Source organism: Myotis yumanensis, unplaced genomic scaffold, assembly GCF_028538775.1.
Source record: "Myotis yumanensis isolate MYYU_CA2020_CCGP unplaced genomic scaffold, mMyoYum1.0.hap1 SCAF_11, whole genome shotgun sequence".
In the NCBI taxonomy this organism is placed as follows: domain Eukaryota; kingdom Metazoa; phylum Chordata; class Mammalia; order Chiroptera; family Vespertilionidae; genus Myotis; species Myotis yumanensis.
In genome coordinates this window covers 67,296,528-67,440,706 of record NW_027223762.1, presented here as the reverse complement: position 1 = coordinate 67,440,706, position 144,179 = coordinate 67,296,528, and the positions used below count along the sequence as shown (strand labels likewise).

The 144,179-nt window shown below is 41.0% G+C and overlaps 1 pseudogene; it reads right to left on the bottom strand.

Annotated features, from left to right (window-relative positions):
- Positions 1–41,408: 41,408 nt before the first annotated feature.
- LOC139019538 (small nuclear ribonucleoprotein Sm D1 pseudogene) lies at positions 41,409–41,957 on the bottom strand (annotated as a pseudogene).
- Between the last annotated feature and the right edge of the window lie 102,222 nt (positions 41,958–144,179).

The following is a 144,179-nucleotide window of genomic DNA, read 5'->3' as shown; positions in this document are numbered from 1 at the left end:
CTTTGTCTTTTGCCCTTGGCATTTTAATTATGATGTGTATTGGTGTGAGCCTCTTTTGGTTCCTCTTGTTTGGGAGTCTGCATGTCCTGAACTTGTAAGTCTATTTCTTTCACCAGGTAGGAGAAGTTTTCTGCCATTATTTCTCCAAATAGTTTTTTTTTCTGGCTCCCCCAAATTGGGAATGTTGGTATACTTGAAGTTGTCCCAGAGGCTCCTAATATAATCTTCATATTTTTAAAATTGTTTTTGCTATTCTGCTTGGGTATTTTTTGCTTTCTTATATTCCGAATTCTTGATTTGATTCTTGGCATCCTCTACTGTTGATCCCTTGTAAATTATTCTTTATTGCAGTTGGTGTGTGCTTAATTTCTGACTGGTCCTTTTTCATGTTGCTGAGGCCCTCACTAAGTTCTTGAGCATCCTTATAACCATTGTTTGAACTCTGTATCTGGTAGTTTTCTTGGTTCAATTTCATTTAGCTCTTTTTCTGGAGATTTATCCTGCTCTTTCACTTGTGACCTGTTTCTGAATCGTTGCCTTTTGGCTGCTTCCCTGTGTTTGTTTTTATGTATTAGGTAGATCTTCTATGTCTCCCGGACTTTGTAGAGTTGCCTTTTGTAATAAATGTCCTATAGGGACCAGGGCCTCTGCCTCCCCAGTCACCTGAGCTGGACATTCCAGGTTCACCCCTATGTGAGCTGTGTGCACTGCCCTATTGTAGTTGAGCCTTGATTTATGCTGGCGTCACTGGGAGCAATTAACCCCAAGGCCAATCGGTTGTAAGGATTGACTGTGACTACAGCTGAGGAGCTATTGTGCAGGAACCAGCCCTATGGATCAGGATTTGCTTCAGTGGGGCTTCGGTGCTCACTGAGTCCACCCCTTGAGTGTGTCACTCATGAAGGTGGTAAGGTTGTAATCCAGTGTATTTGAAGTTGACCACTGGGTGCACTGGCTCTGGTGCCTCCTGGGAGGTTCAAAGTCAGACTCTGCCAATGCCCTGCCCAGGATCACCCAACATGGGCCACAAATCAATCCATGGATGGCTGATACTTGTGCTGACTTTGGAGGTGCCCAGGAGAGGCCAAGCTGTGAACCAGGGTGGGCTGCTACTAATGCCAGGCTTGGGGCCACTTATTGAGAGGTACTGGGCACAATGAGGCCATCTGCTGCTAGTTTGAGAGACTTTAGAAAAGTCCAAAGCATGAGGCAATAGAGGCCATTTGTTTGGAAAAACCACTGGAAATGGCTTGGATGAGCCTGCAAGTAGGGAGGGGCAGGGTGTCAGGGAATCACCAGAGCAGGGTAAAACATGTGAGCCAGGTTGATGGAGATTCAGATTTGGTGCAGCCTGTCAGCTCTGTGGCAGGGAGGGCTCAGCAAAGGAGCACTGGCCTCTTTTTCCCAGAAGTTCTGTCTGGGAGAAAGCTGCCCCTCCAGCTCTTGCCCTAATTCCAGACAAGATAGTTCCTCCCCAAGTGTCCCAGATTCCTTTCAAGCTACTGTATTAGTGCTGGATCTCAGAGGGAGTAAGTCCATGCATGGGCCCTTTAAGAGGAACTGCCTGGGATTCCCACAACCAAAATCCCTTCTGATTTTCACAACCAAAAGTTGTGGGGACTTCTCTTCCTGGCACTAGAACTCTTGGCTGAGGTCCTCGTATGGTGCAGGAATCTTTTACTCCTCAGGGAAACCTCCATAGCCAAGATATCCCTCTTGATTTTCAACCACCACACATGGGTGTAGGACGAACTGGTTCTGTGATTCCACCCTACATCTCCACTCCTCCCACCAGTCTCTATGTGTTTCTTCTTTAATTCCCTAATTGTAGGACTTCCATTCAGCTAGATTTCAGGTGATTCCAAATGATGGTTTTTCTGTTTTAGTTGTAAATTTTGATGTGCTTGTGGGAAGCAGTGAGAACCACATTTACCTCTGCCACCATCTTGTTTGGAACCTACAGGGCATTTTAAAAATCCACTGTATTAGGCCACTAGTGGTCCCTTGTTAATTTGCATATTTATAAATACTTCTTGCTCTCATCAGAGAGCTCTAGTCAGATTAGAATGTAAGATCTCCCAAGGCAAGGGATTAACCTCCAGGACTTTTGACAGAGCCTGGCACAGAGCACACAATAAATATTTGTTGAATGGCTAAATACTTGTTAAATAAATAAGACACGATTCTTCTGTATTGAAAGCATGTTTCATATCACATCATAAATCATATTAGATATTTTCTTATTTGGGATGGAATTACTGATGGAAGTTGGTTTCTAAGAAGTATGTGAAAAAGTGGGTCTTTGTAGACCATATTAATTTTCTAGGGTTGCTATAACAAATTTCCAGGAACATTCTGGCTTACAACATCAGATATTTATTCTGTCATAGTCCTTAAGGCTAGAAATCTGAAATGAAGGTGTCAGCAGGACTGCACTCCCTCTAGAAGCTCTAAGGAGAATCCTTCCTTGTCTCTTCCACCCTCTGGTGGCCCCCAGCAACCCTTGGCTTCCTTTGCTGTGCCACATCACTTCAGTCTCTACCTTTGTCTTTATGTCACTCTCTCTTCTGAAGTCTTCATCTCTTCTGTCTCTTATAAGGACACATCACTGGATTCATGGCCCACCTGGGTAAGAGGTGATGATCTCATCTCATCCTTAACTTAATTACACCTGCAAAGACCCCTTTTCCAAAGAAGATAATATTCATAGGTTCCAGAGATTTGGACATGACACATTTCACTACCCAAGTGTTAGAAAAAGCATCCATGCTCAAATCAGCTACAGTGGAAAATTATTTATGAAACAGGGAGTTGGTTTTCTGATAAACCTATGAAAGGGGCCCCAGTAAGAAATCTACTCAAACGGCAGAGGCAGGGGGACCTCATGTCCCAACGAGCTGCTGTACAAGGTGGACAAGAGTACTGTCTCTATGGGTTTTGATTGAAATATAAACTGAACCATGCAGTTTACCTGGCAGTTCCCTCCACATGCGTCTCTCCATGTTAATAGATATGAAGATGGGGATTCTAATTTGTTGAAGGATGTGGTCTGTGCAGGGAGATGCTGGAAGCTCAATGGTCCTATTCATAGTAGCAGTAAGAACAAGCATGTAGCTCCAGTGTCTGGGAGAGAGAAGTGAGTCTGTATTAGGGGCTGGAGGGCACGGACTTTGATAAGTGAAATAATTTTCAGTTTTGTGTCAATTAAATCACAGAGAAGGAAGACTCAAATGATTCCTCTAAGTTTTCACACCACCACCCTGAATTATGTTGAAGTGGTATCTTCAGGCTGTAATGAATATTAAGGGTATATGTGATAAGACAAATTCACTGTAAAATATTAAGAAGAGATCCAGGTTAGAAAGAGTTCCCACCTTTGTTTGGGTGACAATGCAAAGTGCCTTGGCCCAATTTTACATGTATGGGACTAGTATAATTTTACATGTATGGGACTAATATAATTTTACATGTATGAGTCTAGTATAATTTTACATGTATGAGACTAATATAATTTTACATGTATGGGACTAGTATTTCTAATGCATTAATTAAAAAATAAATCCAAATACCACGTGAATGCTGAGTCTCTTTTGGGCTTGGACCACCTAGCTGTCTAGTTCCTGCACAGGAGTTAGCCTGGGGCATCCCAAGGTGCCATATGGGAATCATGTGCCCTGCTGTTGAACTCACTGCCTTCCATGAGACCTGATGCAGGGGAGAAGGCAATGGAGGACAGGCTCCTTACTCATTTGCAATGTGTCTTGGAATAATATCAAGTGTTTTGTATTCCATCCAGGGAGCTGGGAGGACAGCTTGCTATGGAGAAGGTTCTTGGAAGGTGTGTTGTTCTCAACACAGGAGCACAGAGCGATAGCATCTCTGGGAATTATCTGAAATGTTAAACTCTTTTACGCTCCAGTTCAGTCAGCAAGTGTTCTCCATCCCCCCTGCAGTTTTATAGACCAGGACAATGCAGTGATCTCTGCCTGTTTCCACCCCCCCCCCCCCACAGTCAGAAGGAGATGTCCACATCATGAGAGGGTGCATGTAAGGAACACAGGCTCTAAAGCATCTGTGTGGACCACACCTGCTAGTCACCCTGGGTCCTTATCTTTCAGACACGCCTTTTCCCTGTGAGTTCCCACTGTGAATCCTGGTTGATAGTTTCTCTGGTTAATAGTTTCTGGATCATTTATTGCTCAGAAAAAAAACACCAGATGTCCTAGTGATTGACATATGGTAATTTCAAGTGAGCATTAGACTGACTCTTATTCTTACCTCTTGGCACAGAAACCAAGAACCAAACCATCTACCCTCTGAGGCCAGTGGATTTCTTTACAGTGAGAAGTGGTCTTTTCCACTGAAGAGGCACAGCCATGGTGGAAGCTGGCAGGCTGTCCCCCAGCCCCACAGGCACGCAGGTGAATGCATAAAGAGTTCCAGTCTCTGGGGCTGTTAAAGTTGGCATTCCACATGTCCTAAATTTCCCAAGCTAATAAACAAATGTTTTTTAGTGTATTTATATTTTGCACCCAAACTTGAAGCACATAGCTGGCAGAGAATATGCAAATGCTTTGAAGACCTTCCTCTGCTGCAGCCGTCAATGGAGGTCTTTGTAGCTTGTTCAGCCCCGTCCGGCTCTCCAGCCTGTGGCCCGCTCGGTGTGCACTTGGAAAGGCTCCTTCGACCTGAGCCCACCTGAGTTGTGTCCAAGACCAAAGCCAAGCTCTACTTTAACTCTGAGGTGAAAAGCAAGTTGGTCCACATATTGTCCATAATTTATTATTTTTATATGCAATAAAGTCAGTTTTCTAGGGTTCAATCTACTACCTTTCAAAGCAAGGCTTTCATTGTGTTACTGAAGGTGCTTGTCTACACTTTGAAAATAAATATAATTCTTCACACAAATTTTTTTGCTGCAAAATTGTACATAATCAAGGAAGCTGAGACCAGAGTGATTAAGACTATAGATTCTAGAGTGAGGCAAATCTGGGACTCAAGGCCTCAGATGAGCTTTCAGACCCCAAATGATTTGTTGAACTTCCTCAGCTTCATTTTCTCCTCTGTAAAACAATGGGAAACAATACCTAGTTCTGGGAGAAGCTCATGAGAGGGTGACTAGACAGCTATTCACAGAGTGACTAACCTGTGGGAAGCACAAAATAAATGTTTGCTTTTACTCTTCATATTTTTTCTACTCCTCCTCTTCTTCTCTCCATCTTTTTCTGGTTACCAGTGGGGCACACAGGTAACAAAAGCAATCAGACCAGATGCCCATGCACAGACATACATCTTATAGCTGCAGTCGTGGTGTGTAGCTTTCCATATTGTGCTTTGCAAATAATTTACTATGCAGCTCATATGTTAGGTACATGTAACATACTTCTGGATCAGAGGTCAGAAAACTATGGCTTATGAACTACAGGTTGCCCTCTGCCTGTTTTTGTAAATAAACCTCTATTGGAGCACAGCTGTTATGGACTGAATTGTGCCCACTCCCTATTAATATGTTAAGGCCCTAACCGCCAATGGAATTATAGGACCTTTATAGGGAGATATAGAAGTCACAAAGGTGCCATTTACCCAGTAAGACTGGTGTCCTTATAGGGAAGAGGAAGAGACAGCACGGCTCTCTCTTTACACGCACACACACACACACACACACACACACACACAGAAGAAAGGCCATGTGAGGACACAGCAAGGAGGCTGCCAGCCAAGAGGCAGGCCTCTGAAGAAACCAACCTGCCGGCACCGTAAACGTGAACGTCCAGACTCCAGGACTGAAAAATAAAATTCTGTGGCTGAGTCTCCAGTCTGTGCTATTTTGCTTGGCAGTCCTAGGAGACTAATGCAGCAGCCTTGCCCATGCGTTCATACGTTGTTCATGACTCCTTTCTTGAGACCTTATGGCCTTCAAAATCTAAAGTATTTACTATGTGGTCCTTCATACAAAAATCTTACCAACTGTTCTAATAGTCTTTACAAGTTATCTTTTTAGCAGCAGCATAGTATTTGCTAGTGAATTTCTAGATGTGCTTGAAGGTGCTTGTCTACACTTTGCAAATAAATATAATTCTTTACACAAATTCTTTATGGTTTCAACAGATTCCAGAATAACATATGTTTTAGACCATGCCATTATTTTCTCTTGCTTAATTTCTTTATTTTTTTCAATAAATTCCAAGTTATGGTATGACCTTCTCAAAAAGTATGAGTTCCCCTATTATGTTCTAGATTAACATTAAAAATTTTTATCCCTATGGACCCATTAGCAGTGTATGTATGTGTGCATCTTAACAGTACTATTTCTCCAACAATGGATGTTGATATTTTTTCTGATGTGCTCATGAATATCATTACTGTCTGTACAAATAAGCAACCTAAATGCATCTTCTGCACTCATAGGTGAGGCCACAAGGCTCTAGAAACTGTTTCATTAATTGCTATAGCTGTTGCTTCAAGGGACCACTTCTGAATTTACATTTTGTTCCTTCTGTTGATTCTCTCTTATGCTACTTTGCTTAACCTGAATTTCAGTCTTTTTCCTCTGCACCTGGATTTGACAGTCTTCCCTGTCCTTCTGGGGTGTGGCCCAGTAAGTTGTATTGTTTTTACATGTTCTTTTTTTTCATGCTTCAACCTCAGAATCTAGCTTTATCAACTATCAAACCAAACCCATGCTTTTGAAATCCACACAAGTCTCTTTCCTTTGCTCTGGTGAGAAAGTTGAGTCAACTGCAGAGTTACTACTTTAGCACATACCACCAGTATCTACTACTTGGATTTTTTCATTGCTGACAAACTCCATTTATATTTTCAGTGATTTTATACTCTTTTTCTCTATAAATGTCTTAATTTAGAGATAGGTTCTTCTGCTTTTCTGTTTCAAGTTGGTCTTAAAATCAGCTTAAAATCATTCATTTATTTGCTCAACAAAATTTATTGAGTGTCAATTGTATGCCAGGTATTCTTCTAGGAACTGGGGATTCACAATGATAAAACTGATATTTGAAAAAACAGATAGATAATAAGAAGGTTAACCAATAATGCATATAGAATATTTAGTGGTGATAAGACCAAAGTTAAATGTAGGGGAGGAGGATCAACAGTGCTGAGGTGGAGGGTGGTGGCACTTTGCAATGTAACATAGCATTGTGAACGGACCCCTGGCTGAGCAGACCTAAGGAAGTGACAGAATGAACCATAAAGATACTTTGGGGAAGTGAATTTAGGCATAAGAAACAAAAGAGCGATAAAGACCAGGGAGGAAGAGAATACCTTCCTGGGATATTTGAGAAAGTATTTGGAGGTCAGTGTGGCTGGAGCAGAAGGATAGTGGGGAAAGCAGAAGAAAGTGAGGACAGATGGGTAATAGGGGCAAGACTTAGGTCATGATAAAGCCTTTGCCTTTGAACGGAAGAAGAATAAAAATAATTGGAGCTGTTCAGTAAATGACGAGTTTTTACAGAATCATTTGGATTAGTAAGGGGAAGAATGGAAGCTGAACAAAAAGTTGGGAGGCCACTGCAGTCATCCTGCATGAGTGGGGGTGGGACAGAGTAGTCAGATTCTGTATATATTCTGAACGCAGAGCCTACAGGGTTGACTGACAAGCCAGTGCAGGGCTAAAAGGAAATGGAGTCAAGTTTTTTGGAATGTACAGCGAGAAAGCTGGTCTTGTCACTGATGGAGGACATGGAAGTTGATGGACATAAAATTGGGGTTCAGCTGGAAGCATGTTAAGGTTGATAGGCCTATTAGAAAGGGCAATGGGAAACTCTGGTAGGCAATTGAATATAAATATCTGAAGTTTAGAGGAGAGGCCCGGAGCTCCATGTATATGCGGGAGTGAACGCAGCTACAAAAAGAAAGATACTGCAGTTTTTTTTAAAAAATATATTTTTATTGATTTTTTACAGAGAAGAAGGGAGAGAGATAGAGAGTTAGAAACATCGATGAGAGAGAAACATCGATCAGCTGCCTCCTGCACATCTCCCACTGGGGACGTGCCCGCAACCCAGGTACATGCCCTTGACCGGAATCGAACCTGGGACCTTTCAGTCCACAGGCCGACGCTCTATCCACTGAGCCAAACCGGTTTCGGCAATACTGCAGTTTTCAAAGGTTAGAGAACCAATGAAAATTCAGAAAAAGAAAATTTAGAAATAGCAGTCAATGAGATACAGTTAAATGAGGAGAGTCATGTTCTGGAAGCTAAGTGAAGATAATATTTCTTAGGAGTGGTGATTAACTGCATCAGATCCTGCTGGAAGGTCAACTTCATTGAGGATTGAGGAATAAGGTTGAATTTTTAATATACAAGTCACTAATGACCCTGATAAAAACCGTTTTGTTGGCACTGGGGCAAACAGCTAATTGGAGCAAATTAAAGAGAATACAGGGAGAGAGAAGCTAGAGACATCAATATAGATGAGCCTTTTCAGGAAGTTTGCTTCAAAAAGATAGCAATTAATTGACAGAATGACCAAACCGCAGTAAGCTATTAGCAATATACAGACTTAGTTGTGGCAGAGACAAAACTATGTGCTCACCCAACACCATGTCCTTCCGCTGCTGGGCCTACACCTAGAGCTTCCCTTCTCAGGCTCAGGAGGAGGGGCTGGATTCTATCCATGGTATGTGGATGGAAATGTTGTCTTCTTCGCTGGGCCTCAACTAAAAACTACTTTCTACTTCACCACCCAGCTCTTTCTTCTTTCAGTCATGGCTGGTTGCACTGGATCTGGGGAGGACTCAGAAACCCTAGAGACAGTGAGCATAAGTGTCTGCATGGAGTAGAGCCCTGCTGCCAACCACTTTGGATTGCATGATATTAAGTATATGCTATTAGGGTGTAGGGCTGTCTTTTATAGTTATTGATTTACCACAACTAACTTATCTTGAACTCAACCATCTCAGTGCAAGGACTCTACAAGCCTCTACTTCACATTGGTACTTCTTAACCCATTTAGTACTTTGGTAAGATTTCAATATTGTGGCACAATACCTAAATTTACCTAAATTGATTAATGAGTCATATAGCAAGCAATGTCCAGATTTATAAATGGATAGCTTTTGTGATATTCTTGAACTTTGAAATTCCTTGTCCTATGTGGTTGATTGGTGAATTTCTTGATGAAAACCCGAAGGCTCCTTCATTGTTCACTAACTGAGATCTGTACCTTTTAGAAATGCATGCAGTTTTCTACAACCTGTGCATAGAGAATCAGTCCACTTTTGAGTTTTAAAATGTGTTTGCCTTATCTCAACCCCACTCTCCAACAAAAACTGTTAAAAGTCTCAAGTAGAGTCACCAAGTAATGAGCAAATACCTTCTTAGATCAAGTTATAAACTTTGAATCTAGCAGTCAAAAGAAATAACTTTTATTTCTCTCATAACTGCCCATAAACCTTTGTTAAGATTTTCATTGATTTAAATTACTATAATAACCTAATTCTTCAGGTAGTCTGGTTTTGAAAGAAAGCATTTTACATAATATATATCAATTACTTGAAAAGGCATTTCGGTATGAAGATCAGAGACAATCTGTAACTTTCAAATGCAGATTTTATAATGTCCATCTTCACTCTGGGGGAGCCGTGGTGTAGAATTTCCACAGAAAGAAGATCACAGAATAATAGTCATCATTGTTAAGGATGAAGTTAATATCTAGCTTTGTGCTTTTCACTTATAAATACAAGATTTCTTTAATTTTAAGATGACGTGAACTGAAAAATGCAACTATTTTATCTGGAGGAAGGACAAAAGAAACATTGGTATTAATTTAAATGAAAACCTCAATGGCAAGAAGCATCCATATTTTAAAAGTCACTATAAATGCCGGGGCGGGGGGGGGGGGGGGCGGGGAAGTGTTTCTCAGACTTGAGGAAGTAGATTATTACCCCAAGTCTATAGCGTATGGTATGAACAGGTACTGAGGTGCAGAAGAGCCCTGTCCAAGGCCACACGGCGTGAGACTCCAGCGGATGTGAGGCTCTCTAGACTGCGCTCTTTGTACCTCGCCATGTTGTCTCTCTCCCTGCCTTCACTCTTCAAATCCTGGACCGTGACCGACTAATTGGAATGGGACGATATCTCACTCAGAGCCAAATCTAGTGAGTTCAATATAGTTTAAACAGTGAAAGAATAATGCATTTTACTCCATTGATAATTTTCTAAATCTTCTTTTTTCAATTCATACATTTAGTGATTTTGAGCCAAGCATTTAAGGCTTGGTTGAATCTGAAGATAATGTTAACACTTTGTCAAGCATCTGAATTGCTTCCAGCATATTGTAGTATAATCCTCTGTCCACAAACATCCCTTCATTATTGCCTAATTACATGCAAATTTCATAAAATGAATGAGTTTTAAGGACTTGTCAATCTGTCATCCTAGGAACCACTGAAACATTTTGACTGCTAGATAAATAATCAGCAATAATCACACTATGCAAATTTGATATTTTCTGTACAATTATCTGGAACCATAAATAACTGGACACAAAGACATTTGGCATTCTCTCTATGAGACCTGACCTATAGGGCTTTTTTCTCTCTTTCCTCTTCTAACAAATGTGCTAGTGGGAAATCTGCTTTTTTTTCCCCTTCTAATTCCAACTGTGCAAATGTACCCAGTGGAAAAATTATGAATACATAAATGCAAAGAGAGTTTTGTTTATTTTTATCTGGAGTGTGTTTCCCCCTGGCAAACACTTTTTGTTTTCATTTTCATTTTTGCTTTTGGTAATTTTCACCTCTCTCTCTTGGAGTTTTCTTTTTTCCTTTTCCTTTTCTCACTAGTAAAAAGAATATAATTGGGGAACATTAAGTGTAAGTTTGTTTTCTTTAAATTTACTTTCTCCATGTTCTGCATCTTACTTAAGTTTCCTCTATAATTTCTTTCTGGATGGTCTAATATATATCAGTCATTAAGAAGCATTCAATAATGAATGGCTAATTATTATTCCATAGCCATGCTCAGAACACATAAAAAGTCTACTCCAGCCGGGCCAGCGTGGCTCAGTGATCGAATATCGACCTATGAACCAGGAGGGCATGTGCCAGGGTTGTGGGCTTGATCCCCAGTGGGAGGTGTGCAGGAGGCAGCCAATCAATGATTCTCTCTCATCAGTGATGTTTCTGTCCCTCCCTGTCCCTTCCTCTCTCTGAAATAAATAAAAACATATTTTTTAAGAAGTCTACTCCAGTGGATTCACCATATCTGTAACTACTACATTCTTCTGCCCATCTGTAATTGGTGCCCATGCCACTGTAAGAATTTGAGGACCAGCCAGTCCTCTGTATTTTTTCAAAAATAAAAAGCTGATGAGTTCTAATTATAGCGAAAATGCTATTGAATATTTTATTTGCTACAAAGGCCCTCAAATTGAAATACTACTGAAGCATTCAGGGGCCATGTGTACCTTTGCTTTGTAAGTATCTTTAAATCAGTACAACTTGGACAATCCACAAGTTTTTTCAATGTTTTCAAAGTCCAATTAAAGCCATTACAGTCCTATATAATAAAAGCCTAATATGTGAAGTGTCGGTCATCTGTTCAACCAATCAAAGCGTAATAGCTAATGATATGCTAAGGCCACTCAACCGCTCACTATGACGTGCTCTGACCACCAGGGGGCAGACACTCTGACCAGTAGGTTAGCTTGCTGCTGGGGTTCAGCTAATAGGGACTGAGCAAGATAGGCCAGACACGCCCTGGAGCCCTCCTGCATTCCCTCCTCAGCTAGCCAACCTCCCTCATCTGTTTCGCAATCCAGGACCCCTCAGGGGATGCCGGAGAGCTGGTTTTGGCCCAATCCCACAGGCCAGGCCAAGGGACCCCACTGGTGCATGAATTCGTGCACCAGGCCTCTAGTTATTTAATAAAAGCTTTGCTTCCTTGATTGATCAATCAATTGATTGATTGATTGATTGTAGGAAGAGAGACTTGTTGGTTATCATCGAGCAATAAGTCACAGCTATGAGTATAAATAAGAGGCGACTGTGTTTCTATGTTTTGCTAATGGCTGGGCTCATTGATGGAAATAAATCCACCATGCCACTTAAAAAATAAAAACACTGAATAATCATCCAATATGACTACAGAGTTTCAATTTTTCTTAATTTTAAGATATATAGGCAAGTAAAGTACTTCCATTAACTTCATTTAGAAGGATAATGAAAGAGTGCCATTCAGAAACTTGGAATTTAAAGATGATTAATAAAGTGTTTTACACCACATTCATTCATTTTCTGCTGTAAGGAGGCCATTAATCAATAGAAAGTCATCGTGACTCATTGGCACTACTTTCACTGTGCCCAAATCAAACATGTGTGGGCAACATAGGCAGAAAACATGAAGTTCCCTTGCACATAGCTGACAAGTTCAAAACTAGCTCATGGAATCCCTCTGCCTTCAGGGGTGGTCCTGAAAGTATTGTCTTTCCTTCTAGTTCTCAGTGTCCCCAGGGCAGGTATATTGTAATAGACAATTGCAAATGGCTTCAAGGCCTGAAATGGCAGCATTCTCAACGGATAAAGGAAGATAATATGTGTTTCCTCAGAGCCATCTTTACAAAATGCATAAAACTCTCATAGGGGTGAGGTAGAGACGTGAACGATCTTGGAAGGATGGCTCCCAGGACACCTACAGAGCAACCATTTATTAGAGTGCCTGTTCTGAGGGAAGTCCAAGTGCAATTTGCACCTTGTCATATTTTACCATATAGTTATATAGTCAAAAATAAAGACATAAGTACAACAGTTTAATTTACACGGTACGTATTTGTCAGGCAAATTACAAAGGCTATTCCACATACAACATTAACTAATAGTGTTAAATAGCATTAAATATTATGCTTTGAAAGTAACATTGGAGTTTAGAATATGTACTTCAGATGTCTTATCATACAGAATGCTTGCTATAGTTTTGCTATTATTTGGTCTTGATGCTCGACGACATGAATGTGTGTCTCTGTTGAAGTGCCATTTATAACCAGTTGCCCTGGCTGATGTGGCTCAGTTGATGCGATGGTCATCAGGTACACTTAAAGGTTGCCAGGTTGCCAGTCAGGGCAACCAATCCATGTTTCTCTCTCACATTGATGTCTCTCTCTCTCTCTCTCTCTCTCTCTCTCTTTCTCTCTCCTTCCCCCACTCTAAAATCAGTAAGCATATATTCCGGTGAGGATTAAAAAAAAGATATGTCGTGTGTGTGTGTGTGTGTGTGTGTGTGTGTGTATGCATTTTTCCTTGGATTATAGGTATGAATAAAATAATAAACAATTTGGAACAGACATTTTCAACTCCCAATCATCTATGCCAATTAGCACATACATAGATATTGTTTGGATAAAAACCCCAGGCCCTGCTTTGCTATTTTGCATCATAGACTAGGTCTTTGATGTGCATAGCTGTAATTGCAGGCACTGCTCTAGAGTGTGTCAAATTTTTGAGAAAATATGCACATGCAGATAGGATGTGTTTAAGAAAAACAGTTTGCAATCGACTCTGAAAAGTAATGGTTTAATTTTGCTCGTGCAATTTAAAGCACACTCCTCTTATTCCTTAAGGCATAAAAATAATATTAATCACATTATTTTTGAAACAAAGCCCATCTACTTCAGTTTTCCTGATCTTGAGTATATGTTATTGAATTCTCAAAGTGACTACTGCCATTTTAGCTATTGCAAAACACATTCATTTGCGTTTCTGAATGTTGGGCTTAGTTGAATAGTAAGCAAACGGAAAGCAGGTCTAGTCATGGGTTTGCACTCTGCAGGGCAGTGTTAGGCCTTGTTAAGCAACTCTGTGCAATTGCCCTTCTGAGTGTCAGGATGCTTGACTAAGGCCCAACTGAGAATGTTCCCACTGGCCTACAGGTTTTAGGAGCTATCATTAGCACCATGATTACTATTGATGTGGTCTGGAGTAAAAAAAAACCAAAAAACTTTATTATGGCACAAATAAGGAGAAAAGATATAAAACTTTCTCCTTTTGTGTATTTATATCACAATTTTACCTTGAACACACCATAGCTTGTTTTGATGAATTTTATTTAACACTAGAGGCCCAGTGCATGAAATTCGTGCACTGGTAGGGTCCTTAGCGACTGAATGCAGCTAGCCAGGGCCTCCCTCCCTTCCCTGGTCTGGCCCCACCCCCTGGTCAAACTCCCAGAAGAACTCTTGGTTGAGGGAACACTTTTATTATATAGGATATCTGCAAACATTGTAGTCATGAATATGACCTCTCTTCCTTTATTATTCCTGGAGTACATGCCACATGTTTTTAAACATGCCACCAAAAATAGTTACAATTTTTCTTCACAAATGTCAGAGCAAGTTCCCTTTTCCTGTAAAATAGAGCATGCAACAAGAACAGTGTACACATTACGTAAGGAAGACTATGAAGCAGCACCGTGCAGTCACCACCACACAGAATGCCTTGCCAGAATCTCAGAAGCTCCCCTTGCACGCCTGTCTCCTCTCCAAAGGCATAAGACTGCCTTGATTTGCTAATTATCTCCTTGTGTGTCATGATAGTTTTTTAAACATAGTGATGCACTAAACAATATAACTTAGTTTACTGATGGATTGAAAAACTCTGCCTGGCTTCTTTGACTCAGTAGGATTCAGGGGTGGTTATACCTGGCCATCTCTTCCACTATGAGGGAACTTGAAGGCAGACACTTGCCTTGACTTCCTTCTCTGCTACCTGCTAACAGGGTAACTGTATAGGAAAAACCCAATAGTCCTCTTATGTGTCTCCTTTATTTTCACTCAGAACATTTCACTTCTGACACTTCTAGTCACCACATGTGTGGGGTCATCCCTTTGCCTCCCACATACACACCCAGTAATTCTCCAGGACACCAAATGGGAATTTTACCATTTAACTCAACTTTGACACAATCTACCTGGAGATACTGTCACATCCCACAGGTTAAGGGCTCAGTCCCACAAGAGTGCCTTGACCTTACTTTGGATGCCAATAGCACATAGTGTCCAGGTTACCCACAATTTCTGTTCTACCTGACTACAAATCAAGGGTTCCATGACCCCTCATTGGGTTCAGTGAATTTGCTATAGCAGCTCACAGAACCCAAAGAAACACTAACATTTATCAGTTCTGAATGGACAACCAGATGAACAGATACATGGGGAGAGGCCTGGAAGGATTCCAGTGTAGGAGCTTCTGTCACATGGGGTTGAGGTGTGTCAGCCTCCCAGTGTGATGTGTTCATAGCTCCCTGATCCCTGTACTACTGGAATTTAATGGGAACTTCCTTATCTAGGCATGATCAATTATTAACTCCATCTCTAGCCTTTCTCTCCACTCTGGAGCAGTGTTGGAAGGCTGGGCCTCAAAGCTCCAAGTTTCTAACATGGCTTGGTATTTCCGGTGACCAGACCCCAATCAAGAGTGCACCCAGAGTCTCCTGGTTAGAAAGAGGATGATCCTAGTGCTCTTAACACTGGGAATTTATAAGGGGTGGGGAATTTAATTGGGTCAGGGGTGGGGTCAAAGACCAAATATCAGAACAAAAGATGCTCCTGGTAGAGCACTTAGAAAATTACAGGGACTTTAGAAGTTCTGTTCCAGGAAGCAGGGGCAGATAGATACATACAATCTCACAGTAACCTCATTTCACTGATTTCTGGCGCCTTAAGTGAAATGCAAACCTTATGGAAAGGTGTGGTAAATATCAATGAGACTGAATGAGAAAGTGATTAGGAAAACACCAGGCAGGACAGAGATATGTACAGTGATCAGTGAGAGTGTGTAAGAGGCTCACTGACCAACAGGTGAATATCTGGAGACAAATAACCAGGATGGTTGACATCAGGAGTGAAAACTATAAGGTAAACATATGTGCTTCTAGGTTCCTATATCTGAAAATCATCATGGTAGAGGCCTGTTTGGTGTTGTTTTAGATTTCAGAACCATGAGCAGCAGTCCAATAATTCTAGGCAGGTAATTGCAGATCAGTGTGAGATTTCAGAATTTTGAGCAATTACAACTGTCCAAAAAAGTGGGGTGATCAAAACATGAGATGGGAAGTCAGCTGGGCCTGGGTTTATATCTAGTCCCTAGCCCTTGCTGGCTGCATACATTTGGGCAGGACCTGGTCAGGCAAGGCTCTAACTGTATGTACCCAATCTGCTAATTAGGGTTAAATACATTTGTATAGATTGTGGAATAAACTAGATCAGGGGTCCTCAAACTTTTTAAACAGGGGGCCAGTTCACTGTCCCTCAGACCGTTGGAGGGCTGGACTATAGTTTTAAAAAAAAAACTATGAACAAATTCCTGTGCACACTGCACATATCTTATTTTGAAGTAAAAAAACAAAACGAGAACAAATACAATATTTGTATTTGCATGTGGCCCACGGGCCGTAGTTCGAAGACCCCTGAACTAGATAGTGTATGCAGAGTCCTTAGGACAGTTGTCTGCCATGAAATTTATATTAAAATAGAATAAATGAATTCTCCAGTCTGCAAAGTACTCAAGATGAACTGAGATAACCACTAGTCAAGAAAGTGTGTACAAGCAGAAGCCAGGCCTGTCTTGTTCACAGTTGCATGCCCCAGTCCTAGCACCTAGCAGGTTACAAGTTAATATTTTTATAATGCATGGTGATAGAAGGGATGTCTGCAGTGAGTTGAGCTTAAACAGATTCTTTATGTGATTGTTTACTTCTTTAAAGATCTATAATTTTTTATTTGCTTGGCCCGACTGGAAAGATGAAAAACAACCCCCAAAGGAAGAGCTTCATCCACTAGACACACCATTGTTTGTTAACACATAGCTGCAAACCTTTACTACAGTGCTGCCCTCATTGTGAACTTCAGACCTAAAGCACTTGAGGTTCTCAGGGTGTGTGTATGAGAGTAGTTCTCAAAATTCACTGTACATTGAGATCCTCTGTGGAGCCTTTAGAAATCCCTAGTTCAGTCCCTAGGATGTGCCAGTTCACATCCTAAACCAATTAAATCTGCATCTCTAGGGGAGCAACTCAGGCATCCATGTTTTACAAACTCCACAGGTGATTTCAATGTGCACTCAAAGTTGCAAACCAGAACCTCAGGATTTACATGCCAGGCCCTGTTCCAGGTGTTGGGCAAGCAGCCACAAAGCTCCTTGCTTAAAGAGCTGTCAATTCTCTCAAAAGTTTCATCCCTGGTATGTGCTACAGGTGTTGTCTATTACCATGCACCCATGGTCAGTCCTGCAGGGTGATTTTCTTTGCTACTCCAGGCACTGGAAGATGTGAAATGGATGTTCACAGGGGTGGGTAGAGATGGACCGGATTCAAATATAAATTAAATATTTTTGTTAAACAAATAAAGATTATCCACACCAGTGGTCGGCAAACGAGCTCGCGAGCCACATGCGGCTCTTTGGTCCCTTGAGTGTGGCTCTTCCACAAAATACCATGTGCGGGCCTGCACGAACAGTGCGATTGAAATTTCGTGGCCCATGCACAGAAGTCAGTATTTTGTGGAAGAGCCACACTCAAGGGGCCAAAGAGCCGCATGTGGTTCATGAGCCGCAGTTTGCCGACTACTGATCTACACTAATAAAAGATAAATATGCAAATTGATCGTATCTTCTCAACACCCACCAAGCAATCAGGAGTGAGTATGCAAATTAACCCAACAAATATGACAGGTTAATTTGCATACACAGGCACCAAGCGGCCGGGGTCGAGGCAGCACTGCCCCAGCCGCTCCAGGCCTCTGGGCAGCATGGGAAGGTGGAAAGGCTGCTCCGGGCCGGAACAAAGGCAGAAAGGCGGTGCCAGCAGCCAGGGGAAGGAAGGCCCATTCTTGCACAAATCTTCGTGCATTGGGCCTGTAGTTTTAATATATTTGACCTGAGACTCCTACAAAAACACTGCCCTGCTGAATACCAGCATCCACATCAACTTACTTGAGGGGGTTGGAAAAGTCCCTTTGATCTCAGCATATCTTCATCTATTTCCAAGTAATGTGCCATCCCAATACAGTAGGTCCTTGGGTTACATGGGAGATCCATTCTTACGGTGCAATGTAACGCGATTTTTGCCATAAGTCGGCACCCACCTATATAAGCACCTATGTCACTCACATGAAGCACATACACAGCATGTAATGAAGTGAAACAGTGAAAAGAATTTAAAAGAAAGATAACAATTACAGACCTTTACTTGTGGTAAATAAGTAATAAAAAACATAAAGCACATATGTACATACGTCAAAATGATGGAACTTTTTTTATATAAATAAATGGGAGATGGCAATGTAATCACAAAACGACGTATGTCAAGTCCAACGTAACCTGAGGACTGCCTGTACTCAGTGGCTTAAACCAACAACAACACATTTTTTTTTTTTACACATCTGGGCAAGGTTCATACTGATGGCTCATCTCTGTTCCCATTCGATTCAGTTGGGATAGCTAGCAGGCTAGGGATGCTGGCTGTTGGCTGTGCATCAGCTCTGAGTGTGGCTATGACACCTGCACAGGGCCTTCCCATGTAGCTGCTGAGCTTCCTAATAACATGGTGGCTCGTTCCAAGGGACACAGGCTCCAAGAAGGAGAGTGGGGTAGAAGCCATCTTGCCTTTTCCTTTCTATCCAAGCTCTTAAAGCCATGCCGCTTACATCTGATGTGTTTTTTTAATTAAAAAGGAGTCACTGTGGCTGGCCATATTCCAAAGGAAAGTCAGACTTTACCTTTCCAGGGGAGAAGTGCCCAAGAATCTAAGGAAATGCTTTCAAAGCACCATATTGGACAGTTTACAGTTGGCCACACGTTTTGGAGTGTTTTTGTTCTTGTACCCACAGGTTTGTACATTCAGTAATGCTTTTTGGTCTTCCTGTGACCAAAGGACTCATATCTATAAAAAGGTAAGCAAAGAATTTAGAGGATTGTCCAGTTTGAGACCAAGGAGTGGAGTACCTAGTTTTCTTAGACAGAGGCCCATGTGGGAATCACATTTTCTATTTGATGTTATCAACATTACACCCTAATCCCTTGACTTCCTGGCAAACATTTTACTTGTGTTCTCTAAGGGAAATAGGAGTTTCCATTTTCCTAAGGATTTTAATAGGTATGTGGCTACCTTGAGGGAAGAAATTGAACTTCTAGGTAACTTAGACTGATTTTCTTAGGAGTCAGTAGTAGTAATCTATATATATAAAAGCCTAATATGCAAATTGTCCCCTTGGGAGTTCAACTGGGAGACTGGGAGTTCAATTGCTCGCTCTGATGTGCACTGACCACCAGGGGGCTGTGTGGAATGAAGGAAGGCCCCAGCCGGCAGCTGACAGCCAGGGAAGGGAGGCCCCGGCTGGCAGCCAGAAGGCCCCAATTGGCCCTGATCATCAGCCAGGCCTAGGGACCCTAGCTATCACAAATTTTGTGCACCAGGCCTCTAGTACTATAATAATGACCTATGTTAAAATGTTACCAGATTCAAGGGCTACATAGGTAATGGTTATTCCTATCTTGCTTTATAATATCAGAATGTCAAATAATGTATGTGTATTTTTAAGAAATCAGCTGAGTTTGCATATAACTACACAGATGCACATTAAAATTATTGAGTCAAATCTCTACTGAAATAAGGAATAAAGTTAAGTTAATAAGTAAATGAATAAATAAAATAACAAAATAAATAAATAGCAAATGTTCATCAGAAAAAGAAATACTTTTCACAAATGAAGCTACAGAGGGACAGAGCTGTAGCTAAATTGACATATTTTAAACTAGAAGCCCGGTGCATGAAATTCGTGCACAGGGTTGGTCCCTTCAGCCCAGCCTGCACCCTCTCCAATCTGGGATCCCTTGGGGGATGTCCAACTGCCGGTCAGACATCCCTCTCACAATCCTGGACTGCTGGCTCCTAATAGCTCACCTGCCTGCCTGCCTGGTTGCTCTGAACTGCCTCTCCCCCCCCCCCCCCCCGCTGGCCTGATTGCCCCTCACTGTCTCTGTGTGCTGGTCTGGTCACCCCTAACTGCTCCCCTGACAGCCTGGTTGCCTCTCACTGCCCCCCTCCCCCCCGCTGGCCTGGTTGCCCCAAACTGCCCTCCTCTGCTGACCTGATCACCCCTAACTGCCCCCCCCTGCTAGCCTGGTTGCCCCTAACTTCCTCCCCTTTGCTGGCCAGGTTGCCCCCAACTGCCCCCCCGCACCAGCCTGGCCTCCCCTAACTGATCCTTAACTGCTCCCCCTAACTGCTCCCCTGCCAGCCTGGTTGCCTCTTACTGTCACCCTTCTGGCCTGGTTGCCCTCAACTGCCACCCCTGCCAGCCTGCTCACCCCACACAGCCTGCTTGTTCAGTTGTTTGGTCGTCCCTCACTAACCCCCTGCCGGCCTGGTTGTAGGCAGCCATCTCGTGAGGGTGTGAGGGATAATTTGCATATTACCTCTTTATTATATAGGACTAGAGGCCCGGTGCACGAAATTCGTGCACTGGGGATGGGTGGGGGGTCTCTTAGCCCAGCATGTGCCCTCTTGCAGTCCGGGACCCCTCCCTTGTTACTGCCCAGCTGCTTGCTGCTTCCTACCACTTGGCTTGCTGCTCCTTAGTGCTGCCACAAAGGCCTCGGGTCTGCTGGGTGCCAGGCCTGCCGGTTTGTGTCTCTGATACCCCCAGCAGCCCCAGCACCAAGGTGGCCGGCCTTGGAGCTGCTGGGTACAGGCCACCTGTTGCGTGTTTGTGTCTTCTATCAGGCCCCCAGCAGCCCCAGCACCACCTAAATAACTTAAGGGAAACTTTATTTAGTCTTCTTTTAAAAGCAACCTAGTTTAAAAATGAGTTGCAGTTAAGACAGAACAAAGAACATGGTACCTAAGAGTGAGACAGACTGACAGAGGAGAGGCTGGGCACTGGTCAGGGGCTTACATGCCTACTGTTCTCCACCTGGGAAATGATGTAAAATCGGTTTCTTTAGTTTTCTGCTTAATGGTCTTCTCCAGCACTGAGGTCAAAGGAGCCGCCTTCCAGCCCGTAGGCTGCTTCTCAGAGTCCAAAATTTCGCCATAGGCCTCTGCCTAGGACAGGACCTCTGCACCCCCAGGGTGCATAAACACACAGGGCTTCCATCAGGCTCCGCTGATCCCCGGGCTGGGAGGCCTCTCGGCTCCAGTGATCCAGGCGGCCGGGAGGCCTCTCGGTTCCGCTGATCCCCAGGCCAGGAGGCCTCTCGGCTCCGCTGATCCAGGGGCCGGGAGGCCTCTCGGCTCCGTTGATATCGGGGCAGGGAGGCCTCTCGGCTCCGCTGATCCAGGCGGCCGGGAGGCCTCTCGGCTCCGCTGATCCCCGGGCCGGGAGGCCTCCAGGGGCCGGGAGGCCTCTCGGCTCTGCTGATCCAGGGGCCGGGGGGAGGCCTATCGGCTCCGCTGATATCGGGGCGGGGAGGCCTCTGGGCCCGCTGATCCCCGGGCTGGGAGGCCTCTCATCTCCGCTGATCCAGGTGGCTGGGAGGCCTCTCGGCTCCGCTGAACCCCAGGCGGGTAGGCCTCTCGGCTCTGCGGCTTCAGGGCTGTTTGGCTTCGCTCTACTGCTTGGAGTCTGAGTATGCAGATTAACCGCCATCTTTTAGCTTCTACTTGAAACATTGTATCTTTTGGAGCTGTTGCTTCAGGAGCTCAGAGCCCCGCAGCTGCAGGGGGGAACCTTGGTTTTCTCTATCGCTGGGGCAACCAAGCATCCTGTTCTCAGCTGCCTGGCTGCCCGCCGCCATCTTGGCTGACAGTTAATTTGCATATACTCACTGATTAGCCAATGAAAAGGGTAGCGGTTGTATGCCAATTACCATGTTTCTCTTTTATTAGTGTAGATGAGCCTGCAGCTACTTGGCTTTCCCCTAAGAATGCTAGAATGAGTGTGTAAAAGTTTTGATACTTTTCAGTCTGATTCACTGGACAGTGAACCCCACTCTCCTCATCAGGTGGGTGGGGGAGGGGCAGTGAGTTCCTTGTAAGGAGAAGCTGTGTTGCTTTGATGTCAGACAGGCTTAGTTCAAGTTCTGCCTTCATCATAGCCCAGCACCCTGGCCTGAGTAGGTTAGCTTGAATCTCTCCTCACGTTTCCAAAGAACAAGGATAACACGAAATTAGTCCAACGTGAGGGTCAGGTGAGATGATTGCACCATCTACCCAGCAGGGAACACTGGGTGCATCACTGTCTCTTTCCAGACCTGTGCTCTCAGCACCTCACATAGAAGTGTCCTCAAACATGTCTGCTTAATAAATGGGTGAATAGAGCATATGCAATTTAAATCCTGCTGGTATTATTTGCATACATAAATAAATATATAGTGTTTCTCTCTGAAACACAGACTAAGTTCTGAAGATTAGTATGGTTTAGGTTGTATTCTAAGGGTAACAGTCTTTATCACCTGCAGCAAAGCAAAGTTGCTTTCACATAATTTTTCACATAATTTTTCAAAATTGGGTTTATAATTTAATAAGACAGGATCAATAAATCAATACATGTAAAATGGCTACAATCCCAGAACCCCTTTGGTCATTTCACCTTCTTTCAGAAAGAAATGCTTGCCTAGGTTAGTCAAGTAAATTGTGTAGTGTATGTGTGTGTGTGTGTGTGTATGTGTGTATTTCTCTCTGTAGAAAAGACATGAGAAGACATAATGGTCAGTATAAACCATTTTCCCTTCCAAAGACTAGAGGAGGTTCTCTCAGCCCAATGTGCTGCAGGGCACGCAGAGCCCCAGCCCTGATGTCAGGTACTGACTTTGTTGCAATTCAATTACACTTGACTGTCCCGTGACTGCTTGCGAGCTTGGTAGCACTCTCCAACATCACCTTTCTCAATTAGTAATTAAGACATGTATTTTTATTTTTCAAAAGGTTTTCAAAAATTTCAGAAACAGTTAAAGCCCCTAAATACGTATTTCAAACAGGCTCCCTGCAAAGTGGTGTGAGCACTGTGGCCCTTGCTGGAAGCCAGGCGTTGTGAGGGATGCTGGAGACGCATGGTATCGAGCGCAGGCAGTGCTCTTAGTGTATGAACACACTGATGGCTGTTGACACTAAATGACACAAAGGTGGTCAGTGTGGTCCCTTCAGTAAGCATCTCTGCACCTTTTTAAATGCTAATTATATTTTGACCTTAGGAAAAGGAGCAATGTATATTCTCAAACTTGCCTTTTCTCTGCTTCACCCAGGATCACAGTAATCACCTGATTTTCTCTCTCTGACTCTCAAGCTCCCAAATTTTTGCCCTCAGGCACTGACCTGCAGAAATGCACTGGTTGTTTGTGCGTATGCATTTAAGATCAACCATTTCCTTTTGCAGAGACTATTCTGGATAAAGGGGTGACCCAGAGTTGTGCTGACATTAGCTCTCATGGAGGTAAAGAAAACAGGCTGGGAGAAACCAAGATGGCGGCATAGATTAACACCGGAGTTTGCTGCCTCGAACAACCACTTCAAAAATACAACTAAAAGACGAAACGGACATCATCCAGAACCACAGGAAGGCTGGCTAAATGGAAGTTCTACAACTAGGAGGAACCGAGAATCAGAGGAAGCCCAGTGCTGAAGTAAAATACTAAGGTGCGGAGTGCGCGCGGCATGGGCTGGTGGCTGAGGGCGTGGTTGTCTGTTTCAATCTGGAGGGAGCCTCAGACTCAGAGCTCCAGATCCGGGTGAGTCTCTAGGGACCCAGACTCAATTGAGAGAAGCAGAACTGTCTGGCTACGGTCCCTCCGAGGTTTGCAGCTGTTGCTGGGACAGAGAGGCAGAGCCCCTGGGGACGGACTGAGAGCAGCCATAACTGCTCCCTCCTCTGCCCTGTTGATCCCGTGGGACCCGCCCCACCCAAGCCCTGCACAGAGGCATTTGCCAGATAGCCTCAGGCAAAGGCTAGATTAGCACCTCCCTAAAGGACACAAGTTCTTCCACTGCAAACACAGCTGATTATCACAGCCAGTCGGCCTGGAGGTCAAATACCTCTAGTATTAACTATAACAATCAAGGCTTAACTACAACAAGACTGCGCACAAAGACCACTAGGGGGGTGTACCAAGAAAGCATAAAAAATGCGGAGACAAAGAAACAGGACAAAACTATCAAGGGAGGATATTGAGTTCAGAACCACACTTTTGAGGTCTCTCAAGAGGCTTCTAGAGTCTGTCGATAAACTTGATGAGATGTACAGGAAATCTAATGAGACCCTCGATGGTGTGATAAAGGACCATCTAGAAAGTAAGCATACACTGACTGAAATAAAGAATATTATACAGACTCCCAACAGCAAACCAGAGGAGTGCAAGAATCAAGTCAAAGATTTGAAATGCGAAGAAGCGAGAAACACCCAACCGGAAAAGCAAAATGAAAAAAGAACCCAAAAATACGAAGATAGTGTAAGGAGCCTCTGGGACAGCTTCAAACGTACCAACATAAGAATTATAGGGGTACCAGAAGATGAGAGAGAGCAAGATATTGAAAACCTATTTGAAGAAATAATGACAGAAAACTTCCCCCACCTGGTGAAAGAAATGGACTTACAGGTCCAAGAAGCGCAGAGAACCCCAAACAAAAGGAATCCAAAGAGGACCACACCAAGACACATCATAATTAAAATGCCAAGAGCAAAAGACAAAGAGAGAATCTTAAAAGCAGCAAGAGAAAGAAACTCAGTTACCTACAAGGGAATACCCATACGACTGTCAGCTGATTTCTCAACAGAAACTTTGCAGGCCAGAAGGGAGTGGCAAGAAATATTCAAAGTGATGAATACCAAGAACCTACAACCAAGATTACTTTATCCAGCAAAGCTGTCATTCAGAATTGAAGGTCAGATAAAGAGCTTCACAGATAAGAAAAAGCTAAAGGAGTTCATCACCACCAAACCAGTATTATATGAAATGCTGAAAGGTATCCTTTAAGAAGAGGAAGAAGAAGAAAAAGGTAAAGATACAAATTATGAACAACAAATATGCATCTATCAACAAATGAATCTAAGAATCAAGTGAATAAATAACCTGATGTACAGAATGAACTGGTGATTATAATAGAATCAGGGACATAGAAAGGGAATGGACTGACTATTCTTGGGGGGAAAAGGGGTGTGGGAGATGCGGGAAGAGACTGGACAAAGATCGTGCACCTATGGATGAGGACAGTGGGTGGGGAGTGAGGGCTGAGGGTGGGGTGGGAGTTGGAAGGAGGGGAGTTATGGGGGGAAAAATGAGGAACAAATGTAATAATCTGAACAATAAAGATTCAATAAAAAAAAAAAAAGAAAGAAAACAGGCTGGATGATGATTGATTGAGACATTTCAAGGACTTCCCTAGAATACCACAGCTCTCTCTGCGGGTCGGCGAGTGTTTCAGATGGCTTACTTCCTGCACATTCACGCAGGTAGCCAGGATAAACACAGGGGAAGCCATGGGGAAGTCTCTTCTATTGTCTGACTTCACAGAGGGAATGTTACATAGCAAAGGGCTCAGCTCTGGCTTCTCTGAGAACCCCCTCCATGTCCAGAATGGTGAGCATTTAAAATACCTTTGAATCTGTTAAAATGTGTGGCTGGTTGATGGTTAATGGTATTTTTCTGTTTAATTTTGCTGAGTTTCCAGGTGGGACTGATACTTTTATAAAAATGAACAGGATTTAATATTTTGGTTCTTTGGGATATTTCTGTGGTGGTGGGCCTAGTACTATTATAGTGCAACTCTGATGTACACAGACAACATATGGGGATAATTGACTGGCAAAGATAAAAATAACAATTACTTTCATTTCTAAATTGAAACAAATCGAAGGAAAATGGGAAATTGTAAAGGATGGAGTATATAGGAACAAGTTTTAAAAACATTTGAGTATTTGCCTAAAGAGGAGTACACTATTTAGAAGCATCTTTCCAATGATTGGTTTTCCTTGGACAAATGGACAAAAGACAATGAAGTATAGGAAATGTCCAGTTAGCCAAAGGCTTTGGAGAAGAAAAACAAATAAATTCAGTTCAACACCCAGTTTACAATTCACTTTCTTAGCTTTCTGGGAGATTTATATAAAGACTTCCTATTATAGACTCTCCTCTTCTTTGAGGACAACTCTTCAATCCTCTTTCTCCCTCCAACAGCCATCTGCTCTCCAGGACACATTGTCCCAACACATTTCATCTTTTATATAATCCATATTTGTACTCATAGGTTTTTTTTTTCTTTTTCAGACTTAAATAAATTATATGTTTCCCTCTCCATAGCTATAGGCCTTTCTATGAGGAAAACTACAGGTAGAGTGATACCTATAAACCATCATATGCTACCAGGCATTTTTGCCAAGTTTTTTACTGTCAAATTAAAAGTGAAATAAAGAACACGTCTGTTCAGTAAAAGCCAGACTCTTATTTCTGCCACAGAGCAGTCCTCCAGTGTACTCTGCACATGTATGTAATGGAAGCCTATATAAACCTCCCTCTGAAACACACTTAGCTACAACACATTTCAATAGTGTGCACATTTAATTTTTATAGCTTTTGTTTAAATTGAATGTTTGGCCTTAGAAAGAGGGACACTGTCTCAATTAATACCAAGTTTCTAACTGGGACACAGGGGACATGACACTACCATCCCCTGAGACAACAGTGGGAGGCAAGTGTGCTTACGAGTGGGAGGTGGTGAAAGGAAGTTGATGTTCTTGCACCATATCCAGGTGGAAATATGTAGTATGCCATTGGATGTGATTCTGAAACTCAGGGAAGTATTTGGAGCTGGGATTGTAGACGTGGGAGTTATCAACCTACAGGTAGTATTTGGAACCATAAAGGTTGGTGAGATCACTCAGGAACAGTAAGAGATGCTTGCTTCCCACCGTTGTCTCAGGGGATGGTAGTAAGACGAGGAGGAAAGCAAAGAGCATCGAGTGTGATAGAAATGGGGATGGTGGAGAACTTAAAGTGAGGAAGGATTGACTGCAGAATACAAAGTGATGTCTCATAGGACTAGGATGGAAAACAATATCTAACAGGCGGGACAGATGGGAATACCTTTGACAGCCCTTTTAAATGAGTAGTAGGGAGAGAATGTGGCTTGTTAATTGGGCTTTAAAGTGAGTCAAGTTTCAGGGAGTTTAGAGTATATCTACTTGGCCTTTCTAAGTTGGCCTTTGTGCTGTCTCTGGAATATCAAGTTTACAATAAATATTGTTTTATTGATTCAGGAAAATGTATTCAATCTCCATTCTAAATAAAAATCAAAGTTATATACAGAGTCCATTACTTAAGATACTTCAATTTATGGTTTTTTGACTTGGTGGTTGTGCAAAAGTGATACACATTCTGTCAAAACTCTCCTGTGAATTTAGAAGTTTTACCTTTTCCCAGGCTAGGGATGTGCAGTATGGTGCTCTCTTGTGGGCAGCAGCAGTGCCAAGGCTCCCCGTTGGCCAGGTGATTTCAAGAGGAAACTACTGATACTCTATAGCAGTGATGGCGAACCTATGACACGCATGTCAGAGGTGACACGTGAACTCATTTTTTTGGTTGATTTTTCTTTGTTAAATGGCATTTAAATATATAAAATAAATATCAAAAATATGTCTTTGTTTTACTATGGTTGCAAATATAAAAAAAAAAAATTCTATATGTGACACGGCACCAGATAACTTAACTTAATGGTTTTTCAAAATGCTGACACACCAAGCTCAAAAGGTTCACTATCACTGCTCTATAGAGTACTGTGTTGTCAATGTTTTTTGGATATTGTGTTCTGAGCCTTCAATGCAGGCTCAGCTAAGTTATGATGTTTGGTAGGTGAAGTGTATCAAGTGCATTTTCTACTTACAATAATTTCAACTTACAGTGGGGTTATTAGGATATAAACCATTATAAATCGAGGAGCATCTCTATCTCAAACTCCTAGCTAAGACTAAATAAAATGGAAGTCTGAAACAGAGGTGCTTCCAAATTAATTTAATAAGCCAGTGGCTGTGGGAATACAGGAGGATGCTTTGTATAACCTTTTTATTATTCTGATTTTAACTTCAGTGTAACCTCCTCAGAGTGAATTATTGACCTCCCAATTTAAAGTAGATACTTGAACACTTCTATCATATTATTATTTTTTTGCACAGCAATTTGCACCTGATTTTTAAAAAAATCTATTTCCACACCCACCCATTATAAAGTAAGAGCCAAGAGAAGAAGCTGTGACTGTCTTGATCCCATCTGTATCCTAGACATCTTGAATGGTTCCTTCTTGCAGGAGCATTGTAAAATGAGTTATCAACAAATATGTGTTAAGTGAATAGATGAAAGGTCTCCAACCTGAAGTTTATGGACTTAAACTCTGATTTGATCTCAATAATATAATGATCAGAGCAAATTGAATGATTATAGTGTGCCAGAAATTGTGCTAAGTACATACTGAATCCTTCCAACACCAATCAACTGAGATAAGCATTAATTTTTTCTTCTTGATAGAAAATGCGCTTGGGGCTTTGAGTAGATAAATATTTTATCTACTAATAAAAGACCATTGGTGATTGAACTTGCATTTAAACCCCAACTTGCCTGACTCTATGTATTTGGTCTCCCCTTTCTGTTGAAATGTTGGCTTCAGGCTTGTGTTCCAGGTACAGGTACACTAAGCTGAAGATGGTCACACCAAGGCTTCCACCTAAAAGTCTATTGCCATGAGTACTACTGTGATGAGTTAACTTCTAATCTTTAGTTAATATTTATTTCATTTATGGTGTGGCCAGATAATTAGGCCTAGAAACAGATAATCAAAACATTAGATAAAAGTCATAATAAATATAACATTTATTATGAAAATACATAAATATGATATTGGACTCACTGCTCTAAAGAGCTATATATATATATATATATCAATTAATTTAATCCTCACAACAATCTTAGGAGATAAATATATTATCTCCATTTTTACATGAGGAGACTAGGAGAAAGAAGTAAAATAACCACCCAAGTCACATGCTGGGGGAGTAAAGCCAGGACTGGGAACCAGGAAGGATGGTGTCAGGGTGCCTCAAGTAACCCAGGCCAAGAAAACCCAACATATGCTAAGGAACTTGATGTCCTAAAGCTGATGAAGATCAGATTGTGTATAATTTTTTTTTACTAACTTAAGATGTATCCTTATATTTAACTATAGGGCCGGTGCATGAAATTTCTGCACTGGTGGGGGTCCCTCAGCCCGGCCTTTGCCCTCGCACAGTCCAGGACCTCTTGCTCCTTACCACCCACCTGCTTGCTGCTCCTTAGTGCTGCTGCGGAGGTGGGAGAGGTTCCCATCACCACCACTACGCTCACCAGCTGTGAGCCTGGTTTCTGGCTGCGAGGCACTCCCCCTGTGAGAGTGCACTGACCACTAGGGGGCAGCTCCTGCATTGAGTGTCTGCCCCCTGGTGGTCAGTGCGCATCATAGCGACTGGTCGTTCCACCATAACAGTCGCTTAGGTTTTTATTATATAGACTAGGGGCCCAGTGCATGAATCCGTGCACCTTAAGAGGAACTGTGGGCTGTGAGGCTGTGGTGGGCACTTCGGCGCGTCTTGGCCCATCCTCTGCGCCCCCACTGCGGCCCCTCCCTCTGTGGCCCCTGGTCCCCTGTCTACCAGCAGCTCCGCTCCTGCTGCCCCTGCTCCCATGTGCTGACAGTGCTGGCTCCGCTCACACCTGCTGACAGTGGTGGCTCTGGAGCCGGCAGCAGCATGAGTGGGGCCAGTGCCAGCAGCAGGTGCGAGTGCTGGGTGGGACCGCGGTGCGCGGGATCAAAGAATTTTTAGTAACCACCAGAGGCTCACCCCAATGACAGCAACCGGTGCCCCACCTTGGTCTGGCGCCCTTGCTCACCTGCTCCATCATCCTGCTGCGGCCAACACCTGCTGTGTTCCATGCTCTATCACCTGCTGCTGATGCCTGCCATGTTCCGCACGCCCTCTGGTGGTCAGTGCAGTCATAGCGACCAGTTGTTCGGTTGTTTCACCATTCGGTCTATCTGCATATTAGCCTTTTATTATATAAGATTATTACTTCAAGCTGGATAAAAGTTTTTCATATCAAAGATCTTAGCTAATTAAAAATAGATTGTTAGTTATTTCAAAATGTTATACTTCAATGTCTCTGTAACTTTAAGTAGATAAGTGGATTGAATCTCTGACATTTACTAGGTTTATGTCTTGGCCAAGTTATTTTGCCCTAGATAGGAGACTTTGGAAGCTATGATTAAAGTGGTGATCTTAACAGATGATATAGAATTGTATCATCTTAGTCAGGATTTCCAAAAGAACTTCTTGTGAAAATGGAAATGTTATAAAATATATGGTCATTGAAAAATTGAAATGTGGCTAGTGAAACTGATAAACTAATCTTTAATTAAATTCAATTTTAATTAATTAAAATTTAAGTTTAAGTAGGTACATGTGTGTAGAGGCAGTATACATTTACACTACATATAGACATATAAGTTTATGTGAGTTTAGACAATTAGAAACCATCAAAAATATTAGGAAACTGGACACTGAAAAGGTTATTTTACAAAGGAGTGGGAAAGACAAGCTATACTCATATAAGCAAGTGTTGGAGGGTTGAATACATGAAGTAACAGCAACTTTAGGTAAGCCTGAGGCTTGTCAATTTTATTGATCAGGTCCTACAAAGTCAAATGCTGTTCTGCTTGCAAGCGATAGTTATTGAGAAAATCCAATCTGATCATCCAAATCTACAAATAAGCGACTAATATGTGAAAACTAGAAAGAACAATCTTAGACATATGAGCATGATGACTCACATTATTTACTCACAAGAGAAAAAGTATCACTGAGCAGAGAGGAGCATCCTTTCCGGGAAGCCTATTTCTAGAGAATCCTGTAAAACTCTTAGTACCTTTTGTGAAAAAAGGTAAAAGATAAGGAACTTCAGAGCATCAACATGATGGTAAGGAATTGAAATCCACTTTTCAAAGCCAAGGAAATCACCATGCTATTACCAGTTATATTACTACCAGTGATCAATCCAGGAAGGATGATTTCACCAAGCGGGCAGGAAGTGCCACATGTAATGACCCTCGGAAGCTGCTGCAGTCTACCACGTACATCTGTAGTTTGGCGTTGCTTAAAGACGCTTATTTTTTTGTATATTGTATTGTAACAGCTCTTTTAGAATATAAATATTATTTTAGCACATTGCCTATACATACACTATGTCGAAGTTTAGTTTTTAAAAATACATTCAAAATTGTGTAAATTCAGAGTACTGGTTTGGGCTTTAAAAGAATTTGGCAGAGCCATTTGTTTTATTAACTAATCAACCATTCATTTTCCATTTGCTTCTTTGAATTTAATAATATAGCAGGAAGCAAAGGCAGTAACTAAAACTCATAAATTGTTATTTTTATTACAATTATAAAACAGTTTTCTTTTTATTATAAACAATGGTCTTTTCTATAGATTTTTATTATTCAATTTTATTTTCTGTCTTCCTACAGAAGTAGAAAATGGAAAGAACAGAAATACCTTAAACTTTTGTGGTTTTATAGGTCATAAATATACATAACATTTTTTATCCCCCAGACATATACCAGCCATTGAAAGTTTACACTACCTGTGGTTTCCTTAATAGTATAAGCTGCCCTTCATCTCTCCTAGCCAGACATACCACTCAGCTTCCTCAGCAGATATATTCAACAGCTTCTGTTTACACCTGACATCAATTTCCTTTGAAGTCCACAGCCTAAACGAGAACGCTACTGCGAGCTGTGCTTGTGAAGAATACAGGATGCCTTTCAAGTGATGGCAGGTATTTTCCTCATTAAAGGAGCCATAACAGATAGTTAGATATGATGCTGTCCCTCACCTTCCTACTAATTAATGACTATGATTGCAACCCAAATAAGAGTAGGCAATTAAATGTGATAACATTTCAAAAGCAAATAAAATATACAACCATCTTGGAAGAGCTTTTTACCGATAAAGTTGATCTTTGGAAAATTACCATATAAATGTATTATTCCATCAAAAAATTCACACTCACTAAGGAATATAATAATTTTACTTTTAATTGAAACACGAGTTACAAATCTTATTAAATGAAAATGTTGTGAGTTGGTTGTAGGAAGCCATCCTAAACACACTTGTCTACTCTGCAGTCTGTACAGGACACAGAGCAGGGTTCATTCAAGCGTGTCTTGGAAGGCACTTTTGAGAACATGTACTCATCCTAGCAAAATAACTAAGTGATTTATTTTTGGTAACCGAGTTTTGACTGGGTCTAGATAAAAATGAAAGTCTACCCAAGAGAAATGCGTAAGAGAAATTGTTGACACCACCCAGGTTCGCAAACAGGCAAATACCACAAGTATCCAAGAAAATGTTCCAGAAAACCTAGCATTATCAAAAAACCAAAGTTCATTAAATAACAAACTGCTTTTTAAAAATATATATTTTTATTGATTTTTTACAGAGAGGAAGGGAGAGAAATAGAGAGTTAGAAACATCGATGAGAGAGAAACATCAATCAGCTGCCTTCTGCACATCCCCCACTGGGGATGTGCCCACAACCAAGGTACATGTCCTTGACTGGAATCAAACCTGGGACCCTTCAGTCCACAGGTTGACACTCTATCCACTGAGCCAAACCATTTAGGGCACCAACTGCTTTTTAATATTATCAACTATAATGCATTTTTGCATTTATATAATTTTAAGTCTAGATACTACTATCATTAACATATGCAGAAGCCATGAGTACCAGTTGATTCTTGTTAGACTGTAGAGCAATGATCTTGTTAAACTGTAGAGCTAAAACTCATTCTCCAACTCATGACCGAGTCATGGGAAGAAGTCAGGATGGAGGATCTCATTCCTCAGTGCATTTTCCTCACCTGTCGCTTGAAACCTGGCTTTAATAAACCCCAATTCTGGTGTTGATTAAAAAAATCTTTACTTTATTATTTGGTCTACATAAGCTCCTATATAATTTTATTATTTATTTTTATTTTTAATTACAGTTGACATACAATATTACATTTGTTTCAGGTATACAACCCAGTGATCAGACATTGCATAACTTACTAAGTGATAAATCTAGTACCCATCAGGCACCATACATAGTTATGACAATATTATCCTAATATATAAAAACCCAGGGTCTGTAATGACCAAAGGCTTCATGGAACATCAGAAGTCAGTCCTGCAGTCAGTGCTGGGTTGTCATGGCAACCCAGGGGGCTTCAGATCAGGCCTGGAGAGAGGCCCGGAGAGAGAGCCCTTGTCTCTCTCTTTCTTTCCAGGCTTCGCCAGCAGCTGTGCCTCTCTTTCTCTCCGGGCCTTCACCGGGGCTGCTGATCAGCCCCACCTCTCTGAACAGGCCCGGAGATAGGCCTGGAGACACTGATTGGCATAGAAACAGATCAATCAGAACCAAATCTGGGTGAACTGTGAGAAGCCAATGGCTGCCTAGGAGGCGGAGCTTTTGACGCTGACTGGCATAGAAACTGACCAATCAGAACCTAATCTGGGTGAACTGGGAAGGCAGAACCTAAGGTGGGCTGAGGAGGGGTTTTAAGGGCAACAGCTGTTTGATGTAAGGTGTAAGAAAGCGGTTCAATTTTTTAATGACTGGTTTGGGAGCATAGTGTATATAGCTGGCTATCAGTCCAGATATAGGGATTATGTATTTTTGTCTGCCAAGAGCATCTCCTCCTGCTGAAAAAGGCTTTCTCCCCCCATTTAAGCAATCCTATCCTATATAATCTATCTATACTAATAAAAGGGTAATATGCTAATTAGACCAGGTCGACCGGCCATCTTCCAGATGTCTGACTTCCTTCCAGACTAAGCCATGGTGGTGGGGACTGAGGCAGAGGCAGTTAGGGGCGATCAGGCTGGCAGGGTAGGGCAGTTGGGGACAAGATCAGGCCAGCAGAGGAGGGAAGTTAGGGGTGATCAGGCAGGCAGAGGCAGTTGGGGGCAAAATCAGGCCAGTAGGGGAGGGCAGTTAAGGGCGATCAGGCAGGCAGGCAGAGGCAATTAGGGGTGATCAGGCAGGCAGGCAGGTGAGTGGTTAGGAGCCAATGGTCCCAGATTGTGAGAGGGATGTCCTATTGGAGAGGGTGCTGGGCTGAGGGAACCCCCAGGTGCATAAATTTCATGCACCGGGCCACTAGTTCTATATAATAAAAGTCTAATATGCAAATTATCCCCTCGGGCAGTCATTTGAGTGGGAGGTTGACTATTGACCATTCACTATGACGTGCACTGACCACCAGGGTGCAGTGCGGAACATGGCAGGTGTTGGTGATGCAGCTCTGGCAGTGGGTGGCAATGGAGGTGCTGCCAGCCTCAATGGGCCTTATGAGAACAGGACCACAGTGGGATTGTGGAGCAGGTGAGTGGGCAGCGTCAGGCTAAGGCAGGTGCAAGCGGGAGCCTAATCTTCCCTCAAATCTCTCCGCAGATGGCGACCAGTTGTGGTGGCAGGGGGCGGGGCTGCTGTTCTGCTCCCAAGCACTGAGTGAGCCAGGTGGGAGGCCCAGCCCCGATTGATGGCCCCGCAGGCAGGTTAGTGGAGGAGGTGAGGGGGCAGCGCCAGGCCAAGGCAGGGTGCCAGGTGAGGCTGTGTGGCTGTGAGGCTGAGGGTATGAGCTGGGGCTGTGAGGTTGTGGGTGCAAGCTGGGGCTCGATTTCCACAGGCTACCCCAAGGGACCCCACCCATGCACGAATTCGTGCATCAGGACTCTAGCTGACTATATTTCCTAGGCTGTATTTTATATCCCTGTGACTATTCTGTAGCTACCAATTTATAATTCGTAATCCTTTCACCTTTTTTACCCATTCCCCCAACTCCCCTTCCATCTGGAAACTGTTAAAATGTTCTCCATATCTAAGAGTCTATTTCTCTTCTGCTTGGTAGATTTCTTGATGGTTACAATGATCTGCATATTATAATAGCAAGAATAGCAGCACTGAAATAATGTGCTTGTCTGAAGTGCTCAATGTGAGAAGACACTGAAAAAATATCATCTATAATAATAAAAGGTTAATGTGCTATTTAGATCAGACATCCTTCCAGTCGTCAATCCAGACATCCTTCTGGACGAAGCCAGGGCTCGAGCAAAGCCACCCGGGTCCCAGGTGCAGAGGGTAGCATGTGCTGGCAACCAGGGGAAGGAAGGCCTACTCTTGCATGAATTTTCATGCATCAGAACTCTAGTATGTAATAAAAAATCCATTTAAACCAGTTCCTTCCAGGGGTATGTATGTGGTTTTAAACATTTTGTGGATGCAGCAAATTATGGTCATTTTTGTGCTTGGTGCTCTGGAGGTACAGTGGGTAGAGCTGTTGTTCCTCAGATCATGAGAGAAAAAGGTTGTGCTGGGGAAAAAGCTGATCCTCATCTAAAGAGTTAAACACATGTATTTCATGCCTACATAAATATATGAAATATGTATTTCATGATATATTAATATGTATACATTTATAATTATATACATGCATGCAATAAAGATGTATATTTTTTAAAAGAGGACATTATGCTTGTTGGTATCCTGAACACAGGACGCAGAGCAGTGCCTGATGATGATGAACAAAACTCACTGAAATCTTGTTGAGTGAGTACACACTCACTCACACACAGGCACACACTCACCAGGTGTCATTCGGGTCATGTTTCCTAGGAAGAGTGTCATGCCCTTTTCCTGTGTAAATATATGAAGTATTATGATGTCTTTGTCATAGCTTCTCTCTCTTCTTACTTTGTCCCAAGATGGTATTCCTGGTACCTCCCTCTATTTCTCTCTCCCCATGGAACAGCAGTGAGTATATTGCTTCCAAAAGCATACAGAGCTTGCAGTTGATCTTGATTTTATGTGAAGACAGAATATTCTTGTACTCCTTTGTGTGAGAAGTTAGGCAAATAGAACAGTATTTTCAAAGGAGCATTACAATACCTAGTTATAAACAAAACTACAGGTGAGTTGCATATTTCAAAAATGGTAAATGTTAATTTTATTGAATATTATTTGTGTTTAATATTCAAATATCAATGAATAAGCAAATGTTCATTGCAATTTTATATAGAAACTAGAGGCCTGGTGCATGAAATTTGTGCCCGGTGGGGTGGGTTCTCTCAGCCCAGCCTGCACTGTCTCCAATCTGGGACCCCTTGGGGGATGTCCGACTGCTGGTTTGGGCCTGATCGGGTCTAAACCAGCAGTCAGACATCCTTCTCACAATCTGGGACTGCTGGCTCCTAACTGCTCACCTGCCTGCCTGCCTGCCTGATCGTCCCTCATTGGCCCCCCCCATTGGCCTGGTTGCACCATGCAGCCTGCTTGTTCAATCATTTGGTCGTCCCTCACTAACCCCCCTGATGGCCTGGATGCCCCATGCAGCCTACCTGTTCAGTCGTTTGGTCATCTCTCACTAACTCCCTTGCTGGCCTGGATGCCCCATGCAGCCTACCTGTTCAATCATTTGGTTATCCCTCACTAACCCCCCTGATGGCCTGGTCGCCCCATGCAGCCAGCCTGTTCAGTCATTTGGTCATCCCTCACAAACCCCCTTGCCGGCCTTGTCGCCCCATGCAGCCTGTTCGGTCGTCCATTCAGTTGTTTCAGTTGTGACGGCCCCTGGCTCTTTGTATATATGGACTAGAGGCCCAGTGCACAAAAATTTGTGCACTCGGGGCAGTGGGGGGGGGGGGGGGGGGGGAAGGGCGTGCCTCAGCCCGGCCTGTGCCCTTTCGCAGTCTGGGACCCCTTGAGGGATGACCACCTGCTGGCTTAGGCTGACTCCCCAGGGGATTGGGACTAAGCTGGCAGTCAGACATCCCTCTGGCAGCCCAGGAGCCCTCGGGGGATGTCCACTTGCCAGCGGGGAGCAGGCCTAAGCTGAAGTCGGACATCCTTAGCGCTGCTGAGGAGGCAGGAGAGGCTCCCACCACCACCGCTGTACTGGCAGCCATCAGCCTGGCTTGTGGCTGAGCAGAGCTCCCCCTGTGGGAGCGCACTGACCATCAGGGACAGCTCCTGCATTGAGCATCTGCCCCCTGGTGGTCAGTGTGTGTCATAGTGACCAGTCATTCCCAGTCGTTCTGCTGTTAGGGTCAATTTGCATATTACCCTTTTATTATATAGGATAGAGGCCTGGTGCATGGGTGGGGGCCGGATGGTTTGCCCTGAAGGGTGTCCCGGATCAGGGTGGGGGTCCCACTGGGGTGCCTGGCCAGCCTGGGTGAGGGGCTGATGGCCATTTTCAGGCTGGCCACAGCCCCTTCAGGGTGGGGGTCCCACTGGGGTGCCTGGCCATCCTGGGTGTGGGGCTGATGGCTGTTTGCAGGCAGGCCACGGCGCCTAGCTACCCAAGCTCCCAGTCGATGCTGGCTGGAAGCAGGTATCTGGGATTTATTTGTCTTCTATAATTGAAAGTTTGTTGCCTTGAGCAGAGGCCACAGCCGGCCAGGGCAGGCAGGAAGCTTGGCTTCCTCCATTGCAGGGGCAACCAAGCCTCCTGCTTGCTCCAGCTCTGTGGCTGCCGGCCACCATCATGGTTGGGTCAATTTGCATATAGTCGTTCTGATTGGCTAGTGGGCGTGGCTTGGGCATAGCAGAGGTGCGGTCAATTTGCATGTTTCTCTTTTATTAGATTAGATAATTATTTTCATAGCTGACCCAGTGGACTCCAGGAGAGCTGCTTTGCCACTGTTCTCTGCCTCTTACTTGCTGTATATCCTGACTCAAATGGCTTAATTTCATGAAGAATTGCTTTCTTCAGTGAAAGTGAGAATGATACATAAATTTATGTTTCTATGGGCATCAAATGAGATAATAAAACTACTTAGCAGTATACAAGTATTCTAGTTCTTGGTGACAAATTTCAAAAGGGAAAGTGAAAAAAGTGTAAATCCAGAGAAAAATGGTCATAATTCTAAGAGAGTTACAATTACTAGCCTGTGGGGAAGTTACATATGGAGGGGAGAAAAAAGGATGAATTTGAAAACTGTCTGATGATTTAAGGCATTTTTATATGAACAGATGTTAATATTTGTAATTTCATATGGTAGAACCATAACCTATTGATAAAATTTTTGAAGAACTTGACTGTACATCAATGTAAGGTAGAATTATTAGCAAAAGTTAGTGTCCAAAGGGAATAAAATACTAAAAACAAAGGGTTTGGAATTGGATACCTGGATTCCAGTTCTAGTTCATTCATTTGCTGGCTGCAAAGCACTGGGCATAAGCATCAATCTTTCTAAATGGCATTCTTTCCATTTTTAAAATGGGGAAAAGTATCTGCATGGAATATTAATAAATGTTCAATTAGGTAACAGGCAAATCACTTAGCATAATGTCTGAAATAATTAGCCCTTAATAAATTGCACTTAAGTTTAACTATTCCCTATGAAAGCAAGGACTGCAGCCCAGGACTGTGGTCACTGGTCAAGATGCTCCAAAGGGCAGGAAGTGTGTCTGTCTCACTCGTGAAGACAGATGGGCATTCACTGGTGTTTCTCCAGTAAGTGATAAATAGAAGGGATGGCGCCACTGAGTGGGAGGTGAAGACCGATGACATTTGGTACCTTCCAACGTCAAGAAGCTATTCTTCTCGCATTTGGGATCCTAACTAGGAAGTAGAAAAATCATCCTAAAAGTTGGAACTAAATAAACTAGATAAATTCCCACCTCTCCCTGTGGTTCAAACAAGCTGAAAGGACACAGTTACCCTGTTCCTTGATCGCTTCTTTGGGTGTTCGTGATAGCCAGATAGTCAACTTCTGCCTTAGAAATCAAATTATTCCTTTCGGTGGGAAATAATATAATGACAGTTTTACGCAATACATCTTTAAAAAATAAGGGTAAAGACCACATATTTTTTTCCATTGATTTAGAAAACACAGATAACAGGATTCTCAGATACAATTTTTGGTAGAGGTCACAATTGCCAGTGAGTTCTTGTAATTCCTCCAAGGGCGATTAATCAATATTGTTTCAGAAACACATACATGCTAACAGTGCACCAAAAAGTCACCAAAGGCCCTAACTGGTGTGCTCAGTGACTAGAGCATTGGCGGTCTCACCAAAGGGTCTCAGGCTCACACCCATCTCTCTCTCTCTCTCTCTCTCTCTCTCTCTCCCTCTCTCTCTCCTTCCCCCAATCTCCCTTCCCTTCTCTCTAAAACACACACACACACACACACACACACACACACACACACACAGACAACAATAATGGAAAAAATATCCTCGGTGAGGATTTGAGGATTAACAAAACAAACAAACAAAAAAAGGCCAGTAAAATATTTCCAGAGTTGTATTTATTTCTTTTGTATTTGTTTATTTTTGCTTAACTGTCTATGCTTTTTTACTTAACTCATTTCTATGCATACACAATGTTAACAGCAAATCTGTATACAAAGGCAAGGCGGGAGAAAAGTCACAGCTGTTAAAAAGTTCTTCTATAAAGTGCCATGATATTATTTAGGTTAGTAAAGAGCTAGTGAAGATTCTTAAAAACTCCAGAAGGATCTAATAAAAGTGTGAGACTGTGCAACATAATGACAGATGGAATTTAATGTAGATAAGAAAAAGGTAATGCATTTTGGGAGAAGTCATTTAAACTTTTCATATACATTGGTAGGATCTGAATTAGCTGAACTTCTCAGAGAAAAAATAAGGGGTAATTATGGATGGAAGTATTCATTGAAGACATCTGCTCCATCTTCAGCAGCAGTTAAAGCTAATAGAATGATGGTTATATTAATAAGGCAAGGGAAATAGTATGGAAAATATTATGACATCATGTTACATAAGCCACTGATTAATTTCACTTTGAACACTGAGTTAGTTTTTGGATTCCTAGCATTTAAAAAAAAAGTTTACCAAGCACATGCTTAAAAATTACAAAGAAAAATGAGAGCAGAGTCAGGGGAAGCTCAGAGTCAGAGCAGGTAACTGGAGCTGGAGCGGGCGGCTCCTGGAGCCTGGTTGAATTTCTAAGTGCAGCTTTCTCCCAAAATCATCCCAGAAGATTATTTACCAATGAGTTTTGAGCAAAGCATTTAACGCTTTTTTGCCAACAGGATTTTATCCTCTGTTTGCTTGATACACAATTGGTAGCTGCTATGTAGGAAAATAATTTTAGAAGTGAAAAAATAATTCTCTGCAAAGATTCTTTCCCTTTGTGGGCGTATCACTTACAAAGCACCAACTGCTGTCTGTGTGCAATAGCCCCATTGGCTCTTTACTGTTTGTTTTCCTTCCTAAACTTCTGGGAAGTTGATGCTAGTCCTCTAATGAAAAGACCTTGAGGGGAAGAGGGCCAAATTTATAGTAAGGTGTATACAGCAGTAAAACATTCTCTGTGTATTTTTTTATCTAATTTTACTTCTTTCTTTATTTTTAATTTTATGTAAGTATAATTGGTGTAAAATTTTATATTAGTTATGTTAGTTTCTAATGTACAATATAGTGATTTAGCATTTTTAAAATTTTTTTATTGATTTCAGAGAGGAAGGGAGAGGGAGAGAAGAAATAGAAACATCAATGATGAGAGAGAATCATTGACTGGCTGCCTCCTGCACTCCCCTCCCTGGGAATCAAGCCCACAACCCAGGCACGTGACCTGACAGGAATTGAACCTTGAACTCCTGATTCATAGGTTGACACTCAACCACTGAGCCACACCGGCCAGGCTGATTCAACATGCTTATACCTTACAATGTGATCACCACCCCACTAATTCTAGTCATCATCTGTCACCGGGCAAACTTATCACAATATTACGGACATTCCTCCCTTCTTGTTCATCTCTTATAAGTGAGCTACTTAGAAAGATGTGATTGTTTTCACTGAAATGTCCTGAGCCACTGCTTACCTGTGTGGCATGGCTTGCTAAAAGGGGTGCTCAGCCCCATGAGGGCCCAGCCAGTTCTGAGACCCGCGGTCCTATGAAAGCCCTTTACTCGATGGGTGCTGGGTCCTCATTCCTTCTGTTCTGATGGCAGTGGTGACATCTAGTTCACAACGCTGTCATAGTGTCATGTGCAGTGATGGCGAACCTATGACACGCGTGTCAGAGGTGACACGCGAACTCATTTTTCTGGTTGATTTTTCTGTTAAATGGCATTTAAATATATAAAATAAATATCAAAAATATAAGTCTTTGTTTTACTATGGTTGCAAATTCAAAAAAATTCTATATGTGACACAGAACCAGAGTTAAGTTAGGGTTTTTCAAAATGCTGACATGCCAAGCTCGAAAGGTTCGCCATCACTGGTTAAGGGCAATCATTTACATGGACTTCTCTGAGCATGTCAAATGCCATGCATTGCTACCTGGTACAACATAAATGGTTTTTAAATAAAAATAATCATATTATCATTTAATCTTTTTTTAAAATTACATTTATGTTTATTAAAAACTGACATAAACAAACAAAACCTGTACAAAAAATATCCCAAATCGCATATCACTTTGAAACAGTAATCATGAGAGACATTATCGCCTAGGACCCCCTCTTCCTCTGCCCCGGCCTCGTCCTCTTCCTCTTCCTCAGCCTCGGCCTCTTCCTGCAACAGCTTCTCTTTTCTTAGATTTCACCTTCGGTTCAACATGCACAAGTAGTGTATCCAAAGGTAAGCTGTCTGGCAGAATAAAATATCGAATGTCATTTCCGCGAATACTCAGTGTTCCCAGCTGTACAAGTTCTCGGTTCTTCAGGGTCATTTTCACAGCTTTAAGATGAGTATTCATGCTGACATCTACACCTGTGATTGTTCCATGGACCTGTGTTCCATTCTTTAATTCGATGGTTACAGTTTCGTGACTCAATTTCATCAAAAATCTCACGAGCTTCATCCTGACGAAGATTTCAAGATTTCTGTCCGAGAGTGCACAAAAACGGACAACTCCGACCACCAGAACGGAGTATGAATGGCCGGAAACGCCTCCTCCCAGGCCGCCGACCATTATCATTTAATCTTAAAAACATTTTGCTTGCCTTGCAATTTAAGTTCCCCACATAAAGTTCCTAGAACCTATGACACGCATGTCAGAGGTGACACCCGAACTCATTTTTTTTGGTTGATTTTTCTTTGTTAAATGTCATTTAAATATATAAAATAAATATAAAAAATATAAGTCTTTGTTTTACTATGGTTGCAAATATCAAAAAATTTCTATATGTGACACGGCACCAGAGTTAAGTTAGGGTTTTTCAAAATGCTGACACGCTGAGCTCGAAAGGTTCGCGATCACTGTCCTAGAGGCTCTTCTGATCACCCGGTTTTCCCTGGTTCAATCCCCATTTCCCTGTAAAGCCGTTCTTCCTCTAACCTCCAGGACTAAAGGAGTAATAGTATTTGCTCCTCTCGGAATGTTCTCCGTTCTTTTCCAACTCAGGGCCTGGTTGGCACAACCCTCATTTCTAATGCCCACCCCCCCGCAGGGCTTGCCTCAGTCCAGCACAGAAATGCCCAGCCGACCTGTCTTTCCTTCTGGACTCTACTCAGTTTCTTCAAGGGCATGTGGTCAGTGGTTCCTGAAATTTCATAGAACTTAATCTGGACTTAAACTTGATTGTAATAGCATCAGGCCTTGCATTATTCGTATTATTTATCTGATCACTCCCCATTCTGTTATAAGCTACTGACCTTTGTATGTCCAACATTATCCAGCACAGGACAGAAGGACACATTAATGAACTAATAATGTGAAAGTCATAGACTCCTTTCTAACCATGAGCTCACAGACACAGCAAATTCAAAGAATAATAAGCAAACTTCAAAAAGAAAGCTATAATCACAGGTAGTAAACATAAAGATGTAGCTAATATTCATTTTTCCTGATGTTAGCGTTCTGGAGAACTGTTATTAAAGAAGCCAGGATTTATGGCTTTCTGAAAACATGAAATCAGTTTCTACCAGAAGGACTACATTTTCGTCTCTGAGTATGGACTGGATTAAATTAAAGTAGTTGAAGCTGATTTGAGGCGGGGTGGGGGGGATGAATATCAATCTGCAATATGGGCAAGACTTCTCTTTTTCTCTAAAAGTTCACCATGGAGAATAAGCAGGATGTGTCCTTAGTACTTAGTTTGCATCCTCACCTATTTTATTTTGTGTGCCAATCTCCTTTTTCCAATTTTAAGAATTGTTTTTATTTTATTTCCTATCCTTTCCTTCATCATGACTAGCCATGAAGTTTCAGTGTTTCACATATGAATGCAGGAAAAAAATAACATTTTAAAAGATCATTTCTTTCATTGAATTTCTCTGTTCTTTGGCTAGCATAAATTACAATTTTTCATGGATGAGGATCATTATGTTAGTCTGTGGTGAGTGTTATATGAGATAAAAGAGAAAGGATGAGATCAGCTCCTATACAGCTGCTAGACATATCCCCTTTATTGAAAAACGTATTTAAAATGTCCCTCTTCAATGGATGGGCAATGATTTAAAAGATGCAGCTGCTAGTTAAGTAACAGAAATGACACCTGGGCTCCAACTGGGCTTAGGTGTGAGAAATTTTGAGAATAGGATCAGAACAGAAAGCAATAAGGTGGGGGTGGAAATCCCTTTGCCATTAAAGTCAATGTCATCATCAAAGTCTATAGAGATCCCAGTTTTCAAGGTATCACACTTGGGAATTCAAAGCAATTTTGGGAAAAGACATGCACCATTACATTAAACTATCTTTTGAGTTAAAAATATTAACTGAATTATGTTAGATGATTGAGAAGGATTTTTAAATCATGCAAATGAAAGAGGTATTTTTCTCAGGGCAAGGAAATTCACAGGCAGAGGAACATTACTGATCATTAGCATGGGGAAGGCATACTTCTGCCTAATCAAATGTCCATTAATACTGAGAATGTCTGTCCTTTTCATTGATTGCAGTTTAAAAAGAAACACATGAAAAGGTGGTCACACAAGATAGAGATGCCTTCATTAGTCAACATGAATGGCATACCATTCTTTTTAATGTTCTTTCCTTCTCTTCTCTTTATTCTCAGAGCTTCATAAAAAGTGGTGTGTGTAAACTCTATATAAAATGCAATTAGTAAGTTAGGGATACATTAATCATATTCCTGTTAAAAAGTCTCTCTTCTGCAGTATCCTCTTTACAACATCGTAGATACTCTTCTTGGCCGTGGGGATGGATTAGACCTTCCATTTATTTCTGCTGTTGTGTTGTTTGTGACCCTGGGGGCTGGATACAAGGACATGGGATTCTCCTCTCTCAGTTTTAGTGACAGGAAGCAGTAATTTGGTAATAAGAGCAGAGGCATAGTAGAGGAAACTATACTTTACTGGAATGCCAACCTCGATCTGAATCCTGTTAATCGGGTGCCCTTGGGTAAGATAAGCTATAGGATTCCTCTCTGTAGCTCTGATCCCTTATGTTTCCATTACACAGACATTTAGGGAACCCCTATTCACTGCCAGGCACTGTTCTATGGTTTGGCATCCCAGTAGTAAACCAAACAGAAGAGGTGCCTGCCCTTATACAGCCTGTGTCTTAGAGGGGAACACTAGCAGTACATAAACAAACGCACATATGCTGCAGTGCCAAGTGGTGCCAAGAGGAATAAAGAAAAATGAAGCAGGGGAAATGGAGATTGCGATGCAGATGCTATTGGAGACAGAATAGACATAGAAGGCCATGCTGTCCACATCTTAATTGATGAGATCCAGGTTAAGGAAATGAGGGTCCTCACTTCATTTTCTTTGCAGTCTATAATGGAGATCGTAGTAGCTATGTTGGTGACAGTGCAGGTAAAGCACCAAGTGGGGTATAGCGAGCTCACATCTGTAGCAACTCTGACTTACAGACAACTCTGAAATGGGCACCCTATTATCCTGGATATTCACTTTGCAGTTTGAATTCAAACGTGATTTCTATCGCTTAGAAAACAAATCTCTTAGTATTAAAGAAGTTGTATTAACTTATTTTTTTTGTTTCAGTCTGTTGTTCACAACAGAAATGAGGTTATTCTGCCTTTATTTTAATACTAGACATTTTCCTCATTATTTAGCACTAGGGAATGGAAAATCTGTTAGATGGAATTAGATTAATCAATAAAAACATTTGTATTGCCTTCAGCTTTTAAATATTTTTAAAATATAAATTCCATAGTATCTTTTCAATTTGTGTTTTGCCAATTAAAGGACATGAAATGCTGGTCATTACATCTGTAATTCAACAAAGGACAATGCAGGCAAATAAGACATTGGCAAGCAGGGTAGAATCTGCACAGCGAGCTAGAATTCACAGTTGGCTTCAAGAAAATTTTGAAGGTCAGGAGTGGGAATTTAGTGTAAGACAGGAGAACCTAACCGAAGTATCTAGGGTAGTTAGTGTGAAGACAATGCTACTTGGATAGATCAGAGAATGGGCCAGGAGTGTAGGAGGTCAGGAGAAAAATAGAAGGTAAGAACCAGGGACACTGAAGACAAGTTCTTAAGTGCAGTGAATAATTTTACAGAAGTCATGACTAGTATTTAACATAATGAATGAATAGCCCACAATTTAAAAAAGTCAGAAACAGGTATTTGAGTGATACTCAGTAGTCTCACACAAAAAGGGAGTCAATTTCCTACCACACTGAACTAAAGCTAAGAGAGAGTGGAGATATTGTAGAGGACAGAGGTACATTATAAGAGGACTTTTCTTTCTTGGTTCATCCCCTTTTGTAATCCCTGCTGGCCAATCCGTTATCCACCTGGCATTGTTAAGTGAAATGAACTAATTATTGAGCACTTACTGAACATATCTAATACTTAAATCTACCACATGTTCAAAACCCTTTAATTGAGCATTATGTGTTTTAATTCTTGGATACATTTTGTCAGACAGCTGTAATGTTCCCCATTGAACCCAAGAGGAAACTAGGATTCAGAGAGGTTAAGTAACTATTGCAAGACCACACAGGAAAGTGCAGATCCTTAATCTTGACCTAGAGAGCCTGGCTCCAGTGTCCTTGCCATTAATGTACACTGTGCTGCCTCCTGCTTGCTCATTTCATTAAGCCCTCTGCGAATTCTGGGGGTTGCTATTATTATCCTCATTTTACATTAGTGCATTATAAAATGAGGCATGGAGAGATTCAATAACTTTTCCATGATAGCACTGGCTATAAGTAGCATAGGAAAAATAAGTCTTCTCTGGGTTAAAAGCCTTATGCTTTTTTATTGTTGACAGTATCACAGATGTCCACCTTTTTCTCCCCCTTTGCCCACCCAGCCCTCACCACACCCCAGGCTTCCTCAGACTACCATATTGCCTGTGTCCACAGGCTATGCAGATATGCATATATGTTCTTTAGTTAATCTCTACCAACCCCCCACCCCCTGCCATGCCCCACTGAGATCTGTTATTCTGCTCCATTCAACCATGTCTCTGGACCTATTTTGTTCGCCAATTAATTTTCTTCATTAGATTCCACATTTGAGTGAGATCATATGATATTTCTCTTTCTCTGACTGGCTTATTTTGCTTAACATAACATTCTCCAGGCCCATCCATGCTGTTGCAAAAGGTAAATGTTCCTTTTCTTTTTCTTTCTTTTTTTTTTTTTTTTTTTTACAGCTGCATGTATGCCATTGTTTAAATGTACCACAACTTTTATATCCACTTATCTACTATTGGGCACTTGGGCTGTGTCCAGGTCTTGGCTATTAGAAATAATGCTGCTATGCACATAAGGGTGTATATATTCTTTCTAATTGGTATTTTGAGATTCTTAGGATAAATTCCCAGAAGTAGGATCGCTAGGTCAAACAGCAGTTCCATTTGTAATTTTTTGAGGAGAATCCATACTCTTTTTAAATAGTGGCTGCACCAGTCTGCATTCCCACCAGCAGTGACGAGGGTTCCCTTTTCTCCACATTCTCACCAGCACTTGTTGTTTTTGATATCTTGGTGGTAGCCATTCTAGCAGCTGTGAGGTGATATCTTATTGTAGTTATAATTTGCATCTCTCTGATGACTAGTGACAGTGAGCATTTCTTCATGTGTCTCCTGCCCATCTGTATGTCCTCTTTGGAGAAGTGTCTATTCAGGTCCTTTTCCAATTTTTATTTTTATTTTTTTTTAATATATTTTATTGATTTTTTACAGAGAGGAAGGGAGAGAGATAGAGAGTTAGAAACATCGATGAGAGAGAAACATCGATCAGCTGCCTCCTGCACATCTCCTACTGGGGATGTGCCCGCAACCCAGGTACATGCCCTTGACCGGAATCGAACCTGGGACCTTTCAGTCTGCAGGCCGACGCTCTATCCACTGAGCCAAACCGGTTTCGGCCCTTTTCCAATTTTTAAATTGGATTGTTAGTCAGTTGTATAAGTTCCTTACATATTTGGAAAATTCACCCCTAAACAGATATGTTATTGGCAAATATGTTCTCCCATACAGTGGGTTCCCTGTGCATTGTGCTGGTGGTTCCTTTTGCTGTGAAGCAGCTTTGTATTTTGATGGAGTCCCATTTGCTGATGTTTTCCTTTGTTTCTCTTGCTGTAGGAGATGTATCCGTCAATCCTGTTATCTGAGATGTCTAAGATTTTACTGCCTATGTTTTTTAGGATTTTTTATGGTTTTGTGACTTATATTTAAGCCTCTTATCCATTTTGAGTTTATTCTTGTGTATGGTGTAAGTTGATGGTCTAGCTTCATTTTTGTTGTTGTTGTTGTTTTTTTGCATGTACCTGACCAATTTTCCCAACACCATTTATTGAGGAGACTGTCTTTACTCCAGTGTATACTCTCTACCTCCTTTGTCAAATACTAGTTGACCAAATTTGTGTGGGTTAATTTCTGGGGCCCCTGCTCTGCTCCATTGTTCTATATGTTTGTTCTGGTGCCTGTAATAGGCTGCTTTGATTACAATGGCTTTGTAGTATAGTTTATATCTAGTATTGTGAACCCTCCAACTTTGTTCTTCTTTCTAAAGATTGTTAAGGCTATTCACTCATTCATTTGTTTGAGTGTTTTTTTGTTTGTTTGTTTCCCTCCGACTTTGTTCTTCTTTCTAAAGATTGCTAAGGCTATTCACTCATTCATTTGTTTGAGTGTTTTTTTGTTTGTTTGTTTCCATGTGATGTTTTGGAATATTTGTTCTAGCTCTGTGAAATATGCCATTGGTATTTCAATAGGGATTGCGTTGAATCTGTAGATTGCCTTCAGTAGTATGGACATTTTACTGATGTTAATTCCTCTAACCCATGAGCACAGTATATGTCTCCATTTGTGTATATCTTCCTCTATTTACTTTCAATGTTCTATAGTTTTCTGAGTACAGGTATTTTACCGCCTTGGTGAAGTTTATTCTCAGGTTCTTACTTGTTGTTGCAATAGTAAATGGGATTCTTTTGTTTGTTTGTTTCTCTTTCTGAGAATTCATTATTGGTATACAAAAATGCCACCAATGTCTAGATGTTAATTTTGTATCATGCTACTTTGTTGAATTCATAGTTAAATCTAACAATTTCTTGGTGGGGTCTTTAGGGTTTTCAATGTACAATATCATGCCATCTTCAAATAATGACAGTTTTACTTCCTTCTTTTCAATTTGATGCCTTTTATTTTTTCTCCTTGTGGCTAGGACTTCCAGTACTATGTTGAGTAAGAGTGGTGAAAGCAGACATTCCTGTCTTGTTTCTGACCTTAAAGGAAATGTTTCTAGTTTTAGCCCATTGAGTATGATCTTGTCTGTAGGTTTGTCATATATGGCCTTCATTATGTTGAGGTATGATTCCAATTTGCTGAGAGTTTTTATTATTAATGGATGCTGGATTTTGTTGAAAGATTTTTCTGCATCTATTGATATGATCATGTGATTTTTATCTTTAATTTTGTTTATGTGATGTACCATGTTTATTGATTTGTGAATATTGTAGCAGCCTTGCACCCCTGGAATAAATCTAATTTGGTCATGATGTATGATCTTTTTAGTATGTTGTTGAACCTGATTTGCTAATATTTTTTGAGGATTTCAGCATAAATGTTTATTAGGGACACTGGCTTATAATTCTCTCTCTTTGTACCATCTTTATCTGGTTTTGGAATTAGGATAATGCTAGCCTCATAGAAAGAGCATGGAAGTCTTCCCTTCTCTTGAATTTTTTGGAATATTTTGAGGAAGATAGGTGCTACTTCTTCTTTGAATGTTTGATAAAACTCCCCCAAGAAGCTATCTTGTCCAGGACTTTTGTTTGCTGGAATTTTTAAATTACTGTTTCAATTTCATTAGTTGTCATTGATCTACTCAAGTTTTCTGATTCTTCCTGATTGAGTTTTGGAGAATTATACCAGGAATTTATCCCTTATACCCGGGTTGTCCAGTTTGTTGGCATATAATTGTTCATAGTATTTTTTTACAATCCTTTGTATTTCTGTGATGTTAGTTGTTACTTCACCCCTTTCATTTCTGATTTTATTTATTTTGCTCCTCTCTCTTTGTTTCTTGATGAATCTAGCCAAAAGCTCATAAATCATATTTATGTTTTTAGAGAGCCAGCTCTTGGTTTCATTGATCTTTTGTATTATTTTTATTAGTTTCTATGTCATTTATTAACCCTCTGATCTTTATTATTTCCTTCCTTCACTTACTCTAGGATTTTCTTTTTGTTCTCTAAGTATTTTAGTTGTAGGGTTAGATTGTTTATTTGAGGTTTTTCTTGTTTTATTGAGGTAGGCCTGTAGTGCGATGCCCTCTCAGGACTACTTTCACTGTGTCCCATAGGTTTTGGGTTGTTGTGTGCTCATTTTCATTTGTTTTCAGGAAGTTACTTATTTCTTTCTTGATCTCATTGGTAATCTATTTATTACTTAACAACATGCTCTTTAGCCCCCATGTTTTTGAAACTTTTAAAGTTTTTTTAATTGTAGTTGATTTCTAGTTTCATGCCATTGTGATCTGAGAAGCTTCTTGATATAATTTAAATTTTCTTGAATGTGTTAAAACTTATTTTTGTCTCAACATGTGGTGTATCTTTGAGCATGTTCCATGTGCACTTGAGAAGAATGCATATTCACCATTTGGGGATGAAATATTCTGTAAATGTCAATTAAATCCATCTGATCTTGTGTTTTTTAAGGTCACTATTTTCTTCTTGATTCTTTTGTCTGGAGAAAGTACCCAGATATATCAATGGGGTATTAAAGATGCCTACTGGGACCGTATTGCTATAGATTTCTCCTGTAAAGTCCAGCAACAGTCTATTTTTCATATATGTGTATTGCTACCCCAACTTTGTTTTGTTTTTCATTTCCATTTGAATAAAATATTTTTTTCTATGCCTTCACTTTCAGTTTCTGTGAATCTTTTTTTCTGTTGTAGGTCTCTTGCAGACAGCATAATTATGGGTCATGTTTCATGTTTTCTTATTCACCCAGCTACCCCATGTCTTTTGATTGGAGCATTTTATTCATTTACATTTAAGGTTATTATTGATCTGTATTTATTGATTGCCACTTTTTCTTCAGACCTATGTTTCTGTCTCTCTCGATTTCTTCTTCTTCTTAAACCAATTCCTTTAAAATTTCTTGCAATGCTGGTTTTGTGGTAATGTGCTCCTTTTCTCTCTCTCTCTTTCTTTATTTTCTCTTTCTTTCTTTCTTTCTTTCTTTCTTTCTTTCTTTCTTTCTTTCTTTCTTTCTTTCTTTCTTCCTTTCTTTCTTTCTTTCTTTTTTTTTTGTCTGGGAAACTTTTTATTTCACCTTTAATTTTAAGTGATAGCCTTGCTGGATTAATACAATTGGATTCATGTGGTTGCTTTTAATTACCTTGAATACTTCATTCCAATCACTTCTGGCCTGAAGTGTTTCTTTTGAGAAATCATTTGACAGTCTAATGGAACTTCCTTATAGATAACTAACTGTCTCACTCTTACTACCTTTAAGATTCTTTCTTTGATTTTAACATTTATTATTTTAATGTGATGTGTCTTGATGTACGTCTCTGTGGGTTCATCTTGCTTGGGACTCACTTATATTCCTTCACCAGGTTAGGGAAGTTTTCTGTCATTTCTTTAAACAGGTTCTCTATTGCTTGCTCAATTTCTTCTACTTCTGGTACCCTTATGATGCAGATGTTGTTATGTTTCATGTTGTCCCCTATTTCCCTGAAACTATCCTCTGACTTTTTTATTCTTGTTGCTGTAATTGGGTGTTTTTTTTCTACCTTGTCTTCCAAATCACTGATTCAACCCTCTGCTTCATTCAATCTACTTTTAATTCCTTCCAGTGTATTTTTGATGTCAGATAAAGTATTCTTCATTGCCAATTTATTCCTGTTCATGGTTTCTGTTTCCTTTTCCATGTTGTTATGGTTCCCACTAAGTCCTTGTAATTCTCACTAAGCATCTTCTAACCATTACTTTGAATTCTATTTCTGATAAATTGCTTGCCTCCATTTCATTTAGCTTTTTTTCTGGAGTTTCATTCTTTTCTTTCATTTGGAGATTGTTTCTTTGCTTCCCCATTTTTGCTGTCTCTTGTATTTGTTTCTATGTATTAGATAGAACTTATATGCCTCCCAGTCTTCTTGGGGTGGCTTTTTGTTGTTAGTGTTCTGTAGGACCCAATGATAGAGTCACTTTGATCTCTTTAGCTGAATTCTCTAGGCGTGTCCCTATGTGAGTTATTGATTGCTGTAGACCCATTTGTGGGTGGGATCTCCCCTCAGGCTGGCTGACTGAGGTTTAACCCTGACCACATTGTGAAAGTTGTTTTACAGGTGCTAGCCTTCTTGTTGACCTCCAGGCCACCAGCAGCTGTCACACACACTTCTATTTCTGGCTCATAGTATCCAGGGTTGTTGGGACTGGGGGCTACGGCCCCTCCCCGGCACCCTCATTATTATGGCCTCAAAGGTTACTGAGCACTTATTCTAAAAGCTGTATTCTTTGTATTACACAATGCTAGGAGAAGACGAGATACTCTGTGTATAAGGTCTGACAATTTGATAGCAAAGTCATTGTTCCTGGCTCATCCTATTTGAATATTTCCAAGGGCAAATACTTTAGAAAGGCAAAACATTAGATGAACTAGGTTTTCCCCTACTCCTGTTCTTCCTCCACTCTGCATTGGGGCAGTCTACTCAGTGTTGGAGTTGGATTGAAGACGTGACACACACACACACACACACACACACACACAGTCCACTCCTTTTATTTATCAAAAGGGCAATCCTATTTAAGAGAAATGTTACACTATTTCTTCCAGGTTGTCTGAGGATTAGTCATTTGGATTTTCTTTGCCCTTGCAGATTATTTATGCTAGTTCTTTCATTTATTTACTCATACATCACATATTTGTTAAGCACTTACTGTCTTCAAAGGATCTCACTTGTAATCCTATGGGAAAAAGAAAATGAGAAGAATCTTACCCTCAAAGATGAGGCAGATGTAAACTCAGCACACAAACCACACTGTAGTGTGAAAAGAAATGTGGTAAATTCTGTGTGGGAGTGTCAAATATGCCAGGGATAGAGATTAAGAAATAAGAGTTTACTTGCAACTGATGGAAAAAGAAGGGAAGTTTTCATCCTGAAGTTGAATTGAGAGTTGTGTCTGAAAAGACTACCAGATGAATTTTGTTCTGGGAAGAAGATCAGTCAAGGCAACAGATGAATTAAAGGCCAGAGATAGATGAATCTTCTACTCTAATGGAGTACCAGGGGAGGTTTGGCTTCCCAGAAGTACCTAAACATTGGAAAGTCAGGTGAGTGCCTCATTATGTGTCAGAGATTATCTTGAAACACAAAATAAGCATCATTCAGAATTAAGAGATACTAAGGTTGTTAAGATATATTTATTGAAAGGTAGTGAAAAGAGTATCTATACACACTGAAATCAAAACCTGGGGCATTAGAATTAACACACTCAATTCAAAAGACTCATTGAGGCAATAGCCATCACCAACTATATGAATAATAATTAGCAGAATCAAAATCACTCACCCATTAAATTAGAACATTTGTATTACAGTGCTTGAGGCAGAATGTGCTTTTTTATGCTAGTTATATGAAAGGCACAATTCATGATAGAGCCATTACCTGGACTCAGAATGTACTGGAGCAGACACATCCTCAGCCAGTCCAGACAGTGAGAACATATTTTGAGAGAATATGCTAATTTTATTACATCTAAAGGTTACATATGATCCCCAGGTTTCTGTCTCATTTGATGCTCTGTCTAATAAAATAAAAAAGTATTTCTATCTGGTTTTTATTATGACTGCTGTTGTTTTATTGAGGTCAGTCCTTCTTGGTATCTTCTGCAGCTCCTAGAACCCTGCTTTTTAAAACTTTAAGCCAAATTTCTTCTGAAATTATGAAAATCTTCATTAACCTAATTGAATTCCTTATTAGGATACTTTAATAACTCCACAGATAAGTCTGGGGGGTCAGGTACATCATTATATTTATTTATTTATTTATTTATTTATTTATTTATTTATATTCACTGAGGCTGCCTACACACCCACCTTCAGGGGGACATGATGGTAACCCCTGGAAATCACACGAAATTTCAAGGAATAGTAGGGAACTAAAAGGGCAGCAAGAAAACCCAGGACACCAATTGACTAGCAGCAGGCAAGTTCTTCCAAATGTGAGGTCATATCAGAAAGAATGAAACCTAAGCTTTGTAGTGGGAATCTGTGTAAGCTGATATAAATGCTAGACCTTGAAATACTCCCATTCCCCTTTGAGCATGGATTTAATTAGTAGTTTCATTACCTAATAGTTATCTTCATGTCCATATACTTGAGGGTTATTCTTTTTTGTGTTGTTGTTACAGATTTCCTTAAGAAAGACTCAGTAGCCATGCAGGAGTCCATAAGGATGCCCTAGAGACCCACCTGATATAGGTCTCCTTCTAGAAAATAAGTATACATGATAAGATATCATGAAAACATTCTGTTAAGCTGATGTGCCATAAACATCAGTGGCAACAAATCAGAAACTGCGTCTTAGCTGGGGATTCAAAAATTAATAAGATGTGGTCCACATTTTTGGGAAAGACCCCTTATGCATAAGATGGAAATTCAAAGGAACACCTGGGTGATTTTTTAAAGCAGTTTTATTGAGATCAAATTTCTGTTTCATAAGTTCACCCATGTAAGGTGTACAATTTAATGATTTTTTTAGTATACTCACAGAATTGTATAACCATCACATTTAGAACATTTCCATCAACCCAAGAAAAATCCTTTCACCGCTGAACAGGTACAACCATCTCCCCTTCATTCTTCTGGGGAAACTATTAACATACTTTTATCTCTGGAGACTTCTTGACTATTCCTAACTTTTCATACAAATGTAATAAAAAAAATATGTGACCTTTTGTGACTAACTTCTTTCACAAAGCGAATCCTAAGATTTACCCAGGTTTTCGAATGTATCAGTATTTCATTTCTTTTTGTTGAGGTACTAGAGGCCCGATGCATGAAATTTGTGCAAGAGTAGGCCTTCCTTCCCCCAGCTGCTGGCACCAGCTTCCCTTTGACACCAGGACCCGGGCTTCCCTCTGGCCGCTGGCAGGCACCCGGGACCCGGGCTTCCCTCGCAGCCCCGGCTTTCGTCCAGAAGGTCGTCTGGAAGGACGTCTGGTCTAATTAGCATATTATGCTTTTATTATTATAGATAAATAACATTCTACTGTGTAGATAGACCACATTTTGTTATGCATTTTATGAATAATTGGGTTAGTAACACCTTTTTGCTATATATTTTAAAAATTTACTAAGGTATACTTGACAAATAAAATTATGTGTGTGTGTGTGTGTGTGTATGTGTTCCAATGTGATAATTTAATGTATATTTTATGAAATGATTACTCAGTCAGATAAATACATTCATTTCTTCACATACTATGTGTGTTGAAAATACTCAAGGTGTACTCTCAATAAATTTGAAGTATATAACAATATTATTCAAAGTCACCACACTGCACACTATATCTCCAGAACTTATTGATATAACTGAAAGCTTGTACTGTTGACCAACATCTACTTTGTTTTTATTAATTTGACTTTTATGTAAAGATTTCATATATAAGTGAGATAATATAATATTTGTCTTTCTCTGTCCAGCTAATTTCATTTAGCATAGTTTTCTCTAGCTTTTCCATGTTGTTGCAAATGTCAGGATTTCCTTCTTCCCCATGAATAAAATTCAATTTTAAAAATCACATTTTCTTTATCCATTCATTTGTCAATGGACACTTGTACATCCTATATTGGCTACTGTTATCAATGGACATGAGATGGCAGATATCTATCTTGGATACTAATTTTATTTCCTTCGGGTGTATGTGCAAATGCAGGGCTGCCGGATAATATAATGTTCTAATTTTAATTTTGGAGGCTATCCATGCTATTGTTTATAGTGGTGAGACCAATTTACATTCTCACCGAAAGGCATGAGGGTTACCTTTCCTTCACATCCTCACCAACACTTGTCTTTTGACTTTTTGATAATAGCGAACCTAACAGGTGTGAGGCAATATCTCACTGTGGTTTTGATTTGCATTTTCCTGATGACTAGCAATATTGACCATGTTTTTGTACCTGTTGGTAATTTGAATGTCTTCTTTGAGAAAATGTCTATTCAGGTCCTTTGCCCATTTATTAATTAGGTTATTATTATATTTTATTACTATTGAGTTATATAAATTCTTTATATATTTTGGGTATTCCTTCTTATCAGATATAGAGTTTGCAAGTATTTTATCCCAAACTCTAGGTTGTATTTTTATTTTTTTCATAGTTTCCTTTTCTATGCAAAGCTTTTTACTTTGACATATACCCACTTGTTCATTTTTGTTTCTGTGCCTGTGTCTTGGTGCCAGATCTCACAAAAATCAATGTCAAGATTATGTCAAGGAGAATTTTCTGTGTGTTTTTGCTGTAAGTTTTGTGGATCCAGGTCTTATATTTAAGCCTTTAATTCATTTTGCATTAATTTTTGTGTGCAGTATAAGATACAGGTCCAGTTTTATTCTTTTGAATGTGGACATTCAATTTTACACACTATTTATTAAAGAGACTATTTTTAAAAAAATATATTTTATTGATTTTTTACAGAGAGCAAGGTGAGAGGGATAGAGAGTTAGAAACATTGATGAGAGAGAAACATCAATTTGCTGCATACTGCACACGCCCCCCCCACTGGGGATGTGCCCACAACCAAGGTACATGACCTTGACCGGAATCAAACCCAGGACCCTTCAGTCTGCAGGCCGATGCTCTATCCACTGAGCCAAACCGGTTCGGGCTAAAGAGACTATTTTCCCACATTGTATGGTTCCCTTGTTAAAGATTAGTTGACCATATATGTGTGGGGTTATATATGGGCTCTCTATTCTTTTCCATTGGTCTATCTATGTATCTGTTTTTATTCCAGTACTATATGGTTCTGGTTATTACAGCTTTGTAATATAGTTTGAAATAAGGAAGTGTGATACCACCAGCTATGTTCCTCTCCCTCAAAACTGCTTTGGCTATTTGAGGACTTTTGTGGTTTCACATGAATTTTAGGAAGGCTTTATAAATTTCTGTAAATAAATATACCAATAGAATTTGGATTGGGTTGGCACTGAATCTGTAGATCATTTTGGTTGTATGGATATTTTAACAATATTAATAATTCATTTCATGAACATGGGATTTCTTACAATTTATTTGTGTCTTTCTCAGTTTTTTTCATCAGTGTCTTACACTTTTCAGTGTATAGGTCATTTGCCACCTCTGATAAATTTATTTCTAAATATTTTATTGTATTTGATGCTATTATAAAACATAATTATTTTCTTAATTTCTCTTTCCAATAAATTGTTGTTAGTGTATAGAAATGCAACTAATTTTTATATTAATTTGTATCCTCTAATTTTACTGACTTGATTTATTAGTTCTAACAGCTTTTTCTTTTGTTTTTAAATGAAGTCTTTAGAGTTCTAAATAGAAGACCATGTTCAAACAAAGACAATTTTACTTTCTTCTTTCCAATTGGAATGCCTTTTACATGTTTTTCTCACTCCATTGCTGTAGATAGGTGCTTCAGTTCTATATTGAATAGAGTTGGTGAGAATGGATATCCTTGTCTCATTAGTGACCTTAGACGAAACCATTCAGCTTTTCACCATTGAGTTTGATGTTAGCTATGAGATTGCCTTATGTAGCTTTTATTATGTTGAGGTACAATGCTTCTATACCTAATTTTTGGAGAGTTTTTATTATGAAAAGATGTTGAATTTTGTCAAATACATCTATTGAGATAAACATGTGATTTTTCCTTCATTCTGCTAATATTGTGCATTACATTTATACATTTGTCTATGTTGAAACATCCTTGTATCCCAAGGATAAATTGAACTTGAGCATGGTTTATGATCCTTTTAATATACTGTTTAATTTGGTTTGCTAGTATTTTGTTGAGAATTTTTATATCTATATTCACCAGGGATATTTACCTATAGTTCTCTTGTGGTGAACTTACCTGGCTTTGGCTTCAAGATAATGCTGGCCTCATAATATGAGTTTGGGTGTATTCTCTCTGCTTCAATATGAGAAGTATAAGAAGTATTGGTACTAATTCTTTAAATGTTTGGGAGAATTCACAAGTGAAGTCATCAGATCCAGGGATTTTATTTATTGGGAGTTTTTTGTTTAATGATCCAATACCCTGACTGGATTTTGATCTGTTCAGGTTCTCTATTTCTTTATGATTCTATCTTGGTAAGTTGTACATTTCTAAAAATGTATCCATTTTGTCTAGCTTATTCCCTTTGTTGACATATACTCATTCAGAGTAATCTCTTGTGATCTTTTGTACTTCTAAGGTATCCACTAAAATGTTTCCTCTCTCATTTCTTATTTTATTTATTTGAATCTTCTCTCTCTTTTTTTCCTTAGTCTATCTAAGTTTTGTGGGGGTTTTTTGTTTTGTTTTGTTTTTAATTTGGCCTACCTTTTCAAAAGGTCAGCCATTAATTTTGCTGATTTTTCTAGTGTTTCTCTGGTTCCTGTTTCATTATTTCTGTTCTGATCTTTTAGCATTTCTGCTAATATTGGCCTTTTTTCCCCCTTTTTTTCTTTTTTTCACTTCCCTGTGGTGTAAATTTAGGTTGGTTTTTGCCATCTTTCTTTTTCTTTAGTATAGGCATTAATTACTATAAACTTCTCTAATAAACTATTGATGCACATCCCATATGTTTAACATATATGTTTTCTTTCTTTTATTTTTGTTTCAAGAGATTTTTACAATTTTTTAAAGAATTTCTTCTTTAACCCTAACCGGTTTAGCTCAGTGGATACAGTGTTGGCCTGCGGACTCAAGGGTCCCAGGTTCGATTCTGGTCAAGGGCATGTACCTTGGTTGCGGGCACATACCCAGTAGGGAGTGTGCAGGAGGCAGCTGATCGATGTTTCTCTCTCATCAATGTTTCTAACTCTCTATCCCTCTCCCTTCCTCTCTCTATAAAAAAAATCAATAAGATATATTTTTAAAAAATTTCTTCTTTAGCCATTGTCTATTAGGGAGCATAATGTTTAATTTTTTCTCATTTGTAAATTTTTCAGTTTTCTTTTTATAATTGACTAGGGGCCCGGTGCACAAAAATTTGTGCACTGGGGAGGGGGTTCCCTCAGCCCAGCTTGTCCCCTATCACATACTGGGAACCCTAGGGGATGTCTTACTACCTGCTCCCTGATCCCCTTGGGGAGTGGGCCTAAGCCGCAGTCTGGCCTCCCTTTGTGGGAGTCGACCGGGCTGATCAGGGGAAGGCACCAGCCCCATCACCGCACTGTTGCAGCCACCACCAGTCACCGCAGCCACCAATGTGTTTTCATCAACATGAACTCCAGTCCCTTTACCATGAAAAAATGACAACTTTCTTTAGGCATTTTCAAGAAGTGTCTTTCATAGGATATGACATTTCTTTCTTTCTTTATCCTCACCTGGGGATATGTTTCCATTGATTTTTAGAGAATGTGGAAGAGAAAAGGAAAGACAGAGAGAAACATCAAAGTGAGAGGAACACTTTGATTGGTTGCCTCCTGCATGAGCCCTGACCTAGGCCGGAGCCAGGGAGGAGCCTGCAACCTAGGTACATGCCCTTGGTCAGAATTGAACCCAGAATCTGCCTTGGGCAGGCCGAGGCATTATCCACTGAGCCAAACCGGCTAGGATAGGATATGACATTTCTTAACCCTCCAGCAGCAGACCTTCATTTTTTTCTCCAGGAGTGTGGTAAAAAAAAAAAAAAAACCTAGATCACTTTTTGGACTCTTATTACCCAAGTTACTAAGAATATTACCAGTGGCATACAGGGAGCTTAACCAATCAGCAGTCAGAAAAGGTGTTTCCTCTGTAGTTCACACCAATTGCTGGTTTGGCCCCTGCCCAGGCCTAACGCCTCTGGAGAGTCATTAGCCCTGGGCCAGGGCACCCTCAGCTCCAAGCCACCGTGGCCATCAAGGATAGCTGGCTGGCTGCGCCCCGGTTTGGGCCGCCACCACCATCAAGGATCACTGGCTGGTTCCTCCCTGGCCCAAGCCTAAAGCCTCTGGACGAGGCATTAGGCCTGGGCCGGGGCACCCTCAGGTCCCCGCCACCGCAGCCATCAACAATCCCTGGCTGGCTCCTACCTGACCCAGGCCTAAAGCCTCAGGCCGAGGTTTTAGGCCTGGGCCCGGGCACTCCTAGCTCCCGCCATAGCCGATCACTGGCTGGCTCCTCCCTGGCCCAAGCCTAAAGCCTCAGGCCGAGGTTCTGGCCTGGGCCGGGGCACCCCCAGCTGGCCTCCGCAGCCGCCGCCACCGCAGTCTGTGGCTTGGAGCCGACATATGCAAATTAGCCGTCATCTTGGTTGTCAGTTAATTTGCATATACTCACTGATTAGCCAATGAAAAGGGTAGCGGTCATGCGCTAATTACCATGTTTCTCTTTTATTAGTGTAGATTTCTAGTTATTATCGTTGTGATTCAAAAAGATCTTGGTATATTTTCAATCTTCTTAAATTTGTTAAGATCTGTTTTGTCTTATAACATATTATCTATTTTAGAAAATGTGCCATGTATGCTCAAGAAGAATGTGTACCCTGCTGCTGTTAGGTGGAATGAGTGCTTCACGTATGTCTGTTAGGTTCAGTTGTTTAAGTTTAGGGTTTCTTGTTGATTTTCTCTATGGATACTTTATGAATTGTTGGAAAGAGTTTTGTATTGTATTGGTTTTTTTTTTAATTTATCCATTCAGATATGATAGCATTTGCTTAATATCTTTAAGTGCTCTGATGTGTGTGCGTGTGTGTGTGTGTGTGTGTGTGTGTGTGTATATATATATATATAACTGTTGTAATCTCTTGGTAGATTGACCATGTTATCATTATATAATTATCTTTTCCATTCTTATTAAAATTTTTGACTTAAATTTTAATTTGTCTGATGTAAGTAAAGCTATTCCTGTTCTCTTTTGATTTCCATTTTCTTGAACCATCTTTTTAAATTCCTTGATTTCAGTTTACATGTGTCCTTAAAATAGAAGTGCATCTTTTGCAGGCAGAATATAGTTGGGTTTTTTTTCTTTATCCATTCAGTCACTCTATGTCTTTTGATTAGAAAATGTAATCTATTTACATTTAAAGTAATTATTGAAAGATAAGAACTTCGTAAAGCCATCTTGTTAATTGTTTTATGGTTGTTTGCCTTTGTTCCTCCCTCTCTGTCTTCCTTTGTGAATTAATGATTTCCTGTAGCAATATGCTTCTCTTTATCTTTTGCATATCTACTATCAATGTTTGTGTTGTGGTCATTAAGAAGCTTATATAAAACATAATATCTACCTATTTTAAGTTGATAACAGTTTTAATAATATACAAAAACTCTACCTTTTTATTCTTCCTTCTTATTTCATGTTTGACGTCACAATTTACATCTTTTTATATTTTGTATCCATTAACAAATTATTATATATTTATAATATACTAGAGGCCCAGTGCACAAAATTGTACACAGGGGGATGTGCCCCTCAGCCCAGACTGCACCCTCTCCAATCTGGGACCCCTTGGGGTATGTCCAACTGCTGGTTTAGGCACTCTCACAATCCGGGACCCCTAGCTCCTAACCGCTCCCCTGCTGACCTGATAATGCCTAACTGCTCCCCTGACAGCCTGATCATCCACAACTGCCCTCCCCTTCCTGCCTGATTGCCCCCAAGTGCCCTCCCCACTGGCTTGATCTCCCCCAACTGCCCTCCCCTGCCAGCCTAATCATCCACAACTGCCCTCCCCTCCCAGCCATCTTGTGGTGGCCATCTTGTGATGACATGGGGGCATCACACAAGGTTGCGAGGACCACCTAGGCTTTTATTAGTATAGATAGTTCTTTTTAATACTTTTATCCTATATACTTTATACTAGAGTTAAATCTTTAATACATTACATGCACATTATTCTGACTTTGACTATACACATACCTTTGCTGGTGTATTGTATGCTTTCACTAGAGGCCCGGTGCATGAAATTTGTACAGGGATGGGGGTCACCTCAGCCCAGCCTGCACGCTCTCCAATCTGGGACCCCTTGGGGAATGTCCAATTGCCTGTTTAGACCCTCTCACAATCCTGGACCACTGGCTCCTAATCGCTCACCTGCCTGCCTGCCTGGTCACCCCTAACTGCCCCCCTGCCAGCCTGATCACCCCTCACTGCTTCTGCGTGCCACCCTGATCGCACCTAACTGCCCCCCCCCCCTTGCTGGCCTGGTTGCCTCTAACTGCCCCCTGCTGCTGGCCAGGTCACCCCCAACTACCCCCTCCCTGCCAGCCTGGTTGACCCTAACTGTCCCCACCACCAATCTAGTCACCCCTCACTGCCTCCTTCCATCCTAATTGCCCCCAACTGCCCCTGTGCTGGCCTGGTCACCCCCAATTGCACCCCCCACTAACCTGATTGCCCCTAACTGCCCTCCCCCGCCAGCCTGGTCACTCCATGCAGCCTGCTGTTCAGCCGTTCGGTCGTCCCTCACTAACCACCCTGCTGGCCTGGTTGCCTCATGGAGCCTGCTTGTTCAGTCATTTGGTCATCCCTCACTAACCCCCCTGCCAGTCTGGTCATAGGGAGCCATCTTGTGAGGGTATAAGGGTTAATTTGCATATCACCTCTTTATTATATAGGATAATACTAATTAGTATCTTTTTATTTCAGCTGGAAAGACTCTTTTCAGCATTTCTTGTAGGGCAGATAAAATGGTGATGAACTTGCTAAGTTTTTATATGACTGGGAAAGTCTTTATCTCTCTCTATTTTCTGAAGGCCAGCAGTTCCAGGTAAAATATTGTTGGTTGACAGTTTTTTGTTTTTTTTCATCACTTTGAATATATCATACCATTCTTTCTTGGCATGCAAGGTTTCTGCTGAAAAATCTATTGATAGGCTTTAGGGAGTTTCCTCCTACATAAAATGTAGTTTTTTCACTTGCCACTTTCAAAATACTCTATCTCTGATTTTTTTAGATAGTTCTATTATGAAATGTTTTATAGGAGATATTTTGAGATTGAATTTATTTGGATCTATGTATTTTACAAATACATAGATCAAATTCTCTCCCAGGATTTGGCAAGCTATCAGCCGTTATTTTTTTAAAGAAGATTTCTGTCACCTTCTCCCTCTCTTTTTTCTAGTATTCCTACAATGTGTGAATTGTTTCATTCCTTGGTATTCATAATTCAGGTAAATTTTCTTTACTCTTATTCTTTCTTTTTTCTTCATTCTCCTCTGACAAGATAATTTCAAATTATCTGTCTTTCTTTTTTTTTTCTTAGGCTTGATCAACTCTGATGTTGATGTTCTCTATTGATTTTTTTTATCTTCACACAAAAACATGTTTATTGACCTTAGAGAAAGTAAAATAAAGAGAGAGGGAGGGATACAGAGAAAGAGAGATCAATGTGAGACAGAGATATTGATTGGCTGCCTTCTGCACTCACCCAGACTGGGGATCAAACCTGCAACCCAGGTATGTGCCCTGACCAGGAACCAAACCCACAATCCCCTGGTGTACAGGATGATGCTTCAACCAACTGAGCCTCCAGCCAGGACTCTTTATTGACTTTTTAAATTGTATTCATTGTATTCTTCAGCTCCAAAATTTCTGTTGACTGTTTTTAATGATGTCTTTCTCTCTGTTACTTTTCTTGTTTTATTAGTTACTAGAGGCCCAGTGCACAAAATTCATGCACTCAAAGGGGTAGTCCCTCAGCCCATATTGTGAGAGGGCACCGACCATGCCAAGGGACCCCACTGGTGCATGATCAGGGCCGGGGAGGGACGTGGGAGGTTGGCCAGTCGGGGAGGGACTGCGGGAGGGCTCCAGGGTGTGTCTGGCCTGTCTCTCTCAGTCCTGATTGGCCGGATCCCAGCAGCAAGCTAACCTACTGGTCAGAGTGTCTGCCTCCTGGTGGTCAGTGCATGTCATAGCGAGCAGTTGAGTGGCCTTAGCATATTATTGGTTGAACTGACTTATTGGTTGAACAGACTACCAGACTACAGGACACTTAGCATATTAGACTTTTATTATATAGAATTGTTTCCCTGATTTTGCTGAGTTGGTCTTTCTGTTTGCTTGTAGAACTTTCTTAAAACTACGATTTAAAAATTTTATTAGACAAATTGTAGATCACCTTTTCTTTGGTGTTAATTACTGAAAAAGTATTGTATTCCTTTGGTAGTGTCATATTCTTTTGATAGTTTATGTTCTTTAAAGTCTTGTATTATTATCATACTCTGTTTTCTCTTCAGATCACATAAATCTTTCGCCTCTTTTTAAAGTCTTGCATTATTATCTTTGCACTATAGGCCTGGTGCACAAAATTTGTGCACTCAGGGGGGTCCCTCAGCCCAGCCTGTGCTCTCTCACAGTCCAGGATCCCTCTGGGGATGCCATAAGTTGGTCTCCACAAAGGCAGGAGAGGCTCCCACCACTGCCACTGCGCTCACCAGCCATGAGCCTAGCTTCTGGCTGAGCGGTGCTCCCCCTGTGGGAGCACACTGACCACCAGGGGCAACTCCTGCACTGAGCGCATGAGGCGGTCAGTTCACATCATAATGACAAGTCATTCTGCGATTCTGTCGATTTGCATATTGGCCTTTTATTATATAGGATTTGAAGAATAGTTATCTTCTCTAGACATTACTAACTTGCTTGGAGGAGAAATGCCCAATCTGTAAGTCCCTCAAGGGATTCTGAGACTTACTCAAACTGTATCTATGGGTACTTTTCTACACACTTCTTCTTCCTTCTTGGAAGGGAATTCTTAAGACTTTATACTTTCCTTAACTCCTGTACATTTAGGTTGGGTGTTTTTCCTAGGGTGGTATCAAATGCTCAAGTTGTGTGATTTCTTCCAATACCACAGTCAGGCTGTCTTTTTGCATTTCTCACTATCTGTCTGCAGAAGCTCACCTCCCTTGGGAACACCTACAAGGAGCTGACAGAGGGTGTTTGGATGAGGTGTAGATAGCATTGAAGGTGCCTGTGAGTTAGTCAGCATACAAGTTGTCTCCAGCAGCTTGTTGCTATACCTTCCTGATGAAGACAATAGCTAGTAGGATCTGTAGTCTTTTGATAAATTCTGAGCCATGGTTGCTATACTCCCAGACTCTCCCCCTCCCTCAGTTGTGCAGATCATCTCAGTATTCTGTAGGTGAGAAAGAATAATGGGCAACTTCATGAGCATCCCACACAGTTGGGTAAGCTGGAAGCTTACTTACGTACTCTCACTTTCCCCTCTAGAGAGAATCACTGGCTGAGGAGGTCTCTGTTGGGACTGAGCTATGCTGTCTTAGGGGACGGGTGCTGCAAGTAAAGTAAAATTGTTTCCCTTACCCTCTTTAATTCATCCAATCTTGGATATTTTTTTCTCCAATGGCATGTTGAAAAATTTTTCTGGATGTTCATACTCTTGTTTGTAAGTGATTATCAAAATTGGTGTACTTTTAGGAAGATTGTATAAAAACACCAATTCTGCCATCTTGCTGATATCATACTTTCTGCCTATTTATGAATTGGGTTATTTGTCTTCTGATTAAGTTGTAGGCATTTTGTGTAATCAAGGTTTAAGTCAAATATGTTTTGAAAATTTTTCTCCTATTCTTTTGGTTGTCATTTAACTTTCTTAATTGTTTGCAGAACAAAAGTTCTTACTTTTGATGAAGTCCAATTACCTACTTTTTTGATGTTACCTTTAAAAATAATTGCCTGACACATGGTAACAAAGATTTATTCTTATAATTTACATTTTATTCAAAATTTTTACAGTTATATCTCTTAGATTTAGGTCCATGATCTATTTTTAGAGTGTGTGTGTGTGTGTGTGTGTGTGTGTGTAGAATTATGTAGGGTTCAACTTGATTCTTTTTATATGTGTGGCCAGAGTTGTGCCAGCATCATTTATTAAATTGTTTTGCTATCCTAGTCAAAAACAAAATAACCATAAATGTATTTGATTCTGAACTCTCACTTCTATTTTATTCATCTATATGCCTATCTTTGTTCCAGTGTCATATTGCGGTATTAAGTATACAAGTGAGGTACTCCTTTGTTAAAGTTATTCCTAAGTATTTTGTAATTTTTGTAGTATTTTAAATCAATTTTTATTATATTTTCAAATGGTCATGACAAGTGCAAGGAAGCACACTATTTTTTTTATATTGATCTTGTATCCTGCAAGCTCTGGTATTCTCCTTTTGTAGAAGAGTTTGTAAATAATTGATGTTAATACTTAAATGATTGATAGAATTCATCAGGGAAGCCAACTTGTCCTCGACTTTATTTTTGTAGAAAGTTTTAAAATTAGTAATTTAATCTCCACTTCTTATAGGTCTATTCAGATTTTTAATTTCTTCTTCTTTTTCATAATATATCTTTTTAAGAATTTGACCATTTCATCTAAGTATCTAATATCTTTACTTACAAGTATTCATGGCACTTCCTTATGTTTATTTTATTAAATTTTATTGGGGTGACATTGGTCTACATGAAAATATAGGTTTCATGTGTGGATTTCTGAGTTACAAAGTCTGTATATAGTAAGTACCATGTGCCCACCACCCAAAATCAAGACTTCTCTTGTCACCTCATATTAGGACACCCTTCTCCCCCAACCCTGTTCCCTCTGGAAACCATCACTCTGCTGTTTGTGTTCATGAGTTCCAGTTTTATATCCCACATATGAGTAAAATCATATGGTTCTTAGCTTTTTCTGTCTGACTTATTTCACTTAGCATAATGTTCTCAAGGTCCATCCATGTGGTTGTAAATGATGCTATTCCATCCTTTCTTGGCTGAGTAGCATTCCATTGTGTATATGTGCCACATCTTCTTTATCCAGTCCTCTATCACAGGGCACTTTGGCTGTTTCCAAGTCTTGGCCACCATGAATAATGCTGCCATGAACATAGGTTGCATAAATCTTTGCATATAAATGATTTTGAGTTTTTCAGGTATATACCCAGAAGTGGGATTGGTGGGTCATATGGTAGCTCTATTCTTTTTTTTTTTTTTTTTACAGAGAGGAAGGGAGAGGGATAGAGAGTTAGAAATATCATTGAGAGAGAAACATCGATTAGCTGCCTCTTGCACACCCCCTACCGGGGATGTGCCCGCAACCAAGGTACATGCCCTTGACCTGAATTGAACCTGGGACCTTTGAGTCTGCAGGCTGCTGCTCTATCCACCGAGTCAAACGGATTAGGAATTTTTGAGGAATCGCCAGACTGCTTTCCATCGTGGTTGTACATCTACATTCCCACCAGCAGTGAACGAGGGTTCCCTTTTCCCACAACCTCTCCGACACTTGTTATTGCTTGTCTTGTTGATAATGGCCACTCCAATAGGTGTGAGGTGATATCTCATTATAGTTTTAATATGTAGTTCTCTCATTGCCACTGAGGTTGAACATCTTTTCATATAGCTATTGGCTGTTCATATGTCTTCTTGGGAGAGGTGTATTTTCAAGTCTTCTGCCCACTTTTTTATTGGATTGTGTGTTTGTTTTGGTGTTAAGTTTAACATATTTATATGTTTTGGAAACTAAACCTTTGTTGGAGCTACTGTTTATAAGTATCATCTCCCATCTGCTTGGCTGCCTGTTCTGTTGTCCATTTATTTTGCTGTGCAGAAGCTTTTCAGTTTGATATAGTCCCATTCATTTGTTTTTGCCTTTACCTCCCTTGCCTTTGGAGTCAAGTCCATAAAATGTCCTCTACTTCCCAGGTACATAAGTTTGGTATCTATATTTTCTACTATGTAACTTATAGTTGGGGTCTTATGGTTTTTAGGATAACTATGTTTATTCCCTTATAAATTCTCTATTATTTACTTCTACTGTACTCTTTTAATTTTTAATTTTAAAGTCTACTTTGTCTAATATCAATCTAGCCACTCTGCTCTCTTTTTTTTCAATGATATGCATGGCATATCTTTCCTCATCCTTTTATCTTCACCTACTAGTGTCTTCATACCTAACATGCATTTCTTAGACAGCACGTACTTGTGTCATATTTATGTATGTACTCTTTCAGTTTATTCCTTTGGTTTAAGTGTTTTCTCTACTTATACTTAAGGTAATTAATAATAAGGCAGGATTTGCCTCTGTCATTTTGCTGTGTATTTCTATATGCCTTATATTTCTGATACTTAATTTCTCTGTTACTACTCTTTTATATTAAATACATATTTTTAGTGTACCATTTTAATTCCTTTGTTATTTCCTATGTGTGTTTGTCTGTGTTTCTATGTGTGTGGTTTCTCTTTAATTGTCATTCAGAGATTACAGTTAACATCCTAACTTAAACAATCTAGATCAGATTAATGTTAATTTAAATAGTTTACAGAAATTTTGCTCCAAGATTGCCCTATTCTCACTCCTTGGGATAATATCATGATGTAAATTAATCTTTATCCATTATTAGCTAATTAGCTATTAGTTTAGGCACTCAGTTCTCTTTTGACTATTGTATGCATAGCATAAAATTATTAATTATAATTATTGATTAATGCAGTTTTTTTTCAAATTATATGGAAGAGGAAAATATTACCAACAATACATTTATGCTTTTTTATATGGTCCTGCAAAATGAACCTATTATTTTACATACTATCATTTTATTTGACCTGAACGATTTGCTTTAGTTTTTTATATTTTAAAATTATTATATTTTTATACATTTTGTACACCCCAGTAACCAGACATTACATAACTTAATATGCAATCATCCCAATAAATCCCACACCCATCCAGCACTGTGCCTGATCATTAGAATATTACTGACTATATTCCTTATGCTATACTGTACATCTCCGTGACTGCCGGGGCTGACCAGCAGACCCTGAGTGATGAATGAATGGATTACTCCGAAGCAATGTTTTCTGTGTGAGAGAGGGCTAAGAGAACCAGACAGCCTTGATCGCCTGCCCCATTAGGCCTTTATTGTAACAGCAGTTTGAGATAAAGTTTATCTTTTAGGTACAATCAGTAGGGTAAGTAATATTGGGAGGAAACATGTGTTTGCAGTGTCCTTTAAGCAAGGACGCCCAAAGATTAAGCATAAGGATTCCAGTAAACATCTGGGGGTCTGCATGTACACAGACATAATTGGGAAGGTCAGGGAATAATTAGGAGCACCGCCTTCCCATAAGTCAGAATTCTGATATACAGTGCGGGCGGTCTTCTGCACATTTCCCTTTTCTAGGAATGTCCTCCTTACAAACTTTCCAATCAAGTCTCGTGTGCTCCTCAACACATGACTATTCTGTAACAACCAGTTTTTACTTCTTAATTCCTTCACCTTTTTTTACCCATCCCCTCCCAAACCTTCCTCCCCTCTGGCAACCAAAAAAATGTTCTCTGAATCTATGCATCTGTTTCTGTTCTGCTTGTTCATTTTGATTGTACATTCAGTTGTTGATAGATTTATTGCCATTTTCTTGTTCATATTTTTTATCTTCTTTTCTTCTTCTTAAAAAATACCCTTTAACATTTCATATAATACTGGTTTGGTGGTGATGGACTCCTTTAGTTTTTTTCTTGTCTGGGAAGCTCTTTATTTATCCTTCAATTCTAAATGATAGCTCTGCAGGGTAGAGTAATCTTGGTTGTAGGTCCTTGCCTGTCATCACTTTAAATATTTTTTGCCACTTCCTTCTGGCCTACAAAGTTTCTGTTGAGAAATCAGCTGACAGTCTTATGGGAGCTTCCTTGTAGGTAACTAACTACTTTTTTCTTGCTGCCTTTAACTAAGTGGCCCCAGACCCAGCACTAGCAGCAGCTAGCCTTGGTTCACAGCTTGATGTCCCCTTGGCACCTCCAAGCCCAGCACAAGAAACAGCTATCTGTATATTGCTTTGTAGTTTATGCTTTGTGGCCCTAACCTACAGAACACACGTGGTGGCTGGCCTTGGTCTGCACCTCCTAAGGGGCCCCAGAGCCAGCACATCCAGTGGATAGCTTCAGACCATGTCAAAGCATCACCACCCAACTACCTCCCTAAGTGACACATTCAATGGCAGACTCTGCAGGTACCAGAGCCCTGATGAAGTAAGCCCTGCTCTGTGTGGTGTATCATTGCACAGATGATCCTTCAAAGTAGTTGAAGGTTGGTGGTTAGTGGTCATACCAACATTCATATCATGGGGTGCCAGAAGGAGAAGAGAGAGAGCAAGAAATAGAAAACTTATTTGAAAAAAATAATGACAAAAAGCTTCCCTATCTTGGTGAAGAAAACAGACATACAAGTTTAGTTTTTCTTATAGAGTGTTCTGCTAGCAAGAATTTCTCTCACTGTTTATATGAAAATGTCTTAATTTGGCTGAACGTTATATTCTTGAATAATAACATTTTTCTTTCAACACATGGAATGATGGGTTGCTTTCTGTTTTCATGCTTGCTGATAAGAAATCAGTAATTACTCACATTGAGGAACCTTTGTATGTGATGAGTTATTTTTCTGGTGCTTGGAAGTTTTTGAAAAAGTTGATAATGGCAATTTGCCAGTGTTTTTGTTGCTTTTAATTGATGTATAGATTCAGAAAGGTCCTCACTCCACCATTCAGGAAGTCTTGCCTGAAAGCTCTGTTTTAAATGTATGTTCATGAAGTGCTCTCACACACATGAATAGTATGTGTAATAATACAGTCATTACATTTTTCCAATGCAAATTAAGTGAGCTATAGTAAATAAGGTACAGTGAGCATGGAATGATATGTTCCTCAACACTACAGATTTTTCCATGTTATATTTTGAATCCTTTAATATTAGCCATTTTTATGAAGGTAATACTTGTTTTTAATATATATTGTATATATTTGATAATGGGGGTATTTAAAGTATACAAACTTTATTTTAAATTATTAACTATTAATAAATAAAATTATCTCGCATACCTTTTATAAAGAAAATGATTCCAACTTGGTAAAAATTATTAAAGTCATGTTTTATAATAGTTAAATACTTCATGTTTTTCTCCTAACAGAAAACTTTATTTACATTCAAAGTATTTAATAACACTTATTATTAATAAATACGGTTGAGTTTTCATATTTATTACAAAAAAGTTGGGCCACTCTAAAATGCTCTATTTCTTCATATTGTATCTTTCAAGAGAAGAGATGTAATGCAAAGTATAAAAATACTTAATACTCTTTGCTAATAATTATTTTCCTCACTTTTTCAGTAAAAAACAACTTTAATCACATAAAGACTTGATAAATCAGTTTGGGTTTATGTTAAATGTTTTGGGCAACAACATATCTGAATATAGCCATATAGTTTTGGGAAGGCATACCTACTAGTATAGTCAGTATCCTATATAATAAAAGGGTAATATGAAAATTGACCCTAATGGCAGAACAACCAGAATGACCGCTCGACCAGTCACTATAAGGCACACTGACCACCTCTCAGTCCTTTTCCCTGGCTGGCAGGCTCCGATTGCCCGAACAGGGAACCAGGGATGGGTGGCTGGGGACACAGGCAGTGCCAGGCCAAGGCCCCCACCCTGCTGGTCACCCCCCACACAGAGGGTGACCCATGGCTGGGGCGGGGCCAGCAAGTGGGCAGGAACGGCCGACCTCTCAGTCCCTCCCCTAGGCCAGGAGGCTCAGATCACCTGATGGTGAACAGGGACCTGGGGGTGGGTGGAGTGGGGGGCAGGGCTAGCTGTGTGCATTTGGGTAAGATGGCCCTGATCTCAGGCCAGGCCTAGGGACTGTACCCACACACAAATTGTATGTGCCTGGTCTCTAGTATGCTGATAAAGAGATGAGAGTGTGAAGACATTGGTTGAACTTGAAGACTGTTGTATCTGATTTTCTGTTTTAATCACTAGAGCAAAAAATCTACTCCAGAGAGAAATGCCAGGAAAAAAACAAAAAACAAAAAAACAACTGTGTGATTTAGAATCACTGGCTAACATTTTGTTAAAATAAATAAATAAGAATTTTTTTTCCTTAAAAAAACAACTTATCCAAATTTACTTTTATTATTGAAGTACAGATGACATACCATATTATATGAGTTTTGTGTATATAACATAGTGATTCAGTATTTATATACCTTACAAATTGATCACTGTGATAAAACTAATAGCCACCTGTCACTGTACAAGGTTATTTTGATACTATTGATTATATTTCTTATGCTGTATATTTCATCTCCCTGACTTATTTATTTTATAACAGAAAGTTTGTCCCTCTTATTATCTTTTAAATCCTTCCTCCTGGAAACCATCAGCTTGTTTTTTATATCTGAGTCTTTTTCTTTTCTGTTTTGTTTTTTCGTTTCCACATATAGGTGAAATCATATAGTCTGTATGCTAATACGATCTATTATACCCCCATATTTATTTAAGAATGATTTTGCACATCTTACCATATTTTATTGTTATTACTATTAACACTACCACTTATTAACATGAAGTTGGCTGGTTGACAAGTGGCCTAGAAACCACAGCTGGAATTCATTTTTTCTTTTTAATATACAGATTCCTCTAAATATTAATGGGTGTTCTTTAAGTTATGGTGAGAACTAAAGTTTGGTTTGTTTGTTTGTTTTTTAAGTACAGTGTGAGAGAGGTTGAGCAGAACCATGGGGGAATCTGACTGACCATTTTTATGTCATTCCAGCTTCATAGATCATCAGTGGTACTACTAAGTTAAAGGTCCATAAAAACACAAGGACAAATTCATTTTGTTTTATGTTCATTCATTTTTTATTGAATTTAATAGGTGTTCCATGGAATCCATAAAGTAATTTCATAATATTATTTAATATATCAACATTAAATTGCATCATAATTTTCTATCATGGAGGAATCCAAGTGTTATTAAATTTAAGAAGTTAATACATCTAATCTAATAAAAGAGAAACATGCAAATTGACTGTACCTTTGATACACCCCCAAGCCATGCCCACCAGCCAATCAGAGCAACTATATGCAAATTAACCCAACCAAGATGGCGGCCAGCAGCCAAAGAGCTGGAGCAAGCAGGAGCCTTGGTTGCCCCCGTGATGGAGGAAGCCAAGCTTCCCACCTGCCCTGACCGGCTCTGGCCTCCACTGAAGGCAACAAAGTTTCAATTATAGAAGATAAATAAACCCCAGATACCTGCTTCCAGCCAGTCTCCACTGGGAGCTTGGGTGGCTGGGGGCCATGGCCAGCCTGAAAAAAGCCCTCAGCTCCTCACCCAGACTGGCCAGGCACCCCAGCAGGGACTCCCACCCTGAAGGGGCTGTGGCCAGCCTGCAAACAGCCATCAGCCCCTCACCCAGGCTGCCCATACCCTCATGGGGTGAGGGTCCCCACTGGGAGCCTTGGCCAGCCTGCAAACAGCCATCAGCCCCTCACCCAGACTGGCCAGTCACCCCAGCAGGACCCCCCTCCCTGAAGGGGCTGTGGCCAGCCTGCAAACAGCCATCAGCCACTCACCCAGGCTGGCAAGGCACCCCAGCAGGACCCCCCTCCCTGAAGGGGGTGTGGCCAGCCTGAAAATGGCCCTCAGCCCCTCACCCAGGATGGCCAGACCCCCCAGTGGGACCCCTACCCTGATCCTGGACACCCTTCAGGGCAAACCAGTCAGCCCCCACCCATGTACCAGGCCTCTATCCTATATAATAAAAGGGTAATATGCAAATTGACCCTAACAGAAGAACGACTGGGAATGACTGGTCACTATGACACACACTGACCACCAGGGGGCAGATTCTCAATGCAGGAGCTGCCCCCTGGTGGTCAGTGTGCTCCCACAGGGGGAGCTCTGCTCAGTCACAAGCCAGGCTGACGGCTGCCAGTACAGCTGTGGTGGTGGGAGCCTCTCCCACTTCCTCAGCAGCGCTAAGGATGTCTGACTGCAGCTTAGGTCTGCTCCCTGCTGGCAAGTGGGCATCCCCCAAGGGTTCCTGGGCTGCCAGAAAGATGTCTGACTGCCAGCTTAGGCCCAATCCCCTGGGGAGCGGGCCTAAACCAGCAGGTGGTCATTCCCTGAGGGGTCCCAGACTGCAAGAGGGCACAGGCCAGGCTGAGGGACCCCCCCCCCAAGTGCACAAATTTTTGTGCACCTGGCCTCTAGTAGAGAAATAAGATCCTTTCAAAATGTGACTACTTGAATCAATGTGCATAAAATTCACTAAGTCTGTTTTATGTATATAGTGTGCTATGTGGAATAGCCATTTATATTTCTAAAAGTTATTTCACATGTAATTACATGACATTATGAGATGGAATGTTGCACTATTTTATTGATTAAAGGAGAGAAGGGAGACTAATATTCAAAGATAGTTAAACTGCACAACGTAAAAATGTTAAGTATGAAAAGGGAGAACAGCATTATTTAGTCTCCTAGCTCTCTGTGAAGTGTTCTTTCTTATTACACTAGAGGCCCGATGCACAAAATTTGTGCAAGAGTAGGCCTTCCTTCCCCTGGCTGCCGACACCGCCTTCCCTCTGGCTCCTGGGACCTGGGCTGGCTTCCCTCAGGCCATGGCTTCCTCTGGAAGGATGTCTGACCTAATTAGCATATTGCCCTTTTATTATTATAGATGTGACTCTACTGGCTTGTTCTCCATTAATTAAAAAAGACCTTTGTTGGGGGAATGACTCAGTGTGGCCCTGTTTTGATTCATAGTGCTACATTGTTGATACAAAAATAGAAGCCAGAATTTTTGCTGCCTGGTTGCTAAGAATCTAGAGGACATGAATGAAGTAATTAATCCATTGTGATCACTGGTATGATAGAATCACTAGCAAATGAATACCCTAGAGTGGTCGGCAAACTGTGGCTTGCCAGCCACATGCGGCTCTTTGGCCCCTTGAGTGTGGCTCTTCCACAAAATACCACATGCAGGCGTGCACATACAGTGGGACTGAAACTTCGTGGCCCATGCACAGAAGTCGGTATGTTGTGGAAGAGCCACACTCAAGGGACCAAAGAGTCGCATGTGGCTCGCGAGCCACAGTTTGCCGACCACTGCCCTAACATGACTGAAATATAGGTTCCAGGTAGAGATATGTGATCAAAAAAGTAGCCCAGAATGAAAGTACACAAGTATACTGGAGGACAAGGAATTTGGTAAAACACTGGAGATGAGGTGAACTTAGCCTTACACATCTACAGGTTGAGAAACTTGTGAAGTAGCCAGGGGATGACATTCAACAGACACTGCATACCTCTGAATAGGCAACACTTTGTCTAGGGATCTAGAAGAAGGATCCTTAAGCACAATAAAAATCGTGGCAGTTAATATGATTAACTTTGGTGAGTCTATTATAAAAACGAAGGTTAAAGTTAGAATTTCACAAAGCACCAGACTGAAGAAAGGAGAAGACATTAGTGGACAGAAGATTGTGTTAGAAGTTTCAAAGAACAGACAATATAAAATATAGCAGAACATTCAGTAAGTTAAGGATTTATACAAATCCTTTGCTTTGGGCAATAGAGGCATTGCTGGTTACTCTTGGCAGAGCTATTTTGGTAAATTCTAGAGTAGAAGCAGTACACTCAGGAAATAAGACACTGAGAAACTGGAGAATGTGTTATAGTTTGCTATACCATCTCCCTCCAATATTTTTTCCATCTTCATATTTTTTCTTCTTTCCTTGCTTGCTTCCTCCTGTCTTTCCTTCCTTTATTTATTCCATTTTATTCTACCTTTTGTGCAAAGAGAGAAAGATTTGGTTCACTTTAGAAGGTTTTAATAGAATTTTTAACCTTTTAAAATCATAAATCCCTCTTCAAATGTTATTCAGCTCCTACCAAGAAAATTGCACATAGTCACAAGATTTTGTAAATAGTTCAAAGAAGTTCATAGTCCCTTTGAAATCCATTCATTAAGTCCAAAACTTTCAGTGGATCTCAGTTAAGAATCCTAGCCAATGTTAGAATGCAAGTAGTATGGGTATGGATGTTAAATGGATGTATGTGAGCATGTGGGAATATGTGTAGGGTATACAAGTACCAAAATTTGTATGTGTTAAATGAAAAGACCCATTTGAAAAAAATATATATTATTCCCCTCAGAAGGTAATTTCTATGGACTAATTTCATATAAGGGAAACAAATTTAGTTATTTCTCTATTTTTATTTGTAATAAAATATAAATGAGTTTTAACTGACTACGTTGGAAACATTCATTCATTTAATAAGCATTTATTGAACATTTCCTAAAGCCAGGTGTTAAAGTAGATGCTGGGAATACAAATAAGAATCAAAGATTGCTGTTGACCTCAAGATGCCTTCCTGGAGAAATGAGAAGCAAACAAATGATGATGCCATGTGAGGTGATCTATAGCAAATCTATATAAATGATGTTTTCTCATACATATGAGGAGCTGCTTCATAACATTGCAAAGTTAGTTCTGTGATTTTTTCCTGGTTACAATACTATTTTTAATGCTAAAATATTTATAATAATAAAATTATTTGAGTCAAAGTTTGAATAATGTCTACTGTATTCACTGATGACCCAATAAGAGAGTGTGAAGGGTTGAGCTCTAGATCCAATCAGACCTGAATTCATGTCTGGGCAGTGGCAATGCCAACTGAACGACTTTGATAAAGGTATTTGATCTATAAAAACTTCAAGTCCTTTGTTTGAAAAATCAGATTATTAATAAAACACTGGTTTGCTATTCACATTTAGTAAGCTAAACACATTTACAGTACCCTTCAGGATCTGATTTAAAATAATCAAAGGAATTTTGTAAGTTGTTATGATAAACTAGTTGTGATGTGAAATAATTAAGATTACATATCTAATAAAAGACAAACATGCAAATTGACCATAACTTCACTATGCCTTAAGCAATGCCCACCAGCCAATCAGAGCGACTATATGTAAATTAACCCAAACAAGATGGCGGCTGGCAGCCACGAAGCTGGAGCGAGCAGGAGGCTTGTTTGCTCCAGTGATGGAGGAAGCCAAGCTTCCTGCCTGCCGCGGCCAGCTCTGAGCTCCACTGAAGGTAACAAAGTTTCAATTATAGAAGGTAAATAAATCCCAGAATAAAAAAAAGAAAGAAAAAAAGGAGAGGCTGAGAGCTTCTATCACCAGGAGTCTTGGCCAGCCTGAAAATGTCCCTCAGCCCCTCACCCAAACTGACCAGGCAACCCAGTGGGGACCCCCCACCCTAAAGGGGGTGTGTCCAGCCTGAAAACAGCCATCAGCCCCTCACCCAGGCTGGCCAAATCTCCATGGGGTGAGGGTCCCCACTGGGGGGGACTTGACTAGCCTGCAAACACCCATCAGCCCCTCACCCAGGCTAGCCAGGCACCCCAGCAGGACCCCCATCCTGATCCGGGACACCCTTCAGGGCAAACCAGTGGGCCCCCACCCATGTACCAGGCCTCTATCCTATCTAATAAAAGATAAAAAGGGTAATTAACCATACCTCTGCTATTCTTCCCATTGGCTAATCAGCGAGATATGCAAATTAACTGCCAACAAAGACGGTGGCCAGCATCCACACAGCTGAAGCGAGCAGGAGGTTTGCTTGCTCCAGTGATGGAGGAAGCCAAGGTTCCCCGCCTGCCGCGGCCTGCTATAAGCTCCGAAAGCAACAGCTCCAAAAGCAACAAAGTTTCAATTATAGAAGCTAAACAAACCCCAGATACCTGCTTTCAGCCAGCAGCGGCCTCAGAGCTGGGAGCGCCAGTGACGGCAACATAGTTTCAATTATAGAAGGTAAATAAATCCCAGAATAAAAAAAAAGAAAAGAAAAAAAGGAGAGGCTGGGAGCTTCAGTCTCAGGCCAGCCTGATAATAGCCCTCAGTCCCTCACCCAGGCTGGCCAGGCAACCCAGTGGGGACCCCCACCCTGAAGTGAGTGTGGCCAGCCTGAAAACAGCCATCAGCCCCTCACCCAGAATGGCCAGGCACCCCAGTGGGGACCCCCACCCTGAAGGGGGTGTTACCAGCTGCAAACAGCCATCAACTCCTCATCTAGGCTGGCCAGGCACCCAAGCAGGACACCCTTCAGGGCAAACCAGCTGGCCCCCACCCGTGCACCAGGCCTCTATACTATATAGTAAAAGGGTAATATGCAAACTGACCCTAACAGCAGAAAGACTGAGAATGACTGGTCACTATGACAGACACTGACCACCAGGGGGCCAGACGCTCAATGCAGGAGCTGTGCTCTGGTGGTCAGGGTGCTCTCACATGGAAGGAGCTCTGCTCAGCCACAAGCCAGGCTGACAGTTACCAGTACAGCGGTGGTGGTGGGAGCCTCTCCTGCCTCCTCAGCAGCGCTAAGGATGTCCAACTGCAGCTTAGGTCTGCTCCCCACTTGTAAGTGGACTTCCTCCGAGGGCTCCCGGACTGCCAGAGGGATGTCTGACTGCCAGCTCAGTCCCAATTCCCTCAGGAGTGGGCCTAAGCCAGAAGGTGGTCATTCCCCGAGGGGTCCCAACTGTGAGAGGGCACAGGCCTGGCTGAGGGGCCCCCTCACCCCCCAAGTGCACAAATTTTTGTGCACCGGGCCTCTAGTCTCTTAATAGAAAACAAAGTGGAATGTAGGTTAAAGTAAGAAAAAAAACACATTAAGAATATCAATGAAAAATTAGATTAATCTAAATAAGTACAAAAAAATGTGTTTTTTTAAACCATTATATAGGAATTTTACTTTTAGCCAGGATGGAGTATGGAGACCATGTTTACCTTCCTCCTGAAACAACTGAAATATATGTAGCAATAATTTTCAGGGACTGAACATCAGGCAACACAAGACTGATTTTAGAGAGCATGGACTGAGTTTAGATGACATAAGCCCTATGATTGACCCAATTACTGCCTGGAGATAATTTCCAGGCTTCAATACCAGAAAAGGAACCCAATCAGAGCCTTGCAGACTACTTGAATTAATGAGGCAAAGCTGGAAGTACAGTAAGTCTGAGGCAGAGTACAAGGCAGAGTAAAAGAAAAGAGAATTTCCCAAAGAGAAAACACTAAAAGTCCTCAGAAGGTTCCTGCAAGATCTTCAGCTGATTACTAATCAACACATATATGTGAAGAAACTATCTGAAGCCTGAAAATAAACCACTTAAAAGGAGCAAACAATCTTTGGAGCTCACAGGGCTGCGAATGTATGTTTCATCATTAGGAAGAACAGAAAATCTTGTAATTCAAGGGATCTTAGGTGGAATACTCAGAAAGGTATTGCCTTGGCACTGAAACAAGGTTAACACTAACCTAAAGATTTCTCTATTTCTGTCAATCAAAGGTTAAAGACAAGCCTCAAAGATCAATGCATTTTCAAAAACTTACTGCAACCCAGGGCAATGATCAAGTACAACTACGGTTGTACTAAAATTTCTAACATTCAACAATATTAATTTACCAATGGTGGTCATTCAATATGAAATTACCAGGCATGCAAAGAATTGAGAGAATCTGACTCTGAAAGAGGAGTAAAAAGTCAATAGAAATAGACCCAGAAATTATACAGTTGATAAAATATGTAAACAGAGTAAAAGTTATTATAAATTGTATTTTATATGTTCAATAAGTTAAACAAAAAATTGTGCAGAAGTTAGGGACAGGGACACTACAAAGAAAATTGCGCAAAAGTTAGGTAAATAAAAAATATAAATAAAAATTGGAATCAAGTATCCAGAGATAAAAATTATGTCTGTGATTAGAAATACTGTAGTTGGAGTAAGATTGAGCAAGCACATTTCACTCTGCCTCTCCCATTGATACAAATAATAGACATAACCAGAAGGAATGAACAACCATTTTAAGACTGTGGTAGGAGAAATTTTGCCCCCTATGACCTTTATTCTCTGATATTAGACCTGTTACTATGTTTGCGCTCAAGAATGAGCCCAAGAATGCATAAACAACTACATGGAGGTTCTTGGACAACTTATGCCCAAGTTGTGCATGAATGTGAAACCAAGCCTAAGCACAATAAAAGGCTTCAAGGATTAAAAACTAACTATCACCCAGGTTTCAGAACTGCCACTTGGTGGCAAGTACACAATCATATTCATACTAGAGGCCTGGTGCACAGGATTTGTGCACTGGTGGGGGGTGTGTCCTGGGGGGATTGGCCCACTGTGGGAGTGCCACTCATTCCAGACCTGCATTCTGAGTGGGTGCTCCTTGGTCTGGCATCTTCCATGAAGCTGGAACACTCACCTCTCCAGGGACCCAGTCAGGACCGGGCTTAGTGTCAATAGCGCTGAAAGGCAGCAGAGTAGGCCTCAGTCCCACGGTGGCCACGTACCTGCCTCCCAGCCTCTGAGGTCAGTTCTGGAAGCCTGGCAGTGGCGCTGCATGACCTGCAGGCATCCGGAGGAAGTGGCAGGGAGCAAGGAGGAGGAGCCTGGGGCACGGAGGCAATGATCGCAGCCCGGGTTCCTGCCCATCGGCCTGGGGTTCATAGTGGGAGCAGATGCTCATCCAGATCAGTCGAGCAGAGCTCCCATTGTGGTAGCGCACTGACCACTAGGGGGCAGCTCCTGCATTGAGCATCTGTCCCCTGCTGGTCGGTGCATGTCATAGCGACTGGACGACCAGTCATTCTGGTTGTTCCACCATTCAGTCACTGGGCTTTTATTATATAGGATAACACTGAAAATGTTATGAAAACTAAGCTAATATTGGGACCACATCCCCCAAGATGTTGTTTGGAACATGCAGCCTTAACTTTCACAGGTTGATTTCTTGCTAAAATAAAATTGTAAAATTGACCATAAGATTAAAACATGACCTAGTCTCATACATAATATTCAAAATACCAGATACAATCCAACATTACTCAGCATATAAAGTACCAGGAAAATCTCAACATGTTTAAGAAAAGGCCAATGCTGAAATGATGTTATGTTGGAATTACATGAAAAAACACAACTTTAAAACAGCTAATGTAACAATGGCATAGCAAGCTAAGTGTGAATACTTGTTATAAATGGAAAAATAGAAAGCCTCAACAAAAAGCAGAAAATATTTTTAAAAAGCAAAATCAAATTTTAGAACTAAAAAATTTAAAAAATGCAGGCTCAGTAGCATAATAAAGATGACAAAGAAAAAGTTTTTTTGCAGGATGATAGAAAATAAAAATCATCCAATATAAACGAAGAAAAATAATTGAGGGAAAAAAAGAACAGGTCCAATTATCTCTCACATTTATGGCATGAGAGTTATAGGAGAGGAGAGAGAGATACTGAAAAAAAAACAAAAACAAAACAAAAACTGAAGATAAGTGACTTAAAGCAGCTCAAATTTAGTGATAGACATAAATTTACAGATTCCAGCAAACCCAAAAATTGACATTAAATAATCCATGCCCAGCCACATCTATCAAAATAAAAATCTGAAATCTAGCAATAATAATAAGAAAATTTGACATAAACTATAGAGAAGAAAATTAGCTGTATTATCTGTTGGAGGAAAAATTGGAACAATTTGAATAATTGTGAATTTCTCATCAGAAACCAGGGAAATGAGAAGAAAGTGGCATTTTTAAATGCAGGACAAAAAAGCCTCTCAACCCACAATCTTATAACCAGTGAAAATATGCTTCAGAAATAATAGCAGCATTATCTATATATGTAAAAGGCTAATATGCAAAGTGTCCCCTTGGAATTTGACCAGGAGACCAGGAGTTTGATTGCTCACTATGACGTGTGCTGTCCACCAGGGAGCGGTGTGGAATGAAGGAAGACTCCGGCTGGTGGTCAGCAGGTGGGGAAGAGAGGCTTCAGCCAGCAGCTGGAAGGCCCTGATCAGGCCTGATCACTGGCCAGGCCTAGGGACCCTACCCGGGCACAAATTTCGTGCACCGGGCCTCTAGTAAGTATATATTCTTATATGAAAGAAATTCTTAGGTTTCAAAAGATCTGTCTAAAACAATTACTAAATGAACTTCTTTATCCAAAGGAGAGAGAGAGAACTCATGGACATGGACAACAGTGTGGTAATTTCAGGGGGCAATAGAGTGGCTGGAGGTGGAAGAGGGCATAGAGAGCATGATGGAAAAAATAAAATAAAGAAGGAAAATGATACTAGAAGGAAATTTTGTATATCAGAAATAAAGGAAGAGCAAGAGAAATTAATACTATTTGGATGATATAATATAGCACTTTCTTATTAATTTTTTAAAATGTGAATATTGATAGTTTTGGTATAGTTGTTATAATATAAAATTATAATATGAAGGGCTGCGGGAAAAAGGACCCGTGTGATGGTAAAATTTCTAAATTCACCAAGTACTCATAAAATATCAATTCAAGGAAGAATATGAAGAGGTTATGTATGCATATTATCATACCTACTAGAGGCCCGGTGCATGAAATTCATGCACAGGGTGGGGGGAGGTGTGTCCCTCAGCCCAGCCTGCACACACTCCAATCTGGGACCCCTCGAGATCAGGCCTAAATGGGCAGTTGGACATCACTCTCACAATCCAGGACTGCTGGCTCCCAACCACTTGCCTGCCAGCCTGATCACCCACTAACCACTCCCCTGCCAGCCCAATTGCCCCTAACTGCCCTCTCCTGCCAGCCTGGTGACCCCTAACTGCCCTCCCCAGCAGGCCTGGTCCCTTCCAACTGCCCTCCCTGCTGGCCTGATCGCCAACTACCCTCCCCTGCCTGCCATCTTGTGGTGGCCATCTTTGACCACATGGGGGAAGCTACCTTGTGTGTTGGAGTGATGGTCAATTTGCATATTACCTCTTTATTATATAGGATAACAGAATAATATAGTAAAAAACAAAAATAAAATGCTGAAAATATTCACATAATACAAAACAGACAGAAAAGGGGAATCGTTAAATAAAAATTAAATAAAATAAAGAGAAAACAAAAAGATGTTAGATTTAAATCTAAACATAATAATAACTTAATAAGTATCAATGTTTAAAAAATCTAAGTCAGAAAGTATCACAATGAGAGAATTAAAAATGTCAGCAGAGTAAGTGGATGCTGCACGGACATGCTCTAGGAACAAACTAGAATTACAATGAAATGCAGAAAAACCTCCTGAATAATAAATGGAAGACTTGCAGGAGAGAACCATCATACATGAGGATAAAAAGTGGAGACCACACTGAGACTGGTAGGCAGCAATAATACACAGACCATCTTCATTTGTGTGAAATCCAGACACCAGCTAAGAAGCTCCTACACTCTAGGAAAATGCCAAAACAGGCACATTAAAACAATGGGGGGAAAAGGACATATGTAATACTTTCAACAAAAGAGATTTTTTTAAAAAGCTGATAGGACAGTTTGAGACTCCCGTTTTATCAGAATCCATCACCTTGGCACAGTGCCACACTATCAGGAGAAAACCGGCAGCTTTCCTGTGGAAAGAAAGCCACGCATGGGCTGTATTTTCAGTGTGAATGTGCTGCCTTTTTCAGGGAACTGCCCGAGGGAGTTTTTTTGTCCCTGTCTGAATCTGAAAGGACCTTAGGTTGAGAGCCACTGACAACAAAGATGGCAATTTGGACTAGCATGCATGCACACACCCATAGCTCTTCCACACATTTCAACACAGGGAGAGTTAGCGAAAAATCCCAAATTCTGCGTCTCTCTGGCTAAGGAACACATTGAACCATACATTCATGCTCCAACTTTTCCAAAGAGCTGCCCTGGGAACTGGCTTCGATCTCACCTGTCTCAGGGTGCTGATGGACTGACATATCCTATCTAATAAAGGGGGAATATGCTAATTGACCCTCACACTGTCACAAAGATGGCGGTGCCCACAACCAATAAGGAGGGAATATGCTAATGGACAGCCCCACCCTCAATGATGGCGGTGCCCACAGCCAATAAGGAGAGAATATGCTAATTAACTGCCACACCCTCAAAGATTGCTGCGCCCACAGCCACAAGATGGCGGCACCCAGTCCCCTCAGACCTGCCAGGGTGGCAGGCATGAGGCAAGGCCTTGCCGTGCACCTGCTTCCAGAGTCCCCCAGTCCCCTCAGCCCCCCAGCCACCCAGGGCAGGCCCCAGGTGCAGGCAAGCCTTAGATGGCGGCTGCCCAGCCACCCAGGGCTGCCCGAGGCTTGCCTTGCCAGCAGTGGCAGCAGCAGAGGTGTGATGGGGGCGTCACCTTCCCCTGATCGCCGGGTGGCCTCCTGCCTCTGAGGGCTCCTGGACTGTGAGAGGGGGCAGGCCGGGCTGAGGGACCACCCCCTCTGGTGTATGAATTTTCATGCACTGGGCCTCTAGTACTAGTATAAGATGCCCAGGATTGCTGAGAATAGAAGTAAAGGGTTAGACTAGTACACAATCTCCTGTGACAGCCCCCTTTCCCTCCACAGTGCAACACAATGGGGAAGACTCCCGTTCCTTGGTTTCTCCTTGTGGCAAGAAAGAGAAGACTTAAATGTACATCCAACATTCAGACTTTTTGGGGAGCTGCTTACAAGAGGGGTTGGATAATATTGAGAATAATGATGATGGTTTGGACTGTCATACAAATACTCACTATACTCCCTACTCTCAGCTCAGCACAGAATGAGCAGGAAACATACTTCAAATATTGTCTTCTTGCTAGAGAGGTAAAGAAGTGGAACACACATCATGCATTCCAAAGAAGCAGCTCCTATTTCACCTGTGACGGAGTGCTGGTGAGACCCTGCATGCTCTATGACTGAGGGCTGCTAAGGACAAAGATGAAGACTTGGACTAATATGTTCTCATCTGCTGGAGCCTTCCTTCCATCTCAACCCAATACAATCAAGAAGACTTTCAATCCAGGGCTCTTTTCTAGAAAGAAAAAAGAAAAGCCAGAAACATAAATCCAACATTCAGAATGTTTGAATGGCTGCTTGGGGACTTATTTCTCTCTCACTTGTCTCAGAACACAAATCGGATGGGACACAGCATATTCTAGATGCCTGGCAGTGGGACATACCCTGAGGGGTCCTGGATTGGAGAGCATGAAGGTCAGGCTGAGGAACCCCTTGTGCACAAATTTTGTGCACCAGGCCTCTAGTCCTATATAATAAAAGCCTAATATGCAAATTGACCAAACAGCGGAACAACCGGACATTATGATGCGCACTGACCACCAGGGGACAGATGTTCAACACAGGAGCTCCCCCTAGCTCACAGGCCCCAGGTTGCTGGTAGCCCCACAGAGGGAGATGACTGGTGGTGGTTGCGTGAGAAGGGGTGAGACCAGCGAGCGGGCAGTGCCAGGCTGGCCAAGGCGGGTGCCCCCCACTGACTGCCCCACCTGTCACCCCACAGATTGTCCCTGATCGCCAGCCAAGTGTAGTGACCCTACCCATGCACTGGGCCTCTAGTCAGTAAATAAGAAACCAATCAAAGCATCTATATAATAAAAGCCTAATATTCTAAGTGCCCAGTCATCCGGTAGGCTGTTCAACCAATCAAAGTGTAATATGCTAATGATATGCTAAGGTCACTCAACTGCTCCCTATGACGTGCACTGACCACCAGAGGGCAGATGCTCTAACTGGTAGGTTAGCTTGCTGCTGGGGTTCAGCCGATCAGGACTGAGCAAGAGAGGCCGGACATGCCCTGGAGTCCTCCTATGGTCCCTCCCCAGCTGGCCAACCTCCCATGTCCCTCCCTGACCCTGATCATGCACTGTGGGGTCCCTTAACCTGGCCTGCACTCTCTTGCAATATGACTCCCGGGGGATGTCGGAGAGCAGGTTTCAGCCCAATCCTGCAGGCCAGGCCAAGGGACTCCACTGGTGCATGAATACATACACCGGGCCTGTAGTGTAACTATAAAAAATCAATGAAATTAAAAAGGATGAAAGAACTACATGATATAAATAAAAGAGCAAATCACAATAGTAAGTCCTTCCATATCAATAATTACTTTAAATTTAAATAAATTAAACTCCCCAATCAAAAAACATACAGTAGCTGAATGGATTTTAAAAATGAGTACCCTTGTCTAGAAGAGGACGGGTAATTTAAGGACACACTTAGACTAACACTGAATGGGGTAAAAATGATATTCCATATAAATAGCAACCAACAGTGAAGAATGGCTATAATAATATCAGACAAAAATGACTTAGAGCTAAAAACTAACACAAAAAACAAAGAATGTTAATTATATAATAAGAAAAAGGTCAACTGACAAGAAAGTCATATCAATTTTAAGTATATATGCATCCAACTTCAGAGTCCCTAGAAATATGAAATAAACATTGTAAGAATTGAAGTGAGACAGAAGTACAATAATAACAGGAGACTTTAATATTTTATTTTCAATAGCAGATAGAACATACGGACAGAAAATAAATAAGGAAGCAGAGAAATTAAGGAACACTATAGATCAAATAATCCTAATGAGTATAGACAGAACACTCAACCACAGCAAAATTTACATTTTTCTCAAGTGCACACAAAACATTTTGAAGGATGGATTATTTGCAGGTTAAAAAAAAAAAAGAGTATTAACAAATTTTAGAAGATGGAAATTCTACCAGGCAACTCTTCCAACTGCAACAGTATGAAACTAGAAATCAGTAGCAGAACAAAAATTTTAAAACTCACAAATGTGTATAAATGAATTCGGTCTTAAACAACCAATTGATCAAAGAAAAAAATGGAAAATTGGAAAATACCTTGAGAGAAATAAAAAGGAAAACACAACATACCAAACTTATAGAATGCTGTTCAAGGGGGAAGTTTATAGCAATAATGACTACATTAAAAAAAATCACAAATAAACAGTGTTATTTTACATTTTAAGAAACTATAAAAAAAAATACAAACTAAGACCAAAGGACACAACAAGGATCAGAGCAAAAATACATAAAATAGAGATGAGAAAAACAATTTAAAAAATAAACAGAATTGCTTTTTTGATATTTCTAAAAAATTAACAAAAATTTAGCTAGACTAGGAAAAAAGAGAGAAGACTCAAATAAATAAAATAATGAGTAAAATAGTAGGCATTAAAAGGTGTTTGGATCCAAGATGGTAGTGTAATAGCTGGATGTTATCTCACCTCCTTCCAGGACCAATCTGGAATTAAAAATTAATTCTAAAGCAATCAACCTGAATGACCAACTGAAGATGAGCTGAACATAAATCTTATAACCCAAGATTTACAGAAGAAGCCACATGGAGACCACGATGTGAAAAGGGCTGGCCCTGCTCCCATGGTGACTGAGAATCCAGAGAAATACTAGTATCTCAGCTGCAAATGTTTCCCTTGAGGTGTGAGTGGTCTCAAACTCATGCCAAGCTCCACAGCCCAGAGCACCAGAGCTGGGAAGAAGCACCAACATAATATCTGGCAGTGAAAATCAATAGGGATTCTGTTCACCAGAAAGAGACAGAAGTCTGCTAGAGATCCAGGCACACTCCTAAAGGGCCAACACACACAATCTGTTTTGGAGCCACTCACCCTGGGTTCCCTTGGAGGGAGGGCAGTACACACTGAATAGGAGTCAGCTGCCTTGGCCTAAGGTATAGAGGGCCCCATAGACTCAGGGGGTGTGAGTTACTTGCTGGGACTGATCAGCAGACTCTGAGCAATGGATGAATGGATTACTCAGACACACATTTCTGTGAAAGAGAGGACTAAGGGACTGCTTGGCTATAGCAACCAAACAACCCTGTTTGCCTGCCTCCTTAGGCTTTTATTGTAACAACAGCTTAAACCAGTGGTTCTTAACCTTCCTAATGCCATGACCCTTTAATACAGTTCCTCATGTTGTGGTGACCCCCAACCATAAAATGATTTTTGTTGCTACTTAATAACTTTAATTTTGCTACTATTATGAATCGTAATGTAAATATCTGATATGCAGGATGTATTTTCATTGTTACAAATTGAACATAATTAAAGCATAGTGATTAATCACAAAAACAATATGTAATTATATATGTGTTTTCCAATGGTCTTAGGAGACCCCTGTGAAAGGGTCATTCGACCCCCAAAGGGGTCGCGACCCACAGGTTGAGAACTGCTGGCTTAAACTAAATTAACCTCTAGGTATAATCAGCAGGGTAAGTATTCTTGAGAAAGCACATGCTTCTACAAGGTTGGGTCTAAAGACTAAACATAGAGATTCCATAAAAACACCTGGGGGCTCAGACTTGTTTGGAAAATCAAGGCAGGGGCTGCTGTTTTTGGCAATGTCCCCCTAGAGGCCCTCAACCTTTTGGAAAATCCTCCTTACAGACTTTCCAGCCAAGTCCCGTGCTTCCCCACACCTCCCCACTTTTTGTTTTTTTGGCTTCAGAAAACAGAGGGAGGTAGTGAACTTTCTACTTCGGAATGTTGGGGTCCACAAAGCAGTTGACTACTTGAGTTCTGATTTTGTAGACTATAAGAAAAACAAAGAGAATTACAGTGACAGCAATGGTTAGTCTGATCGGGTACCAATTGATTCTAAGAAACCATGTGGTGGGGTCTATCTACTCCAAGCGCTTCTTTACTATATTCCAAGCAGCGGTCTGTTTTTCATGTTCATTGACAGCAAGTAAGGACTCTTTAATTTGCCTTTGCAACATGTTTACTTCTTCAGTAAAGTTATCATGAAAGACTTCCCATAGATGATTATTAACATCAATCCACTGATGGTGACTACTGTCCCATTTTAGAGGGGTGACACCTGTGTGATTGTGCTCCCAATCACAATTAAGCACTTGCCTGTATGCTATAGTGCCTTGTCTTTCCCCCAGACATTCAATGGCTGCCTCTATTGCCTGTAGTCTAGCTAATATTTTTTAATCTATGTGCTATTGTATAGTGAACTCCCTAGTTACATTATAGGCCATATTGTCTAGAAATGCGGTAGTTTGCATAGACTCAGAAAGGGCTGATGCTGGCGGTGGTAAGAATAACAACAACCGAGATGATGGCTGCAATGAGCATTCCCAAAAATCTTTTGAGCCGTAATTGGCTCAATGCCCCTTCTAAGACTTTGATAGCTGATGAGCCTTGCCATTTCCTGGTGAGATTAACAGGTTTTAGGATTTCTGCTGGTCTCCTAAGTACCATAATAGTGCTGATGTTCAATGAAGTAATATTCTGGGTGGTAATACAGGATGCAGAATAAGCTCCCTTTTCAGCCTGTACTAGAAAAGATGAACTATGGTTTATTAGTAGATTGGGGCCCATAACAAAGACATGGGGGTGAGTGGTGTAAGTCAGGCTATTGTCAGGAAGATTATTAGTAAAGGTTATACTATAGTGGCCAGAGGAGTTCTGGTAATTACTGTGCCACAATTTCAAAGGGCTGAAAACATGGCCTAATCTCCATAAAGTTTCCTGAACTGGCAAGCCTAGTTCTTGAGGTTGTGGGGAACTCATCCTTCCCTCAGTCCAAACCTCAGGCATGCCTGCATAACTGATGTAACTAGTGTTAGACACATGGTGTGCCAGAACGTCAATGTGGTTGGCTTGCAAATGACCATGTGGGCTCCAATATATAACCTGTTGACCCCTAGGACCATCAAATGGGCATGATTTCCTTGACAAACTTCCCAATGGAATGCCTCAGCAGATGGGTCCCACCACTTATTTTGCTTACACGGAGGTATGGGAGGCACCATAGCATCAGTTAGATTGCCACAGGCCAGATTGCCTGCTGAGAGAAATATATAATTTACCAAATTGCTTTAAAAATGCTTCTTTATATCTGCAAAACAAAAAGTTTAAGAATTAGCAATACTTTCAACAAAAGTTACAAAAACTATATATTTATTTTTTATTTATTCAATTCTATAATAAAATTGTTGTTTCTTCTGATTTTTCCTTCTAGTATTTCTATAAGTTAAGATACTTTATAGAGTAATGCAAATGACATGGGATCTTGTCCTGTGTGTAAAACACAACATTCCAGAATAACAATCAGAGCTATAAATGAAAGCGTATGTAGTTATTATTATTTGACAAAGCTTCCCATGTACCTTAAGTAGAAAATTTTCCTTCGTGAGAGAGAAAGTAAACACTTAGACATTCTAGAGCCTATTGGAATGATCTAAAGCCAATTCTAGGTCAAGAAAACGTTTCTTAAAATTCAAACCCTGGGAAGGCAGTCAAATACATAAGACTAAAAGATTATGTATTATTATTATTACTAAACAGTATTAAGTAATTTATTCATTTAAAGTAATCATGTTCCTGATTATATAACATAGTGCTTCTTAGGCAAATACAGGAAAGACTTTTTTCCCCTTTACTTTTAAAAATAGGCTTATTTTTCCAATGGAAAATATACCCATATTCTTAAGAAGTATAACAGAGATAATATGACCTTGACAACTCTCATGAGGCTAGAGAAAGGTGGGTGTTTGTTCCCAGGACTGCAGTAACTCCTGGGCCTCTAACAGCTTTAGTGTAAAAGTAGTATTATTTTTTTTTTATAAGGATTATGCCCCTCCTCCCCCTATCCCGCTGCTGCCGCTTCTGCAGCCTATTTAAGGGTACTTCTGCAGCTCCAGCCTTCTAGGATATATACTTGGGGAATTTAAATAATTATTTCCCATATTTTTCTTTTTTTTTGAGTAGACTAATAATATATAATCTTGTATATAAGAAAAGATCTTAAAAACAGAAACAAACAAAAAAGCCCTACAATAAATGAATGAGTACTCACAAAAGGACTGGGACATCTGCCTTACAATTTTATGTTACACTAACCCATTATAGCAAATGAGTTCTGAGTGGCACGAAGTCCAAACAGTAGAAACCGAGGATTCCCTATATTCATAAAATGGTGAAGTGCAAACTAAGTCCCCAAAAGATAAGAAAGGACGTAAAGAACATCAATCAATAACCAAGTTACATGATAGACAGACAAGAACTTCTACTAAGAGTTTCTAGTGGCTGAATGTCTTGAGAGGGAGAGCAGGAAAGGTCCTCAAGATTAAGAATTCTTGGCAGCTGCTGGGAAGTTCCTGCAATCCCTGCTACATGTTCAGCCTGCTACAAGTAGCTGGGGCCCCTAGCAAAGTAAAATATGCCCCTTCTTTAAACAAATCAAACCAAACAACAAAGACACAAAACTCTATGTACAATATTTATAGGCGTGCACAACCTACAGACAAGACTTAATAAACCAGAGTCTTTTCCATGGATCTTTCAGAAGATGTCTTATAGTGCCCTGGACTTACAGCCAGAATGCGGCCCAGAGGGATCCCAGTGGGGTGACCAGTGAACACCCACAACAGCCTGTTGTTCACAGATCTCATCGTATTCTGCTCTCCATAATAAATGTTGACTGTCATCCAGAGTTGTTTTGGCTAAAATCTGCCAGTTCTAAGGAGTCATGTGATAGTTTTCAGACAAGGCAGTAAGGAATCCTTTTGTAAGTGGACTGTTAGCCCATTTTCTCTAATACTTTTCCTTATTTCTTTAAAGGCATTAAAAGAGAGCGGCTCATTAATTCCATTACCTTGTTGATCTTGCATAACTGGGCCGAAACCAGCTCTCCAACATCCCCCAAGGGGTCCCAGATTGCGAGAGGGCACAGGCCAGGCTGAGGGACCCCGCGGATGCATGATCAGTCCAGGGAGGGACCACAGGAGGGTTCCAGGGTGTGTCCAGCCCAACTTGCTCAGTCCTGATCGGCCAGACCCCAGCAGCAAGCTTAACTACCAGTCAGAGCATCTGCCCCCTGGTGGTCAGTGCACGTCATAGTGAGCAGTTGAGCAGCCTTAGCATATTATTAGCATATTATGCTTTGATTGGTTGTTTGGTTGTTCTATCATTCGGTCTATTTGCATATTACCCTTTTATTATATAGAATGAATGACTTAAATGTTCCAATTAAAAGACATAGGATAAATGAATAAAAAGAGACCTATATATATTCTGTTCAGAAGAGACCAATTTAGGAACAAAAGACACACACAGACTAAACCTAAAGGGTTGAAAAAGAATATGCCATTCAAAGGGAAATAAAAATAAAAAGCTGGGTAGCAATATTTAAGTCAGACAATATAAGCTTTAAAACAAAAGCTATAAAAAGAGACAAAGAAAGGACACTGCTTAATGATAAATTGATCAATCCTACAAGAGGATATCACCCTTGTAAACATTTATGCATCCAACATAGGAGCACCTAATTATATAAAGCAACTCTTGATGGACATAAATGGAGGAATTAAGAATAATACAATGATAGTAGGGGATTTAAACACCCATTTTACATCAATGGATAGATCTTCCTGACAGAAGATCAACAAGGAAAGAGTGGCCTTATATGACACACTAGGTCAGATGGATTCAATTGATATCTTCAGAGCTTTTCACATCAAGGCAGCAGAATATGCATTCTTTTCACATCTCATGGAGCATTTTCTAGGACAGACCACATATTAAAACACAAAACAAGTCTCAATAAATTTAAGAAGACTGAAATCATATCAAGCATCTTCTCTGAACATAATGGTATAAAACTAGAAATCAATCAAAAAAACAACACTGAAGAACACACAAACACATGGAGGCTAAATAACATGATACTAAACAATGAATGGGTTAACAATGATACAGGGATAAATCAAAAGATACCTTGAAACATATGAAAATAATAACACGAAAACCTCAAATCTATGGGACACAGTGAAAGCAGCCCTAAGAGGGAAACTCACAGTATTACAGAACTATCACAAGAAATAAGAAAAGTCTCAATCTAACCTTACACTTAAAGGAACTAGAAAAAAAAACAATACACACAGCTCAAAGTATGTAGAAAAATGGAGATAATAAAGATCAGAGCATAAATAAATGAGATAGAGTCTAGTAAATCAATTCAAAGAAACACTGAAACCCAGAGCTGGTTCTTTGGAAAGATAAAAAGATTGATAAAACTTTAACCAGACTCATCAAGAAGAATAAAAAAAACACAGAGGACCCAAATTTAAAACAAAGTCAGGAATGAAAAAGGAGAAATAACACCACAGAAATACAAAGGATTATACAAAAATATTACAAACTATTTGCAAACAAGTTGGACAATCTGGATAAAAGAGATAAATTCTTAGAAACAAAATTCCCTAAAATATAATCAAGAAAAAAAATCTGAATTGATTGATTACAATTAGTGAAATTGAATCAGTAATTAGACAACTTCCAATAAACAAAGGCCCTGGACCAGATCGCTTCACAGGTGAATTTTACCAAGCATCCAATGAGGCACTATCACCTTTTTTTTTCCCTCGAAAGATTTGAATAGACAAGAAAAGAAAAGAAGCTTATTTTACATGGGCAGCATTATCCTGTTTCCAAAATTAGATGAGTCCAAAAAAATTAAGAAAATTACAGACCAATATCCCTGATGAATATAGATGCAAAAATTTTCAACCAAATGTTAGCAAACCGAATTTAGCAATACATTAAAAAGGTCATACATAATGATGAAGTGGAATTGATTCCTGCAATTTAAGGTTGGTACAATACTTTAAAATCAACTAATATGATACACTACACCAGTGATGGCGAACCTATGACACGCGTGTCAAATGTGACACGTGAACTCATTTTTTTGGTTGATTTTTTTTTGTTAAATGGCATTTAAATATATAAAATAAATATCAAAAATATGTCTTTGTTTTACTATGGTTGAAAATATCAAAAAATTTTCTATATGTGACATGGCACCAGAGTTAAGTTAGGGTTTTTCAAAATGCTGACACGCCGAGCTCAAAAGGTTCGCCATCACAGCACTACACAAACAAAATGAAGAGTAAAAATCATATGACCATATCAGTAGATGCAAAAAAAATCTTCTGACAAAATCTAGTATGCATTCATGATAAAAAGTCTCATAAAGCGTGAGTAGAAGGAAAAGATCTCAACATAATAAAGATCATATGTGACAAACACACGCCTAGCATCATAAGCAATGGTGAAAAATAAAAGTATTTCCTTTAAGATGAAGAACAAGAAAAAAGGTCCACTTTCAACACTCTTATTCAACATGGTACTGGAAGTCTTAGTTACAGCAGACAGACAAGTGGAATCCAAATGGAAAGGAAGAAGTAAAAATATCATTATTTGCTGATGACATGATACAGTATATAGAAAACCTTAAAGATTATACCAAAATTATCAGAATAATAAATGAATTCAGTAATGTAGCAGGATACAAAATAAATATTCAGAAGTTGCTTGCATTTTTATACACCAATAATGAACTATCAGAAATGGAAATTTAGAAAACAATCCCATTACAGTTGCATCAAAAAACAAACAAGCCCAGTAATAAATTTAACCATAGAGGTAAAATATCTGTAGTCAGAAAATGATGAGACACTGAAGCAAGAAATTGAATATACAAGTTAATGAAAGCATATACCATGGTCATGAATAGAAAGAATTAATATTGTTAAAATGCCTATGCTACTCAAAACAATCTATCAATTCAATGCAATTCCTATAAAAATACCAATGACATAGTTCACAACACTAGAATAAATAATGTAATAATTATCATGAAACCACAAAAGACCCTCTAATAGCAGCAGCAATTTTGAGAAAGAAGAACAAAGTTGAAGTAATCACATTACCTAGCACCAAAATGTACTACAAGGCCATAGTAAACAAAACAGCTTACTGCTGAATAAAAGCAGACATACAGGTCAATGGAAGAGAATAAAGGCCACAGAAGCACATCCATGCCTTTATGTTCAATTACTATCTGATAAAGAAGGCAAGAACATATAATGGCATAGAGACAGTCTACTCAGCAATAATCCCACTTCCAGGTATTTATGCAAAAGAAATCAAGGAAAGATCTCAAAGAGACATTTACATGTTTATTATAGCATTATTCACAAAAACCAAGATGTGGAAACAACCTAATGGATAAATGGAAAAAGAAAATAGGCATAAGTGTAAAGTAATGTAAGTATAGGGGAAGATAGTTGTCTAGTTTCATTATTTGTTTCATGTGACTGTCAAATGTTTGAACACTGTTTATTGAAGAGACTGTCTTTTCCCCCATAGTGTATTCTTGCCTCCTTTGTAATAAATGTTAAACAATTTAAGTGAATTTATTGGGGTTACATTGGTCAATAAAATTATATAGGTTTCCAGTATACAATTCTACAATATCTTCACATTGTATTATGCTCACACATCCAAAGTCTATTCTCCTTCCATCTCCATTTATCCCTGATTGTTTACCCTCTTCCACCTGTTCTCACCACACCCCCTACCCTCTGATAATCACCATCCTGTTGTTTGTGTCTGAGATTTATTTTTGCTTAATCCCTTTGTGTATTTCACCCAGTCTCCTATTCACCCTTTCCTCTGCCAGCTGTCAGTCTGTTTCTAATTTGTTTATTGCGTTCATTAGATTCCACATGTAAGTGAAATCCTATGGTATTTGTCTTTCTCTGACTGGCTTGTTTCACTTAGTATAATAGCCTCTTGGTCCATCCATGCTGTTGCAAAGGTAACATTTACTTTTTTTTATGTCTGAGTAGTAGTCCCTTGTGTAATTGTACCACAGCTTTTTTTTTTTTTTTTATTGATGGGCACTTGGACTTCTCCCAAATCTTGACAATAAATTAATTGATCATATATGTATGGGTCTATTTTTGGGTCCCCTATTCTATTTCATGCATCTATATGGTTTAAAATCAGCAAGTATAATGCCTCCAGATTTTTTTTCTTTCTCAAGATTGCCTTGGCTATTAGGGATATTTTGTGGCTCCATAGAAAAATTTGGAATAATTTTTTATTTCTGTAAAAATAATGCCATTAGAATTTTACTAAGAATTACATTGAATCTGTATGTGTCACTAGGTAGTCTAAATATTTTGATAATATTAATTTTTCTAATTTGCGAGCATGGAATACTTTTTCATTTATTTGTGTTTTCTTCAATTTCTTTCATTAATACCTTATTGGTTTCATTGTTTAGGTGATTTACCTCCTTGGTTAAATTTATTTCTAAGTTTTATTCTTATTTCTAGGTGTCCTATCCTAATTATAAATTGGATTATTTTCTTAATTTTTCTTTCTGATGTTTGGTGTTAATGTGTTTTCACTAGTGAGTATGAATTTATCCATATCATCTAGGTTGTACAATTTGTTGGTGCATCATTTTTCATAGTTTTCTCTTAAATTCCTTTGTATTTCTGTGATATCAGTTCATGTAACTGGGCTATTAAAGCCACCTACTACTGAATTGCTGCCTATTTCTTACTTTAGGTTTTTTTAAATATTTGAATTATATATTTAGGGTTTCCTTTGTTGGGTGCATAAATATTTACAAATGTTACATGTTCTTGTTGAATTGGCACCTTTATCATTATGTAATGCCCTTGATTGTCCTTTTGTACAGGCTTTGCTTAAGGTCTATTTGTCTCTTATAAGCACAGTTAGCCCAGATTTCTTTTGGCTTCCATTTGCAGGAAACATGGCTTCATTCCCTTCATTTTGTATCTGTGCATATCCTTACATTTGAAGTAATTATCTTACTGGTATAGGCAGCACATAGATGGGTCTTGTTTATTTTTCAATTCATTTAGCCATCCTATGCCATTTGATTGGAGAATTTAGTCTATTTATATTTAAAGTAATTATTGAGCCTGGCTGCAGTGGCTCAGTGGTTGAGCATTGATCTATGAACCAGGAGGTCACAGTTCAATTCCCAATCAAGGCACATGCCCAGGTTGTGGGCTCGATCCCTAGTAGGGGGCATGCAGGAAGAAGCTGATAAATGATTCTCTCTCATCATTGATGTTTCTATCCCTTTCTCCCACTCCCTTCCTCTGTGAAATCAATAAAAATATATTTTTAAAAATAAAGTATTTATTGATATGTAAGGACTTAGTAATGCTATCTTATAGTTTTATGGCTATTTTATAGTTCCTTTGTTGTTCCTTGTTTTACTTTGTGAATTAATAATTTTCTGTACAACATGCTTCTGTTTATTTTTTGTGTATCGGCAGTTTTTGGATGAAATGTTTTGTAAATATCTGTTAAACTCATCTTGTTGAATATGTTGCTTAAGACCAATGTCTCCTTATTGATTTTTCGGTCAGGATGATCAATGCATTGATATTAAAGTTCCCCTACTACTATTGTATTTCTATCAATTTCTCCATTTATGTTTATTAATACTTGCTTAATATTTTTAGGTGCCCTTATGTTGGAAAGGTAAATATTTGTGACTATTATGTTCTCTTCTTGGATTAACCCCTTTGTTGTAATGTGACTGGAGGCCTGATGCATGAAATTCATACAAGAGTAGGCCTTCCTTCCCCCTGCTGCCGGCACAAGCTTCCCTCTGGCACCTGGGACCCGGGCTTCCCTCACAGCCCCGGCTACATCTGGAAAGTTGTCCGGAATGATGTCTGGTCTAATTAGCATATTATGCTTTTATTATTATAGATGAGAGGCCTGGTGCACAAACATTTGTGCACTCGGGGCGGGGGTCCCTCAGCCCGGCCTGCGCACATTTGCAGTCCAGGACCCCTTGGGAGATGTCCACCTGTCAACTTAGGCCAGCCGTGGGCAAACTACGGCCCGCGGGCCGGATCCGGCCCATTTGAAATGAATAAAAATAAAAAAAAAGACCATACCCTTTTATGTAATGATGTTTACTTTGAATTTATATTAGTTCACACAAACACTCCATCCATGCTTTTGTTCCAGCCCTCTGGTCCAGTTTAAGAACCCATTGTGGCCCTTGAGTCAAAAAGTTTGCCCACCCCTGACTTAGGCCCACTCCCCGGGGGATCAGGCCTAAGCTTGCAGTCAGACATCCTTCTGGCAGCCAGGGAGCCCTCGGGGGATGTCCAACTAAAGGCTTAGGCCCCCAAGGGAGCTGTTATGAGGAAGCTGAGGAGACAGAGGAGCCACGCTGTCCTGCCCCGGGTCGGGTTGCACACGGGAAGCCCGGGCGGGCCGGCCGATCGCTGCTGCCCCTCCAGCCGCCCCAGGTCGGGTCGCACATGGGATGCCCGCCACCCCAGGTCGCAGATAGCAGGCCCGGATGCCGGCAGGGCAGACGGGATGGCGCTGTCCCACCCCATCGCCCCGGGTGGCAAAGAGCAGGCCTGGATGGCAGTGGGGCAGGCAGGATGGTGCTGACCTGCCCTGCCTGCAGTATGCAAATTAGCCGCCATCTTTGTTGGCGGTTAATTTGCATATCATGCTGATTAGCCAATGGGAGGCATAGCGAAGGTACGGTCAATTACCATGTTTTTCTATTATTAGATAGGATTCTAGAACTTTTTTTGCTTCTCCTTTATATCTATTTTTGTTTAGACATTCTAATTTTTATTTGTTTGAAGCATGTTTGTATTTTCTTTTTAAAGTATTGCTATGGTGGCTACTTTAAAACCTAGTCAGATAATTCTAACATTCTTGTCATCTCTCTGTGTTTGATGTCTTTTTTTCATTCAGTTTGAGACATTTCTGTTTCTTAGAATGAGTTCCTTTCCATTGATAACTGATAACTTTGTGTATCATAAAAGTGTACATCTTACTTAAATTTTCTATTTTGGAAGACTTTGCATGGCCTCCTCTGTTTGAAGAGAGCTGTGGCACAGGGCTTGGCACCACCCTGTCACAGCCATGGAGTGGACGTTTAGGTTCAGTATTGCCTGGCAGAGATGAAAGCCCCAGCTCCCCGCTTGGCCTCTACCATCACCCTGCCCGGGGGCTGGGAACTGGGTTCCAGATGGTGAGAGTGGACAGCAGGGCCCTCCACTCAGCCTGGCTGGCAGGTGTGGAGCCTGTAGTCTCTATTTCATGGTTGTGTTTGGCAGTAGCAGATTGGCCAATTTCTGTAAATTTTCTTGTCATGTAAAATGTTCTTTTATTTGACTAGAAAAAAGAGGCTTTTCTTGGGGTTAATTTTGCCAACTTCTCTGGCATCTATTCGGGGATATTTGAGACAAAAAGAAAATCCAGGAAACTCTCCGTTTTGTTATTCCTTGAGTCCCAAGTTTCTTAGCTCTTTTGCTTGCTTCTCTCTGTGTTTAAGAGTTTTTCTATTCTTGTTTTATATTTAACATCCAGGATTTTTATTTGAAATTATTTGGAATATAGGAAAACTTTTTCTACTACATCCTCCCCTGCAATCTGAAAAATGGTACAAAATAATTCAATACAGAAGGATATTCTTTTCAACAAATGGCATTGGAAAAAAATGTATATCCATATTTCAGAAGCTGAATCTAGTGCTAAACCTCATATAGTGAGCAAAAATTTAAATCTAAATGTAAAATGTAAAACGATACATATTTTTAGAAGAAAACTTAAAAGAAAATCTTTGGACCTGTTGTTTGGCAGAGAGAGCTTAAACATGATATTAGATGTATTATCTAGAAAATTTAAACTTAATACATTGGACTTTATCAACATAAAAATATTTTCTTCCCTGTTAAAGATACTATGAAAAGAAAGTAAAGATTACCATTAGAATTGGACATAATATTTAGAAATATCATATATAACGAAGGAGTTATTTCTAAAATATAAGTATATTCTAGAAACCTAAACCACACTCCTGACCAATTAAACTAGAATCTGTGGCCTTAGAACATGAGCACATATATTTTTTCAAATTCTCTGATGATTCCATTCTGTAGACATGTTTGGGAACCACTGGTATAGCATAAAATGCATGTACTACAATTTAATACAAATTATTTTACAGCCAATTATAGGCACTATAATAAAGTACAAAAAAAGAGAGAAAAGAAACAAACAGTTTTTTAATTTAAATTCTTTATTGTTTAAAGTACTACGTATGTGTCCTTTTCCCCCCACTTATCTCACCCCAGCCATTCCCACCATCCAGCACATGCCCTCACCCCCCTACTGTATGTATCCATTCATTATGCTTATATGCATGCATAAAAGTCCTTTGGTTGAACCCCCCTTCTCCTGTCTCCCTCTGAGGTTGGATGGTCTGTTTGATGTTTCTATGTCTTTGGATCTATTTTTGTTCAGCAGTTTATGTTGTTGATTATATTCCACAAATGAGTGAGATCATTGACATTTATTTTTCTCTGACTGCCTTATATTGCTTAGCATAATGCTCTCCAGGTCCATCCAGGCTGTTGCAAATGGTAAGAGTTCCTTGTTTTTTATAACAACACTAGAGGCCCGGTGCATAAAATTTGTGCGGGGTGGGGGGGGGGGTGTCCCTCTGCTTAGCCTGGACCCTCTCCAATCTGGTACCCCTCTCACAACCCAGGACTGCTGGTTCCTAACCACTCATCTGCTTGCCTGCCTGATTGCCCCTAACCACCCCCTGCCAGCCAGATTGATGCCTAACTGCTCCCCTGCCAGCCCAATTGTCCCTAACTGCCCTCCTCTGCAGGCCTGATTGGCTCCAACTCCCCTCCCTTTCAGGCCTGGTCCCTCCCAACTGCCTTCCCCTGCTGGCCTGATTGCCCACAACTGCCCTCCCCTGCCGGCCATCTTGTGGTGGCCATCTTGTGTCCACATGGGGGCAGCCATTTTTGACCACATGGGGGTGGCCATCTTGTGTGTTGGAGTGATGGTCAATTTGCATATTACTCTTTTATTAGATAGGGTAGTATTCCATTGTGTAGATGTACCACAGTTTTCTAATCTACTCATCTGCTGATGGGCACTTAGGCTGTTTCTAAATCCTAGCTATGGTGAATTGTGCTACTATGAACAAAGGGGTGCATATATTTTTTCTGACTGGTGTTTCTGATTTCTTGGGATATGTTCCTAGAAGTGGGATTACTGGGTCAAATGGGAGTTCCATTTTTAATTTTTTGAGGAAATTCCGTTCTGTCTTTCACAGTGGCTGCACCAGTCTGCATTCCCACCAGCAGTGCATGAGGGTTCCTTTTACTCCGCATCCTCACCAGCAGTTGTCGTTTGTTGATTTGTTGATGATGGCCATTCTGACAGGTGTGAGACGATACCTCATTGTTGTTTTGATTTGCATCTCTCAGATGATTAGTGACTTTGTGCATGTTTTCATATGTCTCTTGGACTTCTGTATATGCTCCTTCAAAAAGTGTTTATTTAGGTCCTTTGTCCATTTTTTGATTGGACCATTTATCTTCTTTTTGTTCAGTTGTATGAGTTCCCTATAAATTTTGGATATTAAACTCTTATCAGAGATAACATTGGCAAATATGTTCTCCCATGCAGTGGGCTTTCTTGTTTTGTTGATGATTTCTTTTGCTGTGCAGAAGCTTTTTATTTTGATGCAGTCCCATTTGTTTATTTTCTCCTTAGTTTCCATTGTCTTAGGAGTTGTATTGGTAAAGATATTGCTATGACATATTTTTGACATTTTGCTGCCTATGGATTCTTCGAAGATTTTTATGGTTTCTCCTCTTACATTTAAGTCCTTTATACATTTTGAGATTATTTTTGTGTATGGTGTAAGTTGGTGGTCTAGTTTCATTTTTTTGCATGTATCTGTCCAATTTTCCCAACTCCATTTATTGAAGAGACTGTCTTGACTCCATTGTATGCTCTTGCCTTCTTTGTCAAATATTAATTGAGCATAATGGCTTCCGTCAATTTCTTGGTTCTCTGTTCTGTTCCATTGGTCTATCTGTATGTTCTTGTGCCAGTACCAGGCAGTTTTGAGAACCATGGCTTGGTAATGTAGCTTGATATCTGGTATTGTGATCCCTCCAACCTGTTCTTCTTTCTCAGGATTGCTGTGACTTTTCAGGGTCTTTTTTTATTCCAGATGAATTTTTGGAGAGTTTGTTCTAGGTCTGTGAAATATGCCGTCGGTATTTTAATGGGTATTGCATTGAATCTATAGATTGCTTTGGGTAGTATGGACATTTTAATGATGTTGATTCTATTAGTCCATGAACAAGGTATATTTTTTCATTTGTTTATATCTTCCTCTATCTCTTTTTATCAAAGTCCTATAGTTTTCTGAGTACAGGTCTTTTACCTCCTTAGTTAAGCTTATTCCTAGGTATCTTAATTTGTTGTTGTTGTTGTTGCAATTGTATATGTGATTGTGTTTTAGCTGCTCTTTCTGTGAGTTTATTATTGGTGTATAAAAAAGCCAGATTTCTGGGTGCTAATTTTGTATCCTGCTACATTGCCAAATTAATTTATTAAGTCTAGTAGTTTTTGATGGAGTCTTTAGGGTTTTTCATGTACATTATCTTGTTATCTGCAAATAATGACAGTTTTACTTCCTCTTTTCCTATTTGGATCCTTTTTATTTCTTCTTCTTGTCTGATCACTATGGCTAGCACTTCCAGTACTATACCGAACAGGAGTGGTTAAAGTGGGCATCTGTCTTGTTCTTGTTATTTGGGGAAATGGTTTTAGTTTTTGCCCATTGTGTATGATGTTGGCTCTGGGTTTGTCATATAAGGCTTTTATTATGTTGAGGTATGCTCCTTCTAGTCCCACTTTTCTGAGAACTTATATCAGGAAAAGGTGTTGGATTTTGTCAAATGCTTTTTCTGAATTAAATGATATGGTTATGTTATTTTTGTCTCTCAATTTGTTTATGTGATGTATCATGTTTATTGATTTCTGCATATTGCACCAGCCTTGCACCCTAGAATAAATCCCAATTGATCATGGTATATGATCTCTCTAATGCCGTGATGGAGAACCTATGACACACGTGTCAGAGGTGACATGCGAACTCATTTTTTTGGTTGATTTTTCTTTGTTAAATGGCATTTAAATATATAAAATAAATATCAAAAATATAAGACTTTGTTTTATTATGGCTGCAAATATAAAAAAAATTCTATATGTGACACTGCACCAGAGTTAAGTTAGGGTTTTTCAAAATACTGACACGCCGAGCTCAAAAGGTTCGCCATCACTGCTCTAATGTAAGGCTGGATATAATTTGCTACAATTTTGTTGAGGATTTTAGCATCTATGTTCATCAAGGATATTGGCCTGTAATTATCTTTCTTTGTAGTGTCTTTGTCTGGTTTTGGGATTAGGGTAATGCTGGCTTCATAGAAAGAGCTTGGAAGTGCACCTTCCTCTTTAATTTTTTGGAATAGCCTGAGAGTGGTAGGTTTTAGTTCTTTGAATGTTTGGTGAAACTCCCTTGTGAAGCCATACAGTCTAGGGCTTTTGTTTGCTTAAAGTTTTTTGATTACTGTTTCAATTTCATCAATAGTTATTAGCCTATTTAGGTATTTTATTCTTCCTGATTAACTTTTGGAAGCTTTTATTTTTTTTGAAATATCTCCATTTCGTAGGTCCATGGTTGGCAAACTGTGGCTCGCGAGCCACATGCGGCTCTTGGCCCATTGAGTGTGGCTCTTCCTAAGCCTTAGGAGTACCCTAATTAACTTAATAACAATGTACCTACCTATATAGTTTAAGTTTAAAAAATGTGGCTCTCAAAAAAAATTTCAATTGTTGTACTGTTGATATTTGGCTCTGTTGACTAATGAGTTTGCCGACCACTGGTTTAGGTTGTCCAGTTTGTTGGAGTAGAGTTGTTCATAGTATTTTTTATAGTCCTTTGTATTTCTGTGTGGACTGTTGTTATTTCACCTCTTTCTGATTTTGTTTTTTTGGGTCCTCTCTCTTTGTTTCTTGGTAACCCTGGCTAGAGGTTCATCAATCTTGTTTATCCTTTCAAAGAAACAGCTCTTGGTTTCTTTTATTTTTTATTTTTTTGTCTCTATGTCATTTATTTCTGCTCTGATCTTTATTATTTCCTTCCTTCTACTTTGGGGTTTTCTTATTGCTCTCTCTCTCTAATTCTTTAAGTTGCAGGGATAGATAATTTATTACCATTTTTTTCTTGTAGAACTAGGAACTTCCCTCTCAGGACTGTTTTCAATGTGTCTGATAGATTATGGATTGTTGTGTTTTCACTGTCACTTGTTTACAAGGTGCTTTTTATTTTTTATTTAATCTCTTTGGTAACCTAATCATTGTTCAGTAGCATGCTATTATGCCTCCAAGTGCTTGATTTTTAAATATGCTTTTATTGCAGTTGATTTCTAGTTTGATTCCATTGTGATCTGAGAAGATGCTTGATATGATTTCTATCCTCTTGAATTTGAAGAGGGTTTGTCTGTGTCCTAATATATGGTTTATCTTTGAAAATGTCCAGTGTGCACTTGAGTAGAATGTATATTCTATAGCTTTGGGGTGAAATGTTCTGAAGATGTCAATTAGTTCCATCTGATCTAGTGAGTCATTTAGGATTGCTGTTTCTTTTCTGATTTTTTTAAGAGGATTTATCCAGTGATGTCAGTGGGGCATTAAAGTCCCCTACTATGATTGTATGGCTGTCTATATCTCCCTTGATATCTTCCCAGGAAGTTTTTTTTTTTTTTTTTTTTACATATCTGGGTGCTCCTGTATTGGGTGCATATATGTTTACCAGAGTTATATCCTCTTATTGAATTGCTCTCTTTAGTATTATGAAGTGGCCCTCCTTATCTCTTGTTATGGCTTTTACTTTGAGGTCCATTTTGTCAGATATAAGTATTGCTACCCCAGTTTTTCGTTTTTTTCTCATTTTCATTTTCTGGGGAAAAATTTTTGTATCCTGTTAGTATCACTCTGTGTGAGTCCTTTGTTCTCAGGTGGGTCTCTTGTACACAGTAAATATATGGGTCATATTTTTTTTTATCCATTGAGTTACCCTATCTTTTTATTGGAGCATTTAATCCATTCATTTTAAGGTTATTATTGATAGGTACTAGTTTGTAGTCATTTTTATTCTTTATGCTTGTGTTCCTTCTTCCCCTTTTATTTCTTCTTTTTATAGCAGTCCCTTTAGCATTTCTTGCATTGCTGGTTTGGTGTTAATAAACTCCCTTAGCCACCCCCCCCTTTTTTTTTTTCTGTAAAGCTCCTGATTTCGCCTTCAATTTTTAATGATAGCCTTGTTGGGTATAGAATTCTTGGATTCAGTCCCTTGCTTTGCATCACTTTGTATATTTTGTACCATTCCCTTCTGGCCTGATATGTTTCTGATGAGAAAAGAGTTGATAGTTTAATGGCAGATCCCTTGTAGGTATCTTTCTGTCTCCCTCTGTCAGCCTTTAAGATTTTTACTTTGTTGTTGATGTTTGCCAATTTAATTATGATGTGTTTTTCTTGGCCATCTTCTGGGGTTCATCTTGTTTGGGACTCTGTGTGCTTGTTGGACTTGTGTGGCTTTTTTCTTATTAACATCAGAGAAGTTTTCTATCATTATTTCTTCAAAGAGGTTTTCTATCCCTTGCTCAATTTCCTCTTCTTTTGTCACCCTTATTATGTGGTTGTTGTTTTGTTTTGTGTTGTCCCAAATCTCCCTTAGGCTCTCCTTCTGTTTTTTAAGTTTTCTTTCCAGTTGCTGCTGTGGTTCGGTGGTTTTTCTCCTTTTCTTCTAATTTGCTGATGTGGTGCTCAGCTTCTTCTATTCTACTGTTGAAACTTTATATTGTGTTCTTTATTGTAACTACTAGTGGCCTGGTGCACAAAAATTTGTGCACTCGGGGGGGGGGGTGGGGGGGACTCAGCCCAGCCTATGCCCTCTCGCAGTCTGGGACCCCTCGGGAGATAACGACATGCTGGCTAAAGCCTTCTCCCTGGTGGCAGAGGGCAGGCCCAATCCCTAGGTGCAGCCCCTGGTAGGGCTCAGAGCAGGGCTGATTGGGGAGCTGGGGAGCCACCCCCCTGTCATGCACAGAGCAGGGCGGATCGGGAGGTTGTGATGCCACTCCCAGTCACGCTCAGGGTAGGGCCGATTGGAGGGTTGGGGCACCGCCCCCTGTCACACTCAAGGCAGGGTCAATGGGGAGGTTGCGGCGCCACCCCCTGTCACGCACAGAGCAGAGCCAATGAGGGGTGTTGGGGTTCCATATCCTGTCATGCACAGAGCAGGGTCGATCAGGGGGTTGGGGAGCTCACCCCTGTCACACACAGAGCAGGGCCGATCAGGGGGTTGGGACACCGAACCCTGTCACACACAGAGCGGCAGGGCAATTAGGGGGTTGGGGAGCTACCCCCTATCAGGCACAGAGCAGGGCTGACCAGGGGGTTGGGGCGCCTTCCCCTGTCACGAACAGAGCAGGGCGGATAGGGAGGTTGTGGCCCCGCCCCCTGTCACACACAGAGCCGCAGGGCGATCAGGGGGTTTGGGCGCTGCCCTCTGTCATGCTGATCCTGGTGCCGGGAGGCCTCGTGGCTCCGCTGATCCCGGTGCTGTGAGGCATCTTACCCTTTAACTATATAGGATAGAGGCCTGGTGCACAGGTGGGGGCCAGCTGGCTTGCCCTGAAGGGTGTCCTAGATCAGGGTGGAAGTCCCCACTGGGGTGCCTGGCCAGTCTGGATGAGGGGATGATGGCTGTTTCCAGCTGGTCACACCCCCTTCAGGGTGGGGGTCCCCACTGGGGTGCCTGGCCAGTCTGGGTGAGGGGCTGAGGGCCGTTTTCAGGCTGGCGGGTGACTGAAGCTCACAACTGCTCCTTTTTTTCTTTTTTTTTTTTATTCTGGGCCAGGTTTAGCTCTGAGGCTTGGCTCCAGCTCTGAGGCCTCAGCTGCTGAAAGCAGGTATCTGGTTTGTTTGGGTTCTATAATCAAAACACTGTTTCAACTCCATCTCTGAGATCCTGGCTGGCTGAAAACAGGGATCTGTGTTTGTTCTATAATTGAAACAATGTTTTGATCCTGCTGGCTGAAGCCCGGTTGGCTGAAAACAGGTTTCTGGGGTTTTGTTTAGCTTCTATATTTGTAACAATGTTTCAAACTGCAAGCTCAGAGGCCGGCAGCAGCAGGCAGGGAAGGTTGGCTTCCTCTGTCACTGAAGCAAGCAAGCCTCCTGTTAGCTTCAAGCTGCCTGGCTGCTGGCCGCCATCTTGGCTGGCAGTTAATTTGCATATCGCCCTGATTAGCCAATGGGAAGGATAGCGGAGGTACGGCTAATTACCATGTTTCTCTTTTATTAGATAGGATGGCATTCTTCATTTCCTCTTGATTCCTCTTCATTCCGTCTTGATTCTTACACATGTTGTTGAATTTATCTTTCATTCTTTTCAGCATCCTTATAACCATTGCTCTGAATTCTTTCTCTGACAAATAGCTTGCTTCTATTTCCTTTTCAGGTGATTACTCCTTTTCTTTCAAATGGGGCCTGTTTCTTTGTCTCCCCATTTTTGCTGTTCCTTTGTGATTGTATGTATTAGATCAAGTTGCTATGCCATCCAGATTTTTTGAGTTTGTCTTATATAGTAGATGTTTTGTGGGATCCAGTGGTGCAATCTATCAGTTCTTCTGGGCTGGGTAATCTAGGGATGCCCCCTACTTGGGATATTTGGGTTCTCTTGGTGTAGTTGGGTCTTAAGTGTTATTGTTCTGTTCATGGCTGGAGTCTCCTCTCAGGGTGTCTGGTTATGTGACTCACTCTTTACCATGTTGACTGAACAATACAAAATACAACTCTTCAAGACACAACACATAGGGAACAATACATGAATGTTCTCACAACACCAATAACCCCAATAAAAGTGACCACCAGATAAAAGAGAATTAGGAGAGAAAAAATAAAGCCAAAATGGTATTGAGTAAAGAAAAAAAAAGTAAGCAAAAAAAAAAAAAAGAAGAAGAAGGAAGAGAAAAACAATATATGTGGGGGAAAAACACCACATAACAAACAGATAATCCAAAAAATGCAAACAACAAACACCCAGAAAAAAGGCATTGGGACATAATCTGTACAGGAAGAGCTTATATACATAAAGTAAGGTTAAGGAATTGAATTAATAGGGGGAGGACCTTGGTTCAGTATAGAGGAGGTAGAAAGAGAAAGAGTGGATAAGAAGAAAAAAACTTAAAAAATTAAAAATAATAACAAAATTAAAAATCAGATAAAGGAGAACCAAAATGGTGGCATTGGTAAACACCGGAGTTTGCTGCCTCGAAAAACCACTTCAAAAATATAACTAAAAGATGGAATGGACATCATCCAAAACCACAGGAAGGCTGGTTGAGTGGAAATTCTACAACTAGAAGGAAAGAGAAAAGCATACCGAGTCTCAGAGGAGGTGCAGTACAGAAGTAAAATACTAAGGGGTGGAGGTGAATGCGGAGCGGGCTGGAGTCTGAGGGCGCAGTTGTCATTTTCAATTAGGAGGGAGTCTCAGGCTCTGAGCTCCAGTTCCGGGCAAGTCTCTAGGGAACAAGACTCATACAAGAGAATCGGGACTGTCTGGCAGCGGTCGGAACTCGAGGGCAGCTTTCTCTCCAAGGGGCTTGCAGCGATTACTGGTACACTGAGAAGCAGAGCCTCTGAGGGCAAGACTGAGAGCAGCCATAACTGCTAGCCCCGCCCTGTTGATCCTGTGGGACCTGTCCTGCCCAAGCCCTGCAGGGAGGCTTTTGCTGGATAGCCTCAGGCAAAGGCTAGATTAGCACCTTCCTAGAGATCCAGGAGCCAGGAAACCCAGAGGTGAGAGTGGGACCATCCAGTTTGTAGCTCTGTGGAACCATAAAGGACACACTCAGGGGGAAGACTCAGTGAGCACCAAAGCCCAATTGAAGCAAGTCTTGCCCCAGAGGGGTGTCTCCAGCACAGTTCTCCCACTGCAGACACAGCTGATTCTCACAACCAATTGGCCTGGAGGTCAATTCCTCACAGTGATAACTACAACAATCAAGGCTTAACTACAACAAGACTGTGCACAAAGCCCACAAAGGGGTGCACCAAGAGTGTCTACCTCAGGTAATTGGGACACTTAGCACAGAAAGGCACTCTATCGACACAGCGAAGCATAAAAAATGCCGAGACAAAGAAACAGGACACAAATAACAGAAATGGAGGAAAGCAAACTGCTGGATATAGAGTTCAAAACCACACTTTTAAGGTCATTAGAGAACTGTCTAGAAGCAGCCGATAAATTTAGTAAGGCCCTCGAAAAGACTGAGGAGATGGCCGATAAATGTATTGAGGTCTTCAAGAAATCTAGTGAGACCCTCGATGTTGTGATAAAGGACCAACTAGAAATTAAGCATACACTGACTGAAATAAAGAATATTATACAGACTCCCAACAGCAGACCAGAGGATCGCAAGAATCAAGTCAAAGATTTGAAATACGAAGAAGCAAAAAACACCCAGAAAAGCAAAATGAAAAAAGAATCCAAAAATACGAAGATAGTGTAAGGAGCCTCTGGGACAGTTTCAAGCGTACCAACATCTGAATTATAGGGGTGCCAGAAGAAGAGAGAGAGCAAGATATTGAAAACCTATTTGAAGAAATCATGACAGAAAACTTCCCCCACCTGGTGAAAGGAATAGACTTCCAAGTCCAGGAAGCGCATAGAACCCCAAACAAAAGGAATCCAAAGAGGACCACACCAAGACACATCATAATTAAAATGCCAAGAGCAAAAGACAAAGAGAGTATCCTAAAAGCAGCAAGAGAAAGAAAGTCAGTTACCTACAGGGGAGTACCCATACGACTGTCAGCTGATTTCTCAACAGAAACTTTGCAGGCCAGAAGGGAGTGGCAAGAAATATTCAAAGTGATGAATACCAAGAACCTACAATCAAGACTTCTATATCCAGCAAAGCTATCATTCAGAAGTGAAGGTCAGATAAAGAGCTTCACAGATAAGAAAAAGCTAAAGGAGTTCATCACCACCAAACCAGTATTATATGAAATGCTGAAAGGTATCCTTTAGGAAGAGGAAGAAGAAGAAAAAGGTAAAGATACAAATCATGAACAACAAATACGCATCTATCAACAAGTGAATCTAAAAATCAGGTGAATAAATAATCTGATGAACAGTATGAACTGGTGACTGTAATAGAATCAGGGACATAGAAAGGGAATGGACTGACTATTCTGGGGGGGGGGGAAGAGGAATGGGGGGTGCGGGAAGAGATTGTACAATAATCGTGCACCTATGGATGAGGACAGTGGGTGGGGAGTGAGGGCAGAGGGTGGGGTGGGAACTGGGTGAAGGGGAGTTATGGTGGGAAAAAAGAGGAACCAATGTAATAATCTGAGCAATAAAGATTTAATTTAAAAAAAAGGAAAAAAATAAAAAAATAAAAATCAGATAAAATAATAATAATAATAGAATAAAGAAAAAATAATGCAGTAAAAAAAGACACAACACAATGGGAAGAAAACATGAATGTACTCACGACACCAATAACCCCAATAAATGTGACCACCAGAGAAAAGAGAATTATGGAAGAGGAAAAAGAGCAAAAATTATATTGAGAAAATAAATAAAAAGGTAAGATAAAAAAGAAAAAGAAGAAAAGAAATATGAGACAGAAACACCAAAAAACAAACAAACCAAAAAATGCAATCAACAAACACCTAGAAAAAGAGGGGGGCAGAATCTGTAGAGGCAGAGATTATACACAGAGAGTAAGGTTAAGGAATTGATTAAATAGGGGAAGGACCATGGTTTGGCATAGAGGAGGTAAAAAGAGAATGATTAGATAAGAAGAAAAGAAAAGAAAAACAAATAAAAAGATAAAAGAAAAAATTGTTATATTTATCTACTCATTTATTCATTTGTTTTTGGAAAAGGAGAATAGAGAGCAGATAGGCTTGAGTTTAGTGATTGAAACTTATTAAACAATTTGGAGAAGAAGAGAAGACGAGAGGAATAACAAAACCATTCAAAAAATTGACTAGTGAAGAAAGAGAAAAGAGAAGGTTGCATGGACTTGGAGCAGGGGAGAGAAATTAAGATATATGAGTAAGCCAACTGAGATTACAATAATAACATGTCAATAAAGCAGATAATTTTTAACAAGGGGTAAAAAGAAAGGAAGGAGAAAAACTAAAGCAGGGATAGGAGAAGAGAAAACATGAAAAAGGGAGAAGTGAAGAAGAAGAGGTGTAAAAAAGAAAAAAAATAAGTTAAAATACCAATTAAAAATAGAATTATGAGAAAAATAATACAAAATAAAAGAAAAAAACAATTTTTTAAAAATAAAAGATAAAAAATTAAAGAGTGAAGTGTTGTTTGCTTCAGTCAAGTTTTAATGCCCCATGGGAGCTGGTTTAAGACTCCACTCTTGTGTTCTGTCTGCCACTTCTGTTTCCTGTTACTTAGTCAGCACCTGCCTGCTGTTCATCTCAATCTCTGAAGTGTCTGTTTCTGACAGGGCTTTAGGTGGATGTGGTGCTGTATTGCTTTCCAGGGCTGAATGGCCCTCTTCACCCCAGTCCCTGAGGGCTCTTTGGGCTGTTCAGAGTCTTTGTTTCCTTTGTGAAGCTCAAGGTGTAGGTTGGGTGTGGCTGTATTAGCTGCCTTGAGGCTACTGGGAGCGGCTGGCTCTGCAGGAGAAAAATGGCTGCTTAGGTTTGGAGGGTCACAAATATCGCCGAAACCGGTTTGGCTCAGTGGATAGAGCGTCGGCCTGTGGACTGAAAGGTCCCAGGTTCGATTCCGGTCAAGGGCATGTACCTGGGTTGCGAGCACATCCCCGGTAGGAGATGTGCAGGAGGCAGTTGATCAATGTTTCTAACTCTCTATCTCTCTCCCTTCCTCTCTGTAAAAAAAATCAATAAAATATATTAAAAAAAAAAATGTCCCAGTGCCGGATTCCTGGTCACCTCTGCCTGTCCTCCTCTCCTCCACAGCCTCTCCCAGCCTCCACAAATCCACACCTCTACCTGCACCGCAGCCTTGGGTGAGTGTTTGTAACTGAAAGGTCCTATGAACATTCTCCAGGCATCCTCTGCCCTTCCGGGCTGAGAATTGTCTCATCAACTGTGTCTAGTGTGGAGGTTACTCGATTTAGGTGCTCCTTTTATCTGCTTCAGGACAAGGAGCAGGACATGTCTGCCTATCCAGGTGCCATTTTTCCCAAACTCTCTCCAGAGTTTCAGTTTTGCAAGATGAAAAAGCTCCAGAGATCTTTAGCCCTTGCAGGTTCAATTCCAGGTCAGGACATTTGCCCAGGATGCGTACTTGATCCTTGGTGTGGGTCGTGTGGGAGGCTGTTTCGCTCTCATGTTGATGTTTCTTTCTCACTCCCTCTTCCTCTCCCTTCCTCTCTCTCTTAAAGGAGGTAAGTGGGCCGCGATGAAAGCACTTTGGTATGGAGTGAAGATTGCTGTAGGGGAGGCGGAGTGGGGCGGATGGTTGGGCCAGGAGGGTGCCACATGCCTAGTGGGGCTGGGAGGGAGCCATAAACAGATTTCTTGATGCAAACTAGATAAGGGACCAACAGATGTTTGGCAATTCATGTGGCAACTAGCAGCACTGTTTGTATAATTTTGGTGATGAAGCTTTATATTGGGGGACAATTTTTAATGAATGGTAATCTCATTCTTGATAAATGATATCCTAACTTTCATTGCAGTATGCGGTCCTTGACTATCAGATTCCTTATTTGATTGTTTGAGGACTGCTTTGATAATTTTTCTGACACTCTTCAAAATTAACATGGTAGAATTCACAAGATAATCTTTTAAAATTTAATTTGAATTTATTTCCTACTTTTTACTCTCAGACATAACACACATCTATATACTCCCACCTAGACACACTCAGGATTTACTTTTTATATATCAGACAACTTTTATTATTTTTAAAAATATATTTTTATTGATTTCACAGAGTAAGAAAGAGGGAAGAAGAGATAGAAACATCAATGATGAGAGAGAATTATTGATTGGCTGCCTCCGGCATGCCCCTGCAACTGGTAACTTGGGCATGTGACCTGACAGGGAATGAACTGTGACCTCCTGGTTCATAGGGTGATGCTCAATCACTGAGCCACACTGGCCAGGCTTAGAAAACTTTTAGTGGCAATTCATGTGACAACTAGCAGCACTGTTTCCATAATTTTGATAATGATCAGTATTCCTTAGTGTTGTTTCTCAGAAGTCTTGGAGTGTTCAGCCAAATCAACATACTGTTGGATGTAAATATCTCACTGATTCCCACTTTATTTTTGAAATAGAGTAGTCAAAGAGATAACTGTAGAAATCATTGTCATGAACTTAAGCATGAGGTCATTCACAGATTAAATCTGCTGTTTCTCTCTGGCCTTTCTACAAAATACAATAAACATTCCCATACATTTCAGTCTTGTTTTCTTCTGCCAGCTTCCATTAAATACATTTTTACTTCTTTTCATTCAGAAAAGATGAGCTGCTTGTTCCTTATATTTCTGCTCTCCTGGGCAAACATTTTGGCTCTCCCCTTCTTAGAGCACACAAACACACCAACACACACATATTCTCACTCCAACCCCCTCCTTCTACAGTCCTTCTATAATACCAACCCTGCAGTGTCTGCCTGTTCACAACTCCACCTCAGGGCTCATTTAATGAATGTCTCCAGCCCATCTCCTGGTTGCAATTGTGATGATTCATATTATGTGTCTTAATTTAATTTTTATCTCATGTATCTGTCATTGTAATCACTACAGTCTAAAACTAAAAATGCCATAGATCATTCATAAGATATAAAACATGAAAAATCATACATCTATATTTAAAGTGCAAATCATTTTGTAATTTTAATATATATTGAACTCAGTTGAAGATATTTCATTATCCTATCTAATAATAGACAAACATGGTAATTAGACCATACCTTCACTACACCTCCCATTGGCTAATCAGCACGATATGCAAATTAACCAAACCAAGATGGCGGCCGGCAGCCACGCAGCTGAAGTGAGCAGGAGGCTTGCTTGCTCCAGTGATTGAGGAAGCCAAGGTTCCCCGCCTACCGTGGCCCGGCTCTGAGCTCTGAAAGCAAAAAAGTTTCAATTATGGAAGCTAAACAAACCCCAGATACCTGCTTTCAGCAGGCCGTGGCCTCAGAGCTGGAGCGAGCAGGAGCTGGCTCTCAGCTCCAGTGACGGCAACAAAGTTTCAATTATAGAAGGTAAATAAATCCCAGAATTAAAAAAGAAAAGAAAAAAAGGAGAGGCTGGAAGCTTCAGTCGCTGGCCAGCCTGAAAACAGCCCTCAGCCCCTCACCCAGACTGGCCAGGCACCCCAGTGGAGACCCCCACCCTGAAGGGGGTGTGACCAGCTGCAGACAGCCATCAGCCCCTCACCCAGGCTGGCCAGGCACCCAAGCGGGACCCCCACCCTGATCCGGGACACCCTTCAGGGCAAACCAGCCGGCCCCCACCCGTGCACCAGGCCTCTATCCTATATAGTAAAAGGGTAATATGCAAACTGACACTAACAGCAGAAAGACTGGGAATGACTGGTCACTATGACACACACTGACCACCAGGGGGCAAATGCTCAATGCAGGACCTGCCCTCTGGTGGTCAGTGCGCTCCCACATGCGGGAGCTCTGCTCAGCCACAAAACAGGTTGATGGCTGCCAGTACAGCGGTGGTAGTGGGAACCTCTCCTGCCTCCTCAGCAGCGCTAAGGATGTCCGACTGCAGCTTAGGTCTGCTCCCCACTCGCAAGTGGACATCCCCCAAGGGCTGCTGGGCTACCAGAGGGATGTCTGATTGCTAGCTTAGGCCCAATTCCCCGGGGAGCAGGCCTAAGCCAGCAGATGGTCATCCCCCGAGGGGCCCCAGACTGTGAGAAGGCACAGGCCGGGCTGAGGGACCCCTCCCCCAAGTGCACAAATTTTTGTGCACTGGGCCTCTAGTGTGTATTATATTTATCGAAAACTGCATAAATGTACTTTGATGCCTATGCAGCCGAAACCTATGGTTTCTAGATTACCTTTTACTATACTGTATATATGTACATACATTTATGAAGTAATTAAAAAGTAAACCCAAAGATGTATTTTTAACATATGCATAATAATTATGGTGATAATTAAGTCAATTAATGTGATGTCATTGTTGAAACATTTGGGTGGAAATTGTATATTTTTAATAATTATATTTTATGGGATGGGGGAATTAGATGCTAACCCTGCCATTAAATAAAAGAAAAAAGATCAAAGTAAATTTAATAGGGAGAAACATCTCATTTTATAAAATGAATAACATAGCTATCTAAGTTGTTTCATTAGCTAATTGTCCAGGAAAACCATAACTGAAAAAGCACAGTGTTGGGCCAGCTACGTTTCTGCCACTGAGGGCCCCATGCTACTCCTGCTTCAGCTTTCTGAGTACTTCCGGCCCCTCAAACCCTGCACGTGGCCATGCTCGCCTCTGACCACTCCCAGCCTCGAGCCTCTGGCGCTGTCATGGAGTGTCAGCAAACATGATGACGGTTGGGATGCGTCAAGAACCAAATAAAGACTGGGACTGAATAAGGCACCTGGACACAGAAAACTATACATCATCTCCGTGGCTTCCTTTTGGAAAGTTGGCACATACAGTGTATTTTTAGCATGAAGGGAATGGGATGATTCTGCTTAATGCTCGACAGCTGCTCATTAGGCAGATCAGAAAGAGAAAAGCAAAATGAAATGTCGGTTAAAATTGCTGAGTAGGTGCCAGGGGTATTAGATTTCAAGTCTTGCTTGCGAACCTTGAGAGACCTTGATGAGTGCCTTTCCTGTTGCAGTTGCTGGATTTCCCAACCTCAGTGTTGGAACAAGAACACTGTCTCAACATCTTTGTGGCCGCAGTTGGAATCTGCAAATCCTGGCGATCCTGGAAACCATAAAGTCCCTTCAGAATCACTGACCAGACAGGTGCCTCTGAGTCCATGCTCATGAAGCAGTGAGGGGCGTGCGGCCAGTGCTAGTAGGAGGTGAGAGTTTGATTTGGTGGAAGTTAAAATTCTTTTACATCAAATTGGCCTCATGTGGTCCCCTTGTCATTAGGTAATTCTATTTCACTTCACCCAAATTAAATGTATGTGGACAAGAGATCGGGAATTGCATGCAAATACATGTTTTGGTAAAATCAAGTAAAGGGAGCCAGCTGCAAAGTTCCTACCTTCCGGTGGCCTACAGAGCAATATCTTTTCAACTAGGCACAGGTGTCTGGTTCAAGTGGCCCCGGGCTGCTGAAGGTAATGAGGCTTTCATATCTTAAATAACTAACGTTAGCAAACATGAATACATTTAGATGTCAGTATTTTAACATATTTTTGGTCCATCACATGGGTGTTTCTTTTTCAGTCCCTTGAATTATGAAATTATATATATATATATATGAAAGCCTAAGTGACCGAACCACCAAACAACCAGTCAACTGGTCACTATAACATGCATTGACAGCCAGGGGGCATACACTAAACGCAGCAGCTGCCCCCTGGTGGTCAGTGTGCTCCCACAGTGGGAGCGCTGCTCAGCTGACCTACTGACGCCAGACACCGGGCTCACAGCTGGCAAGTGTAGCTGCGGCAGCATGAGCCTCTCCTGCCTCGGTGGCATCACTACCAAGCTGTGGCAGTGGCAGGTGCAGTGGGGCCAGGATGAGCGGGAACAGCGAGGTGCCCACCCCAGGCTCAGGCTCCTCCCTGGCCGCCTGCCACTTCTCACACTATTACATCCCTTGGGGGATGTCGGACTGCTGGTTTGGGCCTGATCCCAACATCCCCCGGGAGGTTCAGATTTCAAGAGCGTGCAGGCCAGGCTGAGGGACCCCACCGGTGCACGCACCCATGCACTGGGCCTCTAGTAAGATAGTAATGAGCTGAGAACTGCTTCTTTCAAAGAAATTGCATCACATTCCAGAGAAACAGTTCTTGAGGCTTGTATTTCTTCTACGGTGATTACTGTGGTAACTATTTCATTTTAGTCTAAGTTTCTTTTTAGTAAAATGTAATACTGATAATATTGATTTGGTTGCTGGCAGAAATGTGTAATTTTTTAAAGTTTGTTAATATGTAATTTTGGAATAGCTTTGGCTTCTTTCATGTTTCAGTACTTATAATATTACTCCGAATGCATGATATTTAAAGAATTCCTGGTAGTGAAAGCATAATGTGGCTACAGCCCCATCCATCCCCGTGAGCCCCGAGCGGGACTGGGTCACCGCTGATCACCTGGGGAGCAGCGGAGCCCCAGCAGCCGCGAAGCTGATTATGTGGTCTGCCGAGAGCAGGGAGGCAAAGACAGAGCCAGCGTTAGCTGTGGGTTTCCAAAATAAGTTGCCTATGGTCAGCATTTAGGATTCCAACCAGCCTCTGCTGCCAATGTTTGAGATGCCATGGGCCCATGCCAACACTCAGCTGGTCTGTGCCAGAGTTCTGTAGTACCATTCGTGGTCTAGGCACATTTCTGTGGGAAGATGTGACTCACTGCATACATTTCCATTACAATGGGTGGTAGAGTAATAGATCTACTTCTTATTATAACAACTATTTTTATGAAACCTCTCCAATAAAAATTGATAGCATAAAATGCCCACACATAACCAGATTTAAACTCTGTAAATTTTCCCCAAGAATGCAGTTGAATTTCCCAAGTCATGTTAGGTTAGAGGAAGAAAAGGAAATAGTGCCTGGTAGGGCCCCAGGATGGTGGCTCACTTTGGTTGGAACAGCATTCCCTATGCCAAAAAAGTTGTGGGTTTGATTCCTGGTTAGGACACATACCTGGGTTGCAGGTTCGATCCCGGTTGAAGCACCCATGGGAGGCAACAAATCAATATCTCTCTCTCATATCCATGTTTTCCTCTCTCTCCATTCTTCTCTCTCTGAAATCAATAAACATATTCTTGGGTGAGGATTTTTCTAGAAGTGCATGTGGTGGCCAGTTGACACATAATTAATTAATGATAATGTGTTAGATAAATTGTCAAATATTGAATATTGGAAATATTCACATTTTCACTGAAATGTTATGCTTCGTCTAATCTTAGTAAGCTAATTTTAGCTACAAAAGTCAAGCATTATCATTTTTCCTATGAACAAATCACAAAGTATTCAATCCAACTTCTTAGTGAAGATCTGCTTACAGCTAACTACCACAGAGGGCGAAGGGACCATCAGTAAATTGAGTTAACTCCTCTCTGCTAGATTCCACTGATTTTTTCCCTTTGCCCTACAGTCCCCACTGCCGGGGCCCACTTCAGAGAAGTAAGCTTCTCTCAGAGGCAGCGCACACTGCGTTCCCCCTGCGTGAGCCCTGCAATATGTTTGAACCAAGGGCTTTTACTCTCTATAGATGTGACCAGGGGACAACACCCTACAAAGGTGGGGTCCATTCCTTGATTGGTCAAATGTCAATCAATACTGCCAGGCAAGAATTTGGTGGGTTGGATTTAGCAACTCTCATTAATGAACAGCTAATAAGATTCAGTTTGAAAAAGCCTATTCTCTCTCTCTCTCTCTCTTTCTCTCTCTCTCTCTCTCTCATTTGGGGAGGGATCATGTGGTCGTTTCAGCAGCCCTATTGTGAGGCCCAGTGGCGAGGTCCTGGAACCTCTGGTCCACAGCTAGTGGGGACCTGAGTCTGCCGACAACCACAGTCACAAGCCTGGAAACAGATTCCCCAGCCCTAGTGACACTGCTGCCCCAAGTGAGAACTCGATCGAAACTTCATGAAAGAACCTGGGCCAGAACCACTCCGACAATTATCGAAGCTCCTAGATTGACCTACAGAAACTATGTGAGCTGATGCATGTTTGTTGTTGTGAGATGCTAAGCTAAGATTTGGGAAATTTGTTACATAGCAATAGATAACTGATACAGTCAGTCTCCATCACAAACTGTAGTAGGAGCGTGACTGTTGCACCTACAGTCATTCCTCATTAGATTCTCTTGAAGGCATCCCACTCCTTCCCTGACTTTAATTAGAATTCCTTAAAACTCTGTCCTTGGCTTTCTTCCCTTACCTATAGTCTTAGGTGATCTCATTTGCCTGTAATTGCCTCAAATACCAATCAAGCACTTACATTTATACATTCCAGCTTCTTGACCGAGGTTGTTGGACCTTGGCACCTTTGTCATATTGGACAGGGTCCTTCCTCACTGTGAGGGACACCGTGCTGTGCTCCAGAGTGCATTTAGCAGCATCCTTGGTCTGCGCACTCCACATGCCAGGAACACCTTGCTTCAGTACTGGAAACCGGAAAGGTCTCCAGGTGTTGCCCAATATTCCCTCAGGGCTGGCGGGAAGCAGTGATGCCACTGGGGATCACTCCCATAAACCTTTTTTCAGAATTCAGGTCTACATATTCACCCGCCGATCCATGCATAGTATAATCACATCAGAATCTCAAACTTTACGTGTTAAAACTTGAATTCATCTCAAATTTCCCTCCAACTCTTGCTGGAAACCTAGTTACCTTGAGTGTTCCCCTTTTGTTAAGTGAAACACAACTTACCAGCAGCTCCTTGCCGTAATGGCAACATGTTCACCACTGTCAGCGAGGTCATATTAATTCTATCACTTATCTGTCTTTCCACCCTCATCTCAGAGAACTTTGTCCTTTAATCATTGCCCTATGATTACTATGCTGTGGTTGTGTTCAGAACCCTTTTGAGCCGGTCTTTGTCCTATGTTGTTGCCTTTGCACATCCTCTTCCAATCTGTAATATAATCTGCATTTGTTTTTACCTTTCTAATTCTAAATCATGGCTCAGATTTTAGTTAAAATGTCACCTCTTCAAGGAAGCCCTCCTTGATTGTCTCAGACTAGGGTTATTTCCCCAATTATAATCTCAGGCAGTATCTGCTTCTGCTTAATGAAGTTATAATTAATTTTGGAAACTTTAGTGTTTCTCCTATCACCAATAATTTTAGATTCATTATTGAGTGTACTATGTCTGTGTTCCCTTGCCACTGAATAACTTATACCTTGGTCAGAGTCTGCCAAAAAGCATTCAGAAAATATTTGCTGATTTTTAAAATAAATGGCAAAATGGACAAACCAAGAGTTCCTAGAAATTTTACTATTCATGCTACCAAAATCTGCAGATGACTCAATAGGACTGTATGAGTATCTTTTATTATTTATTTTTGTTAATCATCACACAAGGATATTTTGTCCATTGATTTATTTTTAAAGAGAATTGAAGGGAGGATGAGAGGGTAAGAGGGAGAGAAAACCATCAATGTGAGAGAGACACATGGATTGGTTGCCTCCTTCCTGCATGTGCTTCGACAGGGGCCAGGGATCAAACCTTCAACCCAGGTCCATACCCTTAGTGGGGCATCAAAACCCCTGACCCTTTGGTGCACAGGCTGATGCTCTAACAACTAAGTCACACAGGCCAGGGAATGAGTATCTTTTATAATAATTCTTTTGTACAAACATTTTCCATTTTTATATTCTGGGAAATGTATGCTAAAACTTTAGGTGTGAGCTTCACTATTTCTGTAAGAGACAAAATATCTCTGAACAATCTATCTATATATATAAAAGCTTAAGCAACCGTCCAACCATCCGACCAGTAGCTATGATGCTCAATGACCACCAGGGGGCAGAGTCTCTGACCGGTAGCTATGATGCACACTGACCATCAGGGGACATACACTTAATGCAGGAGCTGCTGAGCAGTGGTGACTTGGCAGCTGCGGTTCTCAGGTGACACACCCTGAACCAGAGAGGAGGGAGCCCGATTACAGGGTGCGTCACCTGAGAACTGCCCTCTCACAATCCGGGACCCCTCAGAGGATGTCGGTTTCAGTCCAATCCCTGCAGCCCAGGCCAAGGGACCCCACTTGCTGGAGGGACCCTGCTCACTCCACAGAGGCCCACTGAGCCCCAACACTGCCCTGGGTGCGGATGGTCATGGCGGGACCCCAGAAGGTTAGCTCCAGGTCTTGTCCAGCCCGTCTGCCCAGTCCCACTTCCCCAGCCTGCTTCTAATTAATTTTCTTTCAATGTGCAAGAATCCATGCACCTGGCCACTAGTTAATTATAAAACTTGTATTAGAGTTAATGAACCAACTGGTAAACTATGTATAACATAGTGATATATAAATGGAGGAAAATTTATTTTGAAATGTGTAAAAATACTCCAATTTTAGAAGTGTAAATGCATATGCTTTTCCCCTAGAAATTATAATAAAAAGAACAGATATATTTGAGCACACTAAAATTGTTCTGTGGCTGAAAGTGATACCACAATAAAAATGGAAGAAAACTGACAAGTATATGATAAAGTATTATTATGATAAAGAATTCATACAAATTAATAAGTAAAGTCAAATAATATATTAGAAATAATGGGAAAAGAAAGTATGTAAAAATAGAAATGAATAATAAATACTTTTTGAATTAAAAAAAGTGCAATCTATTTCATAATATCAAAACATTGGAACAACCTATATAACCAACAGAGGACTGTTTCAGAAACTATATCTCCTTAAAATAATTTTCTATTATGAAAATAAAATTGAGAATATGAATCTATATGTGTTAACAAGGAGCTATGTGTATGTGTACAAACTCCTACACATAAATTTTTCCTGTATTAAGTGAAAAAAGGAAGGTTACAGAATATGGATATTATGATACTATTTTCATAAAACTGTATGTGGTGTGTACATACCAATAAAAATGGTTAGATAGAAGCATGTTAGTGTGGTGGATATGTGTCAATGATGGAATTCTATTATTTCTTAAGCTACATGTACTGGTATACATTGTTTATGATGTATCTTAATTATCTTTATAGTCAGAAAAAGCTTTGTTAATTTGGGTAAGTAATCAAAAAAAGTAAACTTTAAAGATCCTAGATATTTTCCAGGGAAATAAAATATACTTTAGAAATTTTAGCCCAAGGATCTGTGTCCTAGAAATAATTTTTTTTAAATGTATCTTTGTTAACATATAGTATCTAAAGCTTTCTTCCAAAGAAAGCCTAATACTCACTTTTAATAATATAATTTTTATTCTTCATGCAACTATCAACATTAGAATTAGAATTTTAAACCTTCCCCAAATTAACCCATCACCATAGTAAGAAAAATCAGGATCTGCCTTACTCTCCCAAATGGAAATTGAAGCCATCTGCTAATTCTGTAGCATACTTCACCTATGTATTTTGCAAATGTTTGTTGTAACTTGAGTAAAACAAGAAAAGGAGCAAACAGGCCTCAGACCTTTCATCTTTGGCTGAGAACCATGCAATGGGGGCCGTGCCATCAACAGAAAAATGCCTTTTGCAGAGGGGGCTCCTCAGAAAATAAATCGTCTTGTTTGTCCCCGAATTTTGTTTCGGTTTCATAATGGTTAGCAAATGGGCTGGGCTCTTGTGGTGGGTCAGAGGAAGACGGTTAAAGCAGCATTTTATCTTCCTTTTGCCACAAATTTTCTGCTCAACCCTAAGGGCCACATTTAGAAATGTGATAAACCAGATGTGCTCATGACATTAAATGCATACCTGAGCTGCCTTCCCAAACAGCCCGCAACGTTTCCCAGGCACAGCGTTCTGCTTTCCGACTGCTGCTGCCTTGGTCCCAGCAGGAGAAGCTTCCCCGCTTCTGAGCAGCCTGGCGGCTCCAGCTCTGAGGATGTGAGTAACGAGGCCTTTGCAAATAAGCACAAGTTGCATTATGTCAGCTCGAAACGAAACCACAACCCAAAACAAAACATTCATACATTGATAGAAATGATAGAGCACCAAATGAGATACAAGAATTTTATCTCCCCATTTGTACATCTTGTCTCCCTGTCTATAAACATATGTTTGCACATGCTGTGTATTGATAGATTAACATATAAAATTACAGCTTTGCATTTGCAACAATGTAGTTAAGGTTGTCTTCATGTTTCTATATCTGAGGTTTTATGTCTGAACCACAAACATCTCTGGGCTGAAACTTGGTGCAAAGTGAGACGTGTGTTCAGCTTTGTCCTGAACACGAGGCAACTTTCACAGAAATTCTGAGAGCCTCTGAAGCATTGTTTTTAGTTAACCTAAAAAAAAATTTTTTAGATAACCTGTAAAAATATTTAGGTTAAAATTTCTAAAAATGATTCAAAGCAGAAAAGGAACAGAAAATTTATATTTTCTACATTATGGAGAATGGAACATGTGGTTAATCTAATTATACTTTAAATTTGTTAGATCATTTGACTAAGTAAAAGTATATTAATGACTTCAAATTAAACAAGTTTTAAAAAACATACAAAGTAACATAAGCAACTTACTTAGCTCTTGAGCAGATATCTATTATATGTGACATAACTGACTTAAAGTTGTTTCCAAAATGATGTTACAAGATAATTATGAATGCTGTGAAAGCCTGTTTTAATATCTAAATGTTTTAAAATATTATTTTATAAAAAGTTAAATGACTTTAGTAAAGTGTTGACAAAATTTTAATGAGTTCAACATTCTGCTTTAAAATAAATTTTCCAAAATATTTATAAATTTGGAACAAAAATAAACTTTAAAAGTCAAATTTATTTACTGGTTAGATTATTTTCTGAACATTATTGAAATTCTCAATATTTTCCTTATGGTTCTGGACACATTATTGTAACCAAGTTGCTTATTTGTTTGCATAAATCATGCTTTCATTTATTAGAACAACATGTTTTAAAAATGAAATCTCTCTGAAAGGACAATGGGTTAAATAGCAGGCAAATGTGTTTCCAAATCACAAAGTTTTTTCATAACTTACAAACATCTTTAAGTCATTTTTCAATACTCTCCAGTTTTCTCAGAATAACTCTCTCTTACTTTTTGAAAATTTGGGAGTGAGAAAAAGTGTATTTTGTGGGATGAGAGGCACATGTTTATTCACAATTAGCTGTGAAGCATATGGAATACATTTTTCTCATGGTTTACAACTTTAAAGTTCATATTGGAAAATATTTGGGGGGCCTGCACACTGGACTTGAAAAATCGGTCATGATATTTCGTAATCCTAATGTGTTCAGTTTCAACTATGGAAATATTCCTGCAGTAAATCAGAGCATGGAGGAGGAAATAAGCAAGGAATTTCCCGAGGAGGAAGGACTAGCTCTGACTTATTCCCGTGTTGCTAGGTGATGTGCTCATCCCCAAAGGTTCTGTTTTCTCGTTTTCCAGCTTGTGCTGCTGCCCTCCCCCGGGGGCTGTGAAGTTACGTGGGCGCCCCTGCCCTGAGCCACCGGGGGTATGATTGCGTTAACTGCGACCTTCACACTCACCAAGTTAAGCAGATGGACTTGCTTTTACTCCACTGCCTGGGAGCAAATGCTTTATGTCATCATTCCCCGTGGACTGAATCAGAATAAGCCACACACCATTCTAGAGGGACAGCTAGTAATGGGTGTGAAGCTGGGAAGCCAGCAACAGCAACACCTGCCAGCAAGTGGGCATTATTCAACATTCCGGACCTAATCCGTACATCTTTCCTATAAACTTACATTTCACAATCCTACTGTGTTTCTTAGAACATAAACATTTTCTTTTTCTTACTCTAATGTAGCATATTATAGATGCAAATGACTCCAAACTTGGCCTAGTACATTCTGAAGTTTTAGCAGAAAAAGTAGGCGGTTTCTAGAATGTTTATTCCTCGACTTGTAGTTAGTAAGCATTCCGGGGAAGGAAGGATTCTTTAACATAAGCAATATACTCTAAACAACGGGAAATAGAAATGCCTATTCGTGTTTCTACTTGTCCTTCCATACCTTCTGACATAAGCAACTTTCTGAAAGCTACCGGCTGAATCCGCTTCTCAGGATGATGGTTTATGTTGCCGGCCTCTCACGGAGGAAGGACAAAGAGTGATAAAGCACCGTGCGGGGGCGGGCAGCATGGGGACGTGGCTGAATGCGTATTGTTTTTTGGGGGGAGACAGGGGTCACTTTACCTGTTAGTGGCCTGGAAATATTTCGGAGGAATAACACTCCTGGAGAAGTCACCTCTGACTGCGTGCCCTCTGCCTCCATCAGCGCTGCGCGCACAGACAGCCAGGGTGGCACTGTGCAGGCCGCCCGCAGAGAGGGAGCGGCGCCATGTATTGTGCTGTAGTCACTCTAGCCTGGTGTGGGACAAAGTCAGGACTTATATCCATTGACTACTGGTGTTGAATATTTTATTAATTTCAAAAAATAATTGAAGATCTATGTTAGTAACATCTCTGGGGGTGGTCCAATTGTTACCATGAAATATGTGTGCCTTACTGAATGCAGGTAAGGTGGCAGTATTCCTACCAAGAAGAACACTGGCAAACAACCCATTGTGCTTAAAAAGTATTCAGGTCTGCAGGCCGTGCTCCCCAAATTGTTGTTGGAAACACTGAGGTGATTGGATGGTGACACAGCTGCTGGTTAGCATCTTAGTATGTCGTCCCTTTAGTGGAAAACCTCTTCCCCGGCACCAGTGCTGCTTGTTCCATCACATCATTGTTGAACTGGCAATGACCTGCCAACGGGCCACTGCCCTTTCCTGTTCTAACTCCTGGTTTTTTCACCTGTTGACCTAAGACCCGAATTGTTGAAGTATTGTTCATATTTAATACATTAGACATGTTACATGCACTGCATATGTGTAGACATGCATGTATTACTTAGTATGTTACATACCTACTTACATTATTGCTCATGATGACAGTACAATGACACTGTCAGTGTGTCTTGATGCCGAAGGTATGCACATGTTACCTGGCTCCTGACAGCGCAGCCATGCTGCTGTCTCGGTCTCGTCTCCATCCTCCCCGCAGGAATCCTCTGTTGTGAGCAAGTGGGTCTCTCATTACCTCCATCATCTTGAATTTACAGGTGGCATTTGTGAAAACGAACGTCAGAGTCTACATTTTTCCCAGCCCACCTGGCATAAAAGTGGTCATACATAAAAGCTGCCGACACACCAGCTACTGAGTGAGGATCTTCCTTTTCCCACTACGCGTCACTCAGTCTTAAGGACATTTTTCCAGCCAAAGAACTTCAATACGTCTTTTTATTGAACACTGACAGAACTCACCTGGATGCTTTCAAGGAATCCTCCTTAGATTCAGTCCGGGATGGAGTTTACACTTCAAAGCAAACTGGGGAAGGGCCCCCCTCCCCCTGAAGCAACCCCCTCAGTGTGTTTTCAGAGGGTCTTCCCTGAGGAGCCTCTCTCCCAGATCCCACAAGCGGCTGGCTGCGCCCAGGCGGACCCTCCTCTGGGGCAGAAGAGCTCCAGACCCCGGCAGGGAAGGGAGTGTTTTCAAAGGAATCTTAGACGCCTTATAACCAATCTGGATGTGCTTAACCTATCCCTCGGGACTTCCAAAAAGTCTGGGTGTGTTTTCTCAAATAACTATTTAAAGCATATTAGAATTTTCTAATTGCACTGTGGACTTTTCAAAGCATATCAAGGACAAAAAGTAGAGAATAGGCCCCAATATGCTAATTAATAGATGGCTAGACACCTGAAATAAACCCGCAGCACTCCATTAATCAGACCGTAATTGAATTGGCACCGTGCTTTTGTGCAAACTACATGATAATTGAAAACCCAAACCTGGCAGCAGTGAGGGTAAGGTGCTCCACAGTGGAGCATAGCAGGGCACCCTGTTGCCTGTGCCAGTGGGCAGCAGGCCCTCCTGCCTCGAGGTTTGCACAGGGAGAGAGCGGGCCGCGCTGGCGCCACGTGTAACGTTGTCTCCTGCCCAGATGATCTTGAGGTGTGTGAAAACTATCCGGTGGTCCCAAGCAGAGCCCCATGGAAATGCAGGTAATGGCTGATACGCTTTTCTCTGTTACCTAAAGACATCTGCCAATTAATGTGATTATAAAATAATAGCAAGGAACAGATGTTCCATTTGCTAATTTTATATCTGACTCTTTGAAAGTGCAATACCTGGGGATTTAACTGGCAAAAACTACTTTGCTTTCGAAAAAAGAAACAGTGCATGCATTTTCCTCACCCAGCTGATGTGCTGTAATTCTGGAGACTGGTTGCCTACAGTAAGAACTCAGTGAGAGGGAGACTGATTGCTTCTAAATGAAGAGAAGAAGAATAGCATTTCAAGCCTTTTGACTACAAACAGAACATTAAGCATATCTTTATACCCAAAATAGGCTGCTGCAATAAAAGAGGTTTGCTTGTCATGCTGTGATGAGAATGGGTAGGAAAAGATGTGGATAAAATGGCTCTTGGCATGATTTTCCCATCTAGAACTTTAAAACGCATCATCTTGGAAAACCATAAAAACTTCCTACATTTCCCAACCCTTCGACACCAAGGTGAAGCATAAGCGATGTGAAGGCCTGCTGAGAGAGCTTACATGGCCTGGGTGTCCATGTGGAGAGAAGGAGTTTAAGAAATTAGAAAAAAGTAATCAAATATTATATTTAAATCTTTTCCTTCTAATTTACTCAGGTTCTTCCTCCCTGAAGGTGTGCTCAGTGTGAAATGTACCTGAGAGGTGTCTTCATCCAGACTCTTACCTGAATCAGGTTCTCCTCACAGGTGTCCCCAAGCTGTGTCTGTCCCCAAAGCTCCACTCTGGGCGGCAGCTCCTTTTTCTAATCACCTAGGAAACTGGAGTCTTTATTAATAAAAAAACACAACCTTGGATTGAGGCACTGGATATGCCCCTATGTCTGTGATCCCAGGCAAGTTTCATAGCCTTCAACTTTGCTCCCCTCTCTTATCTAAAGAGAAAGCTATGTGATTAGAGTGTCAGGACCTTTTTACTATACCCACACCCCCTTTCACAAAAGTAAAACCCTTGGCTTTCTTTTACAATATATGTAGCACGATTTAAAAAAATCCCAAATCAAAGTTATATAGAAAATGGCTTTATTTTCCAGCCTCAACTGCTCCTCTGCTTCAGAGAAGTGGCAGAACTGACATACAGGCCCTGGGCGGGTGCTCCCACCGCCCACCAGCGCCCAGGCCCGAGCACCCAGGGCCAGGCCGGGCGCCCCCGGGAAGGGATGTGGCTGCGCCAGACTGGCTCGCCGTCCTTCCCAGCTCTGCTTGCAAACTGAACTCAGTCAGTGTATCTAAAACAGCTGTGGGCAAACTACGGCCCGCGGGCCGGATCCGGCCCGTTGGAAATGAATAAAACTAAAAAAAAAAAAAAAAAAAAAGACTGTACCCTTTTATGTAATGATGTTTACTTTGAATTTATATTAGTTCACACAAACACTCCATCCATGCTTTTGTTCCGGCCCTCCGGTCCAGTTTAAGAACCCATTGTGGCCCTTGAGTCAAAAAGTTTGCCCACCCCTGGTCTAAAACCTTGTGTTTCATGTAATATGATAGAACATGAGCTGGTGTCCACCAGCGATCCTCAACGCCAAGCCTGTGCCTGCCTGAGACCCTGGCTCTCTCCTCGGTGAAGCAACAACACACACATCGGATGGTGCTTTCCTTATCTGGGGTCTCCTCAAGCCACGTGCTTGGGCTTGCTTTCTCTTACTTCAAGGTGGTTCCCAGTGACCTTTTATTATCTGTGTGCGTGTGTGTGTGCATGTGTGTGTGCGTGTGTATGCCTGTGAGTGTGTGTGTGAATGTGTGTGCATGTGTGTGTGCATGTGTATGCCTGTGAGTGTGTGTGTGAGTGTGTGTGCATGTGTGTGTGTGTGCGTGTGTATGCCTGTGAGTGTGTGTGTGTGCGCTAGCCTGGTGTGTGGCTAGCATGGTACATGTACAGCCCCCACAGCAGGCTTTCTCCACAGCATCTGCTTTGCTCCCTTTGCGTTGGGTGCCGGCCGGTCTAGGCCTGCAGACCCTGCAGCGTGGTCTGGGTCGTGTCCCGGCACCAGTGCTGCCAGGGCTGGACTCCCTGCTCCGCCCTTGACTTTTATGGCTCTGGTTTGGGGTTTGGGACGAACAGGCTTGAATCAATTTTAAAACATTGATTCCTTCTAACTTCTTTTCATTTTTCCAGCTTGCATCCAATATTTACTGCTTTCCTTCTAAAATATACCCCCTGTTTTCTCACCTCTCATCCTGGGCCCGTCCCCGCTTCTGTCACTTCTTGCCTCCACCTCTGCAGTGGCCCCCGAAGTATCTGCTTCCGCTTGGGCAACCAGCGGATCCATGTGCCAACGTTAGTGATTCTTGGAAACACAGTCCCATGTCCCTCCCCGGCCTATTTAAAATGTATCAGTTGTTTCCCATTGTGTTTAGAATGGAATTCACACTCCCCGCTGTGATGTAAAGATACCGAATCAAGGTCTGTCCCCAGGTACCTCTCTCTTCTCTCCGCTCCTCCGCACACACTGCTTCTCAGCCTCACGCTGTCCTGGGCGGCTGACTTTGCCTTCACCATCCCCATGGCCCGGCACACTCCCTGGGCTTTGTGCACAGCGATGTCTTGCATCCCTCGGGCTTTAACCCCAGGCTCATTTCCTCAGAGAGCCCTTTCCTACCTTCATGAGCCGCCCATCCCATCCAAACCACTCCACACCCCTCGCTATTGCATAGCACAGTCTCAGCGTGTCTGGTTCAGCTGCTGACAGTTTATGGTGTGCTTCCCACTGCAAGAACGGACCTCTGCGAGGACAGGGACTTTTGTCATTTTTCCAGCCACATTCCCAGTGCCCAGGACAAGTCTCAATAGATACGTGTGAAATGAATTAAAAAACGTTTACACTAACAGCATATGCTTGTGGGCTGTGCAACTGTGGAGGACACACTAGCCCACTGGTAGATTCACACTAAGAGTCCGAGTGTTGTCCGAGTGTTTTCAGAAAGAGTAATCAATAACCTCTTCAAATTACCTTTTTTTCACCCTAAAACAAAACAAAACAAAACACCACAAACTTAAATTTTTAATGTAAGTCTATATCAATCAAATTTGACTCCATGGGAACAAATATAGGAAAATCAATTTATTTTAAAGCAAGAATAATTTAAAAAATCAAAAAATCTGGTCCTTTGTGGAAAAGTGTGGCAGCCCGTGAGCCAGATGTTTTATTTTTTTAGGCTTCCAGGCTAGGTAGTCTGTTGCAACTACTCAGCTCTGCTGATGAAGGAAAAGAGCAGATGCAGATGAATAGATGGGCGAGACGGTAGCCTTAGACTTTATGTATTTAGACTGAAATGTGAATCTCCCACAGTTTCCAAATGTTATAAAATATTCTTATTTTGATTTTTTAACCATTTAAAATGTAAAGACATTCTTAGCTTATGGGCCAGATTAAAAACTGACAGTGGGCAGAAAACGGTTTGGCTCAGTGGATAGAGTGTCTGCCTGCGGACTGAAAGGTCCCAGGTTTGATTCCGGTCAAGGGCATGTACCTGGGGGTTGCGGGCATATCCCCGGTAGGAGATGTGCAGGAGACAGCTGATCGATGTTTCTCTCTCATCGATGTTTCTAACTCTCTATCTCTCTCCCTTCCTCTGTGTAAAAAATCAATAAAATGTATTAAAAAATAAATAAATAAATAAAACTGACAGTGGGCCCAATTTGGCCTTTGGGCTGGAGTTTACCAGCCTTCTTTTAGGAGTGTTGAACTCTGCCTTACTCCCTCTTTTTTGATTTATGAAGAACTGAGAGTTGCCTTAACTTAGAGTTTCCAGGAGGTTCTCCTTGGTACATAGAGTCTGGGTCTTCTGAAGGCATTGGCATTGCTGACTTGGTTGCTGAGAATCCTTTTTTTAAAAAAATATATTTTATTGATTTTTCACAGAGAGGAAGGGAGAGGGATAGAGAGTTAGAAACATCAATGAGAGAGAAACATCAGTCAGCTGCCTCCTGCACACCCCCCCACTAGGGATGTGCCCGAAACCAAGGCACATGCCCTTGACCGGAATCGAACCTGGGACCCTCGAGTCCGCGGGCTGACGCTCTATCCACTGAGCCAAACCAGTTAGGGTAAGAATCCTCTTTGAGTGTCAAAGTCATTAATCCCTTTACAAACTTTAATGACTTCATTTCTTGATACCCCCAGAAAAGTCTCGCTTGTATAAGAATGGAGAAAGTACCCCTTTATGGTCTGTCTTTCCCAACAGTTGGCATTTGTTTTTGTTAGATGATTTCCATAAATCAATTTGAACCTGCACATTCTTACATCATTCTACTCTGTTAGTCTATTCTATGCTCCTCTGTACATTCCATTGTTCCTTTCCTCCCAGATGCAGACTGGGGGTTGGAAAATGGAGACAAAGAAATAGAATATCATATGCGCTCCATGCCCTCGAGATCTAAAAGAGAAGCTCCTCTCTCTTTATGATTGCTTAAAATTAATCACAGATCTTTTTCTTCTTCTTCTTCTTCTTCTTCTTCTTCTTCTTCTTCTTCTTCTTCTTCTTCTTCTTCTTCTTCTTCTTCTCCTCCTTCTCCTTCTCCTTCTCCTTCTTCTCCTTCTTCTCCTTCTTCTCCTTCTTCTCCTTCTTCTCCTTCTTCTCCTTCTTCTCCTTCTTCTCCTTCTTCTCCTTCTTCTCCTCCTTCTCCTCCTTCTCCTCCTTCTCCTCCTTCTCCTCCTTCTCCTCCTTCTCCTCCTTCTCCTCCTTCTCCTCCTTCTCCTCCTTCTTCTCCTTCTTCTCCTTCTTCTTCTTCTTCTTCTTCTTCTTCTTCTTCTTCTTCTTCTCCTTCTCCTTCTCCTTCTCCTTCTCCTTCTCCTTCTCCTTCTTCTCTCCTGTGGCTTAGTTTATCCAGCTGGGATTTGTATGCAGAAATTTAAAATACACAGAATAAGAATCTATATTTCTTTTTTACTTTTGCAATAATTTGTAACCTACTAGGGTTTCTTCTTTAAAAATGTTATCAGTTATCCCTGGCTGGGTGGCTCAGCTGCAGTGTTGTCCTGTGCACCGAAGGGTGGGGGTTGGATTCCTGGTCAGGGCACATACCTATGTTGTGGGTTGATTACAAGTCCTGGCACATGCAGGAGGCAACGGATCAATGTTTCTCTCTTGCATCCACATTCTCTCTCTCTCTCTCTCTCTCTCTATATATATATATATATATATATATTTTTTTTCTCTCTCTCTCCCTTCCTCTCTAAAAAAAATAATTAATTAAAAAATCTGTCATCTACTTAAAACAACAGTAAATCCCAGCTTTCTTTTGAGAGAGAGGAGGTTTATCCCTAGTCTTTCCTTTCTTCCCCAGGATGAGACACCACCCATGTTCTAGATTCCATCCCCATCACTGTGTTGACTCTTTTTTATTGACTGAACTAGAGGCCCAGTGCACAAAATTTGTGCACGCAGAGGGGTGGGGAGTCCTTCAGCCCAGCCTGTACCCTCTCACAATCCGGGACCCCTCGGGTAGGGTCCCTAGGTCTGGCCTGAGATCAGGGCCTATTGGGGCTTTCCTCCCCCTGGCTGCAGACAGCTGGCCCCAACCCCCCGCTGCCACTGCTTGCCATCTGTGCAGCGTTGCCCTCCCTCCCCTGCCACCAGTAGGCGTGGGATGCGATGGCTTGACTGGCCTGGGCCTCCCTCTCTCCTTGCTGGGGGGCAGGGCAAGCCCTGCGAGGGGCCATCTGCCTACCTGATTGCCCTTAACTGCTGGCCTGCCTACCTGGTCGCCCCTACAACTTGTCTGCCTACCTGATCACCCCTAACCACTCTGCCTGCCTGCCTGATCACCCATGACTGCTTGCTTGGAGGCGGGGCCAGCCCGGGGAGGGGCCGTGGTGGTTCTGGTCTCTGGTTGTTCTGGTCATTATGCTTATGGTGTCTGGCCTTTTATTATATAGGATATGGCAATTCTGTGCTGCGTACAGCCTTTCCCTGTCCTGTATCTTTTGCTCCATGCTCTCTCAAGACTCCTAAGTCCTTACAAAACTCCTCTTCATCCTGCCTTCCTTCAAACATTGTCCTATTTAGTCCCTTCCCTTAATTTTCAACCTCGTCGTTAGGTAAAACGACATTATGTGTCATTTTGTCACTAGTTCTTCCAGCTGCTATCATTGCATAACAACCCTCCTAAAAACCCTCTGTCTTAATAGAACAGCAACTATTTGTTCCTGAACTTGCAGTCTGGCCGGCATCGATAGGGACATCTCCTGCCTGGTCCATGGGCGGAGCCCGGTGACTCGAGTGGGGACTGCAGGATCTTTTTCTAAGGGCTTCCACGTGGCCTGGAGGCTGAGGATGACATTCCATGGGTTTTTTGGTGCCAAAAAACAGGCATCCATGAGAAAGAACGTGAAAGCACTGAGAATAGCCACGAGAGCACCAGGGATCCACGCCATGTGACAGGCAGTGGCCTGTAGTTTCTTACGGCAACAGGATTTTAACACGGCCTTGTTCTATCGGTCAAGTCATAGAGCACAGACAAATTCGAGGGGACACAGGTTCCATGGGAGAAGTGTCAAAGAATTGGGAGTCCTGTTTCTAAGCCTTTCCTTAAGTTTAATGGTGATATCACTATTAACTTGCAAGTGACCAGATTCAGTGGCTTCTTTTCAGCCTTTCTTCTGTGACCCCTCCTCTTGGCTGACCTCCTGAGTCTCCTCTCTCTCTATTCTCATTTCCTTTAGCACTGGGGACAGTGGACATAGGGGGCGCCGTTTCCTCTTTATCCCCCTTTTACCCTTTGTTTCCTCATTTGTCAATTTCACATTCTTTTTTTGCTCACCTTAAATATTGGGATCATCCTGGGTCCAACCTCCCCCCTCTTCTTTCTGGCTGTTCTTAGAGTCGGATGACACCTCTTAGTGCCCATCCTCTGTTGGTACACAGTTTGTGCTTCAATTTCCACCCATTGTTCTTGCTCCAGCTCCTTTTCTAATCGTGCCCTAGGATTGTTCATATTAAACATGATATCCCACAGAGCGGCCCTGGCTCTGCTGGCCATGCCTCTTGAACACTCCTCATCCTCGGTGACTCCGTGCTTTGGCTCAGGCCATGCTCCCTTCTCAGATGGCTTTGTGCTCGCTTGGATGAACTCCTCCTCATTCTTCAAAACCCAGCTGCAACAGTCTGTGCTCTGGGAACCTCCCCCATCGCAGGGTAAATTGCTCTGAGTAGGAGCCCGTCATTCTTTGGTTTTTGAGCATGTAAGAGGTAGCCTTCGTTGCAATTCAGCTCTCTTCACAGATGCTAGGTCCCTGTTCATTTATTGCCCATGCAGTGCAATTAAAGAAGTAAAATATGCCTTTAACTTTAAAGAGTGTGGATTATTAACTTTCAGAAAAATTTAGATATGAAACAGAGGTAATTTATTTGGTATTTCCTTACTTGTGTGAAACTAACACTGGAGTTTTATTATGTTTTATTTGGTTAGGGAGTGGGGATGAGTTAACCCTCAGGATACAGGGCAAAGTCCACCCTTTTGACGAGAATAATGTGTCCCTGAATTTAGCTACTGAGATGGCCAAAACAGATTTACTGAGACAAACTTACTATTTTTCTATTTGATTTTTGCTAATTGTTGGGAAATATGGAAGATGTCAACTGGTCGCTTTCCCACCTCAGACCCTTTGCCATTGGAAGCGGAGCTGGTTCGCACCCGGTGCCCTTCGTCCGCTGCTGGAAGGGAGAAAACCCCCCGCGCGGTGTCATGTGGCCAATCTCTGTGAAGAGGCTTCCACCGAAAGTGCTGGTGAACATTTTGAAAAGTATCAATATATGGCTTCGTTCTTGAATGTCACAATCTGAATAACATTAGCTGCACAGGGGATGCTGGGACAGCAAACAGCTATTATGGTCACATAATGTATCAGAAGAAGCCGCGGCTCTTTGATTCAAAATACAAAGAAACCTACTGAGTCCTTTTTCAACAAACAGTTTCATCTTATTAGGCATTTGAACTTCCAGGCTTATACAAAGAAACTCTATACTTACTTAGAGTTGGCCTGTTTAAAAAAAAATGTAGTAACACATTGGGGAATATTTTGTTGAGCTATCTTATTTCTTCTAATCATTGTCCCCCTCACTGGAGAATTTACCATTCTTCAGCAACATATGGATGAAACATTTTTTTAGTAATCATGTCTGAACAAAGTAATCATTCTCTCATTAAGCAATTATTCTTCAAAATCAAATGGAACAGACATGTTTGCTAGGAAATTTACTTTAATAAACCCTAGGAATCAGATCTCACATCCCTCATGTTCAAATGGGTTAATTCAGGATCATGGTGGAGATAACAAAGCCGTCTCCTGTTTTATTTTTGCTGTTGTTATTGTTTGTTGTGTTGGTGCACTGACAACACATGATCTCAAAAAAATTCAACAGCTGGAGATGGAATGAAAACTAGGCTTTTAGAAGGTGGAAAAGATAAAAGAATGAGAACATCTATGTATGTGCAGAAATCTTAGCCCAAGAGCCTTATCTTTCTATTCTCCTGTGCCATCACAAGATTGTAATTGGTTTCAGCTCTTCTGCTTTTTAGAATATGTTGGATAAATAGCAGATCAAAGTTATGAAGGGTGAGTGCTATGCCCAGATGTGCTTTCCAGAAGCGTCCGGCACAGTGGTTGGGCAAAGTCAATTATCTCAGTGTCTCAGTGACCACTGCAGTTCTAATGACATCCCCAAGCACTGGGGAAGGCGGGAGCGTGTCCAGGGTGCCACTGGGGTGGGGGCAGGGAGAGAGGGAGCCGGGCGCTCTTTGCTTTTCACTCAGGGATATTTCGCTGGTATTTTACGCCATGGCGTTCTGCATGGTTTTTGTTATTCCATGGATTCACTCAGATACAAGAGGTGCTTGCCTACCCCTGTTTCCTTTCTCTTTGTGACTGACTTTATGGGCATCTATCTGGAGGTCCAGTTTTGGAGTGTCTCACCTTTTTGGCTTCAGAAACCAGAATGCTACCAACAGAATTGTGGGTTTCCTGGCATAATTCAAGGGCACCAAACATTGTCAGGCAGAGGTTTACATAGTGGAAATCATTAAAGCAAAGCCTAAGAACAAAAACTCTTAAGTCCCAGTTTTTGCTTCAGTTATCAAAATCATACTAGTATTTGACTCACTACCAAGCAAAAATTTAAAACTTGTAAGTTTTAGTCCTTCTTCTGCCATAAATTGGTTGCAGAAATAAATGTAAGTTAGAAATTTACTTTCTCTCTGAACCTCAGTTTCCTTTCCTATAAAACAATCTTCTGCTCCAAAACTCTGTGATTTTTTTGGTCTAAACAGCAAATAAGGACGATCTGCCAACATCAAAAGCAACGGTAACAAAATACATAGAGTCGTCTATTTAAACCTTACTTACTCACAAGTGGGAATGACAAACAAAACCACACAATGATATCAATATACAATACTTTACACCAGAGATTTTTAACCCTTTGCATCTCATGGCACACATAAACTAATTACTAAAATTCTGTGGCACACCAAAAAATATTATAGTTTTGCCAATCTAACAAAAAATATAGGTTTAATTTTGATTTATTCACACCAGGAAGCTATTGTTGTGTTGGCTGTTGTCATTTTTATTCGACAACCTAAGGGAGCAGAGGTCAGCGACCCTGACTGCATGGCCAGGCACTGCATGTTTTAGAAAGTCTTACAGCACACCAGTTGAAAATCACCGCTTTACATAATTATTCAAATGATCTCATGTCCTTAGGCTGGTCTATCCATTATCAACAGGGTGATATTTTACTTCCAGTAACTTTCTAAAAAGTTTCTTGTGCATGCTGCTAAATGCCACGCACTAATCTCACACTGAAGTCATTGAGGTCTGTCGCCAGGGCCCTCCGCACGGTGGGTTGGGATGACAGCTGTCACCGCTGCAGGACGCATTGGCTATAATGGTTTTATAATTCACCCTTTGAGATGAAGATGTGGACACCTGATCCCAGCCTGTGATTCCCCCTGTCATTTTCAGGAGGTAAACCATATAATAGCCTCCAGTCACAGGGCTTCTACCAAATGTTTCAGAAACAGCACCGGCGGGAACTGAAACCCATGCTTGCGTATTTTTTCTAGCTGATGCCGATCGCTTTCTTTGCTCGTGCTACCTGATAACTGGAGTGGAGACTGGTGTTCCTTCAAAGTCACAGCAAAGCCACAGCTTTGTCCGCCTCACCGTCACCTGTGGAGCTGTCACTGCAGCAGGATGCAATTCCCATGACAAATACGTGGTCTGTAAAAATGTATTCAACAGCATCCTGAGCATGCTGTCTTTGAAATGTAGGATCTCCTTAAAAATATTTGGCTTCTATAATTGGACAGTTTAAACGCAAGTAAGAAGGAATACAAGCAGACTGACTCTTTGATGTGGCTCAGTATTGACAATGCACCACCAGCTTCCTGCGTTCAAGACAGCAAGGAGAAAGTTCGTGCCTTCTTGACTTTCGCTGCTCACCTGAGCTTTGGCTCAGGACCAACAGACTGATTTGGGGGTCTGAGAAGTCTGTCTGTCAACTCAGGTTCAAAATGCCTCCTTTTTCTACACCTGACACCCTATTCAACACACAGACCTCCCTCTTCTCCTCTAAGACCAGGTACCCGAAAAGATCAGACCAGTGCCTGAGCCACTTGGCTGGTTGGCACTGAGGACGCACGCTGTGAACGCAGGTACTGCCACTGGCTTTGGCGGTAAGGCAGACATCAAGGGGGCACAGCTAGTCCTCTGCCAGGGCCTGCGATGGTGAACTTCTGCATCGGGTACAGGAGGGAAAACAGGCTGCGGTTCTCAAGCAGGAGCCGTTCCCTGTGAATGCTCAGAGCCACAGCCGGCTTGACCGGCGTCACATTCAAGGCAGAGGACAGATACAGCGGAAAACGCCTACCAAAATCTCCACTGAATCATGCGCAGTGAAACAAACCTTAGCTGAGGGAAGAGGTTTCCAGAGCTTCAGGAGCAAAAGAAAAAGAGGAGCGAGTCCATGAGCTCCTCAGACTGCGCAGGCCTCCAAGGAAAGTCCGCAGCCGCCTCCCACTCAGCAGGGACATCTGGGGAACAGACCCTGGTCGGGCAGCAGGTGTGAAATGGTCCTGATGAGCCCTGGCTGGTTTGGCTCAGTGGATAGAGCGTCGGCCTGCGGACTGAAAGGTCCTGGGTTTGATTCCGGTCAAGGGCACGGACCTTGGTTGAGCGCACATCCCCAGTAGGGGGTGTGCAGGAGGCAGCTGATCGATGTTTCTCTCTCATCGATGTTTCTATCTCTCTATCCCTCTCCCTTCCTCTCTGCAAAAAAGCAATAAAAATATATTTTTTAAAAAAGAAATGGTTCTGATGAAGGAAAGATAAGCGGGGAAGGCCGTGCAGGAATGAGCTGTGCCAGGAGGGCCTGGCTCCTGATACTGGGGGAGAGTGTTCCGGGGTGTGTATTTGTGAGAAGCTTAAAACAGACAAGAACTTAGCAGGATGCTATTGAGGGAAAGAGAGAGAGAAAACTAAATTGAAATAGCAGTAACAGTAGATGGTGAATGATCTATGTGTAAGATTATGCAAGTTAATGAAAAGGGGACCCATAAAAGCGGAGCATCTAAGCCGCCCCTCTGCCGTCTCCTGGTCTTCATTGTCAGAGGATCAGAAGGACTGTGGCAGCTGAAATGACCCTAGAGTTGAATAGATCCTTTATCGTAAGGAAAGTTAAAATAGGGGACACTGGAGAACAATTGGTAGCATTATTTTGGAAAAAAAACATTAGAAATAGTGTAATGTGAAATTTATTTCTCCTTGATAAAAATGAAGGCATTTGGGAAGTTTAGAAGTTATACAATTATTAACCTGTCATCTGAGTTTGTAAAGCACAAGGGGAGACTGAATTGTAAGGTTCTTTCCTCCATACGATGCAAAATGATTTTAAGCAGCGTGCTGCCAGTTTCGAAGGCTTCCGTAGGCGAGTCCCTGGAATGGGCTGCAGGGGCAGCAGCAGCTGCGCTGTGGGGTCTCCGCCCCGCAGGCTCGCAGGCCCCTGCACGGCTGTGGGCCTTGGTGTGCTGCTTGACTAACCAGGGCTCCACGCACATACTCTTCGGAGTGGAGATGAGAATACAGCATCACCAAGCGTAATTAAGTTTCATAGCATTTGTAAATGGTTTATGGCCCCTTCCCTGCTAGCAGCAGATGTGAAAAGCATTGATCTTTTTCCAATCAATATTTCCAACATTGACTTGGAGCACTACTCTTAGTCCGTTAATGAAATTTTGGGTAGATTTCTTAACTTTTAGATTACTTTGGGTATTAAATACTGTCTAATTTAAAACTTTAGTTTAAACTTTGATTTACTTCTGTTCCTCGTCTCAAATGACACAATCAAGCTGAGCTTCAGGGTGTGGTATAGCCTCTCCCTGAGAGTCCGTCCTTCCCCCTCTCTCCTGTTCGCAGAGCTGTTCCCTGTGTCTGTGATAGCTTCGCTGCCTCCCTCACTTCACTGATAGCCTCTTGATCTCCGCTGTGTCAGGCAACCATGGGAGGTTCCTGTGTAAGTTCTTAAGAGCGGCTGCCATACCACACAGTGCCTGATGCAGGCGCTGCAGCTCTGTTCCGCATCTCCAACCTTCCCCTGGCCCTATGTCCTAAGGTCTCTTGGGTGAAGTAGTAGAAAGATGGCTCAAGCCTTTCCATCATCTATGATGGGCCAACCCCTTGAAACAGAGGGTCCATAAAAATGCCTTGCCTTGTCGATGGGGAGTGCAGGCTTTTTCACCATCACGGCGCTCCACGTGGGATCTTCCCTCTCCAGATAGGCATAAGGAATGTCAACAGACTCTGGGACTTCCCGCTGAACTTCCAAATGGGAAACAAGAACCCGGCTCCTCCTATTGCAGGCATCTGGATGCTTCATGAGCAAATTTCTTGGATTTTCTTCATCTACCTTGGCGAGGTGAATGTCCTCCCACCAAGGAAACTACCCACTACAGGCCCACAATCCTATTGGGTTAACAAAGGATTCAGCAGGATGTCCAGGGGGGAAGACTGTCCTTTCACCTCTTGGTAAGCCCCCCGCCAAATATTTTTGGGGGTGCATGGCTTGTCTTCTTACAGTTTCCATCTTTCAGCTTATATTACCATCTGTTCTTTCATGTTGCCCACTTTTCTGCTAGCATCCTTAGCATATTAATCATACTTACTGTAAATTCCAGGTCTGATAATCCTCATGACTTTGCCATAGCAGAGTCTGGTTCTTATTCTTCCTTTGTCATTTCACACTGTGTTTTTGTTTCCGTTTGCCTTTTATCATGTCTTGTAACATTAAAAAAAAAAAGACAAGCTATATTGGATCGAAAGAACTGAGATATACAGGACTTTAATTGAGGTTTTCTATTTACTTGGCAAGGATTCAGACTGTGATTATGGTTTGCTATGGCTGTGGAGTCAGAAGCTAAAATTTCCCTGGTGTTCTTATTTTTGTTTTCTGTGTTGTCTTTGGGTTTACCTAGAGAGTTCTTCTTAAATAGGGTCTGAGACTTGAAATTACTTCAGTTTAATCTCATTAATCCTATTTATGTGGTAGCAAGGTGCGGGGAGGGGGAAGTGTTCTGAAATCCTACGATTAAGTCTCAGTCTTTAGTGAGTCTGAGTTGGGTGTGTTCCTTGATGGAGTTGAGAATTGGCACTGGGTACCAATATTGGGTAGCCCTATGTTGGGTAGGCCCTGGTAAAATAGTTTCCCTTGATATTAGATCTTTGTTAAAATAAAGAGAAAGTTCTCGGTATATTTCACAAGGTTACTTTTCCATCTTATTGGGCCAGGAGGGTATTTTTCTTTGATTTTTATAGAAAGAACCTGAGTAAGCTCCTAGATGTAAAAGTCACAAAGCTTTGGGTCCTCCCTAAGGCTGGTGCCTTAAGCATTTTTCTCTCTCAAGCTAGTTCAAGCTCAGTTTCCAGGAACTGTCAGTTATCCTGTGCTGGCCTACCAGCTGCTGGCTCAGCAGTTTGTTCCCAGTGAGCTTGCATTCTCTGTGTTCACCTGTCTATCCAACTTTCCAAGGGTGTTTTTTTTCTGTGATCACAGTCCTTTGATGGGTCTGAGAGGAGCTGGTTTCCAGTTTGTTCAGCTTTTTCATGTTGTGAGAATGACAGTGATGACTTTCAAGATGTTTAATTGTTGGATTGGAAACCACAAGTCAAGTCAATAGCTTGCTTTTAGCTGTGCGACCTGGTGCCAATATATTTATGTAAAACACCTGGTATTGGGCCTGGTACATAATAAGGAAGCCATTTTGGAAAAAGTTAGCTCATTTTTATAAATCCTTTAATCTTGATGTTGAAAATTTAGAAGAAATCATGGAAACATTACTTAGAATGTAAAGAACTGTAAGAAATACAAATGTACCAGGAATCAATATATCAAGCCAAAACCGTTTTTAAAAATCAAAACAAGAAATAACTGCTTATATTATCATTCTGAAGATTTATGACTTCTGAGGTTCACTGGATAACAACTAAATATTTATCTTCCTGGAATGAGAGGGAAAGGCTGGCAGGAATGGGCAAAGCTCTGAGCGGTCGGACAGTGGGTGAGATGGCTGAGGATGTGTGGCCTCTTTGAAGAGCAGCTCACATGCAGTGGTCACCTGCATTTGGTTCCAGGCCTGTGAGTATATATATGTGTATGTGTATATATACATGTCAAGGGAATGTATATGTGTATATTAAATGTGTATTTGGAGAAATAGGTATTTGTGTATAATTGAGATTTATATATACATATCTATGTCTCTATCTATCTAAATCTATATCTCTAGAGAGAGAGAGAGAGAGAGAGAGAGAGAGAGAGAATGAATGACAAATATTTTTCCCCTCAAAAAGGGACACCTTAACTCGGGCATAAAAAGTAGCATACACAGAATGTAAATTTAAGGCATACTTTAAATTTTAAAATACATAAAATTTAGTTTTCTTTTTCAGATAATAGATTTCTCCAGTGGTATATTCTTCTATATCTAAGTTTTAATATTTAATTATGTCATTTAAGATATATATATATGTATATGTATATATATATATATACAGTATATATAATATATTATATATAATTAGATTATATATATATAAGATTATATATATATATATAATCATTTTTACTTTCATATTTCCTAATTTTTTGATCATTCTTCCAAACATCTCATTTCATAAAGGACTGCCTAAATCTCCCTCATGCCCCCACCTACTCCCTTCTTCTATTTCTGCAAAATAAATGAAAGAACACATTTAATTCTTGTGAGTCCACTAATTTTTTTCAATAAATTATCTCTCCATGTCTTTCAATATTCTATTGTCTCTGATACTGACCTCTTTTCCTTAGTTCTTCCAAATTTTTTCTGATATTTATCTAAATTTCTCTGTAATCTTCCTTTCATTTTTCACCGTTGCTTTTCTTATGTATTTTTTTACACTTCAATTCATTCTATAATCTTCCCAGTTACTTCTACATGTGGTGCTTTAGATTTCACATATTCTTCTCTCTTACCCAGTTTATTTTCTGCACCTCCTTATTTATCCATCTTGACCTTTATCCACTCTGAGTGCATTCGTTGGTATGTGACATTCCTAACCCTTGGGTATACATTAATTTGTCATGGAATATTTTCCATTTCCCCTTGCTGGCCTTTGTACAATTCCATTACTTTATCCCACTGGATTGCACCCACCTTTTATCACACTCCTGCAAAGAATGTGTTGTCTTGAAATGTAGCATTTTTTATTATTCAGTATTTGGACCCATCCCAGGATCATTTATATGGTTAGAGTCTCTATTTTGTAGTGATCTGCCTCTCTGCAGGGCACTGAACTTGGCAAAGAGTGCCACGGTTTTAGTTAGTTCTCCTCCAAAGAGAAATGTAGATTACACCATTTAGTTTAGTTTCAGACCTCAAGAGAAGAAATGTAATGACCAGGTCATCACCTTTAGGTAACAAGACATACTTGCAATTTGACCCATGCACATGAACAGCAGATTGAGTGCCAAATTCTCACCTGCCCTGCTTATTTCTCTCCTTCCCTGCACTGACTCTTGCTCATATTCAGCCATTGCCCCACTTGGCCATCTTCTCTAAACTTATTTTAAGTCACTGGACTTATGTACATTTGGGGGTGATAAATAATTTTAAAAGTAATTGACATGAGAATTAGGTAATAATCAAATATATTTCAGGCTCTACTTTCATAGATTTTTTGCTTCATTTAAAAGTATAAGGGTAATTTGTGGCCAACAGCAGTGGTTATGGACCACTTACTGTTGGTAGGGAAAGGTCTAAATTAAAAAAATATATATATTTCTCATCTGTGTGTTTCAAAGTGCTAAAGATTATAATAAAATGTAATATTGAAATTTCAAACTACTAATATAATTACTGTATTGGTTTGTGCTTAAAATCATAGCCACAAAAATGATTCCTAACACTTACTTTTCATGATCTTAGTAATTATGTTTTATATATACATATATATATGCAATTATCAAAATAATCACAATACTTATACATATTGATATGTACCAGGTATTTTTCTTATTAAAAAATGTTGGGAACCCTGGCCAGTGTGTTAAATGGTTAGAGTGCCGGCCCACACACCAAAGGGTCTCGGTTTTGATTCCTCATGAAGGGCACCTACCTGGATTGCAGGTTGCTGGTGGCAACCAATTCATGGATCTCTTTCACATTCATGTTCTCTCTCTCTCTCTCTCTCTCTCTCTCTCTCTCTCTCTCTCTCCTCTCACTCCCTTCTACTCTTGTGAGGTTTAGATAAAAAGAAAACCTTAGGGATTTGTTTATTATTTGAGGATATGTCCTAGAAAACCAGTTTAAGTATTACTGATATATATTTTTCTCAACTCTGACCTCTGGCAAGCTTTTTTGTTTGTTTTAATACTTTCTCCTGCTAGAATTAACTTCTGTTCTTTACTAAGAAAGCTCATAAAATTCAGCTTTGGTCAAAAATTCTTCTCCTAGAAATGGCTATTTTTTGTTAGTTTTATTTTCAGGCAAAAATCCATTCTGTAACGTGAGGTATCTATATAACTTTGTGCAATTGTACACATGATCATTTTTATTTGTACTATTGGCATGTTCATTGCCAACGGAACAATCAGTGGTTGATAATTTGAACATATTTTATATTGAGAACATTAAGAAAATAAACTGACAATTTAATTTGTGTGTGTGTGTGTGTGTGTGTGTGTGTATCCAGTAAGAGTTCTTATGTTATTCTTATGCCTGGAAATGATCCGAGGTAAAGTGAGGAGGGAGAGAAATGTACTAACCTGTTACAAAGTTGAGTTTAATCACTTACAGTGGACCCACAGGCAGCTTATCTACATCTATGGTCAACATGCCCATACCTGGAGATTACTGTCTATACTGAAAGTTCCCATGTAGGTTACAAATAGTGCATGAGGCCAACTACCATTTGGGAGTTGACTAATATGTGATAAGTATAATTACTGAGAATATATATATATAAAAGCCCAGTGACAGTAACGGCGGAACGACCAGAATGACCAGAACAACCAGCCTGATCCAGGTCCCAATCAATCCCCAACCCCGGCCAGCTCTGCTTCTGATTGACATCCCCCCGCCACCCTGATCGGGAGTGGGGCTGGTCGGCCAACCACCCACGGCCCCTCCCTCCCACCAGCCTGGCCCAATGGGCCCCTATCAGGAGAGGCCAGCTGGACCCTACCCATGCATGAATTTGTGCATCAGGCCTCTAGTATTTAAATAATATAATTAATTGTGATAAAAATCATTCATTGTTCCTAAGGTATTTATTTCACAGATGCTTCAAGTAAACTATCTTCTATAATCTAACAAACATAATATGAGATGAGCAGAAAACAAGTTATAATTCTGATTTTACATTATTTAAAGTCAAGCTCTATCTAGATATGATTTTAAATTTAACTTTTTAGAGTTTTAAATAAATCTGGGACTAAAAAGTGAATGAACAATGTTAAATTGGAATTTTAGTGACTTCTATTCTGAACTTTGAAGTGCTTAACATTAATGTTTAATGATATTGGGTAAGTGATTATATAAAGAATCTCTTGGGCACAGATAATGTGTGACAGTCATGAAATTTCCACATGACATATGACATAAATACAAACATGCAAGAGGAATTCTTCTTTGCTCAGGCTATATTCATGATCTCTCTCAAGTTTGGGATTCTGGCCCTG